The sequence below is a fragment of the Narcine bancroftii genome, chromosome 2 (genome assembly GCF_036971445.1).
Source record: "Narcine bancroftii isolate sNarBan1 chromosome 2, sNarBan1.hap1, whole genome shotgun sequence".
In the NCBI taxonomy this organism is placed as follows: Eukaryota; Metazoa; Chordata; class Chondrichthyes; order Torpediniformes; family Narcinidae; genus Narcine; species Narcine bancroftii.
The window spans coordinates 46,066,045-46,210,223 of record NC_091470.1 but is presented as its reverse complement, the minus strand read 5'-3'; the positions used below and the strand labels follow the sequence as shown (position 1 = coordinate 46,210,223).

General features: G+C 40.5%; 2 long non-coding RNA genes across 2 annotated transcripts; both read left to right on the top strand.

Annotated features, from left to right (window-relative positions):
* The first annotated feature begins 51,902 nt into the window (after positions 1–51,902).
* LOC138752327 (uncharacterized) lies at positions 51,903–61,658 on the top strand. Its single transcript, XR_011350525.1, has 3 exons — positions 51,903–52,006; positions 54,734–54,794; positions 60,999–61,658. It is a non-coding gene; the product is annotated as an uncharacterized lncRNA (long non-coding RNA).
* Positions 61,659–61,882: 224 nt separating this feature from the next.
* On the top strand, positions 61,883–133,251 carry LOC138753486 (uncharacterized). The gene is made up of 6 exons (XR_011351195.1): positions 61,883–62,183; positions 113,086–113,380; positions 116,198–116,258; positions 116,574–116,758; positions 127,253–127,447; positions 133,172–133,251. It is a non-coding gene; the product is annotated as an uncharacterized lncRNA (long non-coding RNA).
* Positions 133,252–144,179: the final 10,928 nt, after the last annotated feature.

Sequence of the window (144,179 nt, the reverse complement as noted above, 5' to 3'; positions counted from 1 at the left end):
GATAGAGATGAGACTCCAAAACAATCAGAAACACATTTAAGGACTCTTGCTTTGCATATTTTTATTACTGGATATTTATTTTTTCTGTATTTGCAGTCAGTTTTCATTCATTATTTACATTTTTCTCTTTTGTATACGTATAATTGTCTTGAGTACTGTTTACAATACCAATAGCTGCCTGGCCTGCAGGAAAAAATAATCTCAGGGTTGCATGTGATGTCATGTACGCACTCTGACAATAAATTTGTACTTGAGCTTGAACTAGGTTAATTCCACTCAAGCAGGAAGTTTGTTGAAAGGGAAGTGCAGAACTGATACAAAGCTTGAGCAAAGCGACCACATGTTTGGTCAAATCATGTCTACAACATTTTATACAGAGAGAGAAGTGCCTGCCTTCACACAAATGAAGAGGTACTTCCAATCCCTGTCTGTACTGCTGCTGCCAGGGACAGATCTGTGGCTGCTGCAGGTTTGGCCCAGATCTGCTGTAACAACCACCAAGCTAGCAATGATACACCATCCGCAGTGTTTCACTGAAACACTGGTATTTTGTACAATGGGATCTGGGTTCAAAAAATACTGAAATCAGTGGGATCAGTGAGTCTACAGTCTGATCATATGCTGATGTAAATATCTTTCTGAAGAGTTCTTCAGATTTTGCAAAACTCCCTGCTCCCTGATTAATGATATCACCATAGTGTCTGGGAACATAAACCTTTCCTTCACACTTCCTTCTTTTTAGCAAAGAACATTTTATCAGTAACATAGCCCTAACCTAAACCCAGGGACTCATGGGTACAGCCCACTCTTGTATTAAGACACCAACACTCTCCACTTATAAATCACTCACAGGAAACCCAATTTCAAGCTATATGTTAAAACATTGACTCTACTACACCCTTGGATATATTACAGGTTTTAGATTTGGATTTAGATTCCATAGAAAAACAAACTGAATTTTTGTAATATTATCCCTGAAAAGTAACAAAAATTCTGAAATCTTTCTGGATTCATTACATAGATAAATCGGACTGTCCATGGAACTGAAAGGTTTTAGCGAATTTTCTCTGGCAAATTTCTTAGGTTGAGGTGAATAAATTAATAGGCAGTTTGGCAGTCAAAAATTCGAGATGAATTTGGTTTTAATTCAGGTGCTGTTTTGAACTGAAATTTTTTTCTTTATCTCCTCTGATTATTAATAATTTCTTTTCCCTCCATCTTGCCTTAATAATATTTTTCATAAATGGGGAGAAAAGGGTATCATTTCAGTTTTTGATCTATTTGTAGATGGCAGCTTTATGACCTTTGAGCATTTGTCACATAAATGTAATCTCCCTGATTTCCATATTTTTAGATTTTCTGAGATACCAAATTGTTACTTTTCCATTCTCCCATGATAGTAATTGTACTGACTTATCTTTTCAGTTAAATCCTCGTCAAAACGATTTAATAGGATTCATTTATACATTAATTTCTAAAATTTGTTGTGTTTCTATGAGTAATATTAAGAGGGCTTGGGAGAGTGACGTATAAACTATTCTTTCCCAGGATTATATGGACCAGGTTGATGAAAGATCATCAACCTGACACATTAACTTTGTTTTTCTCTCCACAGAACCTGCCAAATCTGAATGATTTTGCAATATGGGTTGTTTCTATTTCAAATATTTTATACATTATAATTAAGCTAGTTCTCTGGATTTCAAGTTTCTTAAAATTGGTCCATTCCTCATTCATTTGTGCTTGTTATTCACTTATTCAATTCAAAATAGTACGTGGAGCATATTTATCGAAAGATAAATTAGCTAAGATTTTTCCTATTATCAGCCTTGTATGTGACAGGTATTGTAATGGGCTTGCTTCCTTATTTCATATGTTTTGGTCCTGTTCAACATTTGATCACTATTGGAAGGACATTTTTAATGCATTTTCCTGTATTCAACCTCATCCCATGACAGCTTTATTTGGTGTGGTGATAGAGAACAGTCGATTATCAGTGTCGGATTGCTACATGATAACTTTTACCACTTTAATGGCTAGATGATCTATTTTGCTAAGATGGAAGGACTCTAATCCTCCCAGTTATGCTCAATGGATGACCCAAATCTTATCATTCTTGTATGTTGAGAAGATTAAATGTAATGTTTTGAAAACTGAAATTAAGCTTAATAAAATGTGCCACACTCTTATGGAATATTTTAATGTTTAATGAAAAATACAGTGGTTTACTAATTTGTATGTAACATACGAAGCGTTTGAAATCTCTTCCTGAACTTAGTTATTTACATATAAGGCAATTCACTAACGTACAGTTACTATTACCCTTTTGGTGGTTTAAGATGTCTAAAGCTTTTTCTCTTTAGTTTAGGGGGTATAGATTTAGGATTAATTAGTTATAATTTTTTTTCTTTTGTTGTTTTATGCAGGAACATGAGATATAATATTGAATTCTATCTATCATTAGTTGTGACATTCATTGCATTGTAATTACTGTGTACCTCTACAGCTTATATTACTTATACTTACAACTTTTTGTTGATAAAAAAATTAAAAATCCTGAAATCCAGAGAACTAGCTTAATTATAATGTATAAAGTATTTGAATGTGGATATTTGAAATTGAAACAACGCATATTGCAAAGCTGTTCAGATTTGGCAGGTTCTGTAGAAAGAAAAACAAAGTTAATGTGTCAGGTTGATAATCATTCAATTCAGCATCAAATTCACAGAATTAATGATCTTGAGTCAGTGGCCTTGGTGGTAGTCTTTAACTGAAGGCTGTTCATCATCATTTATTGCTTTTGAGTGTTGTCATCTTTCCTACAGGGTCTTTAAGGTTGATGGTTTGCTTTTGCAGGTTTTGAAAGTTGCCATGTGTGCCCTCCTTCCCAACAGGGAGCATTGGGTGAGTTCACTGGCTTGCCTACATGTATGTGCTGGAAGTTTTCTGGTGCCCAGCCGTGGCAATCAGTTTCAGTGACGTTAATGGTGAGGCCCAATTAAGTGAGTGGAAAATGAAACCATTCTGCATGCAATGTGACATGAAGTGTAAATTAGAGGCACCTCATTGGAGAATAGTCCACTGGGAAATACAGTGATGAGGAAAAGAGTCGCACAGTCTGGTATAACCAGCTGTTCAATTCTAATTAGCCTTGAACTGATGAGGCTGGACCTTGCACATTGTGGGCACTGTTTGCAAAATTATTTGCCAGAGGACAGCATTTTTATGCAGTGTGAAAACTCAGGCTGGGCACCAGATTTGTATTAATAAGTAAATAAAGTCAATGAGAATCAGTGCCAAATTTAATGAACTTCCATGAAGTTCCAGTCACAACAAGAACTTCATTGATAGAATCAGGCCCCTTCTATATGTGTCACTTGCTGAGTGTAGTAGGTTAAGCTGGTTTGCTGTTTGGTTTCATTCTGAATTAATATTACTGTATGCATTTTGAAGTTTCTTCATTGATATTTGTACAGTACTTCTTGATTGACCAGTGCTAGTTTCTTCCAACATCTTTGATTTTCTGTGCAGCATTTCATTTAAAGCGTTAGAGAGCTGCAGCTAATTAAGCAGCAACTGTGAAGGTGTGCATGCGTTGACTATTTCAGTCTGAACTGGATTTGCCAGCCAGGAGCCTTTTTCTTCAGCAGTCATAGCCAACACAAAGATCAGGCCATGGCATCTTCTTCATTTCTACCTTTCTAATCAGAATCCATGAACAGAGGCAGGAGGAGGTCACATGACCTTCTCTATCACTCACTAAGACCATGGCTGATCTGATTTTGGCCTCAGCTCCTGTTATCCAGAGGATTATCCAACAGGTTGGACAAGAAACTGCTCTGAACAAAGGATAATCCATGTACTTGCTCCCGGAGGGTCACCTGACCAGGCTGGTCGAAAGTCAGGCCCACCTACAAGTGAGGGCACACCTTACGATCCACCCTCTGGATCACCTTGCTTCATTTGGGCATACCTGAGCCAGCCCGTTCAGTCGGCCGAAGTATAAAATCCACCACGTGGAGCAGCTTGAACCCGAGTTCCACTCCAGGTTGATAGCCACGGGTGGTGTTGGACAGTCAATGGTAAGGTGTGTGCCGGTACAGGGTGGGGCTTATTGTGATGCATACCTAGAAAGGTCTGTTATGCCTTATTCTTATATCAATGTGGTTAGGATTTGTATTTAAGTGGGATACTGTGCTTGTGGATGGTGGGTATTTTTTTGTTTAATCCTAGTTTAACAATCAGGTGTTGCGATGATCAGTGATTAACCAGCATCAAATGCATATGAATTGTGTGTAGTTTCATTGTCTGTGTGTGAGTGTGATTCCTGTTGTGACTTTCCCCCATGTGTTAATAAAGATCCCTGCTTATTATTGAACTGTGTTCAGACTTCTCACTTCTTGGACCCTCCAAACTCGTTCTCCACATCACAGCTCCACTTTCCCATAACCCCCGAACAGACCTTTGTTACCATAATCCTCAGCAGAGCAATGGACCAAAAACCTCCCCGTCTAGGTCTCAGATATATTAAATGATTCTGTCTTCACAGCTTTCTAAGGTCAGGAATTCTAAAAGTTTGAGTCGAGAGTTCTGAGACCACTTATTGTGAAACTTTGCTCGTTAGTTCGATTCAACCCCAACAGGAGAAATATCCTCCAACATTTGTCCTGTCAAACCCCCTCATAATCTTAAATGTTTCCAGAAGATCACTTCTAAACTCCAATAAATATAACCCCAATCTGTTCAACCTTTCATCATAACCCCTTCATCCTAGGAATCAATCTAGCGAACCTTGTCTAATTTGCCACTTTTCAAATGTCTCCTTCCTTAAATACATTACTTCAGCTGTAGTTTTCCCAATGGCCTGTAAGTTGTATCAATACTTCCCCTCTTTTAAGATTTGTACCCTTTGCAATAACTTCTCACATTCCATTTGTCTTCCTAAATACTTGATTTACCAGCATGCTATTTTTTTTTTACCACCAGCGTTGTCTCCGCTCCATCCTCAACATCCATTGGAGCGCTTTCATCCCTAACATCGAAGTACTCGAGATGGCAGAGGTCGACAGCATCGAGTCCACGCTGCTGAAGATCCAGCTGCGCTGGGTGGGTCACGTCTCCAGAATGGAGGACCATCGCCTTCCCAAGATCGTGTTATATGGTGAGCTCTCCACTGGCCACTGTGACAGAGGTGCACCAAAGAAAAGGTACAAGGACTGCCTAAAGAAATCTCTTGGTGCCTGCCACATTGACCACCGCCAGTGGGCTGATATCGCCTCAAACCGTGCATCTTGGCGCCTCACAGTTGGCGGTCAGCAACCTCCTTTGAAGAAGACCGCAGAGCCCACCTCACTGACAAAAGGCAAAGGAGGAAAAACCCAACACCCAACCCCAACCAACCAATTTTCCCCTGCAGCCGCTGCAACCGTGTCTGCCTGTCCCGCATCGGACTTGTCAGCCACAAACGAGCCTGCAGCTGACGTGGACTTTTACCCCCTCCATAAATCTTCGTCCGCGAAGCCAAGCCAAAGAAGAAGAAGATTTTTTTTTGTGCGTTTCATATACAAGAACACCAATATCCCTTGAGAAAGCTGAGATGGCAACAATGCAGCTATAAGTTTCATTACTGATGTACTTGAGAAGGTATGATACATAGAAGAGTAATGCCACATTGAACATATCTACTGAGAGGAGTGGTATAATTAAGGGATATTGGTGTTCCCAGAAGTCATTCTGCAGCCAAATCAATTAATTTCATACCCTATCAAGAAACAACTGAGTGTATTGAATTCTACAAAGGCAATGTGTCTATACAACATCCCAGCACTGATTCTCCAGAACGAGATTCATCTCTAGCCAAGTTATTCCATTACAGTTGCAATATCTTCATCCATGCCACAAAATAAAAAAATTGCCCAGTTATGACTTGTCCTGAAAGTGCTGGACAAGTCCCATCCAACTAATAACTGCTCCATCATCTCACTCTCAATAAATAGCATGTGGGAAGACAGGTGAAGTTGTCAATGTTCAGTCTCCTCAGCCTCAAATATCATTCCCAAATGTCTAAGAAGGTAGTGTCCTCAGCCTCAAATGACTAAGAAGGTGGAAGTGAGCCAACTTTTGAACTGCTGGTATTGGGGAGGTGCCGCAGGATTTAAACTGAATGATTCTTTAATGGCCTTTCCTCCATGGTAATAGACTAAAATAGAAGCCTTCTTTTGGTGTCCAGTAATTCATTAAAAGTGGATGTGATTGAATATCTTTGTTTAAAATAAATACTTAAATGAATTTTTTAATTCACCATCTCATCACAATATATGAATCAATTATATTGCGTTCAGGGCTTAATATTACCACCTTTCAGAAGTGGAAAGATAATCAGAAGAGCGAACTAGAGAAAGAAGATTAGCAACTTATCTGTCAGATCTGGGATGAATTGTATAAAGTATTCATCTGAGAACATGTGTTAGAATTTTGGCAACAATAGAATACAGTCAGTGATAAATACCTCAACAGAGTTACTTGGATGTCTATTTGCTCCATTTGTCTTAAACAAAACAACTGAACATATCTAATAGACTCTGGGGACCATTTAGTTTTACTTAATGCCTCATTAACTCCTAGAATGCTAACTAAGCTATACATTATTTTTGGTTGTTTGAAAAAAATATTTATCCTTCTTCCAATCACATCTGTTATCATTGTTAGATAAATGGTATTCTACGATGTTCCTGTAAGCCAATCTGGATATGAATTAGATTAAGAAAGGGAATTGCAATGACACCCTTAAGTAGAACTAATTGATTATTTTAATATCTAGTTTGTGAACTCTTCTGAGCATTTATAATTGCTCAGATGCTAGTGTACCAGTGGAGGGTCATTTTAACCTCCTTGAACAGCTTATTTGGGTTTCTATGATGAATACTATTCGCCACCAAGTGTTGTGAAGCTGATCAGATGTCACACCATGCAAGAAATTAAGCTACAAGACATACACTTTAAAGTAAGTTTCTACTTCCATAGGAAACCAAATAGATTCTTTAAAGAAATTACTTATTGTTGCTGAATATTTCAATCTACTTTTCATTATTGTGATATAAATTGTGTTTGTATTTGCATTGAAGTGGAATAGAACTTTTTATTATTGCCTTCCTAAATATGCTAGAATTACTGAGCATGAGATAAAACTGAAGCAGAAACCATACACATTTAGGTATTTTTTTTTAGGCAATATGTGAAGGGGTAGCAGATCCAGAACCACCAGGTGAAGAAAAAGCTTCTTCCCATGGGCAGTGAGACTGTTGAATAACTGATGAACTGGTCATGCAAACACTCCATGACTCAACTATTTATTTAACAATAACATTTATTTATTTTAATATTGTACATTCTGTATCATTTGTCTGTATGTGCGTTGTCTGCATATGAGTTTGCATCGAGGACTGGTGAACACTGTTTCATCGGGTTGCACTCGTGCAATCGGTTGATAAATAAACTTGAACTTGAACTATGTAGACATTGCTTTCCCTGGGGGCTCATTATCATCTCTCGCTTATGCTGGACTGATGGTATACATCGTCAAGCTGATATTGATGAATAGATTTGAAAAATGATAAACAATTTGATACATTTATGAACCTTTAAAATAAATACCATTTACACTTGTAAACCTGCCGTGGGATCCTTTTAGAATATTCATCTGCTGGGAATTGAAAGGAAAATATCCAGAGTAGTTGGAAGAAGTATATAAGGATACCTTGTTCCTTGAGTGTTAATGAACAAAATGCTACCCACTGAACAGTCTTTGATTGCAAGGGTCATAGGTGTGCAGGGATATTCCCAATCCAATACTTCATGGTTAATTGTGTTTACACTTCCATCTCACTATTCCGTCTTTAGTGACAGATGATAGGCAGGGAGGGTCAAGTGACTGGGCCTGATGTTTATAGGCTTCTATGACAATTGACAATTCCTACAAACTATGTTGCCCATAATTTCTGGAGGAGCGATTTACCGTCTGAAAAGTCAAATCCACTTCCTGTTAATTAAAAAAAAAATTTAGAGATACAGCACAGTAACAGGCTCTTTCAGCCCATGACCTCCCTGCCACCCAAATACACCCAAACAACCTACCAACCCTCTACAGTTTTGGAATTTGGGAGGAAACCAGAGCACCAGGGAAAACATGCAGACTTGGTAAGAATGGACAAACTCCTTACAGAGAGCGCAGGATTTGAACCTGAATTGCTGGCACTGTAACAGCGCTGTGCTTACTGCTACACTAGCCATGCCGTCCTGTTAACCTTTCTTCTCATGGCTAACCACAGAATGCCTTTTTATGAAATTACCAGTAGTATCGAAAGGCAGGAACCTAATACTTAGGACATGTCTCTCGAAAAGATATAATTACAGCAATCTTTTTGTATCTCCCCAAGGACCCATGCAGATAAATAAAGCAACCTAAGCAAATCTGTTCAAGATCTCTGAAATGCTATCAAAATTCAGTTCATATATTTTCCTTCCCTACATCACTACAGGGCAACACTTGAAAAGCAATTGATAGTTATAAAGTACTGTGCAATATGCCAAGGTTGGGAAAGGCTCTGCACAAACACGAGCTGGTTCTTTGTGCAATACCGCAGGCAATAAACGTGGTATGAATACTGACGATTGGAAACTCCAACCTCTTCATATTTTGTATTGAAAAAATATAAATCAAAAATGCCAGATGTTTGAGCTGCGAGTAATAGATATCTTCCAATATTCACTCCAGTGGTTTCAGACACTTTTAAGGTTTGGGGAAATTTTAAAAGGGATCATTTGCCATTATTTTGCTTCTACTTCATCTAGGAAGCCTCAAAGAGTAAGTGATGTCATTCAAGACCTTGGGTTTAAGGACACAATGATTGCAAAGTCATTTTAGTAATTTCACCTTCTGATGTAGTCTTTCACTCATGCCTTCCTTAATTATGCTTGTGAGGAAAGCTGAATTTTTTGTTTAAAGTGGTCACCTCACCAATGAACCCTCTACATTTCCAACGTGCATAATGCAATAAGACTTACAATGAGTTACATTATTCGTCATTTTTTTCTTTTTTCTTACTGCAGCTTGTTATAACTTGTGCTCCAAGAATGCCTGACTCATTTTCTCTGATGCCTGCCTGTGCAGCCAGGACAATTTTGATTCAGAAGATGATTTCTATGTTCTTTGGCGATGACATCTCAACTCTTCTTCAACCTTCCTGAGTTAATTTTAACTGACACATAATGAAGCATTATGCCACAAATTGTAATCATGACATGCTTGCCTATAAAATTTAAAGTCCCTTCTTATTCTCATCACCTCCTTCAAAGAATCTCAGGGTTGCATGTGATGTTAAGTATGTACTCAAACAATAAATCTGAAATCCAAAGGTTCAATGTTGAGGTGCATCGTGCTCTGGAACATGCATTTTGCGGATTTTAATTTTTTTTCCCCCATTGCAAATCACTGAAAGCGTGAGATGATCCAGCTCCAGGAAGTCAACCAGGACTTGGGGAATTAATAAAAGGGGAAAGTGACTGTACGTCTCCTTAAAGATCAAGTCCTGCAAAGGAAGATAAATTAGAGTGTATGAATTTAATGTTAAATGTTGGATAAGAAACAGAAATCAAAGATTGAGGGAAAGATGGATTTAGGGAGACAGAGGTGAAGAAGAAAAAAATAACTTCATATATTTTATGTTATGTTCTGAAATATCCAACAAACGCAGGAAGTCGAAGAAATGAGTTACCAAAGTTATAATGTATTTTCTAGTGATAGATGACAATGATCGATAATTACAATCCAAATACAAGCATATTTAATTTTGAAAAAGGAAGAGTTGACATTCTATGACATTGTATCGTTTATGCCTACACACAAGTACAGTAACTTGGCACGTCATAGAAGAAAAAGGCCATTCTTGTGAAACTCAAATTTAACTGTAACAGTTAATTTTGGATATTTGCAATTAATCGCACGACTGGTCTCAACTAAAGTAATATCACTTTAGCAAAAATACAGCAAATGTGCATTTTCACGCTTCCTGTTATTCTGAGAGTAATTTAAAAAGATTTTGGAAGTAGTTTCATGAAAATCCATGAAACTACCTCCAAATCTTGGCCATGAGTGGCATTACACAATACACAAATATGTTGGAGAAACTCATCAGGTCACACAACATCCTTAGAAAGTGTTTAGTTTCTGGATGCTACGTGACCTGCTGAGTTTTTCCAACACATTTGTGTATTGCACTCAACTCCAGCATCTGCAGACTTTCTTATTTAATTAATAAGTGGCATTAATTTTGCCGTCTTTGTGCCCATTCTCCAACAGGCTTCCCAGCTTTTATTGGAGCAAATCATCTTGGACCCTGCATCACAGTCAGTATTCGGCATCAGCAGTCCCAGCCTCCCACAATTAATCCCTGGATGGGATGAAGGAACTGACCTCTGCCCCCAACATATTTTCTCATACTCAGAAACACTCAAGAACTATTAAAATAGGTTTAAATAATTAAAATGTAAAACATTTTTTAAAGTTTTACTAAGAACATATTGAATAATTTGTAAGCATTAAAATATAATAGAATAAGTAGAACATTTTTCTTTCTCCAGAGGATTTGTGACCCCATTGATATGACATTCCCACCTGCATTATGGCCTCACACACCCTTCCCCCTGCCACCAACTGAGCTCAATAGTTGCATGATTAGACAGCCAGATGTGCCAACAACTGGATGCCTCACACCTCTGCATTTGCTGCACGTGGACAGATGTCTCAGATGATCTGAGGAGCAAATGGCTGAGTCAGCCATGTATTTTGGAACAATCAACAGTCAGCCAGCCCAATTGTTCCAAATGTCTTTTTGAGACCATGCTTGATTCTGATATTATTAAAGATCAAAGAATAGATCAAACATTATATTGTGGCTGATAGGTTTCCAAGTGCTGGATTCAGGGAAAGAATAATTGGTATCATAAAGCATTTTCTAACTCTTATTTTGAACTGATAGGTCATTTTAACTCTGATAGATTATGTTAGATTGTCTTCAAAAGGGAGCGATAGAAAAAAAAGAATAACTATCTTCATCCTCTAAAGATTGCATTCTGGACATCTCCACTAAATATTCAGCTGACTTTGATGATATCAACTTGCATCCTACTTGTTAAATTTGTTAGCAAATCTAGAACTCTTGGGATATAAAAGGGCAATGGCAGCATGGTTCAAAATTGAAAAAAAAAACAATATGGTAATTGATTGATTCTCAGTCCAGTTGAATGGAGTTTCTAATGGCTCAGCAGTGGGATCGTTGCTATTTCTGTTCTACATTCACGACTTTCACTCTGGAGGACAGCATTCAATTCAGATTTCAGATTTATTGTCAGAGAACATACACGACATCATATACAACCCTGAGGTTCATTTTACTGCAGACAAGGCAGAATTTCCACTTACTGGCAGTGCAAAAAGAAACTGTACATAGCACATACATGTAAATAAATAAAGAACTTAACAAGTGTAAACAAACTGACTGTGCAATACAGAGAATAAAATAATCAATAAAGTGCACAAGTAAGGGTCCTTAAATGAGTCCCTGATTGAGTTTATGGATGAGGTGTCTGATGGTGGAGGGGTAGCTGTTGTTCCTGAATTTGGTGGTGTGAGTCTTGTGGCACCCTTACCTCTTTCCTGATGGCAACAGCAAGAACAGAGCAGGTGCTGGGTGGTGTGGATCCTTGATGATTGCTGCTGTTCTCTGATGGCATCGTTCCCTGTAGATGTTCTTAATAACGGAGAGGGTTTTGCCTGTGATGTCCTAGGCTGTGCCCATTACTTTTGGAGGTCTTTACACTCAGGGGTATTGGTATTCCCATATCAGACCATGATGCAGCCGGTCACCACACTTTCCACTGCACATTTGTAAAAATTTTCCAAGGTTTCTGGTGTATACCAAACCTCTGAAAACTCCTGAGGAATGATCACTGGAATGTATAACTCTGGCTTTCTGTTCCTGAAGTCAACAATCAGCTCCTTCGTTTTGGTGATATTGAGTGCAAGATTGGTATTGGTGCACCACTCAGCCAAGTTTACAATCTCCCTCCTGTGTGCTGACTCACCCCCTTCCTTTATACAACCCACTACTGCAGTACTGTAGGCAAATTTGTAGATGGTGTTTTGTCGTACCGAGCCACACAGTAGTAGATGTAAAGTGAGAAGAGCGGGGGCTGAGAACGCAGCCCTGTGGTGCTGCGGTACTGATGGAGATTATGGAGGAGAAGTTCTTGCCAATCTTCACTGATTGTGATCTGGAGGTGAGGAAATCCTGGATCCAATTACACAATGGGGTGTTAACTCCGAGGTCTAGGAGTTTGCTGATCAGTTTTGAGGGAATGATGGTGTTCAATGCTGAAATATAGTCAATAAAGAGCATCCTGATGTATGAATCTTTGCTCTCCAGGCATCCAAGGGCTTTGTGTAGAGCTAGTGAGATGGCTTCCACAATAGACCTGTTACTACAATAGGTGAACTGGAATTAATCCATGTCACCGCTCAGCAAGGAGTTGATATGCTTCAACACCAGCCTTTCAAAACATTCCATCACTGCTGAAGTAAGTGCTAATGGTCGATAGTGAATTGTGAAATTTACATCGGATGCAAATCACAGAGGATAAACAATGAGGAAAATAAAAATGGAATTCAGAAGGGATATGAGATAGTGGAGAAATTCATTGGAGCTACTAGATAACCATTTATGGAGCAGAAACAGACCACGTTGGCCCTTTGAGTCCGCACCGGTTCACTAGAACAACTCCACTAGCTCAACCCTCCCACCCTCGGCCCATAACCCTCCAACCCCCTCACCTCCATGTACACATCCAACCTTCTCTTAAATGACAGAAGGGACCATGCTGCAACTATCTCATTCGGAAGTTCATTCCATTCTGCCGCCACTCGCTGAGTGAAAAAGACACCTCTAATATTTCTCCTAAAGTTTTTCCCCCTTACTTTTAACTCACGGCCTCTTGTTCCAACCTCCCCTGCCCTCAGGGGAAAGAATCTGTTTATGTCTAGTCTATCTATTCCTTTCATAATTTTAAATACCTCTATCAAGTTCCCTCAGTTATCTACGTTCCAATGGATAAAGTCCCAGTCTCCTTAATCTCTCCCTGTAATCCAGATGTTGTAAGCCAGGCAACATCCTTGTAAACCTTCTCTGGACCCTCTCCACCTTATCTATATCCTTTCTATAATTTGGAGAGCAAAACTGAGCACAGTACTCCAAATCAGGCCTCACCAATGCCTTAAACAGCTGCAGCATCACCTCCCAGCTCCTATACTCTATACTATGATTTATGAAGGCCAACATACCATATGCCATCTTAACTACCCTGTCTACATGGGAATCCACCTTCAGTGAACTCTGTACCATAACCCCCAGGTCCCTCTGCTCCTCTGTGTGCCTCAATACCCTCCCCTTAACTGCACATGTCCTATTCTGGTTATTTTTACCGAAATGCAACACCTCACATTTGTTTACATTGAATTCCATCTGCCATCTTTCAGCCCACTCTTCCAAATAAACCAAATTCTTCTGTAATCCAATAAAATCTATCTCACTATCACTCTCCCTATTTTTGTATCATCCGCATATTTCTTTATCCAGTTAACTACATCCTCCTCTAAATCATTAATATAAATGATAAACAACAAGAGACCCAGCAACGATCCCTGAGGCACCCCGCTTGTCACAGGCTTCCAACCTGACAGACAGTTGTCCACCATGACTCCATGCTGTCTATCTTCCAGCCACCTCTGAATCCATGTCACAATCTCTCTACTAATTCCTAGTGACTGAACCTTCCTTATTAACCTTCCATGCAGAACCTTATCAAAAGCCTTACTAAAATCCAAATAGATCACATCCACCACTCTACCTTCATCCACCTTTTCTGTCACTTCCTCAAAAAAAACTCAACAAGGCTCGTCAAACATGACTTTCCTTTTAGAAACCCACGCTGTGTGCCCCTAATCAATCCTTGCCTATCAGATATGCATATATACTATCTCGAAGAATGCCCTCCATAAACTTCCCCACCACCGAAGTCAAACTTACTGGCTGATAATTACTTGGCCTACATGTAATGCCTTTTATAAACCACAGAACTACATTTTCAACCCTCCTGTGGTACCACCCCCTCCTCCAGTGATCTTTGAAAAATCACTGTCAGTGCCCCGGCTATTTGTTCCCTGACCTCCCTTAAAGTCCTGGGAAATATCCCACCAGGACCAGGAAACTTACCCACCTTAATTGACCCCATAAGCTCCAAAACCCTTGCTTTACTAATCCCTATCCTCTCCATAACTAAGCCCTTTGCCACTCTTATCTCGTATAGCCCAATGTCCCTTTCCCTTGTGAATATAGACGAGAAAAAATTGTTCAATATTTCTCCCAACTCATACGATTTCTTACATAGTTCACCGGTCCCATCATCCAGTGGACCTATTCTATCCTTTACTGTTCACATATCTGTAAAAATCCCCTAGGATTCACCTTCACCTTATTAGCTATGGACATCGCATACCTTCTTTTTGCCTTTCTAATTTTCCTCTTAAGGTTCTTACTGCAATCTAAGTAACGACCATACATCTCCTCAATCCCTTGTTTTTATAAATATTTGGTATAGGCCTCCCTCTTATCCCGAACCAACTTCTTAATTTCACCAGGAAACCACAGCTCCTCGAACCTTTAGTCTTCCCTTTTGACCTGACTGGAACATAAAGATCCTGTACTCTCAAAATCTCACCCCTAAATGCCCCCCATATTTCCTCTATATCCTTTCTGGCAAAAAGATCAGCCCACACAACTCTGCAAATCCCTTCTCATTTCTCCAAATCTGGCCTTCCCCAATCAAAGAGCTTCAACCTCGGATATCTTTTAGTAGGAATGATGAAGGGAAGCAACATATTGTGAGTATTCTAATGTGACTGCGAGAAGACACAGAACTGGAAAGATATTCATCCAGAAATGGTTTAAGGCAGCAAGACCGATTTTTAAAAAAAACAGCTCATAAAACATTTGCATCCTCCATTTTACAAAGAAGTTATGCTAACTCTATATAAGACATAAGTTTTCCCCCAGCTGAAGTTTGGTATCCATCACCAGGTGTCAGATCTAGGAAGGAGATGATGGCTTTGGAGAGAATACCACATGTTTTCAGGTGAAAAGGATTAGAGTTATACTGCTAGACTGACTAGAGAAGTTTGGTCTTTCTTATTTGAGTGGAGGGGTTATGAAGCTTGATAGCAGCAGTTAAAGTTATGTAAGTTTTAAACAGAATGATGTAAAGTGAAATTGGTTCCAGGGCTGAAAAGTCAATGACCATAAACACAGAGTTAAGATGGTTGGCAAAATTGGAGCCGTTTGGAAAAGCTGTTTTAAGTAATAAATCATTTCATTTAGTGTATTAATTTACATTTTTGTATGGGTCTAATCTGATTGAACATGATTAACTTCTTGGAGAAGCAAAGAAGCAAGAATTTGGACAAAAAGCAGAAGTGAGAGATTCATTAGATCTCTCTTCAAACTCTCTGGTGAATGGCATTTGCTCTTCTCACAGAAATTCAAATGCATGAAGGTGAATGAGGCACTTGGAAAAGTCAGATAAATATGCTGAAAAGCAAAATCCTCATCCTCTACAGTTTAACTGAGGTTCAAAGTACACCTGATAGTCTGGAACCTTTCATTATCCAAGCATTATAGTGACCTACAATCTAAAATAAAAAAATTCCTTCCTTATGGAAATTCTTGATTTCTTTCTGAAAGGATTCTGGAGTGACATCTGAACACTCTGGATCAGCCATTCTTTGCACCCTTGGGCTCTGCTCAAAGTTTATGGGCTCCCTCCCCTGTGAAGCAGTCAAGTTTTGGTTTCTTTCTTTCAGACTTAAATGTAAGAATTGATTAACAAATCTATGTCGGAATAGCATGACTAATATGATCGATGTAAGATATAGATTAGTACAATATAACTTTTTGCATCAATTATATCTCACAGCACAGAAATTAAATAAATTAAATTCAAACCTTTCCGATGCATATTTTAGATGTGGTGAGGAGGTAGGAACATTTTTACATTCAACTTGGTCATGTTCTAAAGTAAGAACCTTTTGGGTAGATTTAGGAAATATTTTAGAGCAAATTATAGGAATTCAATTTCCACAAAACCCAGAATTATTTTTACTAGGAAACACTGCATGGATAAGACCAAAATTGAAACTGTCCAAATATCAAATAAAATTTGTTAAAATTGTGCTGGCAGTTGGCCAGAAAATGCTTAGAAATCTGATTCACATCCAGGCATAGCACATTGGAATGCAGAAGTACATAGTTGTATTCCCCTGGAGAAGATTACCTACAATTTAAAAAATAAGTATGACATATTTTTTACAAATTTGGAAACCGTATTTACAAAATTCAGGTGTAAATCTTTAGATGAATTCTTTCCAATCCTTGAGACCAACATTAATCATCTCCATAGAAAAATAAGTAGAATATGATTTTGTCAGCAATTCAATTTGTTTTTCTTTTCTTTCTTTACTATCTTCATATAATTTTCTTGCTTTTCTATATTTTCATTCTTTTCCTTTAGTTTGGTGTTCTTTGGGGGGGATGAGGGTTGGGGGGACTGGGTTAATACAATCATGAAGTAAATATTGAAATACTTGTATTTTTAACTTTAAAATTGACTTCATGCTGGGTAAAAAAAATTAAATGAAATATTTTAAGAAGTTTAGTTTATTCCTACTGACAATATAACAAAACACAAAAATATGCTTATTTCATGTGACGAAAAGAAGACAAGGTTTTTATTTAAAAGTGCTGTGGCCACTGGGGGCGCTGTAGGGCCCTCATTGAGAATGACTGCTCTAGGTGCACTTCTGATTCAAAAGTTAGGCTCTGTACTTCTTTCATCTACAGTAAAACTCTGATTATCCAGAATACTCAATTATCAAAAAAAATTTTTGGATTCGGAGGTGATGTCTGTTCGGCTCCAAATATTTTTTTCAGATCATTGAGGATTTCAGAAAAATCAGAAATCTTCATTCATCCAAAAAAATTTCAAAGCCAGCATGATGTCATTTCACCTCCGAAAAATTTCTGTTAAATGAGGAATATCCAAAACAATCAGAAATCCTCAATTATCCAAATTTGTTTCGGAGCCGTTCTGACGTCACAGGCTGAAAAATATTTGGAATTTTGGAAAAGCCTCTGAGTAGAATTTCAAATTTTTGGTGTTGGATTCATCTTATTTTGTTCAGGTTATTTTTTTGGTGAGAATTAAATATTATTTCATGCTTTAAAAAAGCCTGCCCTTATTGTTTGCTGTTGTTTAAACACTGTCACAATTGATTTGCTGTTGCTACTGGGCTGTTTTTAAAATATATCGAAAATATCATTTATCCGAAATAGGCCCATTTCAGATTATCAGAGTTGTACTGTATTTCAGGCATGAACTAAAATGATCCAGTGAGGAGGTGAATCATTCCCAATATCTGCTGATGTTTCTGGATTGGTCACGAGAAGATGTACTATGAGCACCAGCTTCAGTGTTTCTGCCCAAGTAGGATACTGTAGACTGCAGAACCACAGAAACCAATGGTTCTGGTGCTGGAACCAACATTCCTTCCTACATTTTCAAATTCTCCTCCCCTTGTATTTCTAAAAACTGAGCAATTTGTCAAAGAGTAAAAACACAAAAATGCTGGAGGAACTCAACAGGTCACGCATTGTCGATAGGAGATAAAGATTTATAACCAACATTTCGGGCCTGAGCCCTTCTTCAAGATACACCTTCGGACTCAGTCCTGAAATGTTGGTTTTATAACTCTACCACCTATGAACGGTGTATGACCTGCTGATTTCTTCCAGCACTTTTGTGTTACTACTACAATCACAGTGTCTGGAGATTTTTGTGTTTCACTTCAATCTGCTGAAGAGAATTTTCTCCAACTTTAAATTTTAATGTTCGATCTTTGAAAAACATTTGAAAGTGTTAACTCCTTCTAATGTTATCACCACCAGCTAGTTATTAGAGTCTTCAGAGGATAGGCTTATTTGGGTGGCAATGGGTTTTGAGAGTGTTGCAATGTCCAAAAGAGAAGGGAATATCCTAGAAATATGTCTATTGTGTAGATCTAAGTTCTTTTCAAGTGTTTCAATGTATAAATGTTTCAGGAACTTACTGAAAACTTTCATAGTGGTTTCCATTAATCCATAAAGTTTCCAAATAGTGATGTATGATGCCAGCATAACACAGGCAACTCATATTTATCATTCTCGATGTGGAAGCCTAAATAGAATCTGGTTGATGGTGAACAAAAACACATAAGGTACAATCGTGAAATTCAAATTCTTTATATTCACTTCAATGAAGAAGAAACCTCTTATGTTTTCAATTCATGAGTGTGTACTTTGCATCATTGCTCAAGACAACCCGACAGCTGAGTTGAGCCCAAGCTTGTTTGGTGCTCATGTAATGGGCTTTCTCAGAAACAACTCTGGAGTCAGGATTATAAGTGCTTCCTGCTCACATTCAACATTACAAATTATCACTGGCCTAAATTTGATGGCTGGTTGTCTCATTTCATCATTGTTTACCGCAGTTAATATTCCAAAGTGGTCTCCCTTGCAGGTATTGACCTGATCTAAGTCAACAGAACAGCAAACTCACAGGAAATGCAAGGGGAATGTTAATCTCATGCTCCTGCCCTAGTTCTCTAGTGTATCATTCATCTGGAACAATGAAATGATGGTAGGCAATAGTTTAAACATTGGAGCCACAGCTGATGACCTATGTTTTCCTCTTCATCTATGGGAATGATGACACCAGTACCATCCTCAATAACCTGACATGTAACGGATTCCAAGATCTTCCTGAGAATTAGTTTTATTTATCCATTTGTCCATAAACATATGCATTTAAACTGCTGGTTCCTTGAATAACCTAAATAAAGGAAATGTTATGAAAAATAAGCTTTGCTTACCTTCACGTACATTGTTTAAGAAGTGAATGAAGACCTACATGATACTGAATCTAAATGTGACTCACAAAGTCATCATTTTTAGATCTTTTATTTTTGTGCAAGGTTCCTAATGTTATTTTTGCCTGTTTAAATTTTCATTCTGCTTTACTTTTACAGTGTGAATAAAGAGATATCACAGTGGTGGGGTCACATTGTCCATTCTCACGGCCACTGAAAATAGTCCTGTCAGGAAGTGATATGACTGGTGTTCCCATATTGTTCCTCAGGGCACAGTCAATGCATAAATATCGTTTACAATATTTATGTGGTAACTGCTTTGTGGAAAATTCTATAGGGTGCAAATAGACTGCATACTTAAGGATATGGATGTAATGTTTAAAACCTAATACTTTAAGAAAATTAGAATGATTTTTCATGATAATGTAGGGTGCAACAAGAATTGCATGCTCCATTCTTGTTAGTAATAGCACTCTTCTTGTCACGGTTCTGCTTTCATATTTATGTTGATCCTCAATGCGTTCTGTGCCATTTTGCAGTCATGTGTTAAAATATCATTTTACAGTAGATGAAGGAAGTTGTCAAATGTCTCGCTGATGTTTCTGAGATTTATGCAGTAACTGCCTTTTTTCTTTGTCTGAACATAATCAGGATTTCAGTTGTATCTATAGGTGGGCTCTGTAGAGAGAGAGGAAAGTCAGACCTAGTCCCAATTCTGACAGCATTTACATTGGAAGATTGTGATGTCTCCTGTGGTAAAATATCCTGTCAACAATCACTGCCAAATTACATTTCAATGAAGCAAATGTCATGCATTCACTGATATCCCTAACGGAGAGAAGAAAGGAGGGAAGAAATTTGTTCAGTAGGAAAAATAGTATTTGAAGAAAATTATCATAAAATAGGAAAAATAATAATTAATTATAAACCCTGTTACCCATGGTATGAAGGCAAAAGAGGCTGCGGATGCTGGAACAAAAAGAATTCAAAGGATCAAGAGGCATGTATGGAGGCAAAAGATGGTTTTGGACTGAACACCTCCATCAGGACTGAGAGGGAAGAGGAAAGATTACCACCACATAGTAATACAAGGAGCGGCGGGGGATGGTGGGGGTACAGGATGGAGGCTATAGGTGATAGGTGGAGCCAGATGTAGAGGTAATGAAGAGGACAAATCAAACCAGATTTGCAGGGGCAGGGTGGTCAGAGGCTGGTATGCGATAGGTGGAAGCAGATGAGAAGATGTACATTGTCATATACATATCTGCATTGTATAATGTATGTTACAATAAACTTATAATCAAAAGGATGAGGGACAATGAGCAGATGGAACCAGGTGGAGGGAGGGAGATGGGAAAGGTGAACTCTGTTGCACTAATCTGCACTTCCCCAACCCACCACTCACTCCTCTCTGTCCCCTGGCACTTTCCCCAGTAACCACAAGGAGGAGTCACACTTATCTCTCCACCACCTCCCTCATCATCATCCAGGGATCTAAACAGCCCTGCTAGGTGAGGCCGAGGCTTACTGGCACTTCTGCTGACTGGGTCTATGCCATGCAATGCTCATGATGTGGCCTCTTCTACATTGGTAAAACCAAATGGAGTCTTGCTGATCATTTTGCAAAGCGCTCTATCCACAACAGCCAAATTGAGCTTCCAGTTGCATCATTTTAACTCTCTTACTGACTCCCACACTGCCCTCTCTGACCTTGCAGCTTTTCTCTTTGTATATTAAATTCCCTATCTGAATAATTAACATATCTGAGAAAACCTGATGTTGTCTCACAGGAATAAAACCTCGTGTATCCTTGAAACATACTTGTGGCTAATCATTACTTATTATCAGTTCTGATGAGCGTCTCTGCAGGACATTGCCTGGATTAGAGAGTATTAATTATTAGGAGCGGTTCGACAAACTTGGATGTTTTCTCTGGAGTGTCAGAGGCTGAGGAGTGACCAGACAGAGGTATATAAAAGTCTAAGAAGCATAGATAGAATGGACAGTCAGAATCTTTTGGCTATGATGGAAATGTCAAATACCTGCAAGCAAAGATTTAGGATGAGAGGGAGAAAAGTTTAAAGGAGATTTACAAAGGGGGGGCAGGAAGGAGGGGCAGGAAGAGCTCAAAAGCTAGATTAGTCAGGTGCCCTCTCTTGTGGGGGAAGACCAAAGAGGAAGCTGGACCAGGTCGGAGTGGACAGCACATTGGAAGCTCCACCCCCACGAAGCTTTCCCCCTCCCCACAATGCTCTCTCCAGAGAGTACACGTCTCCATAAATCACCGTGAAATCACCGAACTTCTCCTCAGCCCTGAAGCCTTGACCGAGAGCTCTCTACTCCATGTACTCTAATTCCTCCAGGAGGGTAATAGCTTCCCGGACTGCCTTCCTGGTTGCCAGTCCCATGAGGGGCAGGAACATCCATCTAAGGTTGGAGAGGGCAGCGGTAACTAAATAGACCACCATGGTTCCAGTCACCTTTGTGCTCCTTGGAAGGTGGTGCTTGTGGGCACCCTCATGATTGGTGCCTACTCCCAACACCAGCTGTGTGCCACTATGGCCAGCCATGTCAGTCCCATTCCAGAAGGGCTGAGAACCTGGCCCGGGACGTTATCACCACCTGTTCCCATAGGGTGGTGCCATCATCGACCCTTTCTGCCAGTGCCCGCAAGGCATTGGCAATCGTCTGCTGGTCAGATAGACTGCCCAGAAGGAAATTGGGAGCGCCCTCGTCTCCCAACTGAAGCAGCAGCATGGCTAAGTGTTCACCCGGCCGCTAGTGTTTTTGATCCCCTCACCCAGTTAACCCCTTACCAGAGTAGACCTGCGGGCTCCATTGTCTCACAATGACCACCTACGTGCCCACCTGAGGTCCCCCTGTTTTCGGCTTCCTTCCCATTTTGGAGGGTCAGCAGAGTGCCCCCGCGGCAGGCATGGGACCACACAGTCACTGATCAGGCTGGTAAAGGCTCCGGCGTAAGGTCCCACCATGTGTCGCTCTCGTCCCCCTGCTAGACAATGGTACGGATTTTTCCTGAGTCATGCTGCGAGCCAGACCACAAAGCTGGCAGCTGCTGTGTTTTGGAAACTGCCTCCTTGTTTAAAGTCTAAATTGGTTGCTTGCCCTTGGGCAATCTGCAGTGCCTCTTGCTGTTCCCAACATTCATATTGCAGGGATTTTATTTCCCTTTCTTTCCAGGCCACTTTCCCTTGGGTAGTCTGCACTACCTCTTGCAGTTCCCAGCACTTATAGTGCCATTCCAAACATTTATCTTGCTGGGATTCTTTCTCCCTATCCTTCTTGGACATAATATCCCACTTGTGCCTGAGTAGGGATATCAGTAACCATAGGGGATGCCCCATGACTCCCCCCAGCCTTGGGAAACCCCAGTAACTCCAGGTGGAAGACCACATGGTGCCCTATCTTCTGCCAGTGGGGGTCTGACCTGTCGCCCCAATCAACTGGCCTGGCATGGCTTGTTATCCAAGATGCCAAATGGCTTAATCCCTGGCGGTCATCTGTCCACCTGAGGATTTTAAACTCTGACCTCGGGGTCCCTTTCCTACTCATGGGTTGCCTCCTGCTGCCCCTTTGTGAGCAGGTACACAATAAACCATGCACCCAACAGGACCCCCACACAATACAATCTCCTGCACGATTATAACAGTCTCACACTCCCACACGGTTAAAACTCCATGTGTGTCCAGTCATAACTCTTTGAACCCTGCTTGCAGCGCCAATTGTTAATAGAAGACCGTTGGAGAACTGTAGCGGGAATAAAACATACATGCACACAATTTATAAAAGATCATGAAAAAAATACCCACACAATTTAATAAAACATAAGTGCACAATTTATAAAAGAGCGTGGGAAAAACGTAAAGGGAAACAAAAAGGGGAGAATGTTAAACAGTACTATTACTATTTTATTACTAGTCCTTCAATTCGAAGAAGGCACAATGTTGTGCATTTCATCTGTGGACAAGATGGTGACTCTGCAGTTCTAGTCTGGAAACGTCGAGTCCTGCAAAATGAGGGTACTGTAAGTCTACTGTAATACTGTCTTCTAAACTGATGTAGGCTTCAAAGCATAGGGCTCACTATCAGGTTCTGTCAGAAGCCACAGCTCTAGTTCTCTTGGCTGGATGTCACAGTAGTGTAGGGCTTCCTCCACAGCATCTTTATAGCCTTGCGTGGACGTCCTTGAGGTCTCCTTCCGATCTCCAGTTCACTGTTGAGCAGTTGGCAAGGCATACGGTGGTTGTCCATTCTGAAGATGTGTTCCACCCACTGAATCTGGGCTCTGATCAGGGACTCAATACTGGTGGACTTAGATGACCCAAGACTTCCAGGTTGGAGACACTGTCTTGCCAACAGATACCAAGGATGGAGCACATGTGAAATTTTTTGTTTGATGTGACGTCGATACAGAGTCCAGGATTCACATCCATTTCAGAGAGAAGGGGTGACCACAGCTCTGTAGACTTTCAACTTTGTAGAGATGTGGACAATGTGTTGATTGAGCACTCTGGTACACAGCCTCCCCAGAGCCTGGCTGGCCTTGTAGATCATATAACAATTATAGTATGGAAACAGACCATCTTGGCCCCTCTAGTCCATACTGATTTAAGTGAACTGCACTAGTCCCACCTACCTGCTCCCTGCCCATAACCCTCCAATCCCCTCACATCCATGCACTCATCCAACCTTCTCTTAAATGACAAAATTGACCCTGCTGCAACCACCTTTTCCGGAAGGTCATTCACTCAGCCACCACTCTCTGAGTGAAGAAGCTTCCTCTTGAGTTACCTCCAAAGACCTATCACTCGAGATGATGCTCCCCAAGTATTGAAGCTGTTTACATTTGTCAGCTGGGTGTTGTCAAGGATGATTTTTGGTTATATGTTGTTGATATTTGGCATGGTCTGATGGAGTACCTCATTCTTGTTCAGGTTGAGGGTCAGGCCAAATAGCGTAGCGGCATCTGAGAATTTGTTCAGCACTTTGTCCATGCATTCAAGCGGTAAAGGTCAAAGAGAGAGCTGTCCATTCAGTACTTGATGTACACTCCATCCTCCAGACTCTAGAGAGCACATCACCACATGCAAGTGCAAAACATATTGAAGAAGACTGCAGCTAGTACACAGCCCAGCCTCACCCCATTAGAAATGGCAAATGCAGCTGATGTATCACCACTGCAAAGGACCTGTGCTATCATTCCGTTGTGGAGCAGGTGAATCGTCTTTACGAATTTCATTGGGCATCCGCAACATCTCAGGATAATCCAGAGAGCCTCCCTGTTTATAATGTCAAATGGCTTTGTCAGGTCAATGAAGATAGAATAAAGAGACTTATTCTGCTTGATACACTTTTCTTGAACTTGTCTCAAGGCAAAAACAAATGTCCACTATACTCCATTCTGGCCAACAGCCAGAATTTATAAATAAAATAAATACAATTTATAAAAGAGTGTGGGAAAATTGTAATGGGAAACAAACAGAGGAGAATATTAAACAGTACACAATTACTAATTCACAAAGGCAATGCAGACATTCGCACACTCTAAGTAGGGATTATACACATCCTCCCAGACACCTGATCATTGGGAGGCCACGCCTCCTTCACACGCAACATTTGTTGTCAAGGTACTCACATTCACCGGCCAAAGCAGAGAAGCCAAGGATATGACTCAGTGACCAGACAAGTTCCTTTTTCTGCCCTCCCCTCTGACATTGGGGAGCAGCTCCCACAGCACCCTGCTCCATCTGCAATGCTGTAACACAGTGAACCAACCTATTTGGTTGGGGGTAGGGGGAGAGAGCTGATGAGGCACTCTCATTGGATTTGATTATGTGTCTTGTCAGCAGATTCAGATTTCATATTTAGATTTCAGATTTATTGTCAGAGTACAAGCATTACATCACATACAACTCTGAGATTCCCCTTTCCTGCGGGCGTGGCAGAATTACCACTAATTGATGGTGCAAAAAATAAACTGTACACAATGTAAACATGTAAACAAATAGAGAACTGTAAACAGATAATGAATGTAAACAAACTGACTATGCAATACAGAGAGAACAAAGGAAAATCAATAAAATGCACAAGTAAGAGTCCTTAAATGAGTCTCTGATTGAGTTTGTTGTTGTAGAGTCTGATGGTGGAGGGGTAGCAGCTGTTCCTGAACCTGATGGTGCGAGTCTTGTGCCACCTATACCTTTTTCCTGATGGCAGCAGTGAGAACAGAGCATGAGTTGAGTGGTGTGGGTCTTTGATGATTGCTGCTGCCCTCTGATGTACTCAATGCTGGGGAGGGTTTTGTCCTGGGCTCTGTCCACTACCTTTTGGAGGGCTTTATACTCAGAAGTATTGGTGTTCCCATACCAGTGATGCCACTGGAGAGCACATTTTCCACCACACCCTTGTAGAAATTTGCCAAGGTTTCTGGTGTCATATCAAACCTCCGCAAACTCCTGAGGAAGTAGAGGTGCTAATGTGCTTTCTTCATGATACCATTGGTGTGTTGGGTCTAGGAAAGATCCTCCAAGTTAGTAACTCCCAAGAACTTAAATTTGCTTATGGAAGGCACTTGTATATATATTTATATAATTGTTTTAAACACATTGATGTGGCTTCCAAGGGGTGGAATATTGTGTGTGGAAGAAGTGTGGCCTCCCTGCCTGTCTGTATTGTGGGTGGTCAAGTGGCTTCCCCATCTGAAACTCATTCAGAATTCACATCACCTGTCAGTACATTGTGAACTTTTTGTTTCATTCGAAGCTACACAATGTTACAGTTTGCAGGTGGAGTGCCAGTTAAGGTTGGGCTCCAGCCACTAGGTAGTGCACACATTGCCATTAGCTAATTCAAATCATCCAGCATCCTTATTGGTTAGAGCCCTGTATTTAGCGCCAGCACAGAGCACATTCACTCCCTCTGCCTCATGGTGATATCCTGGACATCACTCCATGCCAGGTTGCTACTGTGGACATTGGAAGAGTTGCGGGTAAGCTGTGCACTGAACTGAAGATGAGCGGTAGTATTGCTATAGATCAAATTGCTATAGATCAATACTGGCAGTAGAGCTACCATTCCCAACAATCAGGGGTCCAAGAGCTTTCATACACTCCTGCGTAAAGTGAGTACTAGAGCTACCTCCCAACAATCAGAGGTCCGGGACAGTGTGTAAAACCCCTGCTTATAATGTGTGAATGTCCACATCACCTGTGTGCATTAGTAATTGTGAAGTTTAACATTTTCCCCAGTCTATTTCCCGTTATGTCTTATTAAATCGTCCAGGCATTTTCCCACACACTTATAAATTGTGCGCATGTGTGTTTTATTCCCACTACAATTTCCCATGCTCTTCTATTAATTGTTGTGTGTTAATAAAAGTTATGTGTGATTACAAACCTTTGTGTCCAGTCTCATCTCTCTGTGAACCCATGGAACCTAACATTCATCTCAACACTACAGTTATCAGGAAGGTTGGTGAAGGTAAGTGAGCGGATGTTGACCACCATGATTATAGTAGGCCTTTGATAAAGTCCTGCATGGGAGATTGCTATAGATTCAGTAACCCAATATTCAGGATGACTTGGTCATTTGGATAAGACATTAGGAGAAGCTAGAGAGTGGTAGTAGAGGACTGCCTCTCTGACAGGAGCCCTACGAGTAGTTATGCACCCCAGGGATTGGTGCTGGGTCTTTTGTTGTTTGTGCATTAGTATTCCTTGTGAATCATGAAAGACTTCAAATAAATGGATATAGCAGGCTGTAATACATCAATGATCTGGATGATAAAGTGATAAATTTGATCAGCAAATTTGCAGATTGAAATGTAGTGGACAACGAGGAAGGCTGTCAAAGCTTGTAGCGGATCTGAAACAGATGGAAAAATGGGCTGCAAAATGGCAGATGGAATTTAATGTATTCGAGTGTGAGGCATTGAACTTTGGGAGGATGGGACTTGTATAGTAAATAATTGGGCACTGCAGAGTATGGTTAGAAAAGAGGGATCTGGGAATATAGGTGTATAATTCCTTGAAAGTGGTGTCACTGGTAGATAGGGTCAAAAAGAGATCTTTGATTTATGAAGGGCAATCTGCCCAAAGAACAGAGGTTGAAATTGGTGAGGTCAAATTTTGAGTGAGATTGAAAGTGTGCAGAGGAAATTTACAGGGAACTTGCAATGACTTGAGGAGCTGAGTTATAGGGAAAGGTTGATTAAGTTAAGACTTTACTGTATTCCTTGGAGCGTTGGAGAATGAGCGAGGATTTGATAGAGGTATAAAAATTATAAGGGATATGGATTGATTAAATGCAAACGGGCTTTTTCAACTGAGGTTGGGTGTCAAGAACTAGAGGATGTGGATTTAGGATGAAATGTGAATGTTTAAGAAGAACATTAGAGGGACCTTCTTCACACAGAGAGTGGTGAGAATGTGGAACGAGCTGCCAGCGGAAGGGGTAGAAGTGGTTCCCATTTCAACATGTAAGAGAAATTTGGACATGTACATGTATGGGAGGGACATTGAAGACTATGTTCAGCTGCAGGTTGATGAGACTAGGTGGAGTATTAGATTGCACAGACTAGATAGGCTGAAGGACCTATTTCTGGGCTGCAGTGTTCTATGGTTCTAAGTTCTGTTCATTAATCTGGAGGCATGAGTTAAAATCCTGCCACAGTAAATTAAATTCAATTCATTAAAGTTGATAATAGGATAAATTAAACCGCAGGATAACAAAGAAAATTTTGTTCTCTAATGTATTTCAGAGACAGAAATCTGCTTTAACTGATCTGACCTATAGGTAATTCCAAACCAAGGAATGCCTCTTCAGTTCGAGGGCAATCAAGGATGGACTATAAATGCTGGCATTTACAATAATGACAACATCCCTTGAATAAATAATAAAAGGTTTAATGGCACCATAAGGTCCATAGAGCACAAGCACTATAGTTTCAAGCTGTGGTTCGTGTACATTTCGTATATGCTGTGACTATATATTCAGAAATCCATTAGTATTCCTTGTGAATCATGAAAGACTTCAAATAAATGGATATAGCAGGCTGTAATACATGCATATCCTTCGAAATCTCATTATCTCTGTAGGAATTCCATAAGAGAAGTAATGAGAATTCACAAATAGGTGTCAATTTTCAAAGCGCAAGACTGATAATAATAGGTAAAACAAAGAGGTTGTGCACAATTCCAGAGAATGATAAGCTACAGGAATAAAAATCAGTGGTGGGGGAGTGATGGTAGGTAGTTGCAATGAATATCCTAGAAACTTATTCAGCTTATGTACTTGAGACAGGGCAGTAGGTGCACCTGTAACTTTGTATAACTTGCACTGGCATTAATTATAGTGACCGCAATGCACATCTGTGAATGTTCTCCCTAACACTGACTAGTTCAGAGATTTTAAGTAAAGGAGGAGCTAACAACTTGATATGATGCACCTTTTCAAAGAAATGTGTCTGTCAGTTGAGCCTTTGGATCAGGATGTCTGACTTCTGCCATTAAAATGCTTGCGGAGCACCAGTGATGATTGACCAACAAAGTTTCTCCACTGACACGTGTAACTTGTTCCAAAAAGTTTCCCAAGTCCAACCAAAAGGATCTTATCTTGGAACAGGGCCAAGTTGAATATAAAAAGTTCCTATATCTTCCACCACATCTAAAAATAAATATCTGATACGTCTGTTTTCAATCTGTTCAATTTCTGTGATGCAAGTTATAACTGATGTAGAAAATTAAACTGAACTAATCTATATCTTACCTTAATAGTGTTAGTCATACAATCTCTACAAAAATCTTCCCATCTTTGCTCATCAATTGTGATATTTAAATCCAGTTCCCACCTATGTCTTGATATATGAATTTCACATTTAGGAGTTTCTAACTGTAATAAAGAATACATTCCTCTTCTAATAAGAATTTCTACTTCAGTAGAGCCAGGTAGCAACATGGTTGGTCCTAACACATCTCTCAAATATGCTCTCAATTGGAAAATTACAAAAAAAAGTATTTGGGGGTATCCCGTATTTATTTCTCAATTGTTCAAATGTCATTAATTGACCCTTTCATAACAATCTTCAGCAGTTATAATCCCCTTAAGAAACCAAATATCTAAAAATTGATTGTCTTTTGAAAGAGATATAAGGTCAAATGCATCTTAGGCAATATATGTCCAATTACACCAATTTCATCATTTATTTCAACAATGGTGTTTCTTTTTCTCCAACCATAATTTTCCATTCCATTTTTATATAAATTCTTCAGCTTTTCTTGCTCCAATTTTATTAATTTCTATTTTGAACCATGCAAGTTTTTCTTCTCTTGTAAAAAAAATGTAAAAAACTTCACTCTTGCCTCACAGTAATAATTTTTGAAATTAGAAAGCTGTAAACCTCCTAACTCGTATGTCCATATTAAACTTTTTACAGAAATTCTTGACATTTTACCTTTCCAGAGGAATTTCCTTATATATTTATTCAATTGTTGAAAAGAAATTTGAAGTATTAAAATAGGTAATGTTCAAAAAAGATGCTGTATTCTTTGGAATATATTCATCTTATTACAATTAGCTCTTCGTACTAAAGTTATACATTTTTTACAATCTTCCTCAACCTTTTTAAGTAATGGTAAATAGTTCAATTTTTATAAATTCTTCAAATTATTATCTGCATGGATCCCTAAATATTTAATACCATCTTTTGGCAATGTAAACTGAATATCTCTTTGGCATTGAGTATAATCTTCTTCCATTAATGGCATCAATTCACTTTTATCCCAATTTATTTTATAACCTGAAATTCTCCCATGTTCTTCCAATTTAATGTATATATTTTGTAAAGATTCACCTTCAGTCAGATATATCAAAGCATCACCTGCAAATAAACTAATTTTATGTTCTTCTTGACCAATTCTAAATCCCTTAATTTCCAAATCACTACGAATTGCTTCAGCAAGTGGTTCTATTGCTAAAATAAACAATGCTAGAGATAAGGGACATCCTTGTCTACTTGACCTTGCCAACTAAAACAGTGCAGATACTTGTCCATTGGTCACTATTCTAGCTTTAGGATTATTATACAGTGCCCTAATCCAATATACAAAAATCACTGGCTCCCTGCTTCATCATCAAGGTAGGCCGCATATCTCTTCTTGTCTTTTCTTCTGCAGATAATTTTTCACTCTTCTGAGGCATTTTTATTATAAAGTAGAAGCGCTTAGATGTATTAATTAATTTACAACATTTCTTAATAAGCACTTCTTTTTACTAATTAACCAAGAGAGTCAGGTCCTCATGTCTTGATCCTACAGCATCAAGTGACGTTCCCCCAAAGAGGGGATTCTTATTGAAGCTCCTCAATTCAGGAGTTCATTTCACCCTCCCTGAACCTCCTTAAATGCAGCTGGAGAGAGACAACTCTGAGTGAAAGAAAGAAGAAAATCCTGCTTCAAATATTTCACGCAAGCACCTAGTATCAACCTGCTAACACATAACAAATTATTAATTGAGTTCACCAATAAAGATACTTATTAAATTTTGATAACGTAATTATTGAGAGCAACCATCTAGCCTTGAATTAGTTGAGCAGCTTAAACTAGTCAAACCAAACATTGATTTATTGCACACTTAACAATAATCAGTGATGCAAAGAATTATATTACAGTTTTGGTATACAGTATTTGGTGGTGCTCTTCTCTTCCTGAGACTAAACTGCAGAACTTTATAAAGGTGGTAACTAACCTAAGTTGGCACAGTTATTATGAATAAAGAGGAAAAAAACATTTCATTTGGCAATACTGGTATCTATCACTAATGCAAACATCAACTTTTAGTGTGAAATTGCCTGCACATTCCATTTTTCTTTATTAAGATCAATAGGATATTGAGATTCTGTAGACATTTTTGCAAAAGAATAATGAAAATATCCGACTTTCACTTGTACTGTGAAGCATTTTGTCATTTGGTTTTCATTGAAGATTGCTAGCGTTAAATGGTTTGTAGGGTTTATTTTATTGTGTGAAGCTCCAGTGACTTCTGTCTAACCAGGTCAGTTTCCTTGACAGCAGCACATAACAAAAAAAAACAATTCATGCAATCTAGGCTCTCTATCCATATTTAACCTAAAAGGTTATACATTCAGAGCAGCTTATCCTTTGACAGGCTCACTCAGAAACTTGATTTGATTTTCAAATGGTCCATCAATTGTTGGTCTCAATTGAGAACCTGGTACTGTACATTCATTTTGTGAAAATGTGTTCCATCAACATATTGTTGACTTTTCTCCTCTGCAATTTTTTTTACTCTACCTTAATCCACAACAGAAAAATAACTCAGCATTTCCAACACCATTGCCATAAGCAATATATCCTGTCTAAAGCAAATCAGAAATAACATTAGGAAAGGTTGCGAACATACAGCAGGCCAGGCAATACCTTGGTCCCCAACTGAATTGCATCGGTTTCCTCCGGGTGCTTCCAAAGACGTATAAGGTTAAGTAGGTTAATTGGTCACCAATGTGCATACGGGCAACATAATCTCATGGGCTCGAAGGGCCTGTTACCATGCTGAATCTCTCAATTAAATTTAAAAAAAAAACCTTGGAAATATATGAGCATCTCTTTGTCATTTTCTGGAATCTAAATCACATGTGGGAATACTTTCAGGAAAGCAACTGCAGCAGATCATGAAGACAGTTAATCAAGGTCAGGTAGAGACAGGCACAAAATGGTGGCCTTGCTTACATCCTCATAATAAATTCAGCAAATCTGCTGGGCCTTCATCATATAGATAGATTCCATTCTTCCTCCTCCTTCTGGCCATTCTGTTTTTGCTTCCATGGATGCTGCATGGATGTGCTGAGTTTTTCCAGCATTTTTCATTGTTAATACTTCAGATTGATCCAGATGTCAATCAGATGGATCAAGGGACAAGGAAAATAAGAACAGGGACCAACCAGTGATTCATCAGTATCTTCCTTTCCTGTTAATAGACCACCAGTCTTAAATGTTAACTCTCTATTTACCTTCAATAATGTTTCCTCACCTGTTTCCCAGTATTGTCTGCTTAGTTAAATATTTTCATTAGGGATACTAATATGATCAGTAGGCCCCAAATTGTTCTCAGTTGATTAGTAACCGACTCCTCCTTTTGGTACAATCGCTCTGTGCTTGAAGCCATAAAGTTTTGCTTATTTTGAGTCTGTCTGGAATGCTTTTGCGTTGGTGAAACTGTCCTGCTTCGACAGCAAGTCATTACTTCACTCAGTTCAAACTTCAGTGAGATTTTGCTCATTGCCTTCTGATTGGCATAAAACTAGCACTTTAACAGATGGAGTAAAGCTCCGGGAGATGGTACTCTAGCTAGTAAATGTGATTTGCGCTTCGTGTTCTCAAAATATGGTTAAAGCCTTTAACTGACAGTTGTTCTGTCAAAACGCCGTTAATCTAGCCCAGCATATAATTTTAACAGTTGTCCTATTTGTGTGCCTTTAGGTTGAGAACTCAGCAGTTGATACCAAATTGAACATGGGTTATATTTGCTCAGTATTTATGTCCTAGAACTTTTATTGTAGATTTGATGGTGCTTCGAAAGATTTGATCACACGGTTGATGGACCAGCTTTCCCAAATCAGATTGTTGTAAAACTTTATTGCACTAGAAAATTTAACGATTGTTTCAGTAATCAGAAAAGACTTCCACTTGGTTCGATAGTCCATCCATCGATAGCAGGATGTGCCCTGCATCAAAATAGTTTATGTGATAATAAAAAATCATGACATGTGTAGACCAAGGTCACATTACACATGTGAGCAAATGCAAACTCCTTCAGCAATGTATCTGCAGTCTAGACACCTGCTATTATAAATCTAATTCTCTCCGAACTATTTTTAATAACTTCAATACAGAATGTGTTTAGATCACCATTGGGACTTCATCTTCATTTTTATTGCTTACTGATGCATTGCACTTCTACTGAATAAACTCTACCACTTCTACTTAGTCCAGATAAATTATAGTTTTGAACTATCATACTTCCCAGCAATTAGACAGTATAATCAGGATGCTATATTTATAAAAATTGTAATTGAAGATTTATGAACCAGGATTATACAAATTCAATTACAGGGCATTCAAGCTGTCTTTTCTCTACAATAATTTTGTTGATTTTGAGTTATCTGTGTGACATAAATGATGCAGAATTGTGGAAGTTGTGATTTGATGGATGGGGTTGGATTGGATGAGAGATGTGTTTAGTGAGTCTGTGTAGCAGTTGAAGGAAGGAATACTTAATCATAAACAAATGTAATCAACAATAAATGTTATGATTGAGAAGCAGGTCAGTGACAGAATAAAGTGTTACAATAGGCAGACTAGCATAATGTCAGAGTCAAAAACATAAATAGTGAATTAAACATCATCCTCTTCGATGCGACATTGTTTCTACAAGGGGAAATATTAAAGGAAACAGATATTCCAGATATATAGCAGGAAGATTTGGGGGCCTTTGCCATAATAAAATTGATGTGCAGTTTACATTTCTACCATGTCAAAGGAAGACAATTCTGAAAGAATATTATGAGCCTAATTGGTGCCATCATACACCCAACACATGAATTACAATACACATGTGTCCGTATTTGTTACAAACTGCACTCTTGTGTAGTTTATTTATTACTACAGAATAAAAAAAATTACATTAATTACACCTTCTCATAAGCAGTAGAATTTGAAGTTTATATAAAATATAGTGTCAGATCTTACCTTGGATTTTTTCCAGTAACCAAGACAAAGTAGCTTTTCATTATAGCTCATCATTTGTTCCTCCATTATGTTCCCTTGATGGTCAATGGTTAAGAATTATTACCAAAGAAGAAAACGATTGCTGTGAGAAAACAACTTCAGTAACTTGCAAATCTGTGTCTGTTAGGAACTACCTTCAAAGCAGTTTGTATCCCAGAGTCGTGCAGATTGCATTTGGTTAAAAAGTACTTTATTCTAATTAGCTCAAATATTGATCACAGCTCTTTCTCTTTCATGCTAAGTCGCAACGTTTTACTCCAGGCGTTGTGCACAAAATGAACAGTGACATCTGAACTTGGATTGGCACTTCTCTGAATGGAAAATAGGACCATAGTTTCTCATTAGCCAGCCTTTCTTGCTGCCATCCACCCTCTGCACTTGGAATAACATCAGAAATACTCACCATGAGGATGGCTCCTTTTACGAAAACCTTGCATCTCTTTTCAGATGGACAAAAGATTTTAATAGGATCATTGACTGTGATGAGTGCTTAGCCAAAGTTGTTGGTTTTTCTACTCCTGAAGTTTTTGAGACAGGAATTAGTGGCTATCTCTGTTGAAAGTGTACTGATGTCAGAAAAGAAACACAAAAAAGGGTCTTCAATATTAGGTGATTGATTGAGGCAATCAATTCAATGATTTCCCAAAAATTCAAATTTCTGTCGACAACATGCCCAAAAATCCTGCGGACAATTCAAAGGGAAAAGAAAAAAATAATTTTAATCCTTTGTATCCAAACTCAAACAAGAATTAGAGTAATACACTTTGATGAAGCACCAGAGGGTAATTTTTTCTGGTGCCCAATCTGCTCAAGAAAGGAGAGTGGGGAGGGAACATGAAGAGTAACTTCTTCACCTCTGGCAGGTAATTTATTGCTGCTGTATTATTCTTTCATGCCTCTCTCCCATTCATTTGCTCAGCAGTAATGGGATGGAATGTGCAATTCAAACCCTGAGATGCATTTTTTTTTATCCCATGAGATAAATTCATTTTGAAGAGTCTATCGAGATTGCAGATGGTGCAAATAATGAGCTGCTGAAGGACATTCATTGGCTTAGGAAGCATCGATATGTAGAAATGGTCAGTCAATGCTTCATGCTTTATTGAGACTTCAAAATGGTTCTGGTCCTAAGTATTGACTGATGATTTCTACTCATGGATGCTGCTTTGACTCACTGAATTCCTCACAAAGAGTCTGTATGTGGATATTTCCATACCCTTTCTCGACATTACATGTGGTCATCCATGCACTAAGTGAATCACATGCTGAAAAGGCATTGTTGTAAGAACCAGTGATAGGTTTCCTCAAATTATTCTGATGCAAAAGTAGATGCAGGAAGTCTAGGATAAAGCAGGAAAGGCTAGAAAATCTCAGCAGGCCAAACAGACTAGAGGGAGAGAGAAACAGCATTACATAAAAGCATGAAACAGGACAGCACAGGAACAGGCCCTTCAGCCAATCTTTACTACTCCTGTCTTCTGAACATTTCTTAAACAATGCTATTGTATTTGCTTTCACCACCTTCTCTGGCAGCATATTCACTGTTGTGATGGTGGTGAAGGCGGGGGTGGGGGGGGGGTGGCTTGCCTCATAGATCTCCTCTTAACTTTTCTTCTCTCACTTAAAATTATGTGTCTGGTATTTGATATTTTCACCCTAGGTAAAAGTCTCTGAACTTCTACCTTCTCAAAATTTTATATACTTCCATCAGGTCTCCAGTCAACATTTGACACTGTAGCAACAAAAAAAAATTCCAAGGTTGTGCTTTCAAATGTTGAAAGATTGTTTCCCATGGTGGGAGAGTTCAGGACAAGAGGGCATAAATTCAGGATTTAAGGGCGTTCGGTTAGAACAGAGATGCATAGGAATTTCTTCAGCTAGAGGGTGGTAAATCTGTGGAATTTTTTGCCACAGGCAGTTTGGAGGCCAGGTCATTGGGTGTATTTAAGACAGAGATTGATGGGTTCTTGATTAGCCAGGGCATCAAAGGTTCTGGGGAGAAGGCTGGGAAGTGGGGCTGAGTGGAAAATGGATCAGCTCATGATTAAATGGTGGGGAAGACTTGATGGGTTATATTTCTACTCTTATTTCTTAGGGTCCTATGGTCTCCCTTTATGGATAATACATTCCATCAAGACAACATTCTGGTGAAATTCTTCTGCCCTTCTAAACCCTATATCCTTACAGTGTGATGACTAGAAATGCACACAATACTCAAAATGTAATCTACTCAAACTTTTATGCAGGTGCCTCGTGACTCGCTCACTGTCCCAACAAATGCCTTCTTGATCCTCCTACCCACTTGTATTGGCATTTTCAGTGAACTATGGACATACATTGCATGATCCCTCTGCATATCAATGTTCCTCAGACTTACGTGTACAGTCCATTTTAGATCAAGACACTTCATTCAAAACTGGAAATGTTCTGGTCAAGCCAATCGCACAAACAGTGCGCTGAGTGTGGAGCAGATATTGAGGATTTATAATTTCTTCTCTGTCATTACACTATTAGATGTACCTGGGCACCTGGTTCTTTGTGATGCTGATCACCTCCACTTTTGGATTACGGGGTGCGGGTGGCAGGGGAGTGGAGAAGGGTGGAGCTGCAAAGAATTTGGAGGTATTCAACTTTTCAGAACTAGTGACACATCATGGATAGTTTGCTGGGTAGTTCTTGATCATTAACTTGATGCATTCCATGAAATTCCTGCAGGCTATCAGGCAGATCTGAAAAGGCAAGAGGGGGGAAAATCAAAGTTAAAATGGATGGTCAAGTGAGAGGAATCAAATCAGATAGACAATACCCAGCAATAACTCTGTGGAGTCAGCAGGACTTCAGTACAGATTTCTAATTTCCACAACAGGGAGTTGCAATGCCTGAGCTCTGTGCTTATATACTTAATGAATGAGCCTTTTCAAAATGGCAGGGATTGGAGCATCAGCATTGATGGGGCAATGTATATCTTTAGCTCATATTTTGAAGCTTTGAAGCCTCATTAACACTGATCTTTTTCAGCCATTAAAACCAATCAATTTGTGTGAAAGGTTTCTCTAATTTATGCTTTGGGAGCCATGAGTGGAAACCAAAAGTATATGGCTTCTCTTACAACTGACTCGTCAAATTCCTCAATCTGAAGGCACTGTACCGCCTGAGCCATTTTAACCACAGCACAAGCCACATCGGATAAATGTTGTTGTCTCCAGAATCAAACGCAGTTCTGTTTGCTTCATACCAGTCTTGGCTAAGCAATGCAAATGACTTAAATATTTGCAAATGACAATAACCAACAATTTAAAGTTGAAAGTAAAACAGAAAATTGAGCAAAGAATAGCACTAGGACCTATTTGATCATGAACTCCTTATCATTTGAAAGAAGTTGGCCAGAAAGATATTTGAATAAAGTCATTGACATTAAAACCCGTTTGATGTGCAAGGTAGCTATCAGAACAGCTGTCTTTATCCCCAAAATTGAAGTTAACCAAAGGGAAATACCAATAAAACCAATGGGCTATGAATCCCACCACTATCATTTTAGCAATCCATGACTAAATTAAACCTGCATAAGCACCCCTCCTACCCACCACACCAAAACAAAACAGCTGCAGTATGAGATCCAGACAGGCCATGTATAAGCATTGTGAGGACTAAACAATGTTATCCAAAACAAACAAACTCTTGATAAAATTACTGGACCTCCCTGATTTCCAATTAAAGTGCAATGGTACAAAATTACTGCCTGATATCAGTAATCATTTTCATAATATTGTACAAAGGTTAGACATGGTGTTTATTTGGACAAAAATATCAGTTTTTGTCAAGGAATATTATGTTACATAAATAACCTGTGCCCTAAATTATTTTCCCACATTCTAAAAAATACATCTGAATATTGTGAAGATTGGAGAATCACACACTCTTAAACCAAAAATGAAACATTAGAACAAAGTTCTGGTAAAATTTAGTAAGTAAGTTCAACTCAAAGTCTTTGCGAACTGGTGAGATGTTTTATTTGAGGCAACAGAATTGACTTCAGCTCCTGGTGACCTGATGATGTTGGGCAATGTGACCTTGAAGGTTACACTTGAGAAAGGAGTTCAACAAACAGGCTAATTGTCCAATAACCTTGAAACAAACCACGGATGGACTTCTCTCTGCTCTTCACCAAGAACATTCTTGGTATATAATGACCAACAACACATTCTCACCCACTTCTGATTGAAATTTTACCTAGGACCACATCCTCATTCACAGTCAAAATGATAAAAATGTCAGGGCTGGTGCTAATGAACCAGTACATAGGTTGGTGGGGGGTGGATGTTTCTTTGGGTCAAGAGTGAACCAGTACACGGGTTGGTGGGGGGGTGGATGTTTCTGTGGGTCAATAGTGAACCAGTACACGGGTTGGTGGGGGGTGGATGTTTCTGTGGGTCAAGAGTGAACCAATACATGGGTTGGTGGGGGGGGGTGGATGTTTATGTGGGTCAATAGTGAACCAGTACACGGGTTGGTGGGGGGTGGATGTTTCTGTGGGTCAATAGTGAACCAGTACATGGGTTGGTGGGGGGGGATGGATGTTTCTGTGGGTCAATAGTGAACCAGTACACGGGTTGGTGGGGGGGTGTGGATATTTTTGTGGGTCAATAGTTAACCAGTACAAGGGTTGTTGGGGGGGGTGTGGATGTTTCTGTGGGTCAATAGTGAACTAGTACACGGGTTGGTGGGGGTGTGGATGTTTCTGTGGGTCAATAGTGAACCAGTACATGGGTTGTTGGGGGGGGGGGTGTGGATGTTTCTGTGGGTCAATAGTGAACTAGTACACGGGTTGGTGGGGGTGGGGGTGTGGATGTTTCTGTGGGTCAATAGTGAACCAGTACATGGGTTGGTGGGGGTGTGGATGTTTCTGTGGGTCAATAGTGAACCAGTACATGGGTTGGTGGGGATGTGGATGTTTCTGTGGGTCAATAGAGTGCTCTTCAGATTGTTGTTACCTCCTTCTTAATTTTCTGCTTGGAGTTAAATCCTTATATCAACATTTTATTCCTGTGCACTTTCCATTGTTGGGGTTGGTACAGGCATGGGATATATGAGTGAATGGTAATGACTCGCCAAATAGGGAGACAGGTACACATGAAAAATATTCTTTGGATGGTGCTTCATGGAAGTTGAGGTCCAGTCAAAATCCAAGATTACTTATTTTTACATATTTCCTCAAGTCAGTAATAATTTTTGTTTATGTACAAAGGTTAGATATCGTCTTTAATTGGACAAGAATGTCAGTCATATATTGGATCAAAGCAACATTAAGGTTATATGACATAAATAACTCATGCCTTAAATTATTTTTCCACTTTTAAAACATTTGAATATTGTACAGATTGGATAGTCACACATACTCTCAAACCAAAAGAAAAGCATTAGATTCTTCTATCACTTTCATTTAGGAGGGTTGGTTATTCCACATCAGAACTTCCTCACAATGATTCTCATTGTGGTTGAGTTGGGACAGGGTGTGATGTCAGGTGCGCTGGCTCATTTTGCCTGGTTCTGGTGGTTCTGGCAAGATAAAATTGACGTTTAATTCCAGACCAATCTCTCTCTAGCTAGCAAAGGTGACTTGCTAATAAACTCCAGTAATATTTTTAAAGGCTGTTTTCATAAGGAACAAGTCAAATTCAAGTTGTGTGGGGTTTTTTTTTGCCCTTCAGTGCTAGAATGGCACATTATGTGGCCTGGTTAAATTATTTTGATTCTGATGCGCTACTGTTGGTATTTAATAAAAGTGGATGAATTTTTTAAAGATGTGAATGTACATTCTTTAGTACATTCAAATACATCGTGATTGCAATTCAACGAAGTCAAAATCAGTGGGATCTATACTGACATTTGCTTAACGTTCTCAGAGCTGGAATCCTCCAAAAATTTGTTGAGTTCATCATGGGTGCATGAGGCAGTAGCACCGATGTAGCAGAGGGTGAGTTGAGGGGCCTTACCTGTGTAGGGATGATGGCAACTTGGTTTAAAATCATAACAATCCTTGTTTATCATGTGAATGCATTTTGCACATCATAAAAAGGACACACGGGGGTGGGGGGGGGGGGGCTCCCACCAATATTCTAGTTCCAAGATTGAAATTACTTAATTTTTTTTTTCTCAGTACTTCATAGATTGTTCATTGCAAGATTTTCCTTGGCTGGTTTCACTGCGAATGCTCAAAGAGTAAGGAAGAGAATTTTTCTCCTTCACTTCAGCAATATACTGTTCAGGCAACTGAAATTGTAGATAAAGCATTGGTCCAAAACAAGACTCTTGGTTGCAAAATACATGTGCAAAAATGGATGTCAAGAACTTTGCAATGGTTTAAAGATGAAGGTTAAACAGATCAGAGTTTAGAAGTATTCAAAATTCTTAGAGGCCTTGGTACTGTAGACACCAGGAAACTGTATCCAAGGGTCACATTCTATTCCACTCAGAAAGTATGAAATCTTTGACTTTCTCTCCATTAAATTGAAAGAGGCTCATTGAATATATCCAAGGCAGAGAAGACTAAAAGAAACAACCATAGTGGATCATTGCAGGAGGCCTGAATGGATGAAACCTGTTTCTACTTATATTCTTCATTTAAGAGACCACATATAAGTCAGATGCTTTGACTTTTCCTTATGATAGCAATGAATTAATATTTTTCATACCAGGATAAAGTACCTTGATTTAAATTCTCCCATCTTGCCTCATGTAAGGATTCCATTCCCTTCTCTCTGTTCCTCTGTCTCGGCCACATTGGCACCAATGATCCCTTCCTACTTCCTTATCACGATTTCTTTTCGATCACAGTGGACAAAGCTCTTGACCACATCTCATGGAGTCCTTGCATCTCTGCTCTTGACATATCTTCTCCTAGACAGAGCAGGAAGAGAATACCACTGACCTTCCATGCCATCAACATCCACATTCAATAGATCATCCTTCACAATTTCTACCAGCTCCAATCAGATTTCATCAGCGGACACATTTTCCTTTTCACACATTTGGAGGGATTGTTCCCAAGTCTGTTCTTCCTACCACTCACTTTCCCACTGAACCAGAGGAAATACCGCACCTGTACTTTCACCTCTTCCCTTTCTATATTCCATGGAACAAAATGATTTATTCTTCCAATCTGGTGCATTGCATTTAGTATTTATAATTTGACCTCCTTCACATTGGAGAAACAAAATGCAAATTGGTAATTACTTTGTAGACCACCCACTTTCAGTTCATAGGAATGACAAGTGTTCAGCTGTCTGTCACTTTTAATCACCATTGCACTCTTGCTCTAACATTTCTACATGCATGCTTAGGACAGGTTTAATGCAGGCTTTGAGAGTATTATGTCTGGGCACTTTGTAGCCTTCTGGATTCGTAATGAATTCTTCAAGTTTAGGGAACTTAATTTTTCTTTCTGTCTATATCAGAACTAATATTTCAGCTCATTATCACTTTGGTACAGTTTTTTGTTTATTTTTTTATACTCTAGCTGGGCACATACATCACATAGATATAGAAACTTAATCTGGTCTGAACAACTACAACTACCATCTCAGGCTATTTGATCTCACCTCCCAGAAATGTTCATTTTTCCCTGTCCACCATCAAAACCAAACTTGTTTTCCTGAAGGGTCCCAGACCTAGAATGTTAACCATTTTCCTATCTGCTGAGGTTGCATGACCTGCTGAAGGTTTTTAACATTTTCTGTTTTAGCCTCAAGGGGACATAGACAAGCTGGCTGAGTCAGTGAGAAGAATTTGCCAAAAGCAATGTCGCGTGGGCAGTGTAAATCATTCACTTTGATGCACAAAGTAGAAAAGCAAAGTTTTTTTTAGACTGGTGAGAGATTGACAAAGTTCACAATCAAAGCAGTCCTGGTATCTTTATACACAAACTACAAGTACAACAAGCAATTAGGAAATCATTTGGTATGTTGAAATTTATTATAGGGGGATTTGAGTTCTGGAGTGAAAAGATGACCTGTAATTATATGAAGCCTTAGTGGTCCTGCACCTGAACTATTAGGTTTTGGGTCTTTACATTAGTAACAATAAGCAGTTGGGCAAGATGGTTAGCATAGCAGTTTGTACACCAGTAACCCAGATTCGAATCTGGGGGCACTGCCTGTAAGGAGTTTGTACCTTCTCCCTGTGTCTGTGTGGGTTTCCTCCTTGTGCTCTGGTTTCCTCCCACCCTTCAAAACATATGGGGGTTGAAGGTTAATTGGGGTACTTGGGTGGCACAAGCCCGAGGGCCGGAAGGGCCTGCTATTGTGCTGATGTCTAAATTTAATTTTTTATTAAAATTAAATATACTTGCCACATAAAAAGTGCAGTGAAGACTGGATCCAGAGAAGGAGTTTTTGCCACATGAGTAACCCCAGCCAATATTCTCCAGAGTTTTGAAGAATGAAAGGATATTATAATGGAACTCCTAAATTTTTTTACAGAACTCAACAGATAAGAGATGAGAGGATACCCCAGGATCACAGAGAGAGAGAGAGAGAGAGAGAGAGAGAGAGAGAGAGAGAGAGAGAGAGAGAGAGAGAGAGAGAGAGAGAAAGAGTGAGAGAGAGAGAGAGAGAGAGAGAGAGAGAGAGAGAGACTTCTCGATCTATGGAATTCCCTACTCCTGAAAATGGTCGATCTATTGAATCCTCTTCCCAGAGGACTGATTGTTCTATGGAATTCTCTATTCCCAAGAATGCTTGATCCATTAAATTCTCTACTCCCAAGTAATCGATCCATGGAATTCTCTATCTCAGAAGACTAGTTGATCCATGGAATTCTGTATTCCCGTGACTAATTGATCCATGGAATTCTCTACCTGAAAATCAACGATGTATGGAATTCTCTACTCCCTAGACTGGTTGAGGTATAGAATTTTCTACCTCAAGGACTGGTTAATCCATGGAATTATTTGCTCCAAAGACTATGGAATTCTCTACCCCAAGGACTGGCAATCCATGGAACTCTCTACTCTTGAGGACTCTGAACTCTCAATCACTGAGTTTTAAGGGAATCAAGGGACAGGGGATTGGTAGTGGAAAGTGGGGCTGAGGTAGAAAATCAGAATGCTGAATGAAGGGCCAAATGGCCTGCTCCTGTTCCTATTTCTTGTGTTTTTTTTCATATCCTAATTGCATTGTCTTGTGGATAGGTTTTACCTTAAAAGTGTGATGGGAGTTGGATGATTTGTGTGCACTCAGTGGGATGAAGGACCTTTTTCCATGCTGTATGTCACTTAAACAATGAAACTGTAGATTTGTCTTTGGAATATCTCTAACTATTTATTTTCAGATTTCAATTAACAATCACTGATTTAGCTTTTACTGTGCTTTCACAACCCATTAAACACTAAATATTGCTTTGGGCACTTACCTGAGATTTGAGACATGCACATTATACCAGTAGGTAAATGTAATATTACAGGATTCCAGATGACATAATGGAATCAGTTAGTGGTTAATAGTCTTGTATTCAGAGAATCATCGTATCATTACTAGTGGCATGAAAATGAGAAGAAATGAAATGAGGCTTTAACTGGCAGGTGCAAACTGTTATTCATTTTGAACTGCTCAGACTGTGAAGAATTAAACAACAGTACATTTGCTTAATAAGGCTATAGTTAATGATCCATTAGCTCAATACTGGAATAGGAGCTTGAGCTGATTAAAGCATGAGGTGGCAGCCAATGAGTTCAATTAGGATGAAGTGACCTAATTTCATTGTAGAACCTGCTGCATCATTCACTATAACCACTGGAATATGGTCCACAACTGGTTATAATTTTTTTTCTTTTTGTTATCCTTTTTATTGACAGGAGAGCTCCTAAAAGTACTCTTTCTTCTGATACATTGGGCATGGATTGATACAATTCTTTTCAGTCTATCTGTATTTGTTTTGTTCTAACAGGAAATATGGTCTACAAACTCAGCCCTTGCCTCATCTTATTTCAGCTTAATTAATTCTCTCTGTCAGTTAGTGACTGATTGGATTGATTAGGTCACATTATACAAATGTAAATGAATATATTTTGCTGGGTGCATATTAAAGTTGTTGTTTTTTTGTAGTAAAGATTAAAATTAAACATCTTGTCAACCTTCCAGAACAACAAAAGGACCACTGTAAATTGGTAACTGGATTTGTGAGTGGCAACTCAGGATTGAACATCTGGAGTCCATTGCTGGACTTTAAATATCTACAATGAGCAAAGATTTACAGTTATCAAAGATTTCTCCATCAGAGGTTATACCAAAATATCCTGTATGTTTGCTTGTAATCAGAAAGTAATGACCATACTCAGTTCCTTTTCTCGTCTGTTTAGCTTGTTTTAAATATTTTAAAAAGTAAAATAGCATTTACTTTTTGAGTTAGGTACAGTTATTAATTTGTCAAATGCAAAAGACATTTCACCATATTATATCACTGTTTAGTGAACAATAAACACTTCTCATATCTACCCCACTTCTATAAATCATGTGTAATAATGAAAGGATGGAATAACTTCCGTTTCCAGGGCATTCACTTATGATCAGCTAGCTCAGTGAATGAATAGACCATACATATAACCATTTTATGTAGGATTTTCGGCTGGCAGAGTGAAAAATATATTTCAAACCATCAGATAAGAACAACTAGCTCAGACTCAAATGCAACTCCTCCTAAGACCGTTTCATTTTCTGTGAAAAGACACATGTAATCAAAATGTAAGCTGTCATTCACCATTGATCTGTCTGCTCTTGTAGTCTCTTAAATCCACTCTTCAACTGTACAACTGCTTTGATTGTAGTTTGTTTAAGGTTTAAACTATAAACAGATTATCATCCAATAAGAATCCAATTTATTTTTCTGATCAATTTTTCAGCTATTCTGAATTGTATTTTATTGAAACCATCATGAAAGTGAATGCTTGAGCAGATAAGGATTTATTAGCAAAGAATAAACCTTGTTTCTTTTCACCCTGATATATTTTCAAAATTCTACATTTGGCTCTGTAAAATAATGTTTTGAATTAATTGAGGTTGTATTGAATACTCGACATCAACCTTCTCTTCTGTAACTGGACCCTGTGTCCTTTATGGTCAAGAGTGTAACATTATTACCCAGTGATCTAATAGCATTTCATGAGGGGTTTCACAACAAAACCCCTCATTCTGGGCTCTTGTCTAAGTAGTTATCATCTATAAGGCTGCAAGAAAAAAAAAGGCTTGTATTTATATAGAACGTTTGGTGATTAGGGGATACCCCAAATTACATTACTGGTAACAAAGTATTTTTGGTGAGAAACATTTGGATTCGGCAAAATCTCACAATCAGCCACATGAAAATTAATTTTATCAGTCATGCAATGATCAATGAATTTTCTCTTCTTTTTCCTTCTTTTCTGTGCATTTTCAATCCTTGGCTTGTGGAAATGAAGACAGGAAGCAGGGTCGAGAAAGGGAAGAGACGGATGATACTGAGCCTCAATGAGTAAAGAGTGCAAGCCAAATACATTCAAAACACTTCTTTGCAGGGCAAATACTTCAAATGAAGATAGTGTCAGAGATTTATTTTCAGGTTATCAACTAAAATTCTTATTTTCTACAACCTGCCTGTTGATGCTGCGCACTTTCAAAATTTCAGCCAATTGGTTTTGCCGCACTTCTTTGCACTAATTACAACCTTGGTTCAATTTTCTTCATGGTAATCAGAATCCCAAAATATTGTTTGCAATGTTATGATTCTTGCAGATATTGAATCAAATCAATTAAATCAAATTGTAAATTGTAAGTTCATCAACACAGGTCTCAATTGACCAAATAACTTCTTGAAAATTAGATCATTAGTAACTGCTCAATGAAAACAAAATTTTATAATTCATGGCTTTTGCAGTGTTTACTACAATTCTATTACAGCACAGATGACCTGGGTACTAACTGGTTGTAGAGCTCGTCGAAAGAATCAAAGACTTGTTGATCCAAACCAAAGCTTTTATTAGCAAAAGACAGGAGTTCTTCACAGGTGGCCGACCAGTCCGGAATGATCCGACCTGGCTACGGACACAACCCTTTAAGGCCCAGACAGTAGGCATGGCTTAGCTCTCAGCCAATCGCTGTAAGCTCAGTCTAGATACTGTAACTATATACACTATTTACATTGGTGATAGAACTGTACTATCACATTCACCCCTTCTTGGAGAACTGACCCTGGAGAAAAAAAACAAAAAAAAACGAGGGAGAGAATGAAAGGAAGGGGTAGGTTAAGGACTGTAGCGGTCAGGGGGTCTAACCATCCGGCGTGACCGCTGTGGTGCCGGGATTGGGGTCGCTGGAGTGGTGTCGCCAGCGGGCTCGTCGGGTGCGACCGCTCCTTCGCTCAATTCCCCAGTCATGTTGTCGACAGGGTGGCCCGGGTCGTTGGGGAGCTGTTGGTCCTACTGTTGCGGCACGGGGCCTGGGGAATAAAGAGTTGGGTAAGGTTGGGTTGGGAGGTTTGCTGGGTCTACCACATCCTGAGCTAGGTCCCACACCGAAACAGTGTCCTCCCGCCCGTCTGGGAACTCAACGTAGGCGTAATGCGGGTTCGCGTGGAGTAGAGTCACTCGGTCGACCAAGGGGTCATTCTTTGAGTGCCGGACGTGGCGTCGCAAAAGGATAGGGCCAGGGACAGTGAGCCATGCCGGTACAGTGGTTCCTGATTCGGATTTCCTCGGGAAAAGGAACATCCTTTCGTGGGGGGTGGTATTTGTTGCAGTACATAGGAGGGAGCGGATGGAGTGTAAGGCACTAATGAGAACCTCCTGCCAGTGAGAGGTGGGGAGACCTTTAGACCGAGAGCCAGTGTAACCGCTCTCCATATGGTGGCATTCTCCCTCTCGACCTGGCTGTTACCGCATGGGTTATAGCTCGTGGTCCTGCTTGAAGCGATACCACACTCCAGAAGGTACTGTTGCAGCTCTGCGCTCATGAATGAGGACCCCCTATCACTGTGGATGGAATTGGGGTATCCAAAAATGGCAAAAATACTGTGAAGGGCCTGTATCACTGAGGTGGCAGTGGTGTCTGGGCAGGGCACAGCGAACGGGAAGCGGGAGTACTCGTCGATGGCCGTAAGGATGTAGTTATTACGGTTGGTCGACGGTAGGGGCCCCTTAAAGTCTACGCTAAGACGCTCGAAGGGGCGGGTGGCTTTGATAACATGGGAGTTATCCGGACAGAAGAAGTGGGGCTTGCATTCAGCACACACCGAACAGGCTCGGATCCAGGAGCATGAAGCGGTTAATGGTCTGGCTATAGTCGACCACCATTCGTAGCTTTTCCCCGTTCTTGACAACCACCACCTGGGCTCTCCAGAGACTTGAACTGGGTTCGATAATGCCCTCATCCAGCAATCTACGCACCTCACTCCTAATGAATTGCCTGTTTTCATAACTATATTGCAGACTTTTGGTGGCCACAGGATTCCAACCAGGGGTGAGGTTTGCGAAGAGTGCTGGCGGGGCAATCCAGAGTGTGGAAAGGCCGCAGGATTGGCCCCGGAGCACGGGGGCTGGTTGCTCGGGTGCTTCGGGGGTGGGGCGATGGGAGACCGAGAGGGGGGCGTGGGGTCCCCCAAAGTGTAGGGACACCGTTCGGAACTGACACTGAAAGTCCAATCCCAGCAACACTGGGGCACACAATTGGGGAAGGACGAATAATTTGAAGTGGGTGACCGTTACGCCCTGTACTTCCAGCGTGGCGATGCAATACCCCTTTATCCCGGTCGAGTGTGACCTCATCGCTAATGAGATCCTCTGGGTAGTGGGGATAATGTCAAGTCCCCAACGGAGGGCCAGATCTGGCTGGATAAAACTGTCAGTTGACCCAGAGTCAAATAAGCAATTGGTGTAGTGTCTATGCACTTTAATCAGTTCCATTGCTTTAGTGAGGGGATGAGAGCATTGCTGGTTTAGTGTTATTGAAGCAGCCATTGATCCAGGTGACAGGGGAGTTCTGCATGATGACGTCACACAATGGGATGATGTCATAGACGTAGTCAACGCTGGAGAAACAGGTTGGAGGACCTCCCGGAAGTGCTGTTGTGGTGGCATCGGCGGATGAAAGGTAAGTAGTGGGGTTCGTAGTTGCTCGCGGTTGGCGGTGGGTAGGTCATCGGTCGCGGCGGTCGGGCCCCGGCGGTCGTCAGCGATGGACGCTAGGGTGAGTACCTGGTTGGCCGCGGCGGGTCCCCAGTCGGTCGTGGTGGCTGCATCGGCGGCGGTGTAGGCAACGGCAGACGGGGAGCGGGCAACAGCAGCAGTAGCATTGGCTGCTGGGGTGGCTGTGGTGGCGGCAGCAGCAGCGGTTGCCACAGTCGGGACTGAGGCCGGGTTGAGTGTTCCGTACGGGGGTGAGAGGCAGGCCAACACCATGGTTGCGAGGGTGGGCTGCCCCTTCCAGGTTTGGCGTCTCCGTGACATCAGGCATTGCCGTGCAGGGGAGCCCTCGCTCTCATTGGACGAGAGCTCTGGGAAAGAAGAGTTTGAATGGGATAGTGGTGGTTGGGCTTCACACGAGGCACTGTGTTTGCCGGTGGCCATTTTAGACCTACAGAATGCCGCAAAGTGGCCGTTTTTAAGGCACTTCTGGGACCTGGCTTTTCTTGCTGGGCACTGGGACCTGCTGTGCTTGTCCCTCCCGCAGAAATAACATTTTGGGTTCGCAGGGGGCAGTGTAGCAGCAGCCGAAAGGCAGTATCTCGGGGGGTGGTAGGGTAGAAGGGCACTCTACTCACATCAGAATGTGGGGTCCAGTCCCTAGAGAACTTTAAGGCTGCATCCTCCATTGTGATTGCAATCCGGGCCACGTCCTCTAGTTTTTCTACCCCTTGCTCGAGCAAGCGCAGCCTCACTTTGTTCGATCGGAGCCCGGCCACATAGGCATCCCGGACAAGGTCGTTAGTGATCTTGGCAGCAGTTTTGTCCACACAGTTACAGTCCTTGCCCAACGCCTTTAATACTTGTAAATATGCCTTGCTGGACTCGCCGGGCTGTTGCTTCCTCGACGCAAGCACGAGCCGGGCATGAACTCTGTTCACCGGTTGATCATACAGTTCTTTCAGGACCTTTATGGCTGCGGTGTAAGTGGTCTCATCCTGGATGTTCTCGTAGACTCTCAAGGACACCATAGACAGCAATGCTGTTAGACGCTGGTTATCCTCCTCTATCTGAATGAATCTCAGGAAGTTTTCAAAGTTCAGCAGCCAGAACTTAAAGGCTTTGAAGGCTGTAGCTGACTGTGGGTCGATATCAAGTTTTTCTGGCCGAGTCAGACGCTCCATCCCTTTCAAAAAATTCTTTTTTCTTTTTGCTAATAAAATTGTAGAGCTCGTCGAAAGAATCAAAGACTTGTTGATCCAAACCAAGGCTTTTATTAGCAAAAGACAGGAGCTTTTCACAGGTGGCCGACCAGTCCAGAATGATCCGACCTGGCTAGACAGTAGGCGTGGCTTAGCTCTCAGCCAATCGCTGTAAGCACAGTCTAGATACTGTAACTATATACACTATATACATTGGTGATAGATCTGTACTATCACACTGGTGCTGTCTGTAAAGAGTTTGTCTGTTCTTCCCATGGTTTGCATGTGTTTTCTTCAGGTCCTCTGGTTTCCTCCTACTCTCCAAAGCATATGAGATTTGGAGGTTAATTGAGTGTAATTGATGGTATGGGTTTCATAGGCTGGAAGGTTTTTCTACTGTGCTATATTGCTAACATTTTAAAAATTAAAATCTACTTCTGAGTATTTTGGAACCCAGAAAAGGCTGTTAAAACGAATGATTCTGTCACTTTTATGGCTATCCATCCAAGCTTTTACTGTGACTTCTTTTTTAGAAACTCACAAAGAAGATCTTAAACACCAGGTAGACAACATCAATTTGTTTCTGTCCTCTAAAAGGCAAAGGTGCATTTCCTAAATTTCTCCAATAATTTAGGTTCCTGATGACATTTGATCCTTGTGGCTACAATGCAGCCTGTTTTAGTGATGAGATGAGCAGACTGGTGCACAGTGGCTGACATGAATTGGGTAGTACCTTACTCAGCAGCAGTACAATTGATTTGTGCTCTTGCCCTTTGCTAATGAAGTAGAACTTTATTTTCGCATTTTACTGCAGCTAAGGGGCCATACTTCCCCGATTTAAAAAAAAACAGAGGAGGCATGCCTGCCTCTTTACTTAGAATTTATGGCCTGCTGCTTAAATAATATGGAAGTATTGTTTTGAAATGGGTTATTCCTGGGAATATTGTTCGAATGCCAGGAACAGAGAGTAACCAAATAAAAGATGCTCACAAATTATGATCTAATGATACTTCTCAATCAGATAACTGGAAGGATGGCAGAAAGTATTGTTAACCTCACACAGGAGCAGAATTTAACCCATGAGCAGGGAGGCACAATTAGCATAATGAATACTGCAACACTATTACAGTGACAGTGACCCGGGTTCGAATCCTGTGCTGTCTGTAAGGAGTTTGTTCATTCTCTTCATGACTGTGTGGGCTTTCTTTGTGTGCTCTGGTTTCCTCCCACCTTCCAAAACTTACGCGCCATCATCTTGTTGGCTGGAAAGATTTGTTACCGTGCTGTATGCCTAAATTAAATTAGAAATTAAATTTGTGTAGACTGGCAGAATGAAGTGTGAGCTCCCAGATGACAATATCATGACTCTCTTAAAGGCTGCTGTGGGAAAGTGGGATAGAATTTTATGGAGGCACAATGGCCCCTGATTTGCTAAGGGGAACCAAACAACTTGTGTTGGAACTGCACACTCAAAGTGACTCAAAGTGCCTCACATTAGTTCAAAGGAAGGAGTTAAAAATTCAGACATTGTGTACAGTGGTGTGAGGAAGCATTAAATGTAAAAATAGTCATATTATAAAAGCAAGATCAAAAGGTAAGAAGGAATTTGTGTGAATTACATCAGTATAGAAAAATCTTACTTTTTTAAATAAAGTCATATACAGCATCATCCACTTAACTGTGCAAACTTTTAAGCACCCATCTACATGAATTCCAATGTTTCCATTATATCCCTATCAACTTGCTCTCCCTGTCCACCAATTCCCCTGCCACTCATCTGTACCTATCAATAAACAAGAATAAAGGAAAGCACCAAACAGAAACTCACACTGTCCCAGTGAGAACATGTAAACTCCACACAGATAGCAACTGCCGGACTGGATTGAACTTGGGTCTCTGGAACTGTGATGTTGCAGCTTTAACCATGGTGTCATTATGTTTCCCTTTATATTAAATGGTGTATATTAAATAACATCGTGTTATATGGCGAGCTCTCCACTGGCCACCGTGACAGAGGTGCACCAAAGAAAAGGTACAAGGACTGCCTAAAGAAATCTCTTGGTGCCTGCCACATTGACCACCGCCAGTGGGCTGATAACGCCTCAAATCGTGCATCTTGGCGCCTCACAGTTTGGTGGGCAGCAACCTCCTTTGAAGAAGACCGCAGAGCCCACCTCACTGACAAAAGGCAAAGGAGGAAAAACCCAACACCCAACCCCAACCAACCAATTTTCCCCTGCAACCGCTGCAACCGTGTCTGCCTGTCCCACATCGGACTTGTCAGCCACAAATGAGCCTGCAGCTGACGAGGACTTTTTACCCCCTCCATAAATCTTCGTCCGCGAAGCCAAGCCAAAGAGAAGAGATATTAAATGGTAAAGCTGGTGCTAATCAATAGCCCAGACACCTATTTAAATAAAGGTTCTTGCAATGGATGATGAAATAAATTTCACAATGCTCAGAAATTGGTAAATATGTATATCAAAGAGACAGTTTGCTCTGCATCTGAAGACAAAACCTCACGGTAAGCATGGGATAGTGCTGCCTGTCAACTCTGCAGTTACAACTGGCTTTACTGCCACCACAAATAATGACTCTTCAGTTGCTTGGATGGTTTGCCAGCTTGCAGGTGAAGGTTAACTTGTCCTATTGCTTTAACCAGAAGCCCATGTTCTGGTGGCAGATCTCTGGTCGGTTCCAAGAACTGAGAATAAATGGGACAAGCCAAACATATCAGATGTGTACAACACAACTTTGGCACATTAATAAGGTCAGTTATTGTTCACAAAATTTTATGGCTGTTATTCTTCCTGTTTGAGGTTCAGTTGGGTAAAACCTGAGCAGTGAATTTGCTATTTTCTCATGTACTTGTGGACCACAGGCATTTCCATGACAGACATCTACAACACACAATGCACGCAGAAAGCAACAAACATTGTGAAGGACTTTATACACCCCTCATGTAAACTTTTCTCCCTTCTGCCATCTGGTAGGAGGTACCGTAGTCCTCGGGCCCTTACGTCCAGATTGAGCAACAGTTTTATCCCCCAAGCCATCAGACTCATTAATTCCCAGAATATAGGTGGATAATGTACCATGGACTTTTATTGTATATGTCTTAATATTTTAACTTATATTTTAACATATTTATGTTCCATGGTCCTGGAGAAACACTATCTCGTCTTTACCGTGCAATGCATAATAGGAACAACAAATAAAGGTGACTTGACTTGACTGCTAGTATGGTGGATGAGAAAGGATTTGCTTTATCTATATTTATTCCTTCAAGGTTTACTGGCTGACCAGCACTTATTTCCCTCTCTACTTTATTTCAGATCAATCCTATAGGGCAGTTTGGGGGTTACCAAAAGGCCCAAGCAAAGTATGATTCCCCTCCCTGAAGGACATCATCAAATTACAATCCCCATTGAAAGCTTTTATTTTACAATCACTAATGCTATTACTAATTTTCTAAATTCCAGAATGATTAAATTAACTGAATTTATTTCCCCCAGTTGTCATATTGTGATTTGAACAATCTTAGATTACATGCTATGTAATGTATCTTAGATTACATGCTATGAATCTTAAATTCATGTGGTAAAGTCAGGAATTGAGAGGTAAAGAACTAAACCAGGCAGCCTAAAGGTCTCCTTATTGGGATGAATTTGGATGGTGTGAGGCTAAATGGATGAGAAGCTGCAAAGAAATGCTTAGGATTATGGGGGTGTGGGAGGGTATGGAGAGCAGTTGAGATCTGAGGACAGAAAGTTTCAATACTGGAATGAAGATATTCAGAACCTCCTTGGAGTTGTTGCATTGTGCAAGATGGGTTTAAATAGGACACTTGGGGCAGATAATAAATTTCAGGTTACACTCTCCCTGCAGGACAATTCTGGAATAGCGAGTATCTTTGTCAGAGGATAGTGATGTCTTACATGGTCACACTAAATCTTGCCTTTACGATGGATGTTTTCATGCAGTCTTTCCATGTAGTATCATAAATATAGATAAGAGAATTCGATTCCACCTTGACTTATTTAAAATGTACTTTATTCATATTTTCTATTAAACTTCCTTATATCAAAAGGCCTTAAAACCATTTATCAGGAGAAAATGAAACACTCAGGTAGAAATTGAAATAAAAAATATAAAAAGTATAAAAAAGGAGATAGCAATCTGAATAAATATTTGATGTCTCTAATTAAAATATTATTTGGTTGTTTGCTTAATCTTTTCATCATTATGCAAAGCATCTCAAGGGACTCCTGGTGGTATCTTCATAAAGACAACAAAATGCATCTTATCTCAGAATGTAGTAAGTTTTCCCATTAAAAAGACTCTGCCTTTCCTGAGTAAAATCTGTAAAGTCAGTCAGTTCTCTGAATCATATTTATGATGGTGCTTGAAAGCAGGCTGTTATGATTTTACTTCACTTATAAATCTTAAATTTAGGTATCCAATGCTCGGATAATATTGCTGGAAGAAACCAGTATATGTTAAATGAAAAAGAGCTTCGAGACCAAAAGCCTAGTTCAATTAACCTGCAAGCCAGCCATCGCCATACTGAACAAAGGGTGACATCTTCAATGTCTCGTGAAACTACTTCAATCAGTTGGAGATTCAATAACCATGAGGCACACAATTAAAACTACTCCCCATAGAACAAAGACGGTGGTTTGAACATGGAATGCCTATCTAAAAACAAGAATAAAAGTTAAATTCATATTAAGGAAAGAAGATAAATATTTGAAAAGATATGGAAAGCTCAAGAGAATGAAAATTAATTGATGGTGTTGCAGAGAAGCATCTGATGAGTGATAAAAACCAAATGGTTTTCCTTCAGGTGCTGGGAAAATGCATTGATTATTCCGCTTGTGATGGAGGGTTGTAATCAGAATTACGATGAATTGAATTGAATTGTCTAATGTCACATGCACCGAGATATAATGAAGAATGGTGTTTTCTACGCTATCCAGGCGATTAATCTATAGATAGTCAAACAGGTAGTACAAGAATAGAAAAATATCAAAGGTGTAGTTACAAAGAGAAACAGAAGTGTGAGGTATAGAGTTAAAAAGAATAGTACTGTTAAACTGTGCAAAGCATTATGGTTTTTTTACCCAATGAGAGGTCTGAATACAGCAGGAAAGAATTTGTCTTTGAATTGGGAGGAGCAGGTTTACAAACTCAAGTATCTTCTGCCTGACGGGAAGGAGTGAATGAGAGAGAGAGAGACGCAAATGGCACAGGAAGTTTTATAAGCTTTAGTTTCTCTTCTCCAGCAAGGTCCAAATGGGGGATTTTTATTTAAACCATGAGATGGTTAGAATATTCCAATTTAAATGTGCAAGGGCTTGGTACAGTGAAGAGGAACACATTTATACATTGCTATTTCATTACTGAGCTTGGATTCAATTCATGCAAAGATGTTCAATGTTAGGATGAGCTAATCAAATATCAAAAACTGGTTTTAATTTGTTTTTAAATTCTGCAGATATGATATCATGAAGGAAAGTCCCTATGGATAGGAAGTACCAGTACAGAGCTTCTGTTAGGTAAGATTGGCAGATCACCTGTGTGGTTGGAAGAGGCAGAGTTCCCAAGGGGTAGTGACTGGCAAATCCCCTGAGGGTGGGGAGAGGCAACGATTCAAACAGAAGGAGGAGAAGGAGGATATCAGGAATTGGAGACACATATAATTGTCATGGGGCTCTCTCTCTCTTTCTCTCTATCTCAAGAACAAGGAAAAACCTGGTCATCGTGCAAGCTGCTCTTGGGACAGGTGTACATGTGCCAGGTATGTCTCATACCCTGCTTCTTTTCTCTGGTAGTCTCCAGATCAGTCTTCTGGTTCATTTGGGGATCAAAGATGGAAAGGGTCTGAAGAATCATCATGGAGAAGTCACCAGACAAAAGGGGCAAAGAAATACCCAAAGTGGCCCTCATCCTGACAGCCACCTTCATGCATGGCTGCATTAGGTTGTGTGTGGAACGAAAGTACAAGGGCATCAAATATCCCAATTTGCTGAGGTTCTACCTGTCCCAGGAGTCATGAAGGATGGACCTGACCTTTTTTCCATCCAATGTCCCAGTCAGATGGACTTTGCCACACCACCTAACCTTCATGGAAAAGTTTATCCAGGATAAACACCTGACCACAAGGCCATCAGGCTGCAGTCAGAATAGAGAGAGAGAGATTGAGAGATGAGACTTCTTAGACATGGTGGAGTGGTTCCCTTAGCAGATCATTCAGGTGTGCTTCATCACCAGTGCTCCTGAACAAGCACCAGGACTTGGCCTAGATGTTGGTGAGAGGACTTCTTCCAACTGGAACATCACCCACAATGCATGTTGTCCCCGAGATGGCTGTGGTGAAGTGGAGACAGTCGTCTACCTCTTTTCTGAATGCAGATTTGCTAAGAGTGTGTGGAGAAAGATGAAGGGTCCATGTGATGTTTCATCTCCAGTAGCAGCGTGACAGAGGATCTCTGATTTGCGGGCTGTTCCCAGGGACACACACAGAGTCAAACACCCAGAACTGCTGGATGACCATCAGCTTGGTGAATGACGCACTTTGGTCTGCCCAGTGTGTCCCTTGGCACATACTCCTGCAGTCTGGAATGTGCCAGTCAGCAGCATTCCAACATCGATATCTCTGTGTGCTGAAAGACCAACAGGCAGCCCAAGGTGTGTCTTTCGCCAAGTTGATGGTCTTCCATCTTTCTCCATACACTCTTAACAAATCTGCATTCAGAAAAGGGGTAGGCAACTGTTTCCACAATCTAGAGCCCTTCCATTACTGGGCTTTAAGAAGCTGAGACTAAGAGGAAGCCCCTCAAACAACAGAGGGGGTGGGGTAACAACAAGCTTCCATAGAGGAGGTAATGGTGTAAATAGAAATGGATGTTAGGTCACAAATGTATAGCCCCTGCAGCGTGGAGCTTCTGTCGTATAGGAAGTGGAATAGCCACTGTAGAGAAGGGTTAGCAGAGTTGACTCCTAGACTCACAGGTTGAAGTTGGCCAGCCTGTGTTAGTTCAGTGGTGTGTGGTTAGTATTGTACCATGGTAGGGCATTTCATTTTTAAGAACACTGTATTTTCTTATTAGGATTTAAAAAATCTTGGGTATAGCAGTAAGTCTCTAATCAATTTCATGTAAACTGGCGATAAGGACATAAACTGCAGTTGTTGACATTTATAGAAATGATTGGTCTTCACCCAGAATACGCCTTTCCTTTTACTGTTTAATACCATTGAAACTGACTCCGTCTAGTGAGCACCTAATTAATCAGAGTATATGCAACTCCATCAAAGTTGTAAGTATATGTGAGTGAATCAGTATTACTAATTTCTTGGAGCTCTGCCCCTCCCAGTCCAATATATTCACTGAGCTCAGTGGCCCCAATGTCTTATTGTACTGTTAGGACGAAGAAACCATGGCCACCTTCACACCATTCAAGAGAAAGACTTCACTGCAGCTGCTGGAATTTTGAGGCTGGAGAAAGGGTCAAGACCACTCCATGGATGCTTCCTGACCCTCAGAGTCTGTTTCTTTGTTCACTTCATTCCATTCAATATTTGCTTCCAACCATGCTTGGATTTACCCTCCTGGATTGGATCTACCCTCCTGGAAAGGAGACGTGGAAGTTTTTGAGGAACAATGAGAGTATTTGAAATTACATGTTGCCAAAAAGTAAACATTCCTGTTACATGATGGTTGCGCAGAATTACAGGATGTAATTCAGCCACGTATAGAACTCATTAAACTGTAACAAAAGCTGCACTGACTGCATATTACACTCCACAGCAGCATGTGTTGTAAGAAATAAGAGTGTCTCATTATAACAAAGCAGATGATCACTATATTATGCACTTGAGACATTCTTCAGTGAGAATTTTACAACATGAAACAAGGCCTTTGGTGTAGCCTGTCCACACTGTTCAAGTTCTCTATCCAAATTAATCTCATTTATCTGCATTCAGCCCACATCCCTCTGAACCTTTCCTGTTCATGTTACAATTGTACCAGCCTTTACCATTTCCTCTAGCAGTTTGTTCCAAAAACCCACCTCCTTTATCCATGTCAAAAAAAGTTGCCACTCAGGCCCCTTTTAAACACCTTAAATCTATGCCCTCTAGTTTTAAATTTCTCTACCACTGAAGAAAGATGGACCTTTGAGCCTCTGGACACTTTCCAGCCAGAGAGCATTAAGTGACATTTCCCAATTCTGCTAATTTGATTTCTATTCTCCCTCCCTCTTCCATTCCCCTTTCTAGTTCTCTTCCCTCCCTTCCCCCTCCCTTCACCTAGCTATCCCTCCACCCCTTGGTCTCTGCTGTCCCCTCCCTCTCTTCTGTACCTATCACCTCCTGCCTTGTGACCACCCCTCCCCCCTTTCTAGTTCTCTTCCCTCCCTCCCCCCTCCCTTCACCTAGCTATCCCTCCTCCCGTTGGTCTCTCCTGTCCCCTCCCTCTCTTCTCTACCTATCACTTCTGCCTTGTGACCACCCCTCCCCCTCCTACTCTTTTGTTCGAACGCCTACCAACATTTTCCTATGCCTTGAGGAAGGGCTCAAGCCCGAAATGTCAGTTATGTGTTTTCTCTTTGCTATATAAAGGACACTGCTTGACCTGCTGAGTTTCTCCAGCTTTGTGTTTTCACTTCAACCACTGTGTCTGCAAATTTTTGTGTTTTGCTGAAGGCTTACCTTATTGATTCCTCTCATGACCCTCTATTTGGGGTCCCCTCAATCTCCTAGACTTACTGGAGAGAAGACCCAGTCTACCTAGCCTTTCCTAATAAATCAGTCCCAGTAACACTCTTGTGAATATGCACTCTTTCCAGCATAATTATATCTTTCCTATAGCTTTGTGACCAGAACCATGTGCAATGCTCAAAAGATGGATCACCAATATCTTGTACAGTGCTAACATGTTATTCCAATCCCTATTCTCAATGTCATGACTGACGAAGGCAAGAATGCCAAATGCCTTCTTTCCCATCCTTCCTTACTATGTCATAGCTTTCATAGAATGATTAAGCTGTATCCCCAAGTCTCTTTGTTCCACAGGATTCTCCAGGCTGCTATCATTTACTGGGTAAGTTCTGTCCTAGTTTGACTGACAACTGGAAATACTAATAATTGAAGTGTAATTATTAAAGAAACTCAATGGTAAGTCCTTGAACTAGACATCAAACTGTTGACCCACTTGAATGAGCAAGATCATTGACCTTTTCAAAGAATAGTGAAGTTCAGGTAGAATGATCTCAAGGTACAGATCAGAACTACCTGCAAAAGATAATGAACACAGTCCTGTAATGTACATCACAGGCAAAACTCTCCTCACCATTGACGAAATCTATATGGAATGCTGTCGTCGGATTCACACCACCCAGGACATGCTCTGTTCTTGTTGCTACTACCCAGAAAGAGGTATAGGTGCCACAAGGCCCGTATCACCAGGTTCAGTCAATAGGGAAACATTGCAAGCGTAAGATTAAGGATTGAACTTGAGGTACTTTGGAAACAAAATTGAAAAGGGTGATGAATACAGCACTGGAAGTCCTGTATTTAAATCCTCACAGTATAAGCAATAAGGTTGATGATCTAGTAGCGCCACTGGAAGTTGACAGACATGATGTTGTGACCATTACTGAGTCATGGCTGAAAAAAGACCACACAGATGGGGACTAAATATCCGTGGATACACAGTGTATTGGAAGGACAGGAAAGTTGGCCGAGGGGGTGGGGTGGTTCTCCCGGTTGAAAATGGAATTCAATCTTTGGAAAGAGGAGACATTGGATCAGAAGATATAGAATCCATGTGGGTAGAATTAAGAAGCTGTAAGGATAAAAATAGCCCTGATGGGAGTTGTATATAGGCCAAGATGTGGCATGCAAACTGCAGGGAGAGATAGGGAAGGTATGAAAAAGTGCAATGTTACAATTGTCATGGGGGATTTCAATATGCAGATTAATTGTGAAAACCAGGTTAGTACTGGATACCAAGAAAACAAATTTATCAAACAGCTTCAGGATGCCTTCTTAAAACAGCTTCTGGCTTGAGGGAAATGGCAATTCTCGATTGGGTATTGTGTAATTAAACCAGAGATAAGGGAGATGAAGGTAGGGGAGCCCTTAAGAGATGAAGGTAGGGGAGCCCTTAGGAGATGAAGGTAGGGGAGCCCTTAAGAGATGAAGGTAGGGGAGCCCTTAGGAGATGAAGGTAGGGGAGACCTTAGGAGATGAAGGTAGGGGAGCCCTTAGGAGGTGATGATCGTAGTATGATTAGAATTTGCCCTGCAATTTGAGAGGGAGAAATTAAAATCAGGGGAGTCAGTTATATCAGTGGAATAAAACGGATAACAGAGATATGAGAGAGGAACTGGCAAAATTTAATTGGAAAGGCATACTAGCAGGGAAGATCGCAGAGCAGCAATGGCTGGAGATTCCGTGAGAAATAAGAAAGGTATGTTACAAAAAAAAAAAATTTGAATGGAAAACTGTGGCTGACAAGAGAAGTCAAAGCCAAAGTCAAAGCATAAGAAAGGCCATACAAGAAAGTGAAAATTAATGTGAAGAAGAGGACTGAGAAGCTTTTGAAAGAGTACAGAAGGCAACTCGGAAGATCATTAGGAAGAAAAATCGAACTTTGAAAGGAAGCTTGCAAACAATATCAAAAAGCATACTAAAAAGCTTTTTTAAGTAGATTATCAGTAATAAAAAGAGGTGAGAGTAGCTATAGGATCGATAGAAAATGACGGTGGATAAATTGTAATGGGCGACAAGGCGATGGCAGAGGAACTGAATTAGTATTTTGCATCAGTTTTCACTGATTAGCAGTGTATCTGTCTTTCAAGGCTGTCAGGGAAGAGAGGTGAGTGTAGTCGTGATCACCAGAGCAAAGGCTTGGGAAGCTGAATGGTTTAAGGATAGACAAGCCTCCTGGACCAGATGTCCTCTGGCATTTTCTTTATGACCTTTTGGTCAATCAACTGGAAATGATGAGTCAGAATATAGGATGAGATTGAGAACCTGGTTGGGTATAGTGCCTGAAAAATAATCTTGTTTCAAAGTGAGCAAGACCAAAGATTTTACGGTGAACTTTAGGAATGGGGAGGGTGGGGAAGTGGCTGAGAAGCCACACTCTTATCTCCATTGAATGGATGGCAAAGCAGAGGGTTCGTGCCTTCAAGTTCCTGGGAGTCCATATCTCAAAGGACCTCTCCTGGAACCAGCACATCAAGGCATAAGAAGTCCGAGGAGATTTGTCATGTCATCAAATATTCTTATCAAATTTCTGTAGATGTACTGTGGAAAGTATACACTGGTTGAATCACAGCCTGTTGTGGAAACCTGAGTGCACAGGGATGCAAAAGGTGACAAATCCATCCTGGCACTGACCTCCTGGCAACATCATAAAGGCTCCCCATCACCCTGGTTACAACCTCGTCTTGCCATTCCCTTTGGGCAAAAGGTTCAGAAGCCTGCAGGTTCAAACCCAGCTTTTCTCTAATAGTCATCAGTCTCTTCAACCTCCCAGTACTACCCTAACCCTAACCATAAACCACTCCAGGACTACCAAAAGATCTCTCTGCAGCATTGAAATGTTATTTTTTTACTTGCCCACATGCAACTGTGGATATTAATTTATCACTCACTTTATATTTATTACCTCTTTTCCTGACTTGGGATATTGTGTAATTTAATATATGGTATTGTCGCTGGTTTACCTTATGTACTTGTTTGTCTACAGCAAGGAAGAATTTCGATGCGTCTGTCCATTGTACTTAGGAATAACAACAAACTCTCATTTCATCTCAAGTAAAGTTCAGAAAGTTACCCACAAAGGAAAAACACAGAGTAATGCTGTGTTCATTCATGGAAGCATCACATGATACAAATGGTTTATACAAAATATACAAGCACGGAAACAAATATATTCTCAACAGCTGCATAAGAGTGAAGAAGCCAAGAAAGATACCATGAAAGGTACACATGGAATTCAGATCTAATGTTGTGATAACATGCAGATATGGTGCTTGTGAAGGCCTGCTAGTCACCTTGGCAACAATGGGGTGAGTTAGCAGACATTGACCACCGCATCGGACTTGTCAGCCACAAGCGAGCCTGCAGCTGACGTGGACTTTTTACCCCCTCCATAAATCTTCGTCCGCGAAGCCAAGCCAAAGAAGAAAACCAAGGTACTTCTCTCAAAAGGAGGTGAACCTCTGGAGTTCTCAACGCCAGAGGATGAGAAGGCTGGATCATTTAAAGAGGCAGCAAGCACTATTTAAAATTTCTGGGAGTTAAGAACCATGTGGATTGTGATCCCCCCCCCCATGGTGTAAGTGGAAACATCCTTTATATCTGAGAGGCTTTGCAGCAAAACAATATGATGTTTAAAAGGAAGAGAATGGCTCTGAAATAATATTCAGGATGTTGTGTGAGTAAAACCAGTTCAAAGGGACCCAAGGATAATAAGTCTGAATGTGGCTGATTCAACATTTGTTTTTATTTACATGTGTAGGGGAGTCACAATAGGGGTGAAACAGACACATGCACACACACACACAACCACACACACACACACAACCACACACACACACACACACACACACACACACACACACACACACACACACACACACACACACACACACACACACACACACACACACACACAGGATAAAAGGATACACTCGCAGCCACTCGTGGGTAGAAGGCTTTTCAATCAAGTTACAGCATATGATACCTGCCACCCCTTAATATCCCTGGCAAGCACAGTTCTTATCTAACTAAGCACTCTAGGCACACAATACTACAGCTCCCATCCCTTTGTCTGCACTCCAATGATCCTCCAGCATTGCCACGGTGCCCAACCTAGAGTGGAGCTCGGATTCATCCCAGAAGTGAAAGAGAATGATGGCTCACATGTAGGGTAAGCTTTATAGGCCATCAGCTGGCGAATCCAGCCCAGGTATCGATGATGCAATCAAAGTTGCCAATGACCAGAAGTGCGCTAACCTGTGGCGAAGGCTTGACATTGATGAGCAGGTGAGGTGACTTCCAATCAGGTTCCAGATGGAGAGGTCACATGCTCTTCTGCAATCTACATTCCCACCAGGTTCCAGACGGATGGGTCACATGACCCTTCATATTCCATACTACACGGGATGCAAAGTTATTGTTTTTATGCTAAATCACTACACTCTACTTTAAGAGTATGTCTTTCTTCTTTGCAACTGAATATGGATCTGAACATGCCCATTTTTTTAGTTCTACATTGTGCAGTAGTGAGTTAACGAATTAATCATATATATCAAGGGCGTTGTAGTGGCAGAGTCCCTGCTGGGTAGGGAGTGCCTAGTGTCCTGCAGCATTTTCAATATCCTGTCTTTGACAAGCTGATGCAGAGTATTCTTCAATTAAATAATTCTGTTTGAAGATTGCACTAATGACATTGTTAACTGAGAGTTTTAAAAAAGTTGCCACAGGCTCTATTAGCACCTCAAATGAAGCAGACAGATGGCACCACTCCTGGAAACAGGTTCAAGGGTTCAACATTTTCACAAAGATCACTTGCCTCACATCCTAGCCAGTGGGCCACTAGTCCTCAGTGTATTACTGTCTTCATAGCCATGCGATAATATTCCAGAGAGAGGAACTTTCAGATTTTGACCCCATTTACATAAAAACTTATCTCATTCAGAAAAATATTCTCATGTGGCTAAGTGATGAGAAATAATGGAAGAGTTGCATTGACAGTCATTGCATTTGAAACAAAGCAGCATTTGGTCATGCTTCTTAAGGTTACTAATTATATTAAGAAAGCTCAACCAATAATAAACATAGCCTCATTCTAACCTTTGTTATGTTGGAACCTATAAAGTCTATTGTTCAGAAGCATAATTTTGTAATATTTTTCCTAAAATGTGATTGGGTTAGTATACATGCAGTGCCCCTCTATAAAATGAAATGGGAGGAATTCTAGCCACAGTGACAAACATAAGTCTCCCATCAACGATTATGCCCCAAAGTGCAACATATCCACCTGAGGCAGGGGATGAATTACTGAAACTCCATCATCTTGGAGCCAGATGAAGAACAATGATATGCAGGTTACTCACTGCTGTGAACATGGATATTGGTTGGCAAATTTATAAACTAGAGAGAGCAGTGTGATTCAATATTTGGCTTTCTGTGGAGCTTCCATCTTTGCCGTGGCCAGGTTTATTTGGTAATTGAACATCATCAGTATACTAGGCAACCACGAAGAAACATGCTAGAAGAACTCAGCAGGTCATGCAGCATCCATAGGATGTCAAAGGTAACTGTTAACTTGCCCTTGTAACAAACTAATAAACCCTTATTAGTACTAACAAATGAACAGCAATGGAAAATTCACAAGACAATTATAAATTCAAAATGATAGTTTTTATTAAACTATTATTAACATTTCTTACTTAACTCTAAATGTAACCCCACTATCCACAAAAATAAATGTGTGTATGTGTATTAAAGTCTAAAACCATTATACTTTCAGTTTGATTCTGAAAAAGTCACTTTTAAAAGTCCAGTTTCAAATATCTTGTTGAATTCAGGATTCTTTTAAATCGCAGTTACGAAGTAATTATAAAGTGATTTTAAACATCATATCTTTAGGCCTCTTTAAACTCACAATTCTTTTGATGAGTTGAGATATTCTTCAAACAGGAGTGACCATTTTCTGGTGGCCTTACTTATTTAAAAGTTGCATCCATGTGTTGCATCTCCTGTGAATAGGACAATACAGTTCTGTCTTTCCAGGAGGTCAAGTTTTCAGATCTTCTGTTTTCTGTCTTCAGTTTTCTTCCACAATGAGCCTGCACTCTTTATTTTCAAAAGAGCAGTCGATAACAGCATCTATTGCAGTTACAGAATTCAACCCTGTCTTTCACAAGGGTGCAAGACCTCTGTGTGTCCCACGGGGTCTTGACCTTTGAACTGATCCAGAAATGTTTGAATTTGATAATATAGTTCTCCAAATCATGTGACAGTTACATCATCCATGAGGTTAGTACCAATTCTTGGATCCCACATGATCATGTACTGGAATCCTTAACAGTTATAGTTTCATTTCTACAAAACTTTATGCCTTTTCCAAAAACACTCCATATCCATAACAACCTCTAACCTCATCTCTGTTCAAGATGCTTTTAAGAACCACACCTGGTACTTGAGTTTCAATTAAGAACACTTCTGTTCCACTTTGGCTCTGATTTCCAGATATATTGACTCCAAGAATGAACTCTTTAATTACAATGGTTCTCCTTAAATGTGCTGTGACCTTTGTAACCCTATAACTAAGCCACAACTAACCTAAGACATATTTAAAAGAAATACAGCTTAACATTAACCTAAATATTAATATCATCACAGATCCATTACACCCTTTACACGATAAGCTTTACTTCCTATCAATGCTGCGTGACCTGCTGAGCTGCTCCAGCGCATTTATGCATTGCTTTTGACCCCAGCACCAGCTTCTGCTGAGTTCTTCATTTAACCACAAAGAAAGCTCATGAGAGCTCATGAATGAAATGTAACAATTGAAGAAGCAAGGCTAAAGCTCAACATCCCCTAATTATTTATCAGGGAATTTTTTGAATTACTGGATGCAGAGATATAGGTAATACAGGTTTTCATTATAATTAGTAAACACTCTCTAAGGAGTAAACATTAAGAATATTAAGTTACATGAGAGAGTAACATTTTTATATAATTGCGTATGCATAACTAAAATACACCAGAGGGCACTACAGTTACCATCCTAATTCTGAACATGGAATAGATTTTGGTTGATGAGTCATGTTCATAACTCTTTATGCTCAATTATGATCTGGGTGAACAAGTATTATAACACCTATTAATTCACCTTGCATTCATTTGCATAGATTAAGTAAACCAAGAAAAATCCACCATGCAATTAGTGATATGAGATTTACTAGAAATGCATGGCAAATTATCAAATGGTCTCCTGATATCTTTCACCTTTTGACATTTCTAAATACACCCCATTGTTGTATATCTGGAGCATTTTGATAAAATATTGGCCAACTATTTAAGGCATCTGAAGAGATAATCTGTAATGATCTATCAAAATACATAACATTGAATTGAATCCTGCAAACAAGCTTTCCTCAAGTAAGTATATTTTACTTGGAAATGAAACATCAAAAAGTGCCTTTATGTGAAGCAGGCAGTAATTTAGTTTATGCATTTTCTTTTAAATATCAATGGACTGTAATGCTTGATGGAATGGAAGAAAAAAGTTGTGTTACATGCATGAAAAGTACGTTCTGCCTCAGAACAAGGAATTTACACTCAAGTGGCCTCCTGTCAGTTAAAATACAATTGTAAGCATTTCACAAGATAAAAAGAACAGTAGCTTTACCTCATTCCACTGGGTGCATACTAAATACTTACCTTTTATTATGTCAAATCACAAAGAAAACCAATGTGAGGGTTTTGAAGTGGAGTAATTAGTGAAATATGTAGCATTCTCTGGAGATCGCCCTGTCTTAAACTCAAGCTGGTTGATGTAAACAGGCAGGAACCAACTTATTTTCCTTCATGTTCAAAAAAAATTCAGCATTGTGTGGCGTGAATGCAAATGTCGGACTGTTACTTTTCCCTAATTACAGCTACTTCAGTCTTCCCCATCAGGACTATCATTTTACGAGATGCATTAAAATAGCAGCAGCTGATACAATGACTACTAGAGGCACAAGTGAGCTCTCACAAGAACACAAACAGCTGAAAATGATAGTGACTCAAAGCGCAAACTGATATAGTGGGGATTGACAAGAGTCTTTCCTTTCCACAATATGGTGGACGTCAGGTTCATCTTTGAGGTCATAAACCACTCTGCGCTCACAATGAAACTTCTTTGTGTGAAATCCAAGCTGGGAGCAGTAGCATTTCAACACGGTACTTTAAAAGATGCATTGAAAACATTTATCTTCCAACTGTAGAGTCGGTTATTTTGATAAGGCAAAATTTATTCATTTATAGGCTTAGAATACATTTAAAATATCATCTTTTTTTTTATCAAGGATAGGACACTGAATACCAAATACAATTTCTTAACCCTGTTCATTGACTTTTGACTCTTTTTTCACTTGCTCATCTTTCAGAAATCCTCACCAGTTCAAATTCTCCATTGTGTCGTTATTTAAAAATAAGAACATTTGGTTATTGCCAGATATAACTCACTTGAGTTATGATACTCTTTGCTGGATGAATGTTCTCCACAACCATAATTTAATCCAAGATTTCCGATGAAAACCTGTCACTGTAAAACATGAACTCTCTTTTTCGTTCCATAGGTGTTTCTGGCCTGCTGGATAGATTCAGAGGAGGTATGTAAGAACAGCAGTGTCACACTGGTCATGAGGGAATTCAATATGCAGGTAGATTGAGAAAATCAGGTTGGCACTGGATCCCAAGAGGAAGAATTTGTGCAATGCCTATGAGATCCCATTTCAGATTAGCTTGTGGTTGAACTCATGAGGAAAAGGCAATTCTGGATATGGTGCTGTGTAATGGACTAGACTTGATTAGGAACAAGAAGGATGTAGAGATCATAATATTATAGAATTAACTCTGGAATGTTAGAGGGAGAAGTTAAAGTCACATGTTTAGGTGTCGAAAATGAGTAAAGGAAACTGTGGTGGCATGAGAGATGCACTAACTAAAGTTGAATAGAATGAGATGCATATCAATGGGTCAATTTGTTCCTACTATTCTCCAGGAACTACACAGGTAATGGACTGGCTTTGATCTCATCTGCCAGATTGTCTAGATGGTCAGTCAGACTCGATTAACAGAAATACCAAACCTTGTCGACACTGCTGAAGTTCCATTTTTATAGCAGGGATTCCAACAGCAGGAATTTTAAGGACCCAGATCTCCAACCAGACTCTTTGTTGCTCTGAGTCTCTGCCACCGAGGGACAGGAGTAATTTATCCCGATCCTTCTCTGAGGCCCTAGCGCCACAGTCTGTACTCTAACCATATCAGGCAGACCACTATTACCGAAGTCTCCGTGACTGCACTTCAAGTTAGTCGTGATTGGTTGAAGCAGTCTTCAGGCATGTCATCACCCTCCTGCATAACGTTTCAAGTACATCTATTGGTTTTGCCACCAGTCATGCTCTGGGTGTTTCCAGCGGGACCACATGGAGGTATGTCCCACCATGGCGCAGAACCCATAAGACCCTAGCAGGAAAGACAGTGGATCAGCAATGTCAGGAGATTCTGGGAATAGCTTGGAAGATGCAGGATAGATCATCCCAAAGAAGAAGCATTTTAAGGGGAAGATCAAGCATCCATGGCTGAGAATAGAAATCAAAGACAACATAAAAGCAAAGAAGAGGGCACATAGTATTTCAAAAATTAGTGGGAAGCTGGAAGATTGGGAAGTTTTGAAAGCCAACAGAAGGCAACTAAAAAAAACAATAAGGGGAAAAAAGATGAAACATGAAGGTTAGCTTGCCAGTTACATAAAAGATGCTACCAACAGATTTTCAGATTTATAAAGGGTAAAATAGAAGCAAAGGGAACATTGGATCACTGGAAAATTATGCTTAAGAGTGTGATAATGAAAAACAAAGAAATCGTGTATGAACTCAAGTCAAACTTCACTGTGGAGACAGTAGCATGAGCCAGAAATTTGAGAGAGTCAGGGCAGAAGTGAGTACAGTCACTTCTGCTTGTGGAACTGAAAGGGCTGAAGATGGATGAGTCACTTGGACCAGATTGACTACAGCCCAGGATTCTGAAAGAGGTAGCTGTAGAAATTAGCAGAATCACTGGAGTTTGCCAATGACTCCAGAGAGTGGAAATTTGCAAAAGTCACTCCACTCTTTAAGAAGGGAAAGAGGCAGAAGACAGGAAACTATAGGATGGTTGGCAAGATTCTGTCGTCCATTATTAAGGTTGAGGTTTAAGGGTACTTGAATGCACAATATAAAGTCAGCGTGGTTTCCCTCAGGTTGATATTGCCTGGCAAATCAGTTAGAATTCTTTGAGGAAGAAATGAGCAGACAATGGGGAGTCAGAAGCTCTTTGACAAGGTTGCTAAATAAGATAGGGGTGCGTGATATTATAGGGAAGGTACCAGTGTGGATAGAAGATTGGCTGATTGGTGGAAGGCAAAGAATGGGTATAAACAGGCCTTTTTTGGCTCCACTACTTGTCACATTGCTCGTAAATGATTGAGATGACGGGATTGATGGAATTGTGGCCAAATTTGTGGATGATACAAAGATAGATGAAAAAGCAGGTTGTGCTAAGGACTTAGGAAGGCTGCAGAAGGACTTGGACAGGTTGGGAGAATGAGCAAAGAAGTGGCAGATGGAATACAGCATCAGGAGGTATATGGTCATGCATTTTGGTAGAAGGAATAAAGGTGTAGACTATTTTCTAAATGTGGAGGTAATTCAGAAAGTGAAGATCCAAAGGGACTTGGGTGTCCTAGTGCAGATTTGCCTCAGGGTTAACATGCAGGTTGTGTCAGTAGTAAGGAAGGCAAATGCAATGTTCACACTCATTTTGAGATGACCAGAATATGAAGGCAAAAATGTAATTCTAAGGCTTAATAAGGCATTTGTGAGCAGTTTTGGGCCCCATATCGAGGGAATGGTGTGCTGCTGTTTGAAAAGGTCCAGAGGAGGTTTATGAGAAGGCACTTGTGAATGAGAGGGTTAATGTTTGATGACTGGAACCCGAGAACATAACATCAGAATAAAAGGGCCTCTCTTTAGAACAGAGATGAGAGTGGAGAATCTGTGGCTGTGGAGGCCAAGTTATTGGGTAGATTTAAATATATTCTTGATTACTAGGTGCTTCAAAAGTGTGAAAGGGGAGAAAGTGGGAAAATGGGGTGGAAAGGAAAAAATAGAAAATAGATGGAATGGTGGAGCAGACTCGATGGGCCCATCATCTTAATTTTACTGCTATCTCTTGTAGTCTTAACTCCATGTTGACCATCAACTGCCAATTTAAACATCCTGGATTAATCCCATTCTCCTAACATTCCTTCAATTACCCCCCTATATTTTATCACTCCCTTACATACTAAGGCAATATACAGCAGCTAATTAACATTCAGAAAGCATGTCTTTGGGGTGCAGGATGGAACAGAACCACCTACAGAAAACCCAGGTAATCACAGTGGGAACTTTGAACTCCACAAACAACGGTCCAGGTCAGGATAGAGCTCAGATCTCCGTCTCTGTCAAGCAGAGGTTAAAGCATTGTGCTGCCATTAAAAATGGACTCATAACTTATTTTCCAATACCTTCTCTCTTAAAGTTTGGAGAATATAAAATTTTCACTAGACTTAACAAAATAGTCAAGTCACTTAACTGATTCAACATGTCGTATTCAGTGTCAGGCCCAAATTGCTCTGTCTTTTTCTGAAGTAATTTGTCAGTTATATGGAGGTTAAAATGATGATGGTGAATGAAATATGTTTGTCACCTCTCACTGATGGAGTTCCATAAAGATTGCAAAATAAAGGTGCATCCTCCCACGAATGTGCTTTGTCTTTACCCTAAGTAGCCAGAGGAGACAAATATCCTACCAGAATTCAACTCAAAATCTTAAAATGATTATTAAAAAAACAAGTACAATCTTAATCAATGTTATTTCCAAAACATTAATAGGAGTGCTTTTAGAAAGTGCCTGGGATTCTTTTCTATCCATTGAAATTAAAACAATATAATGGTTGTTTGATCTCAAGCTTCAGTCATCCCTTGGATTACAATTCAAACTCTCCACTGACACTCTTTGAACTAAAGCATGTACAAAGCAGCTCAAGTATATTGCTTGAGTGGCACTTAGTGTAAGATCCACAGAGAAGATCACACGTAACCTTCCTGCATGATGTCTAAAGTGTTATGTATATATGCCTGCGTGCATATGACATCATAATGCCCAGCGTGATGATGTCATCACTCACATATGCTGTGTGCTGCAGGGAACCATATTAGATTTGTATTAAGCAATGAATGAAGCGTCATGTCTCCGTGTGCAGAGTATTTCTAAACCTAGAATACTTAACAGATTGGCGATGAGGATCGAAACGCTGTGGAAAGAACAACCACAGTCTGGATCATTGTTTTTTCAGAAAGCCTAGATGCCATCTATGTGACAAAGAGGAGCACGTCAGAGCCAGGAGCCCAAGAAAGAAAGACGGTGCCTCCAAGGAAAGAAAAGAGAAAAAATGAAGACCTAGTTAAGGAAAACAGCTCTCCAAAGTGAAAACTGTGGAGGAGGAGAAGGATGAAGGGGATGAAAGCCCTAGCAGTGAAAACAATGACTCAGAGAAAGACAAGGCCCTGGAAGTATTGTATATTCATGGATTAAAGGGGAAGAAATCGGAAATCTACGTCCATGTGAAAGTCATCAACAAACCTCTTCGAATGGAGTTGGGCTTGGAGGCAGCAGTGTCGTTAATGCCACTAAAGTTAAAAACATGACTGTGACCTCACCTCACCATTAAAGAGACCGACATGGGGTTAATAACAGTCACAGGAGAGAAAGTCAAGGTGTTTTGGAAAATGCAAAGTAAATGTGGAATATAAAGGCAGACATCGAAAAGATTACCCCTCTACATCAATGACACCAGGGGGCCAGCGTTGTTAGGAAGAAATTGGTTATCGGACATTCAACTAGATTGGATGGAAATTGGATCCATAATGAACATATGCTTGGAGGGTGAGGCCAAGCCAAAACTGGACCAAATGCTCAAGAAATATCAGATGGTTTTTGAAAAAAGCCTGGTGAAAATCCAAGGACTTCCGGCAAAGTTACACTTGAAATCAAGTGTTGAACCCAAGTTCTATAAGCCCAGAACAATACCATTTGCAATAAAGGGAATGATTGAACCAGAACATAACAGACTAGAAAATGAAGGAATCCTGGAAAGAACCCAATATAGTAACTGGGCAGCTCTCATCGTGCCAGGGTGAAAAGCCAACAGAGAAATCTGAATTTGTGATGATTACAAAGTCACCGTTAATCAGGCTCTACAAATACCTAGATATCCTTCACCCAAAGGAGAGGAATTATTCCAGGCCCTGAATGGAAGAAAGGAATTCACAAAGCTGAACTTATCCCAAGCATATCAGCAAGTAGAATTGGATGAGCCCTCAAAGAAATATGTGGCAATCAGTACTCATTTGGGGTTATTCACCTATACCCGAATGCCATATGGAATATCAATGGCCTCGGCAGCACTTCAAGCAGGTCATGGACAAATTATTGCATGGTATAAATGTAGGATGCTACCTCGATTACATCATATTTACAGGTCGAGACAACTCAGAGTACTTATCTAATCCGACTGCAACAAGTGAACGTCCGTCTGTGTCAGGACACATGTATATATTTATGGTACCTTCTGTAACGTACTTGGGCTTCATAACTAATAGTGAAGGAGTCCGAATGGATATTGTTGGTACCAAAGCTGTCCACAGAGCATCCTACCATCCAAACTGAATAGAATTGCAGTCACCCTTGGGTTTGATTAACCATTGTTGAAAGCACATTCCAAATATGTCAGTAATGTGCAGCCCACTGAAAAAAGCAGAAATGGTGCTGGAATGAGGAAACTAGTAATACCATCAATCATTTGAAAGAACTATTAACATCACATGACAACGTTCCTGTCCACTAGGACCTAGAAAAGAAAGTGACCCTTGCGGTGGATGCATTGTCAGTGGGCTTAACAGCAGTGTTGTCAGAAGTGATGTAAAAAGGGGAACAACTGGTGCTTATGGCTCCTGGTCTTTGACAGCTTGTGAACGTAATTACACACAACTGGAAAAAGAAGGGCTTGCCATAATATTTGGTGTCAAACAATTCCACCAATACTTATATGGTAGGAGGTTTACCTGAGTAACAGACAATAACCCATTGAGTTTGGTGTCAAACAATTTCACCAATATTTATATGGTAGGAAGTTAACAGGGAACAAACTACTGAGTTTGATTCTAGGCCCTAAAAAGGGGATACCAGTGCTAGCTGCAACAAGAATTCAAAGATGGGCCTTGCTGCTCGCCGCATATGATTATGATTTGAAACATAAGACAGCAACACAAAATGGCCACGCTGATGCCCTATCTCGCTTACCTCTTCTTGAAACCGAACTAAAAGATGAGATCATTAAATGGACGTGGAGGATACAGCTATTAATTAGGAACAACTTCATTCCTTACCAATTACAGCAAAGACTAACAGGAAAGAAGTACGTAAAGAAGCTACACTGACAAAAGTCCTATATTTCACATTAAATGGGTGTTCCGAGGCCAAAGCCATCTCTGAAGAACAAAAACCCTATTATACACGATGCCATGAGAGATCAATTGAAGAAAGTTGTTTATTGTGGGGAACCAGGACAATCATTCCTGCCAAATGGCAGACAGCCATGTTATCGTAGCTCTACAACAACCACCCAGGGATGGTTCAGATGAAGGGGTTGGCACGTATCCATGTCTGGTGGTCCTCAATAGGCAATAATATTGAACAGAGAGTAAGAAGATAAGCAACCCAAGCTCCTCAAGCTGAAGCCAACCCATGGAAATGACCATCACGACCAAGGCACAGGATTCACCTTGATTCTGCTGGTCCTTTTATAGGGGAAAATAACTTCATTCTTGTCGATGCACACCCTAAATGCCCAGTGGTATCACACATGAAAAAAATAACAACAAACCAGACAACTGAAAGACTACGGAAGTATATTTGCAATATATGGATTACTTATTGAACTTGTTTCTGATTAATGGTTCACAGTTTGTATCGGAAGCCTTTAAGGTATTCCTTCGCAATAACAGTATACGACACACCTTGTCAGCACCCTACCACCCAAGCACTAATGGGGAAGCAAAATGTTTTATACAGACTTTCAAAAAGGCCATGAAAACCAAGAAACTCATCAACGTATCATGGAGACACAAAATGGCAGATTTCCTATTAGGATATAGAAACATGCCACACTCTACACTAAACAAACACCAACTGAATTGATGGTTGGAGGTAACTTAAGAATAAGATTTTCCACAGTACACCCAGATGAGGAATCCCAGATGAGGTTTCCTGGGTTCATTCCACTGTCGATGTTCCAGACATATCTTTGAGAAGTGAGGCCCCTTCTCAACTGAGTAGTCCTATGATTCAACAGAGCAGTCCTACTCTACGTCCTGTTCAACACAATCCTATGCAATGTCCAAATGGGGTATGCCAAAGACAAAGCTCACAGTCCTTGCCACCAACTGAGGTACTACCCCAAAAGGCAAAGAATCTGGCGAAGTCGCAAAGTATCCCAACGGATTCCACCTCTCTGAGACGATCATAAAGGGGAAAACGTCCTCCAGAATGACTGAAGGACTATGTGCAGTGACCTGGTGGTTTATCATTTCATATTTACTTTATAATGTAATTATAATCCTCACCATTAGTAGAGGGGGACCACGTAATTACCATAGTTTAGTTTAAGTGTTTCCCATATGTTATTTCCACAAGCATTTATTTTCGGGGGGGGGGGGTGGCAGAAGTGTTATGTATATGCCTGCGTGTGTATGACATCATCACACCCGTCATGATGATGTCATCACTCATATATAATGTGTTCTGCGAGGAACCATATTAGATTTGTATTAAGCAATGAATGAAGCATCAAGTCTCCGTGTGCAGAGTATTTCTAAACCTAGAATACATAACCAACCATCTCCAAAAACACCTTTGAAGGATTTGAATCATGCTTTATCTTGCAATGGGCTATAAAATTACCTTAAAATTAAGGTATCAAGTCGTTTCCATCTTGTCTCTACCTAATCGTACTTAATTTTCCCCCTCTTCTTAATGCCACTCCACCCCCCGCACCCCCCCCTCCATCACCCTTCGTAGTGATCTCTTCACTTCTCACACCTTCTATCCTATCACCACTGGACATCTCCCCTAACTTCTTTCCCTCTTTATCTTCATATTATCACTCCCTTCCCTGAAGCCTTGATAAAGGGTCCAGACCCGAACTGTTAACTGACCATTTGAACCCATGGATGCAGGCAGACCTACGGAGTTCCTCCAGCAATTCTTTGGCTGTTCAAGACCTCAGCATCAGCAGCTTTTGAGTTTCTCTATCAAATTATTCCTATTACATCGATTTCTACAGCCAAACTGCTTCTGGAATAAACTGTAAAATGAGCGTAGAACAATAATTCACAGCAGTTTAATCCACATCGATTAGTCCTGTTCTGTAATGGTTTGTCTCTCAAACTAGCACTTGAAAATAATTTTAACAGGCAGAATTATTTGTACTTTTATTAATAAAGAATATACATTTTTATTTTCAATTCTTAACCTAAATTTCTAGCCCAATTCTATCAAGCATCGAATGTGCAGTGTTCATAGTTTTAACTCAAATTGCCTGCATCATGAAACTGCCTTCATCAAAATCTCAGATTGAATCTAAATTTAATGTTAATAATCATGAATTGCATTGCAAGATAACAGACTTTCAGAGAGGGCTATTCATCAAGAATCCATTTACAAAAAAGTGCTGAAATGAAAATTCTTGTTTTTGCGTTATAAAATCCAAGTGCGTAATCGAAACAGGTGATAGTTGGTGATTAATTTGACAGTTTTATTCATTCATTGCAAGAGTATTTTAATTTCATCATACTGAGTTTAAGAGGTTCTGAATAAAGAAAGGAATAGTAGTACTCAATGAGGAAGAATCTTCTGACAGCCATGAATCAGCCAGGATTCATAGACGAGAGTTTATATCAATTTAAAATTCAATGCTAAAAATTGAAGGAAAATTGGACATCAATTGTATTTCTACTAATGCTTTCAAATGACCTTACCTCTTTGTACTCATTCTCAGAATCATACTATCACTAAGCAAAGCTGGATTACTGTTAATTTCCATCCTGCCAGTTCTGGAGCTTTTTGATTGATTACTTACAATAATCAGCCATGATCTAATTGAATGGCAGAAGATGCCCAAGGGTATGAGTAGACTGTCTCTGCTCCTGTGCTCCATGTAATAGAGCTTTAAATATTTTGTTTAAACAAGTGTTGCAGAGTTAACATCACTGCCTTGTATATCAGCAACCTTCTGATCAATGGGACCATTTACTGTTCCATTCATTTGGAGTATGCGATTTTTAAACAAAGCACTGAGGGGATTGGTCAATTTAGCTCTAAATGCTTAACTTCAAAAAATAAATGATAGAAATCAGGTCATAGAGTCCAAGTATCATACAAGATAGAAAAGGCTCTTTGGTACATCTGGTCCATGCTGGCCAATGTGTTATTCTGGGCTAATCCCATTCACATGCATTTGGTTCATATCCATCCAAGCCCCTCTTATCCATAAATTTGTCTAAAGGACTTTTGCTTGTTATTATTGTATCCCCTTCTACAATTTCCTCTGGCAGATCATTCCAAATGTGCGCTATCCTTCAAATGAAAAAAATCTTTCAGGTCTCTCCTCAACCCTTCCCCCTCTCCCCTCCCCCCCACCTTAAATCTATAGTTCTTGGATCATTTACACTGAGGAACAAAAAAACTGCAACCATTCACTTAATCCAGACACTCCATAAATGTCTAAACCTTGATAAGATCACCCCTCAGTTCCCTTCAATCCAGGGAAAAAGACCCAACCTATCCAACTTCTCCCTAAAACTCAACCCCTCAAGTCCTGTAAACATCCTGGCTAATCACCTCTGCGCCTTGCCCAATTTAGTAACGTCCTTCCTAGAGCTGGGAAGCTAATAATGGACACCAAATTCTAAGTGTGGTCTCACCAAACACTTGTGTAGCTGAATCTGGTCCCAGATTTTTTTAATCTATACTCTGCCCAATGAAGGTCAGCATGTCAAAAACCTTCTTCACCACCTTATCCACCTGAATTGCTATTTTCAAGTAAATATGCACCTGTACCCCTCACTATCTCTGTAAATGTTGCCCTGACTTGACTTATAGAAGAGTAACAGCTCACACTTAGAGTTATAAGAACATAAGAGATAGGAGCAAACATAGGCATCCGGCCCATGAAGCCTGCTCCGCCATTCAATATGATGATAGGCTCATCTCGATTCTACTGCATTTTCCCCAAATCCCTTAATTCTCCTACTATGTAAAATTGAATAAGAAGAGTTAATTCCATTTTGCCACTCATTGGATCACCTTCCCAACTGATTGAGATGCTATTGTAAACTTGGAAATCCTTCCTCGTTCTTCACTATACGACTACTTTTGGTGTCATCTGAAAATTTACTAATCAATTTAAGTACATTGCAATCCAATCATGAATATAGAGGACAAACAGCAGTGGATGCAGTAATGACCCCTGCGGCACACTACCGGACACAAACCTTCCATCACTACCCTCTGTCTCCTTCCATTAAGCCATTTTTGAATCCAATAGGACATCTCACCTTTGATCCCACGTGACTTAACCTTCCAACTAACTTGTCATGCAGGACCATGTCAAAGGCCTTGCTAAAATCAATGTATACACCATACACTGCCCTGCCCTCATCAATCCTCTTTGTGATACACAATCTGCTGCATGCAAATCCATGCTGACTATATCCAATCAGTATCTGACTATCCAAATATTGGTAAATCCTGTCTCCCAGAATTCTCTTCAGCTATTTACTAACCACTGATTGGCCTGTTTTTGCCAACCGTTTTTCATAATGGTGCAACGTTAACTACCCTCCTGACTTCTGGCACTTCACCTGAGGCCAAAGATGATGCAAAGGCTTCAGTAATTTCTTCTTGAGCTTCCCACAAAGTACAAGGAATCACCTCTTCAGGTCCTGGGAATTGTTAGGTCTGCTCTGTTCATGAATGAGTGAGACAAACACCAGGCTGAGTCGAAATCAGGGTTCTTTGTTCTTTATTACCGGATTGTAACACTTGCGACTAACCATGTTAGTCGGAGAATGCATTCTGCCGTTATCAGCAAAATGGTGATTTTTTATACCCTTGGATATGTGCTTAGAACATCATCATATCATTACTTGTCCAATGACTAAAACTGTTGCTATCCTTTCCCTGCTAGCTTCCTGCCTCTCAATCCATCAATGTCTCTCTTACCTTGTAAGTACAAGGATGCATTCACATCTTGTTACAGCCCTGCACATTCCCATCTCATGATGTTTTACCTAACAGGAGTACAAGGACACCTCCCCTTCTTGTTACAGCCCTGTACAGGGTAACTCCTTACACATTCCCATCTCATGATGTTTTACCTTACAGAATGTGTCCTCTTTAATATGCTTCAAGATTTCTAATGCCTGTTCCCTGGCAGTTCTAATATGATTCTATACCTTGCCATTCATTTCTTCCAATTCCTTGCCTTCCATGGTCTCCTCCACAGACTGAAGAGTAGTATTCATTCAAAATCCCACCCATCACCTGTGGCTCAACACAAAGATGGCCTTGCTGATCTTTAATGGGGCCAATTCTCTCCCTAACCACTCTTTCCATCTTAATATACTTGTAGAATCTCTCAGAATCCTCCTTTATCCTGCCTGTCAGCTGCATCTCATATCTATTTTTTGCCTTCCTGATTTCTCTCTTAACCATTCTCCTACACTTCCTCTACTCATCATAGGATTTGCTTCATCCAGACCTCTTAAAACTTGTGCATGACTTTTTGTTTTCCTGACCAGAGCCTTGATGTCCCTTGTTAACAAGGGTTTCTTAAAATTACCAGCCTTCCCTTCACTCGAACAAGATCATGCAGTGAATTAACTCTTTCCATCTCACCTTGAAAAACGTCCCACTTTCTATATGTCCTCTTACTTGCAAAAAATTCTCTTCTAATCAACTTCTGTAAGTTGCTGGCTAATTCCTCTAAAATCAGCCTTGTCCTAATTTAGGATTTTAACTTGCAGACCAGCCCCATCCTTCTCCATCATATAAGAACACAAGAAATAGGAACAGGAGTAGGTCATCCGACCGTCAAGCCGGCTCCATCATTCAATAAGATCATGGCTGATATGATGACAAACTTATCTCTACCTACCAGCCTTTCCCCCATATCCCTTAATTCCCTTATTATGTAAAAATCTATCCAACCTTGTGGGGCGACATGGTTGGTGTAGCAGTTAACACCTTTACAGCGCCAGCGATTGGGACCGGACCAGGGTTCGAGTCCCATACTCTCTGTGAGGAGTTAGTACCTTCTCCCAGTGTCTGCATGGGTTTTCTCTGGGAGCTCCAGTTTCATCCCCCCATTCAAAATGTACCGGGAGTGTAGGTTAATGGGGTGTAAATTTGGCAGCATGGATTCTTGTGCCGAAATGCCCTGTTACATGCTGCATGTCTAAATTAAAATTTAAAATTAAATTAAATATATTCAATGAGGTAGCTTCCTCTACTTCAATGTGCAACGAATTCCACAGATTCATCACCCTCTGGAAAAAGCAGTCCGTCCTCATCTACATCCTAAATCTACTACCCTGATTTTGAAGCTATGTCCCCTAGTTCTGGTCTCCCCCACCAATGGACCTACCTATTGCTATTATTATTTTAAAACTAATGGAGCTGTGATAACTGGACCCAAAATGCTCCCCCACTCTCACTTCAATCACTTTCCTGTTCCCTAAGAGGAGGTCAGGTCCTGCGCCCTCTCTAGTGGGCCCTCAATATGTTGTTTAAGGAAGCTCTCACTTAATAAATCCCATCCTGTCCAAGACCTTTGTACTAAGGGTACTATGGTCAATATTTGAGAAGTTAAAAGCCTTCATTAATCTTGTCAATTAGTGGCTAGGAACTGACTGCTGGAGTGCTCCCAGAGTGGCGGATAAATTTCCTTTCGGGGCTCTAGGCCTCAGCCTACTCAGCCTAATGGTTAATCCGCCAGTGCACTCCCATCATCCCCTGATGTAATGGTTCACATCAGGCTGCTCTGACTGTCATGTGCGCCAAACTGCAAGAAAGCATGTCATGTGAATAGGAGGTGAACGCAGGCTCCGTGCCGAAGATGGCGGCACCAATGATCAGCGGTAGCCACGAAGGGTTGCAGACTCCAGGAAAGTAGGGGATTGGCACAGGGCACCAGGTCATGGGGGGACTACCCTCCCATTTGAGAGGGAGAAGCAGAGGAGATGACCCACCGGACGGTGATCACGGTGTCAGACGAGTGAGGGGTTCTGCAGTTGAAGACACCAACTCGAGGTGACTCGAGGTGAGGAAACCATGTGCACTGCTATTGACTGCAGTCAAGGAATTCACACTGGGTGGCAGACTGCTGGACACTGGCTCAAGTCTGGCTGAAGGGTTATCAGGTATCAGAACTGGGATGTGAGAGGGTGCTGAAGGGTTCCTGATTGTGTCAGAGGTTTGGATCTGGAGCTCGGGCAACTGATGGTTTGGACTGGACTCTGTGTGGCTGCTGGGGCTGTGGAAATGCTGGAGGCAAATCCATGGACACTGCGTGACTGACTGGACTCTCTTTTGCTTTTCTTTCTCTGACTGTAAGAGGTGCTTCAGGCAATTTCTGTCTGCCTTATGACAGACAAAGACAAATTCTGAGCACTGTTTTTATTACATGACTAATAAGGGAATCTTGAATCTCGAAGCAGAGATCAGTTGGCCGAGTAAGGAACTGGCCTCCTGCACTTGGTGGAGAAGGGAGGACTGATGATGAGCTACTCTGGAGCAGAGGGACTGCCAAGAGAGTAGAAGGGGAGGATATCTGCAGAGAACTGTAAGGTAGTATTTTAATATTAACTTTTAAACTTTAATTCCTCATTTAATTTCCTACCCCAACTTGTTTAGCCGCAAGGACTGGAGACCCAAAAAACATAGGTTGCTCTCCAGTGACACTTTCTGGTCAGAGTCTGGAACTGCATGCAGCCTCCAGACATTTCCACCAGTGAAGGTTGATGGACAGGGACGCTTCTGTTCTGATACATTAACGATGGCAGTCCAGAAGTTAAAAACTGATCCTTATACTACATCTAAAGAATGAAATGCCATATTTGAGAGGTAATTTGGCATCATTGATCGAACTAAATTCACCTTTATAGACTGAGTTACACAGCATAGAAACAGGCCCTTCAGCTCCCTGCATACCCATGCTGACCAGGGTTTCTATCTAAGCTTGTCCCATTTGGGAAGGATCTGGAGATCTACAAATTAATCAGGGCCTTCTGTCAGTGTTAAAATTATGTTTCAGGCTTCCTTTACATAGCAGGACAATGCTTCAAAATCTGTTGGAAGATCAAATTTTTAGGGTCCCCCATGTGACATCGTGGAGCTGCTGTTTCAGCAGGTGTTATTGAAAAGCTCAGTTAATATTTGTTGCAGTTCCTGTCACTCAGAAACACCCCCACCCCCACACACCCCCCAAAACACTCCCACACACCCCCACCACCACACACACCCCCACCACCACACACACCTCCTCACACTCCCACACACCCTGACACACACACCCCCACACACACTTCCACACACCCTGGTACACACACACACCCTCACACCTCCCACACACACCCCCACACACCCCCCACACACTCCTGCACACCCCACCCACCCACAAACACACACAGATAAACACATACACACAGATAAACACACACACACACCCTCACACCCCGACACACACCCCCACACATCCCCCACCCACTTCCACACACCCCGACACACACACACCCCGACACACACACACCCACACACACACCCCCTCACACCCCCACACACACACCCCCACACACACACCCACACACACACACCCACACACACGGACACACACACATACACACACTCACACACACAGACACAGACACACACACTCTCTCTTTCTCACAGACAGACACACACACACTCTTTCTCACACATACACAAAAACACACAGACACACACCACACAAACACACAGATTCACATCCAGACACATACACAGACACACAGACACGCACACACACGCACACACACACACACACACACACACACACACACACATCCCTAGCATTCTCCCTGGATTTGAGTGCTTGCTAATGGCAGATTCCTGAGGTCAAGAACCGTGCTTGTAGTTTTTCCGAGACTGATGGATCGCTTCACCTGCAGGATGGATGTCTACTGATCAAGAATCCGGCAGACACTCTAAGCAGAAATTCTGCCTGTTGTTGTGAGCTGATGGAGAATGTAAGGAAGTTTTTCAGAGAGCAGAACAGCAATATCCTCTCTAAAGCAGTGACAAGCACACTGTGCTATGTAGCCTACAGCTATGGGCAAGAAGGGCCTGATGCAAAAGACTCCTAAGGGGCATAATGTTTACCTGCAATAGGATCCAGGGATATTTGAAATGCCCAAACAATATTTATTTCAAGGTTTATTAGATATCCTTGAGTCACAGGATTCTGTTCTCAAAACTATACCTGACATCACCAAGTTCTTAAAATCCACATAGCAAAGTTCATTCTGTATTCCTGAAAGATTTTTGGTACCATGACTGTCATCTTAACAGGTAGCGATAGATTTATGTAATGAGAACAGCATCTACTGGGTGAACACAAGAACTACTGGAGGAATAAAAGTAAATCTCAAAAATCTGTAGACACCGTGATTGAAGAAAAAAACAGAAGATGTTGGAGAAGCTCAGCAGGTCACACAGCGTCGTTCATGTAGCAAAGGCAAAGACACAGAACCGACGTTTTGGGCCTGAGCCCTTCACCAAAGTATGAGAAAATCCCAGCAGCAGGCAATCAAGCAAAAGAGTTGGGGGTGGGGTGGGGTGGGGGGAAGGGGGGGAGGCAAAGGCAAGAGATGATAGGTAGAGAAAAAGGAAGTCTGGACCATGACTGAAAACTGTCAGGTCTGCACAGAAAGCAAACCTCAATTCTACCAGCTGGACAAAGCGCATCTAATCAAGGCTACCTGCCCCTTCGAGCACCTCAGCATTGATTTCAAGGGACCCCTCTCCTCCTCCAACTGGAATGTCTACATCCTTACAATCATCGACGAATACTGCCATTTCCCCGTTGCTATACCTTGCCAGACACAACCTCGGCCACAGTTATCAAGGCCTTCTGGAATATTTTCATGCTCTTTGGGTAGCCTGGCTTCATCCATAGTGACCGTGGTACATCATTCATAAGTGATAAGCTGCAGCAGTACCTTCTGGCAGAGGCATCACCACAAGCAGGACCACAAGCTACAATCCCTGGAGTTTTGACTTATGTTGACCATCCTCCTGGCACTGAGGTCCTGGGTTCTCCCTGTCTCCCAATGGCAAAAGGTCCTCCCGGATGCACTCTACTCCATCCGCTCACCTCCCGAGACCAATTCTACCTGTAGCCCCTTGCGTGTTTCCCTTTCTCTTTGCTTTGATCAGTCAGTGAGGTTGATGGAAGTATCAGCCTTTAGTTAATAAAAGCCTGATAGTTTCACAACATCAACCTTTTGTGATTATTGATGATGCATCAGTTTTATTGTCCTATGACATCAAATTTTGGGTTATAATGTGTAAACACCTACAGGTTACTGAGCTCAGGGACACTTTGAACCTGACCCCTCACATCTACATATGGCACATCTAGTGGAGTTCCATTCATTTGAAAGCGGTCATTGTTCTCAGGTAAATGTGTTTTAAAGTACCTTTTTAATTATTTGATTTTAAGTTCAGTAAATTATATGATCTTTCTCACTGATTCTAAATGTGTCAATCATAAGATTGCGGCCTTGCTCAATTCAAATTAATTTTCCCCAATCAAAATTTGCAAAATTAAAAAAGCAGAAAGACTAAAAGGAGTAAGCTCTGACTACGACACAAGCCACCTGGCCAAAGTCAAAACTTGGGGATTGTTCTGATTAATGCCAGGCAACACACCAATGGCATCATGAAGAAAGCCTCCACTTCCTCGGGAGTTTGCGGAGGAGCTAGTGGAGTTGTTCAAGTGAACCGGTACGGACTTGAATGGCCGACATGGCCTGTTTCCGTGCTGTAAACGGTTATATGGTTATAAGAGACATTAGAAACAAGAACTTTGTGACAGCACACACTGTGTGAAAGCGATCAGCCCTTGAGGTCACGGACATTCACAGTTGTTGAAAGATAATGTGGTCATGGGGCTAGTTCAAGGGGCAGCTGCAGGCCGTGTTCGTAGTGATGCAGCCCAATATATAATGACTATTCAAGCAATGCGGTTCTGAAGGGGTCTGAGAGCCAATCATAGGTGCTCATGGCAAGAACGCCATGGTCTTCTCCCATCATTGGTAATACTAATTTCTCTTGCTCAGCAGGGTGGAAAGCTGATTGCTGCCAATCAATTTTCAATTGGTGGCCTTTCCAGGAAAGAAAAGCCTCCAATCAACAATCTCCATTGTAATTAGCTCTCTTGCTCCAATGAAGTGGAGAATAGATTCTCAGTATTTAGTTCAGTGATGATTGTAATCAAAAGCATACTGTTTGTAAGTTAAAAGTCACACAGCCATGCTGTGCAAGAAAAGCTATCAGCTTTTATTCAGTTGCAGAACCCTCCATGCTTTCTTTGCTTTTACAGTAAGTTAATAGTAGGTGAACCTCTTCGGGTGGATAAGCATACAGAAAGATTACCTCCAGATTTTCCTATCACAATGTATTTGACCATCTCCCACTCTACACGAGGAGTGGGACCGTTTGCTTTCTCCCAGCCTTCTGAGTTCCCAAGCCCATTCATACTGGTTCAATGCTTACACTTGCATGCATAGATTGAATGAAAATCAAAATAATTGTGAGAAATATTACTTCGGTTATATCACACCACCCTCTCTGCATCATAAAATTCACTTGTTTTCTCTCTTTTCCTGTTTTAATTTCGACACGTACAGCACAGTAATTGGCCCTTCAGCCCATGAGCCCGTGCTGCCCAATTATACCCAATTAACCTACAACCCCTTTGAAGGGTGAAGGAAACCAGAGAGCCCGGGGGAAACCCATACGGACATAGGGAGAATGTACAGACAGGGCCGGATTCGAACCCTGGTCGCTGGCACTGTAAGTGTTGCGCTAACCACTACGCGAACTATTCCATCAACCTGAGATGTTCATTCTGTTTCTCTTTCCACAGATACTACCTAACTTGCTGAGCGTTTACAACACTTCCTGTTTTGACTTACGTTGATTCTAGTCTGTGCAAATTGCTTGACATGTCTGCAATTGTGGGTTGTTGTAAATATCTCCAATCACTTTTGTTTATAATATTCTCTGTGACAAAGCTGAAAACATAGAATCCAGTAGTTTTGGGTTTAGCAACTGAGGGGAACAATTGGCTTGAATAGTTAAGTAATAAGTTTACTCTAAAAAGTTTTGGTAAACTGTAGTGCTCAGTGTCATAATAGAAAGTGCAATGGGTGATGCTGTAACTTGTATACTGTCAGCATTATTGAGTGAAAACCTGTGGATCATGGTGACAGGATAAATTGCATGAAAAATAATGGAACATAAAAATGAGTGTTTTGCATCACAAAGAGCACTGGAGAGGGAATAAATGGAGCCTGCAAGAATGAGTCTCATTACGTGCTGGCACGTTTCCAGTATGTTAATTATTGCCGTGTTTTATTATCCATAATATAGGTCCCTCACTGCTGTTTGCTGCTACCCACTGCTTACTTCAGCTCAGAGGGCAGGGCAGTCTCTACCATCAATTTCTTCATGGCAGCTGTTGATTTTGCTGTATGCCAGAAGTGCTTTTCAGCAAAGCTAAATCAGTCCTCTCGAGCCTTTATCTGCTGGGCTGCACTAATGGACTACCATTGAGGATTCTGCAGTAGCTCAGTTAAGGACTAGTGAATTTTTTCTCATAAGGATTGACCACGAATGTTGGAGTCTGGATTTAAAAGCCGACCCTTTGATTGGGGTACAGCATTGTACAATCGATACATCCTTTCACTGTTGATATTTTAGAATCCATGCAGATAAATCTCCTTGTTCTCGATAAACAATTTGTCATTCTTTGAGCATTTCTGTATTACATATTGTAATGGAAATTTCCATGAAGACAGCAGATTTCAAACAAAATTCACCATTCAAACAGTCATCCTTGCTCATTTTATTTTTAAAAGATTTTACAGGCAAATTGGAAGCAAAATGCAGTGAGATCTTTTCACAGCTGGGCATCACAGGAATTAATCTGCATGGCTTAAGAGATATAAAAAAAAGGCCATTATTACTATTCTAAAACCACATATCTAAATTCCAGTAACGTGCAGAATGCCTCTTCATAAAAGACCACGTTGTAGCAACCATTCATTCATGTGTTCTTTTATGAAGTACGATCCATATCAGTTAATTTTCTCCACCGGGAGCAGGCACTGGATAGCAAAATATCTGCATTACAAAATGAATTTGCCCTCAAAAGTCTGTATTGACATCATGGATAAAATATTCTGATTCCTGGATTAAGAATCAGGGATGAGACTGAACTGGAGTCATTAAGCCATGTCTGTAAAAAGTATAGAATGTCTACGAGCAAGCAGAATTGTAAAATAAACACTAAAATAATAATTGATCCATGAAATCGCATTGAAATATTTATAAGTTGAGCAAAACTTTAGACATTGGTTTTTGAAACATTTTGGTGTTTCCTTTAACATTTGAAAGTGTGCCCCTTATTAAAACCATAAATTTTACGAAGACTTGGATATTCCCTGGAGTATGGTAGGAAATGGTGATGTTTTACTTTATCATTTCTGTGCTCTGTAATAACTTGTCCAAAATCGGTTCAGTTGTACTGTATAGTCTTGTTAACTGTAAAATATCACTGCATCAGATGGAGACCACTTAGATCATTTTAACCTAATCTTTGGGCTGAAATCACGTGGTATCAGATGGACCTTCTCTGCAACTCCCATCTGACAGCAGTTCACTTTCGCGACCATGGAGAGTTAACAGTGCTGTTAGATTTCCAATGGGTGCACAAAATTAACATTTCCTGTGATCCATTCAAATAACTTAAATAAGTTCATCCAAATTTGAATTTGTGGCACCCTATTCCATAAATAAATATCCTTGTACATCAGCGAGAATACCAAAGGCATTTATTTTTCAATGATCAATACTGCAGCAAAAAAAAAACCTTTTAAATAGAAGTCTAACATATTATTGCCATGATTTCAGCTTCTTGAATAGAGTTGCTTAATTACTTATCCAATGACAAGCCTCTGCATGTATACTGAGTGTTCACCCATCTATAATTGAATGAAAACATTGAGTTTAGAGTGATCAAGACAATTCTTTGAGCATTATTCAATCTTTCCAATTCACATTCATCTTAGAATCACTGCAATGATTGAAGGCAATTGATTCAGCCACAACAGTTGTACCCTTAAAAGGGGACAGATTAGGTTTATCTGAGGCTCTCCACTCCCAATGGTGGCCTGCTCTTGATGTGTTCCACCAAAGCCACCAGATGTACCTGTAAATGGCAGCTTCCAGTCATGTTAATGTGCAGAGATTCAGGACTCTCAAGACAAGGAGGATGTCCCAGACTTTCACTCATCTGGTTGTTGCTCTTACGACTGTACCAATAGAGGGCAAGCACAGACATCACACACCTGCCAAAGAACATGCCTGCAAAGTAGCTTAGTAGGCCCGTTCATTTCAATAGGCTGCAAAGAATAGAGTAAGAACTAAAATAATGCCTTCAATACATTAATACAGCAGGTATGAATAAACATAATTGTTTTCAATGTTTTAATTCATATTTTAAAACACTTTTAATTGTCTTTAAATGTTTCTGAATTTTAAAGACATTCAGAATCAGAATTTATTGTCCTGAACATGTTACAAATTTTGTGGCTTGGCAGCAGCATCAGAGTGAAAATTTGGCCATAAATTACATTTTAAAAAATAAATAAATAAGAGAAAGTGATACTAGCGAATGTGGTCCATTCAGAAATCTGATGCCAGAGGGGAAGAAGCTGTTTTTGTACCATTGGGTGTTCATCTTCAGGCTCCCATACCACCTTCCAAATAGTAGCAGTGTGAACAGGGCAGGTGAAGGTCCTTGAGGACAGAGGCTGCTTTCTTAAGACATCGCCTCTTGTAGATGTCCTCGATGGAGTGGAGACTAATACTCAGGATGCCACTGGCCAATTTCTCAACTCCCTGTCATCTTTTCCTGTCCTGTGCATTGGCACCTCCATATGAGACGGTGATACAGCCAGTAAGAATGCTCTCCACAGTACACCTGTAGAATTTGCAAGAGTTTTCAGTGATATACCAAATCTCCTCAAGCATTCAAATCTTTGACTGCTTTGGCAGCCAGTAGATCTACAGGCATGGGCCATCCAGCTTTGAAATCAGATCTGGGGTGGGCTGTGGCCACAAGCTCATGCTGCCCAATTGATCAAAACCCCCCCCCCAGTACGTTTTTGAATGGTGGGAGGAAACCAGAATACCCAAAGAAACCCATGAAGACACAGGTAAGACCTACAAACTCCTCATAGACAGCACGGGATGCAAACCCCAGTCCTGGTTGCTGGCGATGTAACAGTGTTTGCCAACTGTGCCGATTTTGATCAGGTGGCTCCTGTGCTTCACCTGGAGGAAGATTGCACCATGGGAGTCCAATCACTTAAGAACATGTTTCAGTTACTGAACAAAAGAGTTTAGCCAATATAATGAGCAGGTCATGCCAAGCTCATGAGCAATGGGACCAGGTTAGTAATGTGTAACTAATAATGCAGCCACTCAGCCACTTTTAACACTTTGGAAAGAGTGCTTGTGTATATAGGCAATTTGTGGGAAGCTCATTGTGTATACTTTCTAAGTGTACTTGTTCCAAATTTAACTCATACTTTTGGGTACCTTAAAACATTAAAGTAGAATGAGGATATTCCATCATTTCCATCTCTAATTGCCTTCTATAGATTGGATACACACCATAGTTATCTTTCCTCTACTGCCAAGACAACCAAGAGAAATGGACAAACAGGCCTTCCAAGGGAAGGAAAATTTCACTTGTGAATTTGTAGGGGTCATCTATCGCATCTGGTGCTCCAATTCTGGCTTCTGCACTTTGGAGAGACTGGATGCAGACTGGGAGATCATTTTGTTGAGCACTTTCTCTCTGTCCACTGAAATATGGAACTTCTCCATAGGGCCAACAATACAATTCATGCCCCACTCCCATGCCAACAAGTCTGACTATGGCTTCATGCACTGCCAAACTGAGGACTCCTGCAAATTGGAGGAATGACATCTAATATTCTCTTTGGGCACTCTCTAACCAAATGGCATGTAAGTCAACTTGTTCAGTTTCTTTTTTGTCCCTGCATCTGTCTTTCTGTCTTTGTCTATCTGTCTCTCTCTCTCTCTCCTCTCTCTCTCTCTCTCTCTCTCTCTCTCTCTCTCTCTCTCTCTCTCTCTCTCTCTCTCTTTCCCTATCTCTTCATCTCTTTTCTTCAGCTCCCAACCCCCTTCCTTCTCCATTCAGAGAGCTGTTCCCTCTCACTTTCACTTCCCAGCTTTTGTTCTCTTCTGCCTTTCCACTCATATCTACCTATAACCTCATGCTCTTCCCACTGCCTTATTTTATTCAGGTGCCTGTCTGCCTTTTGCTCATACCTTGATGAAAGGCTCAGGCCCAAAACATTGGTTATATATCTTTGCTAGCACATTTGTAGTCTCTCCCCAAAAAGATTCCTGGCACACAGATTCCTTTAGGGACCAACCATGATCAAGAACACATATTTAACAGCATTTTTCTTAATAGAAAACCAAACTATTATTTTTTTAAAAAGCCAGTACTTGATATGGTCCATCTCATGTACAAAGCATGTAATGCAGAAATAATAACAAAATATTAACGACCTAAAAAAGAATATTAAAATGTTGACATGGTTGGTGCAGCACTTAGCGCAACGCTGTAACGGTGTCAGCGATAGGGACCAGGGTTCGAAACCCACGGTGTCTGTAAAGAGTAGGTACAATCTCCCCATGTCTGCGTGGGTTTTCCCTTGGGGTTCCAGTTTCTCCCACCATTTGAAATGTACCGGGGGTTATAAGTCAATTGGGCAGCATGGGCTCATGGGCTGAGGGGGCCTGTTATCGTGCTGTATGTCTAAATTTAAAATATATTTTTTTTTAAATCATCATATAACTTATGGTAATTGGTGCAGCAATATTAATTGCTGTAATATATAGCTTACCATTATGAGTTTACATCTGTTAACTTTAATAATGCAGTTTGCAAGTAATATATTTGTTGCATCTACAATGGAAGACTGAGCAAGTGGAACCCTCAGGTGAATGGATGCACAAAGCTTAACACAATAGTTTCAACTTCTGAAGGAAGTCAGTCCACTTAGCGTAATAACATTGTGAGATAATAGTAATTAATATCCTGTTGTCTAAAAGCCAGGTTCATGGTCAACTTTTGATATAAACTATAAAATTAAGTTTGCTCAGCTGGTTACTACAAATAAATCTCCTTCATTGACAGTTCTATTTAGCTGAATTATTGTCTCTGCTGCATGTATCAGGGTAAGGATTACCGTTGGTAATTTGTTTTCTAAACCTGGCAACACTAATGGTGCATGTCTGATAGCACTCAAAGTTACTGATTAGGCACAGTTCACAGGAGCCTGTACTTAATAAAGGAAGGTCCATTGGAACTGAATTTCCGAAGTTAATTACAATGAGCCGCTGCATATTTAGTACTACTAGTGGCAGAAGAAATTCTAGGCGTGCCACAAAATGTGGCATGCTCAGGGAGATTTCACATGGGGGTTACAATGGCTGAAGGATGAAAGTAGGAAGCGAATGGCAGCTCTGCAAATAATACATTATCTGTTTCAGTACGGGGGCCTCAGGATTGCCCAGTGTCTCTAATTAGTTTGCAGTGGGTTAATGAACATTTTGATCATGCGTTCACTGCTTGAGAGCCCAGAAACACACTGCTGACTTTGCACACACGAGACTTTTACGCTGTGTCCTTCATCAATGCAGAGGGTGCAGTGGAAATCAGGCAAGGCCAAAGGCAGCACTGGGTCGGATCTGGTCTGCAGTTTGGTGGGTGTTGTAATGTCCATTCATGTTGCGTTGGTCTAGATCAGTATGTCAGTGTTTGGATCAGGTGAGGATCATGAGCCAAGGATTCTTGCAGTTGCATAGGTGGCATTCTGGGAGGGAGGGTGGAGAAGGCAAAGCAGAGCTGGGAAGGGGAATGTGCCAGTCAATTCCAAACAGCAGCTCTGGACCTGCTCAAAGAAGTCCTCTTGTGACACTGAAGCAGGCCTTACTGATGCTGTAAAAGCTTGGCCCAAATAGGTGCCATTCAAAAGACCTGTTTGCAGTAATGGAGCAAAAGGAAAGAAAATCTGGTATCTTTAGTATTTTGAATGAATCCTGAATTTCCGCTGCTCTTTAGTTTTCTTGGAAATTGCATGATTCAATTCCTCAGTCTAGATTAAGCACAGAAATCTGACCCTCACCATTGATTAACTTCCCTGCAGAAGATAGACTGCATGATTTCAAGGCAAATATCCAAAAGCTGATTGGACAAAACTTTCACACAGGTGTATATGTAACTTCCTTGCCCCCAAGACCTGGAGTGTGCTGACTGGAAGGCTGTGGGGCTGAGCATTCCTGAGGGAAGCTTTCAAAAGGTATGAGGAGGGCCTGGCCCTCTTGCCCTTAAGCAGAGCCCTCACCCATCTGCCCTTCCCCTGCAGAACTGTGGCTGCCCTACAAGTCCAGTTCCTCCTGCCATTGCTGGTCCAGAACTTCCCTTGCTCCTTTTGATTCCTATAAGAATGGAGTAACACAATTTGTTGTCTCTTCAGGTGACATCTTCATATCAACCACATATTTCACACCAAAGGTCTTTCACTGTTAGGAGAGAACATTAGGCCAAGCTCTAGCACCCAGAAATAGTGCATCCTACTCTTGAAAACCAGTAAACATTTTAACTAGCAATCCAGCACCAGTCTGAAGCCTGGTGTCTGTCCTTGGAACGAGAGTCAATTTTTTCTTTTGACATACAGCATGGTAACAGGCCCTTTTGGCCCATTTACACCCAATTGGCCTACAGCCCTTTATCATTTTGAATGGTGGGAAGAAACCGGACTCCCCGGGAAAACCCACACCTACACTGGGAAAATATATAAACTCCTTCCAGACAGCATGGGATTCAAACCCCTGACCTAATCACTGGCAACAGTAACTGCTATGCTATGTTTTCTTAAAATACTGATTTTCCACTAAATCTGGTCTAACCTGGCCTAGGAACTCACCTGAGAAGACAGTTAACCCTGTACACCTTGCCAAAATTGTTCCCATGCACAATATTAATTTTAAACCCAACTCACTCGAAAGCAAATTAATTTAATTTAATGTAATTTCTAATTCATCGTGAGTCAGTTAAGAAAATAGAAAGGTGAGGTATGGACATACAAAACAAACATCTGGAGAAACCCAGCAAGTCTATGGAAGCAAAAGGGATAGTCTTTGTCTTAGAACTGAGAGGGAAGATAGCCGGTATGAAGGGGGTGTGAGGAGGGGTGAGATGAGGGCCAGTAGGTGATGGGTGAAACCAGGTGAAGTGAGAGATGATGGGCAGATGGAGCCAGGTGCAGAAGGGGGAGATGAGAGACAGGGGCTAGCAGGTGATAGGTCAAAACAAGCAAGGGCAAAGTAAACAAAGGGCAGATGGAGCCAGGTGGGGAGAGGGGAGGGGGAAGGCAGATAGAGTCTGGAATGTGATAAGTAGAAGTGAATGAGGGAAGGATGTTGGGCAAATAGAATCAGCTGGAGGACAGTGGGCTAGAGAAGAAGAAACTAAGTGTGTAGGTAATAGACAAATAGAAATAGGAAAGGTTGGCATAGGTGGAACAGTGGGAATGGGAAAGGAACACTTGAGGTCAGCAGGTATTTGAACAGTCCCTCGGGCACTCCTTTAAACATTGCTGGTTTTTCCAAATATAATTGTGTTCAAGAGTTCTGCTGTTTGTATGGCAGTTTCGTGTGTTGTTCCTGCCATTTGTGTTTGTGTGGGGTGCGGGCACAATAACTCATTTGGGGCGGGGGCAAGGTCCACAGTTGATCCCCATGACACCGACCCTGAAATTGAGCCTGTGTGCAAAGAGATGAGCCTCTCATCTACTTCTGGGAAGAGTGCCACATGCCTCTGCCCCAAAGTGCACACGTAATCCCATCTTAGTAGACATGAGCCACTTTGACTCCTTTCCCACTGCATTTGGAATGGTTCAGCCCCATTGAGTCGAGTTTGAAATAACAGGAAAAGTGTAATTATGGCTCTTAAGTACAAACTCTTGCTTCTTTAATGAAGGTTGCATTGGCGCTCAAGCCCACCTTAAGCTGCAATCTCTTTTTACTTCCTTGACTTTCTTTTCCAGTCCTAATATTGAACAGCAAATATAGCAGCATCTGCAAATTCTATTCTGCATCCATGACACATTTCCATTGCTTTCTATTATTTTCAGTGGAACTAAATATCAGAGGGGGAGTAGAGTGCATTCAGGGTGAATTTCGAGGAAATCCAATTTTATATTTTACCAGTAATCAACCATGATGAAAGAATATATTTAGTCAGCGTTCAGCAACACAGGGGAGTTTTCATGTTGTTGTGTAATGGAGCAAAATTGCAAAATGAATGCATGGAGAATTAAATCATAGTTTTGTTATGAAGAAAGAGGATCCTGGGAAGGACAACTGTGAGAAGATGACAGCATTTTGCCTCCCTTCAGACTCATTTTCTTTAATTCCAGCACAATTTATGACATGGACTGAAATACATGGAATCAGATCTCATATTTTTTTCAATTTTTCCTCAGGCCATCATTTCATTTTGGGGTCAATGAATTTCTCCCAATCCACCAGTGCTTCACTAATGGTATTACCTCTTCAAACTTTCCACTCACTTGGACATTGGATAAACACCAGTGTGTGTTGGCTCGCCTCTGTTAAAGTTCAGGTGATTGGAGTACTAAAGACCTGGCTCTCTTGTCCTTAATTTGGTTGGAATCATTTGATAAGTTTGTTAAAAATGGACAAAATCTCCTCAATCAGGCTTACTGCATCTATAATTCAAACATTGTTTAGAAATTCATTCATGGATAATAATAATTTCATATGGGAGGACTCATGGAAAAGTAGATTATAATTTAAAAAATAAAAAACCTTTCATTTTGATGCTGAATAATTTTAAATTATAAAATTATTCACCCTCATGATGAAAAGGATTCCTTTTATCGTTTTATTATCAGATTATCCAATGGTATCAACTTGTTTAATAACGTATTTGTGATTCACAGTACAGTGAAACCCCTGGTATCCAGCACCTATGGGGATTGGTAGATGCTGGATAGTATATTTGCTGGTTGCTTGAGATTACATGTTGTGTGACTGGCAAACAGACCATGAGGGGGCACCAATTTTAAATCTCTATATTTTTTACCTATTTATTTTCTGTGGGGTTTTTTTTGCCAGTTGCTTGAGGCTGCCGGTTACTTGAATTGTGGATAATGGGAATTTTACTGTATTACCTTTGGTTGTGCATTATGCACTCTATTTTCTCATGTCTGATCATAAAGTTAAAAAGTCATTGACTTATACAGCACATAAACAGGGCATTCTGCCATCTCGTCCATGCCAACCAGGTTTTCTAACTGAGCTAGTCCCATTCATCCGCATTTGGCCCATATGCCTCTCATCCTTTCTAATCCAAGTAGTCACCGGGCATTGAGAAGCTGTGACTGAGGGAAAGTCTTTCAAACAATAGAGGGGGGAGCAACAACAAGGTGCCACAGTGCTGGGCAGAGTGTGAACATAGAGCAATTGTAAAAGTATACACTTATGGAAATGTATGGACCTGTCACGAAAAGTGCAAAGAGACTTTGAACAGTTTTTTTTTAACAATCTGATCTTGGTAAACCAGGAGCAGGTTTAATGGTGCCTTCTCTTCCAAATGTCCAAATGCATCTCCAGCCCTCTCTCAGTCCCACCACTCTTCCATCCCCATTTCCAAATTTCCACATTGGTAGTGCAACCCAGGCCTCCTTGATTGCCTTGACAACCCAAAGCTGTGCCACTGTAGTGCACAGGATGAAGTGCTGAAGAACGTTTCAGCCATCTCCCCATCCACAAGTCCTCCAAGGTTATGGATGCCTGATTTATGAGCACCCTACACATATTTTTGAGCACCTAGGGAGCATATGGGATGGATGGGAATGGATATGCCGTCTGCCAGGTGGGAATGGTGCATGTCCCTGTGTCTTCTCATTGCCATCAATTCCCCGAACCAGTGCATCTGGTGGCTGGGCTGGGCTGAGGAGAGAGAGCTGGCTGACTCTCAGTGAGGCTGGGTGGTTCACCCACCAAAGCTGATCTTCTCCAACATGCTGTGTTTTGTTTATTTCAAACTTCCCTACAGTTTAGGTTATGAATGTTTTTAAGGAAAGGAGGCCTTTCATAACCTAACAACTTCCTAGTCCCTGCTAGTTTCATTGTTTAAAGAGTTCTCTTGATTTATCAAACTACTTCCACTTCAGAAAACCATATTTGACAAACCATATTTTGATTTTCTGAAACATCCTAGATTTCAGCGAAACTGCCAGTAAGAGTCTTCAACTTCCACAATTCACACTTCACTAAATAGTATTAATGTCCACTGGTCCACTGGTCAGCATGGGCATGATGGGTCAAATGGCCTGTTTCCTTGCTGCATGATCAAGATTCCATGATTTCCTGTTTCATTCATGGCTGCTCAGCCCAGCAAGTCCATACTAGCCCACAGAACAATCATATTTCCCTATTTATTCTCTGCACATTCCCAACAATCCCACCACTCAACAGCGTGAGACCTACCACCCTTCTTGTTTCTGCAAATTGGATTAAAACTGGAGCACCCACAGGCACCCACACACCTATGATAACATGAGGACTGTGATTCTAGAGGATAGATGGCAAGTTGAATTAAAGGGCTAATTTTAAGAAGGAAGGAGAGAAGATGAATTGAGGCAGAATGGTTTAGGGGCAATTCTGCTCTCCTTGGTCAGCATGGACTGAATGGTCTACTTCTCTATTGTAACTTGAAACTTTCTCTGAGAAAAAATAATGATTCTCAGGGTTGAGGAAACTAGGGACGTGCTTCCTGAAGGAGAAACAATCAAAACCAGGAGTTTGTGAGTGCAGAATTAAAAGAGCACGCAGATCTTAGTGACGATGTGAATTGTTAGGCTGTAGCTTAGGACAGGTGAGACCCTGAAAGGTTTTGCAAGCAAGAAGTAGAATTTTCGAATTAAGGAATTGTTGGACTGGCAGACAAGTAGTCAGCTAGCACAGGGGACTGGGTGAATGGCCTTTCTACAAGTTAGGAAATGAACCGTGGTGTTTAGATGAGTAATTAAGGAGGATCAAGGGATACAGATTGAGAGTAGCTTGCAAAAGAGCTTGTGACGAGAGGAGAGTTTATCTCTTGCACTGAGTTGATTTCCTGAACTGCATTTTTTAAAGGGATGTGCAAGCAGATTCAACAATAGCTTTCAAAAAAGTATGAAACAAAATAAATTTTCAGGCTCTGACAACAAGAAGATGGACAGCAGTTTAATTAATTGGCTCTTTCAAAGAGTGAGCACAGATACATAGGACCAAATAGCCTCCTGCTCTGATTGTAATTCTATACTGTGCTAGGTGGGATAAAATTAGTACCGTGAGTCAATGTCTGGACACAACCACCATTGAAGAAAATACTGTCTTATTAATTGAGAATTTCCTTATCACCATACTTCCTGACGAACACAAAACTAGGGCAGAGCAATGGCACTGAGGCATATAATAGAAATAACAATTCTACCTGATGGAAGAGCAATCCATGTGCAGCAAACATCAGAGTGTAATTCATCCTTTTTCCATATGGCAGAAAGAATAGACTCCTGCCCCTAATGTGAACCTGTCACAGTTCTCATTCACAGCACAACATCATGATCCTGATGTTACTAAAAAGGGGACTGGCATTGTCATTCAAATCCTGCTCATTTCCAGCTTTCCTTCAGCAAAATTAGATCAATGAGATGCCTCCCTGCCTTCAAAAAAATCCATTTCTGTAAATTATAGCCTTTTCCTGCTTTCATACTTTGCAATTTTTTTCTTTCGGAATATCTTGGCTTTTACTGGTTAAATAAAATTTTAAAAGATTTCCCTATTGGTTTTCTATGTGCACCACATCTTGATTTCCCTACATATGAAAAGTGCATTGCACAATAACTTAATTGTTGCAATATTATTTGTTGTTGTGACCTAGTTATTTTAAACAACATTTCAGAAATAATCAACGTGGCAAGTTTGTACCTGTGTCACCAGCAAGTCCAAGAATTCAAAATATACAACACTGACAGAAATTACACTTAAACTGAAGCCTGGTCTCCTTAAATATCGCACATATTGAAAAAGTCAATTGTCTAGAAATGATTTTGTGTACTTTTGTGAACTATAATTGATTCCAATCACAGAACACCTCCATACAAGTTGCGTACCTCAAAAATCCAGAGCATAATAAACGTTTACATTACAGAGAAATGCAATTTGGCCCATATTCAAGAAAGTCAAAAATGAACTTTTGGTTGTGTGCAATTCTGCTCTCCCCATTTCAGATATGATGTGGAGGTTTCACAAGGGGTACAGAAGAGATTTACCAGGATTCTGCCTGATTACAGGGTATGCACTATGGAGAGAGGTTGGATAAATTTGGGTAGGTTTCTCCAGAGCATTGATGGATAAGGAGAGCCCTGATGGATGTTTATAAGATTTATAAGAAAAGGTTATATCGCTGCTGATATGGAGGAGCCATTGCACAGTACAGGAAAAGACTACAGGCATCAGTCCTCATTCCATCTAGGACATCAGCAAGAGACGGTGTCTCAAGAAAGCATCTCTATCCTCAAGGACCCTCACCAACCAAGCAATGCCCTCTTCTCACTGCTACCATCAGGAAGGGGCTTCAGGATCCTGAGGACGAACATGCAGTGGCACAAAACAGCTTCTTCCCCTCTGCCATCAGATTTCTGAAGAGACAATGAACCACAGACACTAGCTCACATTTTTTTTGCACTAATTTTTAAAATTTATAGCAATTTTGCACCTGTAAACACTGCTGCAAAACAACAGATTTTGTAACACATGTTCACAACAATAAATTCTGATTATGATTATGAGAAGCATCAATAGAGTAGACAGAATATATTTCCCAAGATAAAAATGTCACCTACAGGATGACACCCTATGCTTAAAGTGAGGGGTGGGAAGTTTAAAGGAGATATGTGGCGTCATGTTTTAAACAGAGCAGGGTAAATGCCTTGAATGGACTGTCAAGGGTAGAAGCAAAAATAGATATGATCGACACATTTTGGTAAATTTGGGCCTTGTGCTTGGTGGAGACATCGTGGTCTGATGAGCCTGTTCCTGTGCTGTATGTTCCATGTTCCAAATTATTCCCATTTCTTACTCTTGGAAGTTATGGCTCTAAATGCTCATCCAACTATAGTTTTTTTTAACGTGATGAGGGTTTCAGCCTCTGGCATCTTTTAATGCAGACCTCTACTGTTTATTGAGAAAATATTTTTCTCTCAGTTCTTTTTTAATTGTCCTAGCAAATAACTTCAATCGATGACCTTCCATCACTGATCTCCCAGCTCATGGAAATAGGTGACCTCTATACTCTCTTATAGCCTCCTTTATAGTTTTAGATGCTTCTTTGTTCCAAGAAAACAGCCCCTGACTAGATAATGTCTCCTTAATACTAGAATTCTCCAGTCCTGGTAATATCCTTGTAAATCTCTTCTTCATTCTCTGCCATGCTATCATGTCTTTCCTTTCATGTTGGACTTAATCTGAACACAATATTCTCATTATGGTCAAACTATTGTATAGTTCTAACCTAAATTCCTCTCTCGTATTGTATGCCATGTGCCCTAGGGACAACGATCTTGCATAATTTATTGGCAACTTTCTAGACCTGTTCCGTTTGCTTCCATTGATGGAAAGCAACTCCACATCCCTTGGTTCCTTTATATCCTTTTAGCACCTGACCATTCAACATGTACTTCTCTTGCCTTGTTTTCAAGCACACTGCCAATGCCTGGGGGTGGGGGGGGATCAATTTACACATTCCACAGCTAGCCCTGCTTCACCTTATTGACTGTGATTGACTGTGTGCGGAACCTTCCCCAACATCCAGACATCTCATCCCACATCTCTAATCCATCCCCTTGCCAATCACCTGACTGTATCTCCAATTCACGCCCCCCCCCCCCCCACCACCCCAGTTCCTTCCTTTGCTATTAAGTCTACCAAGGTCACTGATGCCAGTTACTCCATCGAAGCCTCTTCCACTGATGTCCCCCAAAACACCACCTTATTTTTCAACTTCAGTTAGGTCTAATGCACCCTAAACCTTCCCAATTCTAGTCCACTCTCCAAGCCACATCCAACTTGTGACCTTCAACCTCCCCAATTCCTTTGCTTTGCTGGAGCCAGAGGAATTTTTTTTTGTCTGCTATCCTTGAAAAGTCTGTTTAATTATATATAGCACCTTGGGTCCCACGTGTAATAGAACATGAATGCCAGGCAGCCACTCATGAAACTAGTTCAGGCACCCCACATACTGCCTCTTGAGTCAGGGAAATAAAATCCCTAAACTGATTTCTTTCAGTTCTATGTGACAGAGTAGGATCCATGCTTGACTGCCATGATCCATTCAGAATAAAAAAAGAATTGCTTCACTCATCTGCAGCCAACATCATATCTCACCACTCTCCACCTCCCACTAATAACTCTTTTTGAATCTCTGCACTGCCTTGCTGATGTGTTCTGTACTCCACTCTTGTATCACTCACATATTCCCATTTGTATGCTCCTCCAATTAAATATAGCCTTTTTACAGTAATTACTCCTTTTGAACATGTAGAACTGTTTGCAGGACGAAGAATAAAGAAAAAAAAAAGAAACCTCCAAACACACATTAAATGACACACAGTAGATGGAACACTCTGCACACTAGCCATAGGGAAGGAAGGAAGTTATAGGTTTGCTGACTGAATGTTGATAGGTTGGTGAGCAGTGGAGCAGCAATGCCCGAGGTTTGAGAACAGGAGTAAGGCAAGGCTGCGGAAAAAGGAAAGCAGATTTAAATTGGGGGAATAAAAATCTATAACTATGTGAAATGGCATGGTGACAATGGGGGAGCAAAATACAGTCTATTACAATTGCAGAGACATAAGCATTGCTAGAGTGCTTGTCCCAGGGCAGTGAGGTCCAGAGCAGGAGGGAATGGATTTCATGTAAGAGGCGAGGATTTAGTGGGAGCTGAGGGGATTGTTTTTCGCCCAGAGGATGGTGGGCAATGAGCTGCTAGAGGAAGTAAGTGGTGGAGGCACTTAGACATAGACATTTTGACAGGTTAATGGATAGGAATGGTTTAGAAAGATTTGGGGCAAACACAGGTGAATGGGAGTGACTCAAGTAGACGCCTTGTTGGCAGAGACAAGCTGGGCCAAATGGCCTGTTTTTGTTTTGTACATCTAGCTCACTGCCTGCTTTTTGGTTTAAATTATCAAAGTTATCTAAACGTCCAAACTATCGAAGTAGTTAGCCTTGGGTTATTTATATTATCATTCACTCATAATACGTTTGGCCATTCTGTTATTTTAATAGTTTAGAACTCTTTTTTTTTGTGCAGACATAATGGTGCTCATTTCTACACTCCAGCATCTGTCAGTGTTGGTGGATAGATTTCAATATCACATTATTAATTTGAACTTGAATGTTTTAACTGTGTCATCAGATCAAGTAGCTCATCAGGTATCAAATGTTATTTGTCAAAGTAAACTGTAAATCTCACTTAGTTGAGGACTCTGGCCAGTTTTACTTTAATATTAGAGCTTGTTCCTAAGACTTTGTTTCACACACTGATACAAGGTCATTGAATGATACAGCATAAAAATGGGGCACTTTGCCCCTTTGTTACCCACAAAATGGTGAAAACAGGCACCTGATGCGACCAATTTGGTGAATTAAAAAAAAACAATGAAGCAAACAAAATAAAATTCACAGTGACCAAGCTGTTAAGAAAACCAGATTATTTTTTGCTATAGAGTAGAATGAAGGAGTGATTAACAGTATTTGATCAGCAGCCTGAGACCAATCCATCAGACACCATCAGTGATGGCTTTAAAGCCCAGTAGCAGGGGCAGTCCCAGAGCTGATAATTCAACTACAACCTGGAAAAGCAGTGCCAGTATTGCTGCAGGAGGACGGCATCTGTGAAAAGGCTTCACAGGGAACTGGTGCTGCAGCTCTTTTTAAAAACATTTTATTTAACCACTGGAACTCTTGAGACTGTGGATCTTGACCTTAAGTGTTTTGTACAGATCTAGGTATATGCTCCCTCTCTCTCTCCCTCCCTCCCTCCTCCCCCTCCCCCTCCTTCTCTGTAAGGAAAGTAGCTGCCCATGGAAAATTATTACTGCCACTTCAAAAATAACCATATGGGCACATGTTCACATTCATGGAATGATTTAAATGGAAATGGTGTCCGAGAAAAGCCTGTGCAATATGAACAGGATACTTCCAGTAGCACTGAGGATTCATTTCTCGATGGGCATTTTCAACGCAAAAGCTGCAGCAGAATTAGAAACCATGTATGAATTAAGAAATCATGTGTGAAAATTTGGAATCATTGCTATCAACAGGGTGTCGTTACAAATCCAGTCAGAATAAGCCTTTCTTTCCACATGTTGTTCAAGCTATTTAGAAAGATCTGAAGCAGTGAGATATTGTTAATTAAGAAAGTTGTAACCCACAGAACAGCCATGAATGGTTGGTATTCCACTAGTTAGAACCTGTATTGTCCATCTTGATGCATTCTGATATATTAAACCAAAGCCACTTCAGCTAGGCCTTCTCTGTTTTTTTTTGTTCTATAACCATCAGAAAAAAGATTGACACATAAGTGGATAGAAAGTAAGATTTTAAAAACAGATTTTATTTTACAAGGCACCTTGTGATAGACGAAAGGAATATTTTGGTGTTTTCTCCACCCCCTCCCCAGACAAATTTTGATTGTGAATGGTGAGAACTTGACCCAGCTGCTAATTAGAAGCTAAGGAGCCAACTATCTATCAGTATTTCTCCAAGTTGCTGATATTATATTCTCAGACTATGGTCATAGTCAGCAAAGCATGAAAGTCTGCAGATATTGTGATTGTAGTAAATCACAAAAATGCTGGAGGAACTCAGCAGGTCTCACAGTGCCCAAAGGAGGATATTATATAACCAACGTTTTGGGCCTGAGCCCTTCTTCAAGGTATGGGCAAAAAGCATGCAGGTATCAAAATAAGCAGGCTGAGGGAGGAGGGAAGAAAGAGCAGGGGGAAAAGCAAAAGGCAATAATTGAACATGGATATGTGAACAGGAGAGGATAGGTATAAATTGATTGGGTCAGGGGGTGGTTCTCAGAATGCAGACCTGGAGAAACGGAGAGATGGAAAGGGAAAGAGAGAGAGACACAAAACTAAAGGAAAGGAGACATAGATGGAGGTGGCAGGGGAGCTAACAGAAACCAGAGAAGTTGTTGTCAAATGCCATCTGGTTGGACGGTGCGCAAATACCACTGAGGGACAAATGCCAAAATCCGGAAAGTTATAATAGATGTGGTAAAGCTTGTTCGCCCAGATTTTGACAGTGAAGTAGCAGCAAAACTGCCAACATTATACATTGAAACATCTTGGGATTTTTATGTGCATGCATGCAAACACAACATTCCCAAAGTTGCAGTCAGCTGTTCGCACTGTTTTACCAATTCACAACCGCTTTGGATTGCTTGTGCAATTTCAGATCACGGGAGGAAAGTGCGGACATTCCCCACCACGACCAAAGAATAGGCAGGAACTCCAAAGAATCCGCTAACAATTACAGTAAAACCCCTGTTATTTGCAATTTAAGCAACCAGCAGCCTCCACCAACCGGGAATCACAGAAAAAAAAAGTAAAAAATACAGGTTTAAAATATGCATGCCTCGCAGTGATTCACCATGCAAACTCAAACAACCAGAAAATTCATTTATCCAGCATCTACCAATCCCCAAATAGGTGACAGATACCAGAGCTGTTCCTGTACTCTAATCAAGTTATTTTATCTAAACAAGGTGCCTGTATTCAAAAATTCTTACCTGATCTCATGGTAAACCAAGCCGAGTGTATAAAATTACATGGCCAGAAATGTTAACATTTCTTTCATGAGCCAGATTTTGATTCATGCTCCAAAAATATATAGTCTAGTTACCTGAAACTAAAGAGTATATTTGACAGAATTCTGATTATATTTATTTGATTGCGAATTGTGCTTGGCCAACAGGCAGTTTGCAATTACTCACTTTCTCTCCTTGACTGAGGATCTCCAGGGTTTCGTAAATGCCTAACATGAAATGGCTAGCTCCTAAAACAGGAGCTTAGGGTTGTCCACAAGGGACCGTGGGGCAAGCAAGTCATTTGCATTCTGTTGCTGCATTGCTTTCATCATTCCACTTGTATCACACCACTAGCTCTGCTCCCAGGGACTTTTCATTAATCTTAATTCCACCCTAGTCTACTTCAAGCAAGGCCTCAGAGCCATTTCTTTTTGAAGGATGCTCAATCTCCCCGGATAAAGCTATATTCATCAAACCAACATTATAGCTTCAACTGCCTGGGAATAGCGTTCCCACCTGATATTCCTTTGAAAAGGACTTCCCCTTTGCTGGCTCGCTTCTGCCTTGTGTTCCTTGTTTGTGTTAATAAAGGCTGCAAGAGCTCCATTAATTACCAATGTTGCCATATAAATCTCCAGTCATGAAAGCACAGGGATATTGTTGTGGAGAATGCTTTCTTGTCACTCCACACACTGTGTCATATACTCATTCATCGCCCTGAAGTGCTTGCTATTGAATTCCTTGTTGGCTGTGTCACTCATTTTTCAGGCCTTTTGCTAATTGATAAAACCCTTTTAAAATGCTGCTGGAAGGAGGTGCCCTTGAACTCCAATCCTGTCACTGAATGGTCTGAGAGTATTCTCGAAACTGGCTTCCTCAGCTGCTATTTCTCCCACTGAGTTTCAGAAGGACGAGGTATTCTGAGGTCAGCATTGGTCATCTTTTGGTTATGTTCTTTTGTATTCAAAATTGTCAACTTACACGAAAATTATTTGTTTCTGTCTTCCAACACGCTTCAATATGATAAATCTATCCTTAGGTGACTTCAGGCTAACCACTAATGTGTCTTTGACAGAGAGCTTGTGCTTACTTTGTACCATTAAATTTAAGAAGAGTTTACCCAGGCTGTACATCACCAAATCAATACAAGCTGATGGGGCGATACAATACCCAGGCCAAAATCGTTCCAGTCTCTTCAAGTTAAGAAGTACTTTGAAAAAGTGCAAAATTCTTCATCTTTCAATACCTGTTTTTTTTTCAGAAATGTTTTGTGGACTTATAGAGCTGTGAATCTAGGGACATCAAGTGCCCTCCATAATGTTTGGGACAAAGACACTTTTTTCCTTTATTTGCCCCTATGCTCCACAGTCTTAAATTTGTAATCAAACAATTCACATGTAATTAAAGTGTACATTCCAGATTTTACTCAAGGTTATTTGTATACGTTTTGGTTTGACCATGAGAAATTACAGCACTCTTTATACATAGTCCTGTCAAGGCTGTGTTCTCGCACCAACCCTCTTTTCAATCTTCTTCAGCATGATGCTGAAACAAGCCGTGAAAGACCTCAACAATGAAGACGCTGTTTACATCCGGTACCGGACGGATGGCAATCTCTTCAATCTAAGGCGCCTGCAAGCTCACACCAAGACACAAGAGCAACTTGTCCGTGAACGACTCTTTGCAGACGATGCCGCTTTAGTTGCCCATTCAGAGCCAGCTCTTCTGCGCTTGACGTCCTGTTTTGCGGAAACTGCCAAAATGTTTGGCCTGGAAGTCAGCCTGAAGAAATCTGAGGTCCTCCATCAGCCAGCTCCCCACCATGACTACCAGCCTCCCCACATCTCCATCGGGCCCACAAAACTCAAAACGGTCAACCAGTTTACCTATCTCGGCTGCACCATTTCATCGGATGCAAGGATCGACAATGAGATAGACAACAGACTCGCCAAGGCAAATAGCGCCTTTGGAAGACTACACAAAAGAGTCTGGAAAAACAGCCAACTGAAAAACCTCACCAAGATTAGCGTATACAGAGCCGTTGTCATACCCACGCTCCTGTTCGGCGCCGAATCATGGGTTCTTTACCGGCATCACCTACGGTTCCTAGAATGCTTCCACCAGCATTGTCTCCGCTCCATCCTCAACATTCATTGGAGTGACTTCATCTCCAACATCGAAGTACTCAAAATGGCAAAGGCCAACAGCATCGAATCCACGCTGCTGAAGGTCAAACTGCACTGGGTAGGTCACGTCTCCAGAATGGAGGACTATCGCCTTCCCAAGATCGTGCTATATGGCGAGCTCTCCACTGGCCACCGAGACAGAGGTGCACCAAAGAAGAGGTACAAGGACTGCCTAAAGAAAGCTCTTGGTGCCTGCCACATTGACCATCGCCAGTGAGCTGATATCACCTCAAACCGTGCATCTTGGCGCCTCACAGTTCGGCGGGCAGCAACCTCCTTGAAGAAGACCGCAGAGCCCACCTCACTGTCAAAAGACAAAGGAGGAAAAACCCAACACCCAACCCCAACCCACCAATTTTCCCTTGCAACCGCTGCAACCGTGTCTGCCTGTCCCAGGCAGCCACAAACGAGCCTGCAGTTGACGTGAACATTACCCCTCCATAAATCTTCATCCTCGAAGCCAAGCCAAAGAAGAAGAAGAAGAATGTTCGGGACATTTGTCTTCACAGTCGTTTGTGAGTACTCGGGTATGTTTAATTGCTTCACTGGTGCAGGTATAAGAGGCGAAGCTTACTTTTAAGCTTTTGATTACTTTGGAGTCTGTAGTTGCCATTTTTCGACACGAGGACCAGAGTTGTGCCAATTATGAGGCAGAAAAGCAAGAATAAAACAGTAAGAGACATCACCCAAACCTTAGAATGACCAAAATCGGCAGTTTGGAATATCATTTAGAAGAATGAGTGTACTGGTGAACCGAATAATTGCAGAGGGACTGGAATTCCAACGAAGATCTCCACTGCTGATGACAGAGGAATTCTCATCGTAATGAAGAAAAATCCACAGGCGTATGTCTGACAGGTCAAAAACATTCTTCAGGAGGCAAGTATGTATGTGTAAATGACAACTATCCACAGAAGACTCCATGAACAGAAATACAGAGGCTACACTGCAAGATGCAAACCATAGCAAAGGTGCATGCTTTCGATCTTGGGCGGTTCCTTTTTGCTGCCATACTTCTATCTTGTCACTCTGATACAGGTTATTCTTGGTCTCATCTGACAACAAGACTTTTATCCAGAATTATGCAGGTTCTTTCAAATACTTCTTGGCAAACTGTAATCTGATTATCCTTTCTGTGGCAAACTAATGGTCTGCACACTGTAATGTGCACTTTAATTACATGTAAATTGTTTGAGTACAAATTTTAAACTGTGGAGCACAGGGGCCAACAAAGGAAAAAAGTGTCTTTGTCCCAAACATTATGGAGGGCTCTGTTATAATATAAAGTTGGATGTGAGTGATATTGTGGGTTGTATAGTTGAGTAATACAAGTGGGAAGTGATAATATATTATTGTTCCATTTCTATCCTCCAGATATTCATGATTGAAATTTTAAAGGAACAAACATGTTCTGCTTCATCAAATGTTTCCACTAGCAAAGTCACAAATGCAGTAGTTTTTCTTTGGTTTCAACCTTAATGATCATTCTGTTAGTGGACACTATATTGTCTATAATACAACTCTATTTCTTCTTTCTTTGGCTTGGCTTCGCGGACGAAGATTTATGGAGGGGGTAAAAAGTCCACGTCAGCTGCAGGCTCGTTTGTGGCTGACAAGTCCGATGCGGGACAGGCAGACACGATTGCAGCGGTTGCAGGGGAAAATTGGTTGGTTGGGGTTGGGTGTTGGGTTTTTCCTCCTTTGCCTTTTGTCAGTGAGGTGGGCTCTGCGGTCTTCTTCAAAGGAGGTTGCTGCCCGCCAAACTGTGAGGCGCCAAGATGCACGGTTTGAGGCGTTATCAGCCCACTGGCGGTGGTCAATGTGGCAGGCACCAAGAGATTTCTTTAGGCAGTCCTTGTACCTTTTCTTTGGTGCACCTCTGTCACGGTGGCCAGTGGAGAGCTCGCCATATAACACGATCTTGGGAAGGCGATGGTCCTCCATTCTGGAGACGTGACCCATCCAGCGCAGCTGGATCTTCAGCAGCGTGGACTCGATGCTGTCGACCTCTGCCATCTCGAGTACTTCGACGTTAGGGATGTAAGTGCTCCAATGGATGTTGAGGATGGAGCGGAGACAACGCTGGTGGAAGCGTTCTAGGAGCCGTAGGTGGTGCCGGTAGAGGACCCATGATTCGGAGCCGAACAGGAGTGTGGGTATGACAACGGCTCTGTATACGCTTATCTTTGTGAGGTTTTTCAGTTGGTTGTTTTTCCAGACTCTTTTGTGTAGTCTTCCAAAGGCGCTATTTGCCTTGGCGAGTCTGTTGTCTACCTCATTGTCGATCCTTGCATCTGATGAAATGGTGCAGCCGAGATAGGTAAACTGGTTGACCATTTTGAGTTAAATCCATGCTTGGGTTTTGATGGCTTCAGAAGGAGTGAACACGATGGGACCTTCTGTATAAGGCAGCCCATGATTCTAAGATGTAGATGCGCTTTACCCCTTTAAGCAAATTGTCCTCAAAGGCTGTGGATCAGAGGTCAATCCACAGAACTTTAAGAGTAGCAGAGAAGATCACTGAAGTCTCCGTCCCCCTCCCCCATTCCATCGACATAATCTACTGGGATCGACGTAATCTATCGGGATTGTTGTCTGAAGAGAGCAAGCAAAATCATTGAGGACTCCTTCCACTCTGCACACAGCATCTTTCAGCTGTTCCTGTTGGGTAAGAGATACAGGAGGATCAGAGCCAGAACCACCACTCTGAGGAACAGCATCTTCCCATGGGCAGTGAAAATGATGAATGACCAAAGGAACTGCTCACATGAACCACCTGAGACTCTCGTATTCAAAACAAAATATTTATTGTTTGTTGGTTTCTATGAACTATGAATGCGTTCTGCATATATATTTATCTGTATTTTTATATTCTTACCCTCCATATGTATTGTTTGTCTATACGTATGTATGTCTGGTTGTGCGTCTGTGTGCTTTGCCCCGAGAACCGGAGAACACTATTTCATCGGGTTGTACTTGTGCAATCAGATGACAATAAACTTGCCTTGATGACTTGATAGCAAAAAATGGATTGCCTTAAAATGTGAAATTTCAATTTCACAAAGGTGAAATAAGATGCAACTCAATATTAAGCAAAATGATGCTCGAGTGGTAATTAGAAATGTTACCTGGGTGCATCTGTATTTTAACACAGTCATCTCAGAACTGCTATCAATAGATAACCCACTTCCCCAAGATGTAGTGTATTATAAGCTCTTTTCTCACTGGCATCTTGTCCCAGTAATTGATGGTCAATCTAACGGTTAGGGGCCTAGTGTATAAGCAAACCAGTCGGAAAGTTGACATCAAATCACACCAAATCAAACCAGGGATCGACGGCCTCGACCCCTTCTCACGTCCCCGGTGACTGCTGATGCCAGCATGCCAATTAACCCAATGTGAAAAGGACAAGTTGTATCCCGGGACAAAAATGACGTACGTTTTTGCAAGAGCACATTCTCCACATGTTGAAGCAGTCTGCTGGAATCCTGAGGTAAGAGAGACTCATTCTCTCCTCAATTGGGAGTACAATTAAAAAGATTGCAGTTTAAAATTTTGTGTGCAGCATAAAAAGTGTGTAGTATAAAAAAATTGGTATGAAATGTAAAAAATTTAGATTCTAAAATAACATTAAATTATGGCTGCAAACTTGGGGGCAGAAGGAGGTGCAAGAGTTCCTCTCACTGAGGTTGGAAGAGGCTATAGGATATGATTTAATGGGCACTATTAATGATGGCCGGATTTATGATCAGATAGCATCCAAGCTCCGGGCAATGTTTATGTTAAAGTCCCAGGTCATAAATAAACTGAAGATGCTTCGAAGGAGGTTTCCTCAGCTTATGGACCTCAACAGGAAGAGTGGGAAGGTCTGTTTGGATTGGCCTTATTTCAACCAGGCATATAATATCTGGGGAACCAGAAAGCAAGCTGAGTCCCTCTCCCTGGTATCCAACTTGCAGCCTAGTGAAGGGGTTACTGCACAGTCCCCTGAACCCATTTTGCAACCGGAGGAGGAGGAAGAGGAGGCAGTAGAGGAACCAGATGACCCTTGTATCTTGTCTGCTCCAGATACCCCACCCACCCCTGGTCCCTCGAACTGCCCCCTATTCTGCAACTTCTCCATCTACCTCATCCACTGCCAATACCTCAGCCCCCAGCAGACTTCAATTGCCCGGAAAAGCTGGACCTCATCTGCTGCTGCATCTGTTGGTAAGAATTGTATTTCATCTGTCCATTATCATTTTTTGTTGTTTGAGCTCATGGACACATGGACATGACATGGCATCTAAATCTCATATGTGTTGCACTGATTTCCAGGAACCAATGATAGGAAGAAACGTAAGAAGCCCTCAAAAAAGGTCGGAGGTGACAATGGAACTCTGAGGGGTCCTGCATGATATAGACCTGGTGGACCAGGAACAGGAATGCAAGCAAAGGGAGAGGCAGGCAGAGATGATGGAGAGGCTGATGCAGGCATAGTTACAGGTGGAGAGTCAGGAACTTAATATAAATAGGCAGGAGTGCCAGGCAAATAACAAGGAATTTGCAAGCCTGATCAGTGAGATTTGACAGGAGATGCAGGCCCAGACAAGCATGGTGAGAAACCTGGCCTCATCAATTGACATAATTTCCCATGTCCAGCCTTGGCTTTCCACCATCCAGTCTTCTTCCTCCATTAGCCAGCTTCCCGTATCCTCCCTCCAACCAGCTTCCTCCTCCCTGCAGCCACATGCTGCATTCAGCCATCCCCATACAATTCTCCTCCATCCTACTACCTTCCACAACCTTCCCCTTCCAAAATCCCTCCTCCTCTCACTGCTGTCTTCCTGCACCTGTGAACCCCACCTACGTACCCACTGCCATAACCCCCTCAAGAAGGGGACATCCATTAAACAGTGGTGATGATGGTCATGTGGATGACTCCCTCATTTCCCCTTTCCCCTCCTCTTACATCCAGTTTCTGGAGGAAGAGGATGAGGGATGAGTATGCCAAGCGAAAAGTTACTCAGGATCTGCCAGATGATCAGATATTTATTTCTAAAGTCAGAATGTTTACATTTGTTCATAGTTCTAATCGCTGGTGAGCAGTTCAGTTCATTAAATCTCTTTATACATTATACATGTGCACTATAAACGTTTAGAATTTAAAGTTGCACTACATTGTGTTCATTGCTTTTAAATGTTCATACAGACTTCAGTCATTTACAAGATGCAAATACTATGTTTTCCTGATGTTAATGTTAAATGTTAATTCCAGAAATTATAGACGCACTGCTTTTATTGACATTTTATGTCGATGTTTACACATGTTATACATGAATTTCCTCTGGTCATTGAAAACTTTATTATTATACTTTAACAAGTTGTCATTGTACCACATTCTAAGATGTACAATAAAATTTTATTGACATTTAAGTGACATTCCTCAGTTGTCTTCTTCACATCCACACAGAATGGTCATAATAGCCTCAGGTATACCCTGGTGACTCCAGCCTGTTGGACTCTTGTAAGTAACCCGTTCTGCCAGAGGAAGATCTGATTCTACAGTCTTCCACTTTTCCAGAGTTGTTCTTTGTTAATCTCACATATTTTATGCAAGACACAGCAGGCAACAACAACCTCTGACACTTTAGAGGCGTCCATATGCATTTTCCACAACCATTTGCGCAGAGCTTGAAGTTGAATCTGCACATATGGTGAGTGATGATATGATATTGCGTGAACCCCTACATCAGCCATTTTTTGAGTGGATAGGCTGGGTCCCGGATCAAATGTGCAGGGATTTCCACTCTATCAACACTTTTGGAAACCTGTAGGCAAAGCAATGAGAAGGTATGGGTCACTCATAATACAAGGCATCAGAAGCAGTCCAAACTCACATTCATCATGGGCCATGCTACAAAGCAAGGGTCTGCATGGCTTCACACTGATTTTCACAGAAGAAAATACTTTTATTTCTAAAATGTCATATTTTCATTCTTTGGAATTTACATATGATATTTATACTATGTAGACTTGTACATAACATTTTAGTTGTATTACTTCTATTCTCCTTATACTGTGTATATTATGAAAAAGACTGAAAAGATAAAGAAAATACTTGAGGCCTTTATCTAACACTTCAGATGATTGCATGTACATGTGAAAAGCTTCACTGTAAACTGTAATATTCACTTACCTCACGGGGAACAGATAACCACCTGCATCTTCAGCCATTCTGTAAATGGGGGAGTTGATAAGAACTCAAGCATCATGGGTGCGACCAGGCCAAACCACATACAGAAAATGACAATGCATAGATTGACATAAGGCTTACATTATTAAGTGAGGACGAACAATATGGATTCATCATCCTTACCGGCAGTTTTGGTCAACAACAGCTTGCAGAAGAATGGAGTACCACCCTTGGCGATTGTAGTAGGAAAATGGATTGTCATGTGAGTCAATGGTGGGAATATGTGTGCAATCGATGGCATCAGCATGCATTGGATATCCACCCTTTTTATCAAATGCATCAATTATTTCCTGAAGAAGATCTCAGCTAAGCAGCTCAATGAAACGTTACATGAGGAGCTTTTTCACTGCAACAGTCACTTGCCTCACTACCATGAATACAGTGGAGATACCCATACCGAACGGAGCTCTGATGGAACGATACTCACAAGGAATGGCATACTCCGCAAAGCTATTGCAAGTCTGATCCGAGCGTCCAGAGGCTTTCAGCTGACAGTTGGTGATTTTACGCCTCAGCTGCAATAAAATCAAAAGTATCACAACATATTCTAAGATTCTCACACTACTGTTCATCATCATATTTATCCAGGACTTAATTCCAGAATACGGGTCCCTGAGATCTCTTTCTCTTCCACATTCTTCTGCTACTGCACCTTTTCAAAATACCACATTATAACCAGGCATTTTCTCCGCTGACTTCTCAGCACAGCCTGGGTCTCCTCCTCAAATCCCTCCCAGGCTATCCATAATATATCAATAAAATTCTTCCACCTAATAGCAGGTACATGGGTTTGATTAGGCTCTGTTATTGTTTGAACCAACTTGCAGATAAGGAGACCGATAAGACCTGACTGGTGATAGATTCACGCATTTTTAGGATGTCCAAAGAGACCTGTCTGATGTCCACCATTGTACAGAAGAAGATGATGTCACTTCCTGCTATTGCATGTTATGTCACGCAGGACATTTCTGGTTGAAGGTAGATTCTCCTATCCCCGGAGATGACTTGTGGTCATTGTGTAAGCAGATAGTATCCCGATTAAAAGTGGCCCAGTATGAACAACAAAACGGCCAATTTACTGGGATTCTAGTGTGAAAAGGGCTATAGTCTCCTCTACCACAAATTAATGGATCATTCTTCAAATAACTTCTTTGGACAGACTATCTGTGCTGGTCCTTGGCATGTCTGAACTGATATTACATATTACAGCAGCACTTAATTTGCTTTTGAGATGTGTTGGATTTGTTTTTTTAACTTGTATTTTTCACTTGAGTAGGCATTTTGTCAGGCAACTTAATGAGATTTTAAGTCATGAGGTATTAGTTCCATAAATTATTCCCTTAAAAGTTAGGGTGACAAAGAACTTTCCTTTGAGTTTCAGTTTCATTCACCAAGTCTATGTGAACAAACTGTTTCATTAAGATGTTTTTAATGAATAATAAATTTGCCTGAATGTGGGGAGTAAAGAAGTAGGAAACTGTGAAGCTAAAGTGAGTTTTTGTCTAAAGCTTATGAAAACAAACTAATCTGAATGGAAGCTCAAAGTCAGCAATGGTCAATTTATCAGGCAAAGTAAATAAATGAGTGTGATAGGAGGAGCCTCTAGCTGTTTACATTCTCATTACACAGCTGAGATAGTCACTTTATCACATCATTTGTTTATCTGCTGTCAGTGTGCTGAGCAGACCACTTGCTGTCATTTATGTCAATAAATGGAGGAGTCTAAGGTGGGAGGAAACCAGAGCACCCTGAGGAAACCCACGCAGACACGGGGAGAGCATACAAACTCCTTACAGACAGCGCTGGATTCGAAACAAGGTCACTGGTGCTGTACTAGCATTGCACTAACCGCTACGCTATCCGTGCTGCCCTGGTGCCCTGCACTGGTCTGCTGCTTCCCTGGAGTGAGCACTCCTTGTGGTCTGCTGCCAACCATGGGGTCTGCCATCTCAGGCATAGACTTCTGTGAGTTGGCTGATGTTTTAAAACCTGGACCATTGGCCTAACAAATGGTCAGAAGGATCCCACAGTGGAGCACAGTGTCTCTGCTCTTCACTCTCCTGTGTTCCCACCAACAACAGTCATGCAACTGAGCAGTATTCCAGTTTTAATACTAGTGGCCTGGGAGTGGATGCTGATGTTTGTTCATTTATCCTTCCAGTCGAGTTGGAAGATTTTGTGGAGGCAACAAAAGTGTCCGCTGAAGTGAGGGGCTCCACAGCTGAAGGACCCACACAGACTGTGGGCTGCTGGAGACTGGAATTGGAACCGGAATATAAGAGGGTGCTGAGGGAAAGCAAGGCTTCTGAAGGGCCTCAGGTGTTGAAGGCTTCCTGATCATGTCAGAAGTTTGGATCTAGAGCATGAGTTGCCGATAGTTGGAACTGGAATCCATGCATCTGCAGGGGCTGAGGGAGCACTGGAGGCAAATCCACAGACACTCAGTGTCTCTGAAGGTACTCTCTTTTGCTTCTCTTTTCCTACTGTTAGGGCCAGTGCTCATGGCAATAACTTTGTTTGATTTAAGGCAGACAAAAGTTGAAGTTTATCATGTATATTACATTTTTAAAGTTATTACATGACAATAAAAGGAACCTTTGAATCTTTAAAGCACACATTACAGTTTTCCTAAGCTACTACTTTCAAATTCTGAGTTTAAAATAATAGAAATTAACATTTCAGTCCAAAATTCCTCCCTCCCATCAAAAGAAAGCTTTGTCTCTGTCTACATATCCCACTTGACTAAAAATGAATCTAATAGTTTCAGTATCAACATCAGATGTCCACCATCAGCAAGGTTTAGCCTTCATTTAATAGAGACTGTTGATGAGTAGCAAAACCAGTTGTGGTTCTGTCAGCAGCTTCAGGGGCAGACCTGTAACTCAATAAAGGTCAAAGCTGCTGCCAGAGGTATAGAGGACCACAACAGGGACAGGCACCACTCAATCCTTCACAGCCACGCTGCCAGCTGCATCCTCCTCCTTTTGTATCTCAATGAGTTCTCCTCTCTTTCCCCCCACACTCTCTCCCCCACTCTCTCTCCCTACTCACCCCCTCTCCCCTCTCCCTGCCTTTCCCCCATTCTCCCTTTTCCCCTCTCCCCTGCATCACTTTCCTCTCCTCTCTATTCCCCCCTCTTCCTATCTCCTCACTTTCTCCCCCCTTCCCCCCTTTCCCCATGCTCTCACTCCATCTCTACCACTTCACTCACCCTCTCTCCTGTCCTCTCTCCATCATCTCTGCCCTGCTCTCCCCCTTTCTCCTCTCTCCCCTTTTTCAATCCCCTCTCAACCCCTCTCTCTCACCCTCTCCCCCTCTCTCCCCTTTCTCAATCTCCCGTCAACCCCTCTCTCTCGCACCCTTCCCCTTTCTCTCCCCTCCCCTCTTTCCTTTCTCTCACCATCTCACTACCCCTTTGCTTCCTTCTATCTCTCTCTTCCCTCTCCTACTCCTTCCTGCAGCCTCATTCCCCTCTCTCCTCTTCCCACTCACCCCTCCCCCTCAGCATCTGATGCTATTTCTGATCTTGGTATTTTGTACTACTGCTGACAACTTCTCCACCCAACTCTGCATCCTGTCTATATCCTTTTGTAACTATGACAACTTTCAACACTATCTACAACTCATCCAACCTTTCTATCATCTGCAAATTTCCACTTCATCATCTAAGTCATTTATAAAAGTCACAAAGGACAGGGGTCCCAGAACAGATCTCTACAGAACTCCACTAGTTACTGACCTCCAAGCAGAATACTTTCTATCCACTACTACTCTCTGCTTTCTACAGGCAAGCCAAGGTTCCATGGATCCCATACCTCCTGATTTTCTGAATGAGTCTCTCATGTGGGACCTTGCTTTACTAAAATCCACATATACCACATCTACCACCCTACCCTGATCCATTTCTATTGTTACCTCCTCAAAAAACTCAATTAGAGTCGTGAGGAATGATCTTCCCCTCACAAAGCCGTGCTGACTATCCCTGAGAAGGCTGGACTTCTCCAAATGCTCAGAAATCTTGTCCCTAAGAATCCTCTCCAATGGTTTGTACACGTAAGATTCACTGGTCTATAATTCCCAAGATTCTTCCTTGTGTGGCAACACACATCTCTTGTAGTGTACCGGCTCCGCTTGTATCGCGTGCTGGCACGGGCAGCTGCAGGTAAGATGGTGCCGTCATGGCTTACTGATTATCTCGTGGCTACTGCTACACTATTATTTTTTTTAAACAAAGGGAGTATATTGTTTGATGTCAGGTCTCACAGTGGTTATTGTCAATAAAGTTTGACATTGGGATGAGAATATAAGTTTTAATATAATTGAGTTTAAGGCAGAAGATGTCTGCAATCCATTCTTTCTTGTTAACACCTGGAAATAAAATGAACCCCCTTATCTCCTAAGTTCGTAAAAGACTATTAACCATTGGGTAAGGGACACAACCCTGAGTTTTTTTAAATGTATCTCAAGAGAATTCTATTGAATCTGTTCTTGAACATAACAGTCCATTTAAATTTTCTAGAACTCCCAGGGGTCTGAAGGTATAAAAACACATGATTGGTAGGCCAAGAGGTGACTTTGTTGATAGTGAGACAAGCTGCTCGTGGCAGTGCTTCTTGCTGTAAAGAATTTCTCACACTTTGCAAAGTGATTAAAATTTGTTTGTGCAGCTGTATTTGTGCTTGTTTTCAAACAGCCAAAGGTCTACTTTAACATAATTATTAAAATAGTTAACTCTTTCATACATTTTTAGTTAACAGTTCAGTTTCCCTAAAAAAAAGGTATAAAGAAAATAGCCAGGTCAGCATTAGCTTTGTAAAAGATCTGAAGGTAGAAAGATCTGAAAGTTGAAGGTAGAAAGATCTGAAAGTTAAAGGTAAAACTTCTAAAATCTGACTGCAAAATACCGAATTAACACATGGAAAATTGTTTGCAGTCCAATGCCCAAATTTCTTTCAAGTTTCCCAATGGTGTAAGGACTTGGTGGGCAAAATAAATTTGAAAGGTTTCCCCTCACGTGTCAGCAACTTGACTTCTGATTTCAGACATTGAGAACAATGTAACCAAAAACAAAATACATTTTGGAGAACAAAGCAGTAAGAATTTTTTTTCCTTAATGATGAAATTGGATCTGAAGATCAAAATCAGTACTGTATATTGGAAACGTTCAGCAGGTAAAGCAGTAAATTGGTGAGAGAAATAAAAACTATATTTTGGGTTAATCACCTTTCATCAAAAATGGAAAAGTGAAAAGACAAATGTGTTTTAAATTGTAGGAAGGGGACTAGGAGAGAAGAGGCGGTAAAACGTGAAAGTCTGCAGCTCAAAATTGTCAAGGTAAAACCATCTATTTCTCATGCTTCTAGTCTCACTCCCTGTAGTCCAGAACAGAACAAGAACAGAGTTCCCCAGGTCCTTATCACTGACTCCACAAGCCTCCTCGTTCAGCAGATCATCCTTTGCAATTTCCCACACCTTCAAAGATATTCCACCACCAGAGATATCTCGCACTCTCCCCCTTTTTCATTTCACGGGACCATTACTTTTGTGACTCCCTGATCCACCTCTTCATTCCCACCACCCACCCACTTTACCTTGTGATGCAGGAGATGCCACAGTTGCCTTTTCACCTCTTCTCTTGCCATCATCCAGGAACCCAGTAAGTCTTTCTCGGCGAAGCAGAGATTCATCAGCACTTCTTCCAGTGCACTATAATCAGTGTTCATAATGTGGCCTCCTCTACACTGGAGGAACCCAACATAGAATGGGGACCATTGTATTGTGGAACAATCGATTTCAGTCTCCAGGACAACATCCAGCTTCAATGTTGTCACCCTGTGAGTAGCCAGAATAGTTCCTAATTAACAAATAAATTATGAAGGACCTCTAAGTCAATGCCATTTAGGCTGTCATAACTTTTGTTGTGTCATGCAGCAATCAGGAATTTTTGAGTTGAATCAAAATTGATATTTAATTTTTTTTTCTCTTCATGGAAAATTATTCTGTTCTAACACGTTTTCATTGTGGTTTTACAATTGGATCCTCTGTGTATTTCATGTTGAACCATGAATCTGTCTTGTTTAAACAAGATAGTGAGTATAGTGTAAATGAGGCAGTCTGGGGGTTCAATATTCTCTGAGATTTTCAACGTTTTGCTTCCTTTCGCTTCCTCTAAGCAGCTGAAACTTCTTTATGTTGCTTGTCAATCAGGCAACACATTATGGATCTGGAGATTGTTTATTACCTGAGGGAACTGAAAAATCACTTTGTAAGAGGTGGAAATCACTATGCTTGGCTTAGGAACAAAATGCTTTTGTAAAGCTTTTGAAATTCCATGCAACTGAAGCAGCATAATTTTAGCAGTCAGTCAACTGGAACGAGTATCCAATATTTTTATCTTGGAAAATCAACTAGCTGCAGAAAAACCATTGTGTTGAAAATGTAGGTTTATGCAAAGCTGGGTTAAAACAGATGAGGGCTTATGAGATGTATGAAAAGGCCAGGTTCCTGAAGAGTTGAATTAAAAGCCTTCCTGTTTCAAAGAGGCATGAACCAAGGATGGTTATTTTTATTGAATTTTTAGAAGATGGAAATTCTGAAGTGTTATCATCTGAAAAAAAACCATATTAAACGTGGAAATCGCATTCCTTCTTTTATGTGACAAAGGCTTGGCTTTGAGCACTTCAGTTAAATACTTTTTTTTAAAAGTATCCATTTATTTATTCTCAGTAACAAGCCATGCAACAAACAGAATAACTGAAATATATCTTTATAATCATTATACTTAATCAATGACTAATAGAGACATTTACAAGCATTACTGACAACTCATTCTTCATCTTCTGTAATCTAACAGGGAAATCAAAAATTGATAGATACTGTAGGAAAGAGAGACTATACAATACCAGATGGTCAAAACTTGTTTATGCAGTTGTACCTAGTCTCTGAATGGTTTCTTAGGATATCCCTCCCAGTCTTTCCATGGTTCACCATAACCATCTATAAAGTTATATAATGTATGAATACAGCCTATTTCTTCAACTTATCCTCTGTAACTTTTAACTGCTTTCCTCTGTTGAGCAGGCCCATTTAGGACATAGAACATTTCCCTTCGGCTCATGTGCCTCTGACGAACATGATGTCCAAATCAATCAAAAACTCCTGCTTACACTTAGTAGATATCCCTCCATCCTTTCATATTCATGTTTATCTGGAAGCCTTTTACATGTTACTATGGTATCGGCTTCCACTACTATTGCCAGCAGCACGTTCCAAGCACTCACTACACTTTCTGTAAGAAACTTATCCCACACATCTCCCTTATACGTCTTTGCTCTTACCTTAAAAGCATGTTCTTCGTGTGTTTTGATTTTACTCCAGGGAAAATATTCTGACTGTAACTTTTATCAGATTGCCCTCAGCCTCATACGCTCCAGAGAAAATATTCCAATTTTGACCAACTTCCACCCCCCCCCCCCCCCCCCACTGCCCACATAGCTCATATCCTCTAAACCAGACATCATCCTGCAAACCTCTTCTGTACTCTTTCCTAAGCCTCTACCTCCTTCCTGCAATGGTGTGATCGGAGCTGCACATGACTTCTTTACTTTTGCATTGAATGCCCCATATAAGGAATCCAAGCCTACCACCCTATCTACTGCATAGCTACTTTTGATGAGCTATGGACATACCGAAAATTTGCAGAAGGTACATATAACCATATATAACCATATAACCATATAACCACTTACAGCACAGAACAGGCCAGTTCGGCAATACTAGTCCATGCCGTAGCAAATCCCCACCCTCCTAGTCCCACTGACCAGCACCCGGTCCATACCCCTCTAGTCCCCTCCTATCCATGTAACAATCCGGTCTTTCCTTAAATGTAACCAATGATCCCGCCTCGACCACGTCTGCCGGAAGCTCATTCCACATCCCCACCACCCTCTGCATAAAGAAATTTCCCCTCATGTTCCCCTTATAATTTTCCCCCTTCAATCTTAAACCATGTCCTCTAGTTTGAATCTCCCCCTTTCTTAATTGAAAAAGCCTATCCACATTTACTCTGTCTGTCCCTTTCAAAATCTTAAACACCTCTATCAAGTACCCTCTCAATCTTCTATGCTCCAGAGAAAAAAGCCCCAGTCTGCACAACCTTTCCCTGTAACTCAGACACAGAAATCCTGTCAACATTCTCGTGAACCTTCTCTGCACTCTCTCTATTTTGTTTATATCTTTCCTATAATTTGGTGACCAAAACTGTACACAGTACTCTAAATTTGGCCTCACCAATGCCTTGTACAATTTCATCATAACCTCCCTACTCTTGAATTCAATACTCCGATTTATGAAGGCCAACATTCCAAATGCCTTCTTCACCACATCATCTACCTGAGTATCAGCCTTGAGGGTACTATTTACCATAACTCCTAAATTCCTTTGTTGCTCTGCACTCCTCAATTGTCTACCATTCAATGTATATGACCTATTTAAATTTGCCTTTCCAATATGTAGCACCTCACATTTATCTGTATTAAATTCCATCAGCCATTTCTCAGCCCACACCTCCAGCCTTCCTAAATCACCTTTTAATCTACGGTAATCTACCTCACTGTCCACAACACCACCAATCTTTGTGTCATCCGCAAACTTGCTTATCCAATTCTCCACCCCTACATCCAGATCGTTAATATATATAACAAATAATAGTGGACCCAAGACCAAACCCTGAGGAACTCCACTAGTCACTGGCCTCCAATTGGACAAACAATTTTCTACCACTACTCTCTGACACCTTCCATCCAACCACTGCTGAATCCATTTCACTACCTCCTTATTTATACCTAATGCCTCCACCTTTTTTCCTAACCTCCTGTGGGGAACTTTGTCAAAAGCTTTACTAAAGTCCAAATAGACAACATCCCTTCATCAACCTTTTTTGTAACCCCCCTCGAAGAACTCAATCAGGTTTGTCAAGCATGATCTACCCCTGACAAAACCATGCTGATTACTCCCTATCAATCCCTGTACCTCCACAAATTTGTAAATAGCATCCCTCAGAACACTTTCCATCAACTTGCCCACCACAGACGTCAGACTTACAGGCCTATAATTCCCAGGTTTGCATTTGGACCCTTTCTTAAACAGAGGAACCACATGCGCCACCCTCAATCATTTGGTACCACCCCTGTGGCCAGTGACATCCTAAATATCTCTGTTAATGGCCCCACTAACTGTCCACTAGCCTCCCTGAGTGTCCTAGGGAATATTTTGTCCGGTCCGGGAGATTTATCCACCTTTATCTTTTTTAACACAGCCATCACTACCTCCTCGGTTATCCTTATATGCTTCATGACCTCCCCACTATTTTTATTTACTTCAACTGGTTCAACATTTTTTTCCCTAGTGAATACCGAGGCAAAGAAATCATTCAAAATTTCCCCCATTGCCTCAGACTTCTCACTCAGCCTACCCTCACTATCTACAAGGGGTCCAATTTTATCTCTCACTAATCTTTTACTTTTAATGTACTTATAGAAACCCTTTGGATTTATTTTTACTCTGTCAGCCAAAGCCTCTTCATGCCTTTTTTTGGCCTTTCTAATTTCTTTCTTAAGATTCCTTCTACACTCCTTGTAGTCCTCCTTCAATTTCTCAGCTCCCTGCTCTTTATACCTCTTGTACACCTCCCTTTTACTCCTAACCAAATTTCCAATATTCCTCGAAAACCAAGCCTCCCTATGACTTCCAGCCTTTCCTTTGATCCAGACTGGGACATAACTACTCTGTACCCTCAAAATTTCTTTTTTGAATATCCTCCATTTTTCATTAACATCCTTACCTGAAAATATCCTGACCCACTCAATACTCCCCAAATCCCTTCTTATTCCTTCGAAATGTGCTCTTTTCCAATCCAGAACCTCAACTTTAGGCCTCTCCTTGCTCTTCCTTAAAACTACCTTAAAACTAACAGAATTATGATCACTAGACCCAATTGGTTCTCCAACATTAATGTCCGCTACCTGACCTAGCTCGTTCCCTAACAGGAGATCCAGTATTACACCATCCCGAGTCGGTTTTTCTACTAACTGATTTAGAAAACAATCCTGAACACATTTAACGAACTCCAGCCCATCCAGCCCTCTAACCGTATGGGTATCCCAATCAATGTGTGGGAAGTTAAAATCTCCCATGATCACTACCTTATGATTTTCACACATATACGTTATCTCCCTACAAATTTGTTCCTCTAATTCCCTTGGCCCTTTTGGTGGTCTGTAATAACCCCTATTAGCACACTCTTGCCTCCTCCACCCCTCAATTCCACCCAAACAGCCTCACTGGTCGATCCCTCCAGACCATCCTGCCACCTCACGGCAGAAATGTCCTCCCTAACAAGCAGAGCGTACATAAAATTCAAGGTTGCTTTGTTGTTATGGACATAAAAATACAAAAAAAAGTGTTAACTTTTGTTTGTTGGTAAAGGCACACAAAGATGCACTACTAGTCCAGCAGGCCTACTAAGAGAGAGAAGCCACAGAGAGTCCTTCAGAGACATCAAGTGTCCAAGGATTCTGTTATCTCCTGTACTCCTGCAAACGCATTAGCCACACAGTCTCCAGTCTGTTCCAGTGGTAAACCAAAGCACCAGCCATCCAAGTCACCCTGGTTCCAAACCTCCAAAATGATAAGGAAGCCGTCAATGCATAAAGTCTTTCAGGAGCCCTTTCACCATTGGCATCATCCAGAGTCCCAGTCCCACAACTTAGTTCCCATGAGCAAATCTCTCCCTAGTTAAAGAGTAGAGAATCACATTTAAAATTTAGAGATACAGTACAGCAGTGGTTCTCAACCTTTTTCCTTCCACTCACATACCACTTTAATTATTCCCTATGCCATAGATGCTCTGTGATTAGTAAATTCACACAGGCATGGGGAGAATGTACCATGGTCCCGATCACTGGTGCTGTAAAGGTGTTGCATTAACTGTTACGCCAACCGTGCTGCCCATATAGATAGGTCCACAAAAAATGTACAAAAAAAACAATCTACCTGAGAAAAATTGTTGAAGTCCAAGAGAATATTAAAAGATTCACCATAGGTTCAGCATTCCTGCAATTTTAGAACACTTGTCTTCATGTTAGCAAAGGATTGGTTCATTCCTACCTCAGTGATGTGAGCATTTGAATTACATTGACACTTTAGTCCAAATGAGGTATCAAGTCAAGGACTCACCTTCCCTTTCAATGGTGCTGTTCAAAGAAGAGCAGCAAGTTTCTTCTAGTTTTGTGGTCAATGTTTCCCCCAATTAAAACTTCACTAAAGATTATACTTTTTATATTGATAATATTTTTATTGAATTTTACAAGATTAAACAAAGCATATACAGAAAGTTTGTAGAGTGCACAATATAAATGTCAAAAGTTAAAAAACACAACAAAATTGTCAGACCTATAGAGCACATCTATGTTATAAAAACACATCTTGTAATTTTATCTCAAAGAACCCTCACCTCTTTAGCCCCATCTATAAACCAGAATTCTAGTGTGTTTCATTCCTGGAGTAATGCAGTAAGTTGCTGGAAGTCAGCTTTTATACTTAGAGAAGAGAAAAACAAAAGGAAAAGACAGAAAATGAGTGAAGAAAATTGCCCTGAGTTTTACTAACCTTCTGAAAATAATTCAGGAAAGGTCCCCACACCATTTGAAACCTTCTCTTCGTATTGCTGACTGAATAGTGAAGCTTTTCTAGATTTAAACAAGACATAATATTGCACAGCCACTGAGTGTGGATAGGCGGGGCAGCATCCTTCCTTCTTATTAATGCCGCACGTCAAGCCAAAAGAGCGGCGAAGGACTGAGTGTGACATTTGATTGGAGTTAAATGAACGTCGTCTTCTCCAGTGGTACCAAAAAAGGTTCTTGATTCAAATTGAGTATTAGGGACAAAGTTTGGAAATCATCCCTCCAGTTTTTTTTCAAAAGAGTAGGACACAACCAGAACATGTGAATAAGGGAAGCTTCACCTCTCCTCCATTTGTCACAACAGGAATCCACATTTGAGTAAAATACGGGATAATTTAACTTGGATATATGAGGCCTATGCATGACTTTAAATTGCAACAGACAGTGACGGGCACAGAGGGAAGAAGAATTAAGCAACTTAAAAACTGAATCCCAAACTTCATCCGACAGTGAAAGGTTTAAGTTCTGTTCCCAGACAGTTTTGATTTTATCGAGAGGGAAAGTCTTAAACCTGTCAACTAATCATAGATAATGGATATTTTGTAAACTAAGAAACACATCAACAGGTATCCCAGGGAAGTTTGGTAACTGAGCGGAGAAAGTGCCTGATTTGCAGATATCTGAAAAAATAAGAATATTTGGCAGGTTGAATTTTTCAGAAAGTTGTTCAAATGATGCAAAACTGTGACCAATAAAAGATCTTTAAAATGTTCAATACCCATTCTATATCATTCTTGAAATGCAGACTCATGTAAAGAAGATTGGAAGAGATGATTGGATAGGTCTTGAAAGGGAAAAACCACAAAAACCAAAATGTTTTCTGAACTGAGCCCATACTCTTACAGTATGCCTGATAACTGGATTATTAATTGATTTATTTAAGGAACGAGGAAGTGACGATCCAAGATGGTCTTGAACGGAAATTTTTTTTAAACTTGATCCACAACTGAAATTTTCTAAAATTACAAATAAATACATCCACTCCACATGGTCAAATGCTTTCTCCACGTCCAAAGAAAGAACACATTCAGGAACCACATTTAATGGCACACATTAAAATAAAAGTAGTGGTTTTTAATGAAGCCACTTTGATCTTCAGATATAATTGATGGTAAAATGTTCTTCAATCTACGGGCCAAAATTTTGACATTAGCATTTAATAAAGAGATTGGCCTATAGGAGGAGCACTCTGTTGGGTCTACACCTTTACAACAAGAATGATAAATGCCTCTTTGAAAGATGCTGAATCATTGCATAAGTAAAGCGGACTTACTCAATTTGCCAGGGTTTGGAGAAGATCAATCTAGCACAGGATTTAACCAGCAAATTGAAATTCCTACCAAGCACAGGGGAGTATGAGCTCAGATCCAGTAATGAAGAAAAAACACATTCTAAAAACCCCACGTCATCCATGTTTGGGGCATAGACATAAGCAAAAACTACCTTTTTATTATATAATTTCCCTGAGGCAATGATAAACTGTTTGTATCTGATATTACATTGTGATGCACAAAAGGAATATTTTGATTAATAAAAATCGAGATCCCCTTGCTTTAGCCTGGAATGTGGAGTGAAAATGCTGCCCCCTTCTACTGCGCCATAAGGCGAGAATTATTAGAGCTACAAATGTGGGTTTCTTGCAAAAAAGCAATTGCGGTTTTAAGTTCAACCCTTCCCATCTTTTAACAGTGTGGTTTAAATCCTTGACATTCCAGCTAATGAACTTTAAAAGGCTATCCATTATCCCTGGTTGAAAATGTTGGTTGGTAAGCACAAATAGATGTTGGCCTTGAGACAAGAGCATAAAACAAATGGTAGAATAGAGATAAACCCTACATAGTCAGGGCTAATAGAGACTCCTTGAACAGTTACAACAATGAAACATCCCCCCCCTCCAAAACCAAGACAGCTGCCAAAAACCACAGCAACATGCTCTTAAAATACCTATCTCCCACCCCCACCCCCACAAAAAAGGTCTTCCCGTCCCATGTATCATTATCATCTTTAGGCTCCATTATTATTAAGCAAAATACATTTAACATTCCCAAAGCAACATTTAACTTTGTTGGAAGCCCAACTATGTAAGAAAAAAAAGTCATTTTAAGATTTCTTATGTAGTTCTGAAAACTATACTATAAAATAGAAATATAACCTACCACTAAATAAGTATAAACTTTCCTGATGTTCTTCTCACAGAAACTGAATAGATCATTGAATTTAAGGGAGAGGAAAATGCTCACATAACTACAGCCCAAGTGGGCATGTTATCCATAAAATATTACTAAGGCAGGGAAGGCCAACTGGTCCTCGCCCCCCAAATACTGCATGACTGAGGATAGAAAAATTAAAGGTAATAATAATCAATCAGCTACTGACACCAAGCAGACATTTACAATGGAAACAATGCAGATGGATGACCATCTATATAACTCCATGCCTCATTGATCGAGTGCAGCCACTTCTTATGCTCGCTGGGGAATGTGATGTGGAGTCGTACGGGATACAGCAGGGAGGGCTTGAATCCTCAATTCTATAGATCCAATATTACCTCCTTGTACTCAGCTTGCTGATTCAGGACTTTGGGACTGTAATCCTCCACTACGCTGGCCACAGTATTCCAGTTTCCTTCTCTGCAGGGCCTCACGGATCAGAATGTCCTTTATCTGATAGTGATGTAAGTGGAGAAAACCAACCACAGTCTCTGTCCCGGAGCCGTTTTAGCTACCAATGAACAGTGAGCTCTATCAATCTCCGGCAGAGATGGGAGCTTCTCATTCCTGAAAATCGGAGAGGAATTTTGTGTGGTGCCCTCCTTCAATAGATTCCACCAAGCCCAGGATACACAGGTTTTGTCATCTGTTCCAGCCTTCCAGGTCACCAACTTTAGCAGTTCTCATAGGCTGGAGCAGACATTCTGTAAGTCACTAACATGCTCAGGTTGTCTGAAGTGAGCTCACGGGATAACAGTCGTTAGCCATGCTCATCCAACTAATAACCGGACTAGATCGAATTTAATTTCTAGCAAGTTAAAAGAAGTTTTGACGTCAGTTGCTAATGCCTGGCTGAATTGGTTCCGTACCTCAAAAATAGCCTCCATTAGGCTAGCTACCGTTCCTTCTTTTTTTTCCCAGACTTACCACTTCTGGTAGCTATTTTGAAGCAAATGCAAATAAAAGAAGAGCAAGATGCTGTAATGCGCGTCGAAAGAACCAAAGACTTGTTGATCCAAACCAAGGCTTTTATTAACTAAGAGACTGGAGCATATCACAAGTAGGTCGACCAGTCCAGAATGACCTGGTCTGGCTAGGAGCAATCCTTTAAGACCTGCCAGTAGGTGTGGCTACACTCTCAGCCAATCACAGTCATCCTACACTACAATCTGTACATATACACAATGGTGATAGAATCTGTACTATCAGAGATGCAAAATCTGTAACCCTTTAGTTGTGAAGCAAAGAGGTGAAGAAATGAAAAAATCGAAAGTAGGCAGAAGACTGATCATTACTTCTACCCCCATAGTGCTGCCAACTGGAAGTCTCAGATGATACTGTTTTAATACTATTTATGGAATTTTGTGACATGTAAAATGATGAACTGTCATTTTCTCTAATATTACAGTTGTGATTTTAAAGGAATTTAAACTATTTTGGTAGATCTTGATGCTGTAATAGCATATTTGATGTTCTTGCATTGGGAGCAGTATCTGTGATGAAATTGCATCCTTTGAAATCAGATTTGGGAAGTAAGTGCAGATTGAAGTTACCAAAAAAAAATACTGAATCATACTGAAATAAGGAAAGATAAAAGAGTGGCATTTAAATCTCTCAGAAATATTGCAGAGGTTCAATGCAATTTTGAGGTTGAAAGTGCAGTGAATGTCAGACACACAAGGTGAACGGAACAATCACTTTGATGTTGATGAAGAGAGGAACACTGGGAGGCAAAGCTTCCTTTTAACAATTGGTATTAGATGCATTTGAACAGATGGAGGAAAATCTCATCTACTCATCCAAAGAATCATTGATAACTTGTCCAACAATGCCACCTTCCTCCATCATTGCACTGCACTAAATTATCAGTCTTACTGGGCAAGTCCTGGAACAAGACCCTGGACTCATAGTATTCCTCGGAAAATTTACATTTTCAAATAGTAGTAGGGCAATATGCTGTTGTACCTGCAACAGAGATTCTGCCTTTTTCTTTTGCTGTAAGACTTATGGCTGTGACTTAATCATCCTAATTCAACGAGTTTGTTTAAAATTATAATGCAGAGTCCACATATTAACCTCCACTCTCAGAAAATTGCTGTTACATTTTAACCTTAGACACTTTTTCCTTCAACAAAGCTCAGAGCAACCTGTTTGAAAACTTCCACTTGCAGTAATCATGAAAATTATTTATAGGAAACAAATTTTGTAAATATTCCTTTGTTAAAAAACATGATGTGGCTAGTTAATTCGTATGCTGACAAACAGCATGGAAATGGAGTGTGATGGATTCTGCAAGTGCTTTCTTGACTGTAGTATTTTTCAAAGCACTCATCCACCTAAATTGCTAATCTGCAGGTGCATGTAATTCATCTAGGTACTGGAAGCATCAATCACATGAATAGTGGACTGTGCCAGCAAGTGGTATGCAGTACAAGACTAATGATCTTGCAAAATCAATGTGCAGGAGCATTGTTCTTGGAGTAATTATTACCTGATGTACGTTTATCGTTGCCAGCATTCAAGCCATTTTGATGTCTCCATTCTCCACCTACTGAGGAGCCTGTTGCAGGTCTGGAAATATAACGGACATACTCCATGAGCTGTGGAATAACATGAAAATGTGTAACTTGCTTTTCCAAGTAGCTGTCAAAATTAAGATATAAAATTATATTAAAAAGGTGTGATGGGCACTAGACAGGCAAAACATTAGAGATGTATTAGTTCCACAGCAGTTATGGTTTATTCAACAGAAACAATTGTTAGAATACTTAATATTTATGAGAGAAAAATTTAGTTAATAAATGGAATTTCATAGTCATGTGGGAATTAATTTTCACTTGTTAATTCTAGTAATATCCAAACAATATTCACCATAACAGTGCAACACATCAGGAATACTTTTAAAAATTAATCATGCTTGCATTTTTCTCGTTCTGCTTTATTCAGATTCAATACACCCAGAATATTACACCCACAAGTCTAGATAGAAAAGGCTTTAAATTGTGTTCCTTCACTTAACTGAATGCTTATAGGCATAGCTGAAATGATATTTTCTGTCAAAATATATTTACTAATAAAGTGACAATGAATAAATTGTTTAAGATATTTTTAAGACATTTTAAATGATTTTAATATCAGATGGAGGATTGTGCACTCCTTATTAATTTCAGTGAGAAATCTGTTATGAATCCAGAGGACTCCAAAACCCAGCAGCATTAGAAATTCACCAAGTCAATGGTTACTTAAAAAAAAATTTGCTTTTAATTTTCTTTAAACATAATAGCAAGATCAATCTTAAACTTAACCTAACTTAACCCCCTTCTAATTCTAAGTGCACATGTATGTAATGTGTAAATGTTCAGGAAAGTTCTTTGTTTCACAGTCCAATCATTCACTTCTCACTCCTCCAAGTTCACCGGTATCAGGCAATTCTTCTACCATGCACAGAATTTAACGTTTATGAATCTTCACCAGGCTCTGGTGTTTAAAGTTAAATGGTTACTGCTCAGGAAGGTTCTTGTGGGTTTCAGAGAAAAATTTGTTGCTCGTTGGACACACACAAACTGATTTCCTCCAATCAGTCACGTCAGTGACTTGGCAAAGAAACTTGCCCCATCATGGGTTTTCCAAATGGTAACCTCCTCTTCTGCAGATCACCACAGAGTTCCTCTTGTTTCCCTTATTTCAGGAGAAACACTCTAGCCAGCCACTTCCTCTTGTAAGGACCACAAGGGTTTTCAACAGGCTGAACTCAGAACTCACGACTTGTCTTCAAAATGGGATTTTCAACAAGCCTGCCAGCTTGCCATGTTGCAACCTCAACTGCTACTGTAGAGCTCACTTTTCTCTTTTCTCCCTCCCTCTCTCTCTCTCCCTCTCTCTCTCTTTCTCCCTCTCTCTGAGAAAAGAATCCTGTTTGTTTTTTCCTCTCCCAAATACCTCTCCCAAGGCTCCAACCCAATCTTTGAAAGATCCTATCAGTATTTGAGCCTGGTCTCTGTTCCAATTTGCACCTCCTTTTGAAGTTCTTTCCAAAGCTGCTAAACCAACAGGAACCTCAACAGCTAGTTTCAGCAAAGCTCTTGCATTTTAAATGAGATGTCTTTTGTGAAATGTCACTCTGTTTGTGAAGTGACCTACACTAAACTTCCACAATCTATCTCTTTTAAAGATATATTTATCCATAACCATGATAATATAACTTGTAACAAATCTATTTTCAAAATTAACATAATTACAGCAAGTTACTCCTTTTTTCTGCAAATTTACTGAATGTGGGTTATTACCTACTGCTCGTTAGACTAGACAGCAGTTGGTAAACTAACTTCTTGAACTGTGAAGAATTTTCTTCGTGATTTTAGGCAGCTGATCGTGAAAATTGTCCTAAACCTTTCCTATCTTGTACATATTTTTAGATATAACCTATTTTTGTGATTTCCTGTCAAATTTTAAGGAATCTTCAAGTATACAAAACTATGAAGTGCAACATGTCATTGAAAATTCATTTTCTGCATTCACACTTGAACGTTTTCCCTGCCAATCTTGGTGCAGTCCATGCCGAACATGGTGAAAGGTTTCACCAGGACATTGTGACCATGGAAAAAGAGTATCTGGGCAACTGAAATCCATCAATGCTGGCCAACTATTGTTGAACACTGGCATGAAAGAAATCAGATGCTGAGTACAAATGAAAATCAGCGGCAAAATCATTTTAGATCCATTGAATTAACGCAATGTGTCAGCATCGAAGGCGATTAAACATGCTAAATTCAATAAAAGTTAATTTAATGTTTCTCGAACTTCCTAAATGATACAGCAAATTTGGAATTATCTTGTGGAACCCACAAATTTGTTCATCGAACAGGAAGTTGTGGGTTTGGGAGATGGTGGCAAGTTTTGTGGGAACACAAAACAACCACATATGGTAGTGTGGACATTCAACATAGAAGATTAGGTTCCAATTAGCAGGCCATTTTGTCTTGGACGATACTGAGCATCCTTAAAAAGGAGCAACCTACATCCATACAGGCACATTCAAGTTCAACTTCATTCATTTATTATCACATGTTCAGTAAATGAGTTTGTTTTGGAAGCATTCCAGCTTAATGTCCCATACATAGTACAGCAAGTATGAGACAGTACAGAAGTGCAGATTTACTAGTGTGAGGTTCATTCAGGAGTCCGATAATGGTGTAAAATAAATTGTCATTGAATCTGGTGGTGTGTGATTTTAAACACATGAGAGGATTGTGAAGAAAGTGTGGGATAAGTCTTTTAAAATGTTGGCTGCTTTTCCAAAGCAGCAGAAGTATAGATAGAGTTGATGGAAGGGGGGAGGGTGTTGTGAGATGATCAGAGCTGCAGTTTCTTGCAGTCTTGGGTGAAGCAGTTCCTGAATCGTGAAATATTTCAGACATATTCCATCACACTCATGACTTCCCTGGATAGATGGAGGTAGCGCTTTAGGTGCCAGGAGTAAGGCATTCACTATAGAACAGCCAAATTCTAACCTATTCTTATTCAGTTAAGATTGTCCACACTGAAGACCACTAAGGAATTGTAATATTATTGAATGGTTATACTCTTGTTTTGTTGGATAGGCATCAATGAATAACTTTGATTGAAAGATAAAAACAGTTATTTTCAAATAGTCTGATCACACTGTTGTGGAAGTTCAACTTGCGGTTATATTGTACTTTAAGGAAAATAATCATCCCAAAGTATTTCACCATAAGTGGTCTCTCATCCCACCTGTCTCTCCATCTATCCCATCCTTATTTCTCCAGTAGCTTGACACTAGGCCCCAGTCCAGCTCTTCTTTTCTCCCTCCCCCGGCATTTTACATTTTCTATCCCCCTTTCCCACTTTCATCTCTAGAAAGGGCCCCGACCTGAAACTTTGAATGTCCATTTCTCCCCATGGATGCTGCTTGACCTTTCGAGTCCTTCCAGTTTGTCACTGTTATCTCAAAGTATTTCACAGTAGTGTGAATGAAACAAAAGTAAAGAGTTAGAGGTGAGGAGTAAGTGGACAGCACAGTTGTGCTTCTACCTCATGGTGAAAGGGACCTGAGTTCAATTTGACCTTGGGCATTGTCTCAGTGCAGTTGTACAGTTGCCTTCTGTCCAGGTGTGGGTTCTGTCTGGGTACTCTGTTTTCCTCCAAAGACATGCCAATGGGTGAACTGCTGATTGCCTCTTGGTGTCAGTGAGTGACAAAAGAATGAAAGGCTAGATGATGGGCCTGTGATAGAAAATATGTTGCCCAGACTGGAGGAAAATAAAGAAAACAGGAATGGAAATATTAGCATGGACCTGATGTCTGACTGGCCTCAATCCACGTTGCAGCAAGTAAGTGAGGAAGAGAGAATATTTGAAAGACAGCAGGTTTAGGAAGGAAATAATGTTTTGAAGAGGATGCTGCCATTTCTCTAGGAAGGAATGCAGGATAAGATTAGTCAAATTTGGAACGCCCAGGATGGGAGACCTTGTTCCTGCTCTGACAGAAAATGACAAGCCAGAAACTAGTTGAGAGCTTCCTGCCCAGCAGCACTAGGGCACACGCCAAGGAAGGAATCAAGAACTTAATATGCAATTGTTAAAGGAAAAAAACACATCTTTCCATTTGTTTGACCTTATTTATTGCCTTTTTTTTAAAGAAAATCAAAGAAAAAGATGCAATACACAAGTGTGCTGGAGAAACTCAGCAGGTCATGCAGAATCCATCAGACGTAAAGGATAGCCAAGGTTTCATATCTGACGAAGGGCCCAGGACCGAAATGTTAGTTACCCTGAACTTTCCATGATGCTGTTTCTCTAGCACATTTGTGTATTGCACCCGACCCCAGCATCTGCAGACTTTCTTACTTAACTCAAAGAAAACGATGACAAATTTATCCATCAAGGCAAGTTCAAACCTTCTCTATTTGATTTCACTTATTGACCACACTAGCAAGTGCCATCTAACCGATCCCATACACCTCTGTAATATTTATTGGTACCAGTAATTAACCTGTAGATAATAAATTATGAAAAAAAACTTTTAAAATGCCAATACAATTAAAAAATCCGAGTCAAAATTTGACATAAACACCACAGACTGTTCTCCATCCTAGAAATCAGCTACTAATGCAGCTGATACACTTTAATCTTTACTGTCCACATCCTTTGTTCAATTTTAGAACATGTCCGAGATTGGTATGAATTATAACCTGGTCCCAAGAGAAACCACACCTGTTAAGGTGAGGGTTGTACATTCTTCACCCAACCACCATCCCCCATGCCCCAAGTAGAAAGTACAGTGCACAACAGAGGGCTTGAATGACTGGCAGATGACCCTTCCGTCTAAAGCCGCATTACCCTTCAAAAGGTGCCAGTGGCAGATGCTAAACATGAAGAGTAATTTTCAGCATGCCTGAAATATATTTAGATAGACTTAAATATGCTTACAGATTTAAACTCATGCAGCAGATATTACTGTGCGATTGTGTGTTTGTGTTCCATATGGAACAACAAGAGAACTGCTGTTTTGATATTGGGGTTATTAGAGCTATGAACATTAATTTTAACTCCTGCTATAAGAAGAGTTTGTAATGATGAAAAAATGTTGAATTAATGCCAGTCACAATTTTATTTTATCGTTATAAATTATAATTTGGAAAGGTTCAAACCCAGACTGCAAATCTTTGCAAAATATTTACTTTGAACCAAGCTGTGTTTGCAATTTCCAATTTCCTCCCACAATTTTTCCATTTCATTTTTTCTAACTTCCCATCTGCTGATTGCAACCCATCATTTTGAATCTCAGACCACAACCCAATTCCAGCCCTCAGATATTTGTTCTGAATGATTCAAACACCCAGTAATAACCATAATAATAGCACAATGTATGGAAACTATTTCCATTCTGAATACAGATTAGACAACAAGAAGCCACCCAGCTTCTCAGGGTGACCTTTGACCAAGGGTGTGTGTGTGTCACTCTTGATGCCCAATTTAATACTGTGCAGTTGTACGCAGACAGAGAGTGTATAATGCAAACATGCAGCCAGTTATTTTTCTTTTAGCAACAGTTGTCTATTTTATCAGCTGTGTCCTGTTTTTTGATGGATTTGTACCACTGTCATCACTTGATCAGATAACAGACAAGATTGCATTGACATTCTATTCAATAAAAAAAATGCTTAGAATAATATCTGGCTGTTTTCATTTCTTTATTTGGGTTGTTTTTAACAGTTATTAGTCTTGAATTATTATAAACATTTTCATGAATTTCTCCTTTTTTTCCCCTTCAGCCTTACAAGGAATGTGTTCCAGTGCTTTGGGAATTCTACAATTGACATTAATGATGTTATTTTGGGCATACAGACATGTGAATAAACAATGAACTTCTGACTATCACGTAGGTAGCTATTCAGGGTCTTCTATGATAGATTAATTATAAATAATTAAAATAATTGTAGGCCTTTGGCATAAAAAAAATATTTCTAAAGGTTACAATGTTAGTATGGTATAAGAGGGAATTAGGAATTAAAAAGTTCTTGCAAGACAGGGAAAGTCTCCAATGAAATTGGTTTTGCTGGTTAGTTCAATATTCATTTTTACATTTACATTTAATTATAAGATGACTCATAGTTTAAAAGATGTAAATCAGTAGTTTTCAAACTGCCCCCCTAAACTCATGTTCCAACTTAAGCAATTCCTATGCCATAAGCGATCCATGATTAGTAAGGGATTTAGTAAGGGATTGCTTAAGGTGGTATGTGAGTAAAAAGAAAATCTTTGAAAACCACTGTTTAATTATCTACAATGTTATTGTTCATCTTTCGAGCTGCTCTGTGGAGGGGAGGAAACTGCAGATGCAGTGATGATTAAATGCTTTCAAAGAATGTGACTGAAAATAAAGCAAAATGCTTTAAGTCTTATATATTCATACAAGTAAAGTTTGTTCGGTGTAAGTACAGAATGGTATTTTTGTCTTTTAAACAGTTTATTCTTAATGCAGGTGAATTAGTTAGGCATTGTAAGAGTGAGTCTCAAGCAACCAGAAAACTCACTTATCTGGCATCTACCAATACCTGTCAGCACTATATACCAGGGGATTTACTTATTAATAAAATACAGAAGTTGGTTATTACATTAATTTTTTTAAAATTTTTGATTATTAAATGTTTTTCAACTGTTTGTAACTATCATTTGAGAAATCTGGAAACAATAGAAATGACCAACTACTCACAAGAGCTTTTGTAGAGCTGATTCAGTACATTCTGAATGGATCAGCTCATGAGTATCCAATCAGATGTGCAGATGTCCTGACCAGGGATCTTCAGTAAATAGCAAAATCAAAAGAATTCCTTAGTCTGTGGCAAAATACATTTATATATTTATTTGAAGTTAAGACATTCAATCATCTTAAAGTAACAGCTTGCCACAGATACCTTTCCCTTTGTTTCTGTCTCTTCATCTGAGTTGAAACATTCATGATCACCTCAGGGGCTCACCATGCTGGTGATCTAATGAGGTGCAACTTACCAAGCAAACAGAGCAAAGTGCTGGAGAAATTCAGCAGGTCAGGCAACATCCACGGAAAGCAATAGACGTCAGCGTTTCAGGCCAAACATCCCTCATTAGGAAGGAATGATGAAAGAATTTTGACCCAAAAGGTCGACAGTCTATTCCTTACCATGAATGCTGGCTGACCCATTGAGTTCCTCCAGCATTTTGATTGTTCCTCATTTTCCAGAATCTACAGAATACTCATTTACCAACTGATTAGATTCTCATCACTGCAGCATTCCTCTTGCTAAGAGGTTCTATGTTTAAATCTAAACAATTCTTATCTTAAAAAAGCTGAAATTGCAGCATGCTCTTTATTCTAAAATTGCATTGAACTCCCCAAACCACTCTTTGCCTGAGCCAACGGTTCTTTCTCTAACTCTCATCTTCTCTGGTATATTTCAGCTGTTTGATACAATGGGGTTATTTCACATCAGTAGGGTTTCATATAGAGTTGATTTCGATGGAATTACATATTTGCAGATGTTACACATCTGGTGAAACTTCTGAATGGGCACTAGTCAGACTAACACCTGCCCTGTTAAAACATGTCAAATTATCCACCTTTTACTTTCCTGATGGGTAAAACTGCAGCTAGTAATGTGATATTTCAAGAAATATTCAAAAAATAACACTGAAGTCTCCTGGGTAAGAGCAATCCTTCAATCAACATATAAAAACAAACGTTCTAATGATCCTCAGATTACCATTTGTGGAATTTTGCTGTGTGCAAATTGGCTGCCAAGTTCTCTACATTAAATCAATGATGAGGCTTGAAAAGTACTTAATTACTTGTAATATGTTCTGGGATATCTTGAGGTCATGATACATTCCATTTCAATGTAAGTTTCTAATTAAATTAATTGGACCAATTTTAACATAAGCATGGGAGGGATAAATTGCTATTTCAGTATTAAATTAAAGTGATTTAACCCATTTTAAGTTAAACACAAAAGTTTGCAGACACTGTAATTGCAGAAAAAAACACAAAAATGCTTGAGAAACTCAACAGATCTTGCTGCAACCATAGAAACTAAAGATATACAAACGGCATTTTGGGCCTTAGCACTTCTTCAAGATATACCTTTCTGTAACGCTATACTAAATAGAATTTACCTCATCTGTGAAAGTAAACTGGGAACCATTTCATGAATTGAAGTCATCATAATCAGTACACACATTGATTTTAAGTAAGATAACACCATAAGGCATTACAAGGCTGTGTACTCAGTCACCGGCCGTAGACTTTGTGGCCAACACAGTTCCACCTCCATCTATAACTTTGTGGATGACGCCACTGCAAGATCTCTAACAACAACAAAGAGGAGTGTAGAAGTGAGATAGAGACTTGGTGCCACACGGTGACAGACCAACAGCCTCTCTCTCAGTGTCAGCAGGACCAAGGAGCTAGTTATAGACTTCTGGAGAAAACATGGAGCTCACTACTTGGTCGACATCAACGGTGCTGTGGTGGAAACAGAGACAGTTGGAAGTTCCTTGGGGTGAACATCTCAAGTGATCTGTCCTGGCCCACGTGGATGCAATGTCCAAGAAGGTACACCAGTGCCTCTACTTCTTCAGAAGCCTCAGAAAATTTGGCATGTCTTGTACACGCTTTAACAGTCCTGCATGTGCACCATTGAAAGCACCCTGCGTGATATGGGAAATGCTCCACTCAAGACAGCAAGAAGCTGTGGAAAGTGGAAAACCTAGCTTAGACCGTCACATAAACCCTGTTCCTCTCCAAAAACGCCATCTATAATACACACTACCTTGAAAAAGGAGCCAACATGTTAAAAGATGTCCCATCCAGCTATATGTGTTTCATTTACCCCCATCCCATGAGGAAGAAGATTCATAAAAATGACATCACACAACACAAGATTCAAGGACAGTTCCTTTCCTGTCATTATTAGACTCTGATCTGTTCCAACTGCTCTAACCTCTATAACTCTGCACTTTTGTACTGTGTCAAATTTTTAATATAGTGTACTACATGACTCACAAAACAACTTCTTGGGACATCTGACAATAAACTTGAATTTGAGGTGATGGGGCAAGACATATATCAAAATGATCTCAAACTCTATTCATTGAGGCAGAGTTAGCTGGCGGTGGGAATATATGCAAGAGCATATATGCAGCTCAGTAAAGGGCCCATTCAGCCAGAGAACCCATGCCATCCAGTAATACCCAATTAACCCATAACCCCAGTTCATTTTTAAGGGTGGAGGAAAGCGAAACACGTGGAGGAAACTGACGCAGACATGTGGAGAATGTACCAACTCCTTACAGACAACTCAGGATTCGAACCCCAGTTACTGGCGTTGTAACAGCATTGCATTAACTGCTATACTGTGTCACCCAGGTTATGGGGGGAGTGAGTTACCATTGGGTTGTCAGTGGAAAGCCAATGTGCTGATTGATCAGGGCTGTGATTGGTGGCATTAACTGGATCAAATCTCTTGAACTGAGGGACTGTGTTCCAGGGATTTGTACTTTGGGTGATGATGAGCCCCTACAGCCACTTAATCTGTGGATGTGATGATCCACCCAGGAAAATCCCTGGTCAGGTCAGCTAACAACGGGAAAATTCAGTCTTTGGTCATTATCATCAAAACCAACAACTTGGAAGATTAGAAGTAAAACAACTTATTCATAAAGAATATAATAACATTTAAGTTTAAAACTGTTATTATGAACTTAGTGCTACATAAACACATTTTTGAAATAATAAAGACTTGCAATTAATGGGTGTATTAGTCTGGAGATATTTAAAAATGTATGTAAAACATTATATTTGTGCTTGCAAATCACCAAATAAAAAAATCTTTCATGAAGAATAAGAAATTTGTCAGATATGAACATCTTAGAGAAATAATTTCTTTGTACCCCTTGGGATTTGAGGATGGCTTGCTTCCATCCACATCAGTGGGTTCCAAAGAGACAGAAAAAGCCAATGTTCAAACCAAAATGCCTCACAGAGAGGTTGGGAGGTGCTGGACAGGATGGCTGCAGGTAAACTGGGAGGTATCTGCTCTGCTGACAAAACAAAACAAAATGTCATGTTGTATTTACACTGAAGAAAAGTTGAAGGTTCAAAACAATTTGAGTAAAAACAGCAAAATCCTTGTGGAACTCAGCAGGTCTCGCAGTGTCCATAGGAGGTAAAGATATATTACCGATGTTTTGGGTGGGACCCCTTCCACAGGGTATGAGCAGGCACTTGTATTAAAAGCTGATGAAAATGGAAGAATGGGAGGGGGAAGTGTATAGACCAACAGACAAAAGGTGTTAATTAGATATGATGAGATGACAGGAGAGAGGAAAGGTGAGAAATGATTAGGGGAGGGGTGACCCATTTCCTTGCTGACATGTTTGTCCATGGTGTCATGCTCTGTCAGAAGGAGACCGCCCGCAAATCTGCAAATTGGAGGAACAACATCGCATATTCCATTTGGCCACCCTTCAAATGAATGGAATTAACATCGACTTCTCCACTTTCCACTAGTTCCCCAACCCCCTCCCCACCTTTCCCTATGTCTCATTTACTTATAATATCCAATTAAAAGCCTTTGTCGGTTCATCTGTATTCCTTGCCTTCCCATTCTTCCCTTCTCACCAGTTTTTAATATAGGTGCATGCCCACTTTTTACTCAGACCTCGAGGAAGGGCTCAGGCCTGAAACATAATACATTTTTACCTCCTATAATCGCTGCGAGTTCCTGCAGCATTTCTGTGTTTTTACTACAATCATACCCAACATCCAACCCCAACCAACCAATTTTCCCTTGCAACCGCTGCAACCATGTCTGCCTGTCCTGTATCGGACTTGTCAGCCACAAACGAGCCTGCAGCTGACTTGGACGTTACCCCTCCGTAAATCTTCGTCCGCGAAGCCAAGCCAAAGAAGAAAAAAAGAAAAGCGCCTGCAGACTTTCATGTTGCAATCAACACAATTTGTGGCCAGATTTCACTGCCTGTGTTAATTTTACCAAAAACTGTTTTCATCTCAGGGAAATACTGATAGGAACAAATGGCCTGATTTAAGCATTTCCCAAAAAAATTACATATTGCAATGAGGTGGAGAGTTGAACAGCATAATCATAATAACTTGAGTAGCTTATTTTAATATTTTAGTGAATAGTTCATTGAAGTTAAAATCTGAATGGACAGTATACATTGATGAAGAAATATGGATAGTTGCATTGTACCTGAACATCTTTTTACAGCATCTTTGATCAGAGATTCATAAACTCAAGCAAAAATTTAATTTGGCAGAACTCTTGTGTTTGATAATAACTTTTGATGCAGGACTTTGATGTTGCATTGAAGTTATGGGCCTAGCAAACCATGAAGTTGATGGACAACAGACAGGAAGTAATCATAGGGAATGAAAACATAAACATCCATTTTATAACCCCTATAACTTAGTATTAAATCCAGCTGCGCTGGATGGGTCACGTCTCCAGAATGGAGGACCATCGCCTTCCCAAGATCGTGTTATATGGCGAGCTCTCCACTGGCCACCGTGACAGAGGTGCACCAAAGAAAAGGTACAAGGACTGCCTAAAGAAATCTCTTGGTGCCTGCCACATTGACCACCGCCAGTGGGCTGATAACGCCTCAAACCGTGCATCTTGGCGCCTCACAGTTTGGCGGGCAGCAACCTCCTTTGAAGAAGACCGCAGAGCCCACCTCACTGACAAAAGGCAAAGGAGGAAAAACCCAACCCCCAACCCCAACCAACCAATTTTCCCCTGCAACCGCTGCAATCGTGTCTGCCTGTCCCGCATCGGACTTGTCAGCCACAAACGAGCCTGCAGCTGACGTGGACTTTTTACCCCCTCCAAAAATCTTCGTCCGCGAAGCCAAGCCAAAGAAAAGAAGAAATCCAAGGGGTAACCAAAAGCTTCATAAAAAAAAGGTAAATTCTCAGAGGAGAAATGCAAATGCTGGAATTCTGAAATAAGAACAGAAATATTCAGGAAACACTCAACAGTTCAAACAGGATCTGTGAAAGGGAAACAGAATTACTGTTCTTATTCATCAGAACTGAGAAGAAAAACAATGAGTATGAAGTTGAATAGAATGTGGGGAAGGGATAGGTAGACCCAGGTAATATTTCTGATGAGGCTAAAATATCTCTGGAGATAATATAGATGAAGCCGTGCAGTTGACAGTTTAATGTGGGAAGTGAAAGAGGGGAGGACGAGGGAGAGATGTAAAATGATAGGTTCAACAGGAAAGAGAGATGGGGAGGAGTTGTGGAAGGTATGATGGGAATCGAGAGCAGTTCAACTGATGGCACAGTGAACAATGATTGAGCAACCACATCGGAGAATCAAAAAAATCCAGAATTTAAAGAGTATTGTTATTAGAGTGATTGCCAAGTTGACAGAGATATGGAGGGGAGACCTTGGAGGAATTTGAAAACAGGTGTGGGGATTTTAAACTGAAGCAAGGGCACATTAGCTATGAGAAAGGGGCGGGTGAACAGGACTTTGCAGTTGGTCAATGAGCATTTTAATGTAACAAAGTATAAATGATGATAGAAGGAATATCCTCTGCAATATTGATTCTTAACATTTAAAGGAGAGGGAAATCTGGGAATCAGATAGATTTTCAAAACTGGAAGCTGGTGGTTAAAGATCATAAAAAAAATAAAGCAAGTTCAGTTTATTTTTTATGAAGGAAGATTTTATATAGGCCACAGAGAGTGATGGTAACCATGTTCCAGATTATTATTAGGCTTCACCTGCAGTATTGTGTTCAGGTCTGATCATTCTATTACTACAAGGATTCTTTAAAATGATGAGGTCAATGGGAAGTAATAGCAATGAAGAAAATTGGTGCAATTTTCACTGAGATGAGATGGGAAAGTGCACAGGTATTCAACAGAGGTTTTCAGCGTAATGTAGGATTAGTCTTACAGGTTTTCTGATTTTTTTACTCAAAATAACTGCTGGAAGAGGAGAACAGAACATTTTAAGGAATTCTTTTCATGTAAAATGCTGTCAAGAGTCAGCAGAGTGTTCTCTTTGCTTTGATTAGCTATTAGAGTTTAACTTTATTTCAAAGGGAAGTAGATAAATGTAATAAATGGGATGATTATTAAAGATTGCAGAAGGTGAGATTTGACAAAAGACTATTAAAACAACCATAATATGAATAGAATGGGTGGACACATTCCCAATTTCTTTAATGAATATAGATATCACTCCCCTTGGTAACAATTAAGCTTTTAACTTTTATATGTAGAATATCTCAATTTTTAAAAAATAAACACTTTTAAAATGGTTGCTGTACTTTAATTTTAGGGCATATGGTGCAGTGAGTTGGGATACTTACTTAGCCACACGAAGACATGGGTAGTAGTCTTGTAGAATTGGGCCCAATTCTTTGTATTTAACTGTATAAATATATGTCTATTTAATATTTCTACTAACACAAAATTACAAAACCTTTTCATTCCTTTTTCTTATGATGAGCTCCAAAAATAATAAGTAAATAAATTGAAAAACAAATACCATTTAAATATCGGAAAACCATCTTTGTTTACAGACAAAGAGAAAGGATCTACTGCGGGGTGGGGACATGTCTTCACATGTGCACTCATGACGAGCAGTGACAGTTTAATTACTTGTTCATAATTGTTCAGTTCCCACTGCGAAATAATTTTAGAAGTCATGCACCTGGGACAAATCTTTTAATATCAAAGGACATAAACATGCAAAACACATTGTCCTCATCTCTGTAAAGGTGAGTGGCAAGCTGTAAAGGTGCGTTTTAGGGATCACTGGATCTCACAATTATGGATCCTCCACTTTATGTACAGTTTGAGTTGAATGATGGTCCTGCCAAGAATTTCAAGGAACACACCTAGGGATTTTAGTGGACTAAACATTGGCTATTGTGAAATTATTTTTGGGAGTTGATAATATAACAATAGACAGGAAATTTCTGCAGCTAGATCTTCCTGTTTTGGGAATAGCCAACCAAATGTAAAGAATTTTTGAAATGCTGATTCTTCCTGGTGGCTTCATTGTTGTTCACACATGAGGGACTAATTTTTTTTGGACAAAAAAAAAATCAACATTTGGAATCAACAATAGAAAATTCTTATAACAAGTTTGAACTCCTTTAAATCATTTAGGGGAAATTTTCTGATATTATCACAGTATCAAAGCATAATTATTGCAAGGAAGAAGTCTATTGGGCCAGCAAGTACCCACTGGATCTACACCATCTAATCAGTCCCATTCCCTAGCGCAATCACTTTTACCTTATAGTTTTCTTTCTCTTTCCAAGTACTTATCCAATTTATTTTGAATAGCTGCAATAAAACCAGTTTTCATGACTCTTCACTCTAACATGACAACATGGTGTAGCATTTCCTCATGGTTCTTTGTCAGTCACTCTACAATAATAGTCTTGCTATTTTTCCACTGTCTTATTTTATTTCAGGCATCCAACATTTATTGTATTGTATTTTAATTTTGTAAAATCTTTGCACTGTGGTTCTCAGTTCTTCAGCCATTAAGAAGATTTTTCCTTTATTTATTCTATCCACACAGAAAATAGACATGATAATGCATTTTATCAGGTATAAATGTTCTCAAGAATTGCATTCTTTAGAAATAGAACTGTTGTTTCTATGGTTTTTATCCTGTGGGGCTTGTCAAAAGAGTCAATATTATGCAAACCAATAACTTGCTTATATAGCAACTTATTAAAACTCACCTTATTCTCAAGGATCAGAGAGAGCCCTATTCAGAACCAGAACTCTCATTAATTGATTCAGTTTTATGTGCCAGAAAGTTAGAAAATAATGTAAGGTAGTGGCAGTGCTAAAGTGCTTCCTGAAAGTCTCTGAAGACATGGCTTCCATTATTTGTTTTTATGTTACCCAACAGGAAAAGGCCCTTCCAGCCCATGAAATCTGTGCCAGCCAAATTACTCACCAACTCTGTATATTTTGGAGGGGAGGAGAAAAGCAGAGCTCATGTGGAAAACCCATGTAGGTCACAGGGAGAGCGTACAAGCTCCTTACAGACAGTGCTGGGTTCGAACCCACGTCGCTAGTGCTGTAAAAGTATTGCCATCACCGTCATGCTAACTGTGCGACTATGACTCTAACCTCTTTCAAATAGAACATTGAGGTCCTCTTTAAGTCCCAACAGAAAATGGAGCTGAGCTTAAATAAAGTGCACTGAAACATTTAACTAAAGGACAGACTTATCAGTCTGACTTGCAGCTCCCAAAAATAGGAGCGTCTTGGTTGCTTCAAATGTTAAAATGCAAAATGCCTGTGACCCAGATTTGTTTCAAACTACCACTTCTGGTTTTAATGGAGACAGTGTGACCATCTTCTTCAGTTTAACAACAAATTCATCAAAGTCAATCCAAGCTCGTGTCTGAGTGGGGACATGGATACATTCCAGTTCACCTATCATGGTGGATGCCATCTCACTGGCTCTACACAAACACCTGGACAGCAAAGATACATTCATCAGGATGATCTTTATCGAACAAAGTTCAGCATTTAACACCATCGTCCCCTCAAAATTGATAATTGAACTCCAAGTCCTGGGACTCAACACTCCACTGTGTAATTGGATCATGGATTTCCACACCTCCAGACCACAATCAGTGAGGATTGGTAAGAATATCTCTCCACAATCTCTATCAGTACCGGAGCACCTCAGGGCTGCATTCTTAGCCTCCGCTCTACTCACTTTACACCAACAACTGTGTGGCTCAGTACATCAATAAAACTATCTACAAATTTTCAACGTTACCACAGTAGTGGATTGTATAGAGAAAGGTGATGAGTCAGCATACGGGAAGAAGATTGAAAACGTAGGAGAATGGTGCACCAACAACAAACTTGCACTCAAAGTCACCAAAATCTAAGAGCTGATTATTGACTTCAGGCAGCGAAAAGCAATGGTTTACAATCCAGTGAACATTGGGGGATCAGAGATAGAGAGGGTGAGCAAATTTAAATCATTGGGAGTCACTATCTTGGAGGATCTTTCCTGGACCCAACACACAAATGGCATTGTGAAGAAAGTACGTCAGTGCCTCTCCTTCCTCAGGAATTTGTGGAGGTTTGGTATGACACCAGAAACCCTGGCAAATTTCTACAGAAGTATGTGTAGTGTGTGCTGACCGGTTGCATCATGGTCTAGTATAGGAACACCAACACCCCTGAGCATAAAGCCCTTCAAAAGATAGTGGACACAGCCCAGGACATCACAGCCAAAACTCTCGCCACCATCAAGAACATCCACAGGGAAACCTGCTGTTGGAGAGCAGCAGCAATCACCAAGTATCCACACCACCCAACACATGCTCTTTTCAAGCTGCTGCCATCAGAAAAGAGGCATAGGTGCCACAAAACTTTCACCACCAGGTTCAGGAACAGCTGCTACCCCTCCACCATCAGACTCCTCAACAACAAACTCAATCATGGACTCATTTAACGACTCTTACTTGTGCACTTTATTGATTTTTTAAAAATTCTCTTTGTATTGGACAGTCGTTTTGTTTACATTCATTATCTCTGTTTACAGTTCTTTGTTTGTTTATATGGATATATTGTGTGCACTTATTTTACACTACCAATAAGTGGTAATTCTGCCTCGGCCACAGAGAAAAGAATCTCAGAGTTGTACATGATGTCATGTATGTTCTCTGACAATAAATCTGAAATCGGAATTATACTGCTAAACGCCTGAAGTG